Source organism: Cavia porcellus, unplaced genomic scaffold (genome assembly GCF_034190915.1).
Source record: "Cavia porcellus strain 051 isolate PalLab524CR breed Dunkin Hartley unplaced genomic scaffold, mCavPor4.1 scaffold_1, whole genome shotgun sequence".
In the NCBI taxonomy this organism is placed as follows: Eukaryota; Metazoa; Chordata; class Mammalia; order Rodentia; family Caviidae; genus Cavia; species Cavia porcellus.
In genome coordinates, this window is record NW_026947484.1 from 234,740,328 (window position 1) to 234,868,095 (window position 127,768).

General features: G+C 48.3%; 4 protein-coding genes, 1 long non-coding RNA gene and 1 pseudogene across 12 annotated transcripts; 2 read left to right on the top strand and 4 right to left on the bottom strand.

Annotated features, from left to right (window-relative positions):
• The first annotated feature begins 785 nt into the window (after positions 1 to 785).
• Adgrf3 (adhesion G protein-coupled receptor F3) lies at positions 786 to 8,046 on the top strand. The gene is given in 10 exon segments (XM_023566347.2): positions 786 to 1,093; positions 1,652 to 1,870; positions 3,130 to 3,339; positions 3,760 to 3,903; positions 4,081 to 4,277; positions 4,634 to 4,813; positions 5,585 to 6,967; positions 7,391 to 7,432; positions 7,519 to 7,581; positions 8,005 to 8,046. Coding segments are annotated over 10 exon segments (2,574 nt in total). The 5' UTR covers positions 786 to 999.
• Positions 8,047 to 14,653: 6,607 nt separating this feature from the next.
• On the bottom strand, positions 14,654 to 46,462 carry Hadhb (hydroxyacyl-CoA dehydrogenase trifunctional multienzyme complex subunit beta). Of its 2 annotated transcripts, XM_063231278.1 has the most exons (17): positions 46,329 to 46,462; positions 41,205 to 41,279; positions 41,058 to 41,102; positions 36,436 to 36,535; positions 33,243 to 33,287; positions 31,065 to 31,164; positions 27,893 to 27,980; positions 26,028 to 26,215; positions 25,559 to 25,739; positions 25,175 to 25,296; positions 23,310 to 23,345; positions 21,680 to 21,759; positions 21,560 to 21,607; positions 20,343 to 20,430; positions 19,911 to 19,985; positions 19,242 to 19,406; positions 14,654 to 16,002 (listed from the first exon to the last, which is right to left on the bottom strand). In XM_063231278.1, exons 2-17 carry the CDS (start codon positions 41,269 to 41,271, stop codon positions 15,967 to 15,969), a joined length of 1,464 nt encoding a protein of 487 aa, XP_063087348.1. In that variant the 5' UTR covers positions 41,272 to 41,279; positions 46,329 to 46,462; the 3' UTR covers positions 14,654 to 15,966. The 2 variants fall into 2 exon arrangements, with proteins under 2 accessions (XP_063087348.1, XP_003472912.1); XM_003472864.5 differs by lacking the exon at positions 23,310 to 23,345 and having other exon boundaries at positions 46,329 to 46,461.
• Positions 41,294 to 46,322, bottom strand: LOC134471681 (L-lactate dehydrogenase B chain-like; annotated as a pseudogene).
• Positions 46,463 to 46,615: 153 nt separating the features above from the next.
• Hadha (hydroxyacyl-CoA dehydrogenase trifunctional multienzyme complex subunit alpha) lies at positions 46,616 to 89,048 on the top strand. Its single transcript, XM_003472859.5, has 20 exons — positions 46,616 to 46,816; positions 54,311 to 54,352; positions 54,446 to 54,516; positions 56,889 to 57,022; positions 58,728 to 58,866; positions 59,812 to 59,931; positions 61,414 to 61,516; positions 69,700 to 69,822; positions 70,419 to 70,537; positions 72,288 to 72,344; positions 74,866 to 74,975; positions 77,936 to 78,070; positions 80,234 to 80,405; positions 82,675 to 82,761; positions 85,206 to 85,346; positions 86,131 to 86,199; positions 86,782 to 86,977; positions 87,690 to 87,804; positions 88,354 to 88,499; positions 88,574 to 89,048. Exons 1-20 carry the CDS (start codon positions 46,750 to 46,752, stop codon positions 88,714 to 88,716), a joined length of 2,289 nt encoding a protein of 762 aa, XP_003472907.1. The 5' UTR covers positions 46,616 to 46,749; the 3' UTR covers positions 88,717 to 89,048.
• Positions 77,475 to 80,239, bottom strand: LOC134471682 (uncharacterized). The gene is made up of 2 exons (XR_010041273.1): positions 78,753 to 80,239; positions 77,475 to 78,625 (listed from the first exon to the last, which is right to left on the bottom strand). It is a non-coding gene; the product is annotated as an uncharacterized LOC134471682 (long non-coding RNA).
• Positions 89,049 to 90,189: 1,141 nt separating the features above from the next.
• Positions 90,190 to 104,426, bottom strand: Garem2 (GRB2 associated regulator of MAPK1 subtype 2). 7 transcript variants are annotated; one of them, XM_063231263.1, is made up of 7 exons: positions 104,131 to 104,426; positions 100,573 to 100,713; positions 95,737 to 95,900; positions 94,060 to 95,076; positions 93,166 to 93,332; positions 92,593 to 92,677; positions 90,190 to 92,226 (listed from the first exon to the last, which is right to left on the bottom strand). In XM_063231263.1, the coding sequence occupies exons 1-7, from the start codon at positions 104,306 to 104,308 to the stop codon at positions 91,690 to 91,692; spliced, it is 2,289 nt and encodes a 762-aa protein (XP_063087333.1). In that variant the 5' UTR covers positions 104,309 to 104,426; the 3' UTR covers positions 90,190 to 91,689. The 7 variants fall into 7 exon arrangements, with proteins under 7 accessions (XP_063087333.1, XP_063087310.1, XP_063087311.1 ...); XM_063231240.1 differs by having other exon boundaries at positions 90,190 to 92,677; positions 104,131 to 104,417; XM_063231241.1 differs by having other exon boundaries at positions 90,190 to 92,677; positions 95,737 to 95,867; positions 104,131 to 104,413.
• Positions 104,427 to 127,768: the final 23,342 nt, after the last annotated feature.

The following is a 127,768-nucleotide window of genomic DNA, read 5'->3' on the forward strand; positions in this document are numbered from 1 at the left end:
GCTGGAGAGGGACCTGGACAGCAGCTGGACCATGGGAGTGGAGCAGGGTGTGAGTGACAGATGAGCAGGAGGAGAAAGTTGATGAGGATGGACGGGGGTACAAACGAAGGCTGGGATGCAGGGCCCCAAGGGAGTGGAACCGAGGAAGGGCAGGCTCCGCCTCAGACGAGTCCCCACACCAGTTCTCTGGCTCGAGGCCTTGAGAAACACGTTCATCTCTGGGAGCCCCCTCTGTGCAGCGTGGGGGGCCGGGAGCGTGCCACGTAGCCCAGCGAGGGCAGGAATTACTGCCCTCTGCACCCACAGGGACTGGACAGGAAGATCTGCTCCGGGTCCCGGCGATGGCCAGCTGGGATGGGAGGCCTGGCCGCCGCCCCTTTCCAGCTGTCCTCTCCTCTGTACATTCAGTCCTGGTCTCTGTCTACGTGCAACTGGAATTCTCAGACAAGACCTGGCCACTGGCACACCACGGGGCCCTGACTCTTCCTCCCACCTCGGCTACTTCCTCCCCAAGAAACCTCACGAGCCTCAGCATCAGCACAGGTAGCCGTCGCGGAGAGGGGGCCCACAGCGAATGAGCCCAGGTTGCTGGGAGCCCCTCCGACTCCCCGTTCTTGGTCCCTGGTCCAGTTCTTTCCTCACCGCTCTACCAGACAGGCTCCTCCCTTCCCGTTCCCACCCTAAGGAGCAGGCAGGGTGGGCCCCGCCTTTCCCACCCCACCCCGATGCCCACCACAGCCTCTCCTCTGAGCCCTGGTGAGGGGCAGTGCTGACCGGCGAGGGAGGTCACCCCTGGCCCTGCAGGGTGGCTCCTGCTGCAGCCCAGAAGCTCCCAGGCACAAGGCGGTTGCTGGTCCTGCCTCCTGACTTCCTCGGACAGGCTGCTCATTTCTGTGTCCCCTTGTGTCTGTCACAGAGTGTAACGTCACCCGCAAGGGGCACAGCCACTGTGCTTGCCGCCCTGGGTACCAGTGGAGCGACCGCCACTGCTCTCGTACCATGTCCTGCCCCTCCCACCACCACAACAGTCAGCCCTGTGACTGTCGAATCTTCAGCGGTTCTGTCCCCGGCTACTGCCAGTGGCTGCCACCTGGTGAGGAGGGCTGGGAACCCGTGGAAGAGGAGCTTTCTGTCTTGTTCTCTGAGCCTGTATTTCTGCCAGCTGGCCTGAGGCATCCTGCTCCTCTGGGTGGGCAGGAAAGCCAAGTGTCATAGCAGATTTCAGGCCCCAGTTTGGGACCTGAGGAGCAAGACTGATGAATGAGGCCCCAGAGCTAAGCAGACAAGGAGAGAAAGTTCTACAGTAACCGTGCTGTCTAGCGCAGGAAGCCGGAGCAGCTGCGTGAGCACCGGCTTGCCTGCAGAGAAGCCAAGCCAGAAGGTTCCACCTTCAGTTCCCAAAGATGGGTCTTCCAGACTGAACTGCAGCAGCCTCGCTCAGATACCCACCCAGGGCAAGAGCAAAGCCAGGAGCAGGGACAGGATGGACTTCAGAAGACAGGGAAAGAACCACACCTGTAGTCCCTGCACTAGGGAGGCTGAGGCAGGACGATCACCACGAGTGTGAGGCCGGCCTGGGGAGGAGGGAGGAGTGGCTTAGCCGCAAGAGAGCCTTGCGTTCCCCCTCCAGCCCTGTCCTCCGCCCCCACAGTGCCCGGGAACCTGACCCTGAACTCCGAGCCGCAGCTGCCAGGTGACAAGCTGAACCTGACTCTGCTTGTGACCCACAATGCCACCAACCTGAAATGGTTCCTGAGACGTACAGACAATGGCAAACGCATCCCCCTGCGCTCGGGGGCGCAGGTGTCCCTGAGCTCCGGCCAGGGCCAGGCCAGCCTCAGTGTCACCTGCACGTCCTCCTCCTGGGCAGGTGGCCACTCCCTCCTCCCGCCCTCGGTTCTCTGCTCCTCGTTTTCTTTCTTTCCCTTTTCTTCTTCTTCTTCCCATTTTCTTCTCTGCGTCCCTTCACCTCTTCCTCTCTCGTCCCTCACCTCACTTTTTTACTTCCTTCTCGGCCTTTCCATGATTTTGGGAAAACAGAGACCAAAAGACGCATTGTAACATGGAAAAGTCTTTAAAACAAGTCAGTGGTGCGCACTGTCTGGGGACTTCTGGGACCTTTCAGGCTTCACAAAGTCACAATTGCTTAGCATAGAAAGGTGTCATCTATCTCAGTCTCACTGCCTTGACATTATACGGTAGCATCTTGCAGTGCTACCAGGCTGTCACAGACACTGGAGAAGAGAAAGCCCCCTCTAGCCAGACATGCAAAAATGAAGAACAGGGTCATTCTTCTAGTTACGTTTCGTTTTGGAAAATACAATTATTTCTCATCAAACATCTCTGTTAACAAAAGAAAGCTGAGCGTGGTGAGACACGCCTGTAATTCCAGCACTCAGGAAGCTGAGGCAGGAGGGTTTCTGCACATTGGAAGCAAGCTGGGGGCACATTGTGAGTTCAAGGTCAGCCTGAACTGCATAGTGAGATCCTGTCTCAAAAGAAAAAGAGAGAGAGAGAAATTTATAATGTGGAGTATGCTGAAAATGTCTCACTTTCAGCTGAGAACAGACGGTGTTTGTCGCATGTTAGGTGACAGAGGTGACAGAGGAAGGCCATGACCACAGAGGTAAAGATTCACCTAACCTCTGTGGCCACAGCTGAGAAGGAGGTGTCAGGAGCCTCTTCTGCAGAGCTCTCCTCTTCTACCAATCCTTGAAGCCAGGGCCCCACAATCTCGTTTAACTCTTATGATAAACTCTGTGTGGAGTTTGCTGTTAAAACTCTGGAAACTGAGTCTTAGAACTAGTTAGAGACCCCGGGCAGTCAGCAGTGCCGAGTTCTACCTTCCGTAGGTCGGTGCCAGTTACCACTCGGCTCCTCCCCATAGCTTCCATGTTCTAAAAGTCCCAGGAAGACTGTGGGCCTGCTGGCTCCGAGCTGTTCCAGCAAGCGACGGTCTCTGTCTTCAGAGGGCCGTCTTGGGACCTGTCTGGCAGTGGCTAAGCTCTGGGAGTCAGCAGAGGAGAGAAGCAAGCAGACGGGCCTGGGCGATGGCTGGGGAGCTGCAGATTCTGGGGGTGAGGGAGCGGGCCAGAAGTGCCCCAGGGCATGGCACGTGTGTGTCTGCAGGTGAGTACATAATCTACTTCGAGGCCCAGGGATTTACCTGGAGGCTGCAACAGGTGGTGAAGGTGCCCCTGCAGACGACGGAAGTGGTTCTGTTCCCAGACCAGCTGTCCATCTCCTGCGATGCCTCCCCTGGCTTCCAGCTGAGCTGCTGCTTTCCAAGCACAAACCTGGACTACACCGCTGCCTGGAGCCCCAGGGAGGACAGCCAAGGTAGACGGGGGATGACACTGGGGTCAGAGCAGGAAGAGGGCAGCTGGGTTTCCAGGGCTGCCAAGTGGACGCTGCCAAAGAAGCTGGGAGTCGGGGGTCCTAGGCCAGCACTGTCCTCTCCCCATCAGAGCAGTCGCAATTCAGTTGACGTAACACAGACACACACAACACTGCAATATGCTCCCATCCACAGGATCTCATTTAACTGTTGTGATGATCTCTGTTTACTTTGATGGTGGCTCTCATTTTAGAAATGAGGAAATTGAGTCCTAGAGCCTGCTGGAGACCAGGGAACTTCTCAGCAAAACCCCAGTCCTGCCCGCAGTAGTTGGGTGCCCATGGTGCGCTCAGCCCCTCCCCACTGCTGGCCTGGGCTGCTCCAGCGAGTGAGGGTCTCAGGGCTCCTCTCTCTCCCCTCAGTGTCCTTGGTCAACAGGAAAGACTCTAGGTGCCTACTGCTGGACGTCCAGCGCTGCCCGGAAGCCAACACCATGTACACCTGTGTGCTGGAGAGTCCGGGCCTGGCTCCTCTTAGGAGATCTGTCGCTGTCACCATCATCCAGGGTACATGGAGATGGGGGTCACCAAACTGTCTGCGAGCTGCTTGCCTTCAGACCAGCAGCCTCCTCCTTGGTGCGGCTTTGCCAAGCGGGCCGGGCTCCAAGGCTCAGGTTAGGGCCCAGGAAAAGGCCCAGGCTGGGCTGCGACTTCTGAGTCCTCCCCCTGCTTACCTTTCTTCAGACGGAGACATCGTCTGCCCTGACGACTTCTCGGAGGCTGCCTGGAAAGTTACTAAAGCTGGCCATGTGGCCCAGGTCCCATGTCCCATGGACAAGACAGGCATGGTGGCGAGGCCCTGTGGGCCTGATGGGGTCTGGGGGCCCGTCTGGAACAGCTGTACAGACACGAGGATCCTGGCCTTGTACGAAGAAGCCAGGGTAAAGCAGCTGCCCTCTCAGACCTAGCTTCAGGGTCCTGTCTCCAGGCCAGCCTGCAAGTCACTCGGCTTCTATCATGGGGCGCTCTAGCAGAGCCTGGCAGTAGGCGCGGGGCCTCCAGGGTGGGATGGTGTTCTCAAGCCACGGTCCCACCAAGTGTTCCCTAACATCGGCGTGGGTCCCACCCTCCAGGTTCCCTCAGACACCTCTGCTTCCTGCCCCCCAGATCAGGTGTGGGTACACAGCGACAAGGACAGAAGGGACGGCGGGGGGGGGGGGGCACAGGCAGGAGGAGGCGGCGGCCCCTCTGTGGGGACTCTCCCGCCACCCCCTTCCCGTTGCCTTGTCTGTCCCAGCTGCTGCAGGGCGGCCAGGGAAAGCCGAATAACAAGGTGCCCCAGATCCTGGCAAAGCTGCAAGACTACGCAGAGGAGACGGCCTCGCCCTCCGACTTCCGGAAACTGCTGAGCACCGTGAAAATACTGGCCGAGGTGGTGGCAGAGGCTGGAACAGCGCTTAAGCCCAGTGCCCTTAAGGTGAGAGCTCCGAGCCTCAGCAGATGCCAGCTGAGCAGCGGGGGTGGAGACTCCTCGCTGTGGGCCCTCCCGCCCGTCTGCCATCACCCTGGGCAGCCAGGCGCCATGCCTGGGGAGCGTGCAGTGCTAGAAACACACGGAAATGGGAAGGAAGGTAAGAGGCGTGAGTGTGGAGGTGTCCGTGTACACACACACATGGGGCTCTCACACCTGCACATGCTCACATGTGCACATACGCACGGTCCTGCATGAAGACGCTCGAACACACTTGTTTTTTCTGGACCCACCTAAATCACTCTCAGTAGGGATGCAGTTGGTGGCCCAGAAACTGCAAATGAATACCAAGGGCAGTGACGTCACACACTGTGCATGTCTGAGACTGTTTAGTGTATGTGCTGCACAGACATAAATGTGGCCCCTGACTTCAGGAGCTGTGCCCCTGCAGCTGGCCACCATTCCTAGCTGTGCAGACCTGGAAGGGGTAAGGAATTGGAAAAGGCACCTCTTTATAAGACTTGGGTATCCCCAAGGGGTTGTAAGACAGAAGGCCTGTATGTGATCAGGAGACCACGTATCTGAAGATGTCCAGGTGGCTGAGGGAACAGTCTCCCAGTCTTCCCACTTCGTGGGCCAGTCTGTCCTTTGTTCTCCAGCCCTAGGTCTTGCCGTGGTATTGGAAGAATAGGATCGGGTCTGTAGGTCTAGCTCCCCAGGAATCAGCATCAGGGGCTCCAGCAGACCAGGCTTCTCTCTCTCTCTCGGGTACCACAGGATCTCCTGACACTCACAGACAAGGTCCTAGACACGAACACCAGCTCTCTGTGGACCCGGGCCCAGGCCCAGGAGCCCGAGATGGGCTCATATTTCCTGCAGGCTTTGGAGACCCTGGTGTGCAGCCTGTCTCCCAAGGATCAGCCCTTCTCCTTCAGCTCCTCCAATGTGCTGCTTCAGGCTCAGCTCCTGGACCCCACATCTGCTGGTGACTACCACACCTCCTTCTCTACTCAGCCCCCACTAAAGGCCTGGATTCCTAGGAATTCACTGAGCCCACTGGTCCATAATGGAACCAATGTCAGTGTGACCAGTCTGGTGCTGCAAAAATTGGACCAACGTTTGCCCTACAACTACGAGCAAGTGCTGGGGGACCTCCAGCATGCCACTCCTGGCCTGGTTCTCGTCATCGCCATCATGGCAGGTGGCAAAGCCTTCACCCAAACAGAGGTCATCATGGACTTCGGGCAGACAGGTGGTACCCTGCGCTGTGTCTTCTGGGACTATCACCTCTTCCAGCATGCCGGAGGCTGGTCAGATAAGGGATGCCAGGCACGGGCAGCTGATGGCAGCATTGCCACTCAGTGCATCTGCCAGCACCTCACTGCCTTCTCTGTCCTCATGTCCAGGTATCCTGTTCCAGAATGCCCTGTGCTGAAGCACCTGAGTCGGGTGGGCTTGAGTACCTCCATCCTGGCCCTGCTCGTGTGCCTGGGTGTGTACAGGCTGGTGTGGAGAGCCGTGGTGCAGAATAAAGTCGCCTTCTTCCGCCACGCTGCCCTGTTCAACATGGCGATCTGTTTGCTGATTGCAGATACTTGGTTCCTGGTCTCCTCAGTCTTTCTTGCAGGGACTCAGGACGTGCTCTGCCTGGCCATTGCCTTCCTGTGTCACTTCTTCTACCTGGCCACCTTTTTCTGGATGCTGGCGCAGGCCCTCCTGCTGGCTCACCAGCTGCTCTTTGTCTTCCATCACCTATCCAAGTCCCTCGTCCTCTCCCTGATGGTGACCCTTGGCTACCTGTGCCCCCTGGGGCTTGCAGGTGTCACCCTGGGCCTCTACCTGCCTCGAGGGCAATACCTGAGTGAAGACACATGCTGGCTGGACTGGAAGAGTGGGGCCATCTACACCTTCGTGGGGCCAGTGCTGACCATCGTGGGTGTGAACGGGCTGGTGCTCGCCACGACTGTGCTAAAGCTGCTGAGACCGTCCCTGTCCGAAGGGCCCCCGGCGGAGAAGCGCCAGGCTCTCACGGGGGTGCTCAAAGCCCTGCTCATTCTCACGCCCATCTTCGGCATCACTTGGGGGCTGGGCCTGGTGACAATGACGGAGGAAACCTCCGTGGTCCCTCATTACATCTTTGTCACCCTCAACACCTTCCAGGTAGGTGGGTGCGGCCTGTGCTCACAGCCCCTTCCCACGGCCCGCACCGCTGCCCACCTGTTCTCAGGGAGACCACGCAGTGCAGCAGGAGAAACCAGCTGAGCAGTTTCAGGAGGCCTAGGTGCAGGGCCCAGTCCTCCACGGGCAAGCTGAGTGACTTCAGGCAAATGACACATTCTCTCTGAACTCTGGTTTTGTGTGTGAAATAATATCTGACTTTGCTGGACAGCAAGGGAACTGCCAGTACCCAATCCTCTGGTAGCCATTTTGTAACCATGACAATGAGAAAGACACCTGAGATGTGCTATGCAGACAAATCGAGACAGGACGCCACAGGATTGCATTAAGACCAGAAGCTGCAGGAAGAGGTCAGGGAGCGAGCTAATTCCAGTCAACGAGCCTTTTCTCCTTCTCCCTTTGCAGGGGGTCTTCATCTTATTGTTCGGTTGCCTCATGGACAAGAAGGTAGGTCTGCCTGGCCAGCCCCTACCTGGCAGCCGGAAGGCAGGGGCTCGACTGCCGTAACTCGGGGACTTACTTCTCCTGGGCAGGTGCAGGAAGCCTTACGCAAATACTTCTGCCACGCCCGATCCCCCAGCTCTGCCTCCTCCCTGGTGAGTTGCTGGCTCCAAGGTCCCAGGTGCCTTCCGAGAAGGTCAGAGGGGACCCACAACCTTCCCGAGATGGGCACAGCTAGATGCCAGGAAAATGGGGCTGCTCTTTAGCACACGTAGGTTTCAGGTTCGAGCTCCTGTGACAGGAGGTGTGAGCCAGAGCAGTGAGAGTCCAGGTTAGTGTACCTGGATCCTGCTGGGCTCTTCGCCCTGGTTTCCCCCATGTAGAAATCAGCCCCGGCTTAGGATCTGCCGGAAAAGGCAGAATCGGTGCACACAGGATGATGAGCCGAGCGCAGTTCTGGGGGTTACTGCATCCCAGGCCAGGGGCGGACAAGCTTGTCACAGTGGACGCCAAATCGGTGCCGAAGGGTGGACTGTCTGACCCCCTGCAGTTAGCTGGGCCTTTCCATCTCTTCCTAGGCCACAAATGAAACCTACATCTCTGAATAAAGCAAGAGATGAAGCCCAAGCGCCAGGTGAGGACCAGCTTTCTCGGGAGCACGTGAGCGCGTGCTGAGGAATGAGGGCAGGGAAGATTCCTGACGCAGCTTTTCAGAAGCTACGCGGCCCAAAGGGGGGGAAGCAGGCTTTTCTAGGGAGGCCGCCTCGCCTCGAGAGGAGCCTCAGGGTGCAGCGTCCTCTTCACACTTCAGAACTCCAAATTATCCTTTTAAAAGGCGCCACGCCTTTCCCAGGGTTAGTGGGGAAGGGGTAGAGCTCTTTTTCACCCTGGGAAAGGCAGGCTGTGTCCAGCAGTCACACATGGTTCTCCTGCAGCTCACTGGGCCCCACTCTAACTTATTCAAGCAAAAGTTTGAAAACACAGCTTAACGCGACGCAGCGACCTCACACATAGACACACCTGCTTTTCCGGCCAGACTCATTGTCAGATAGCAAAGTTCCAAAGAATGGCAAGTAAACTGTCTCAGCCGGTTTTAAAATTATCAACAGGCCATTTTACAAAACCAAAGGGTGAAAGTGATTCTAGCTCCTCAGTGATCTCTTTTCTGGTGTCCCTTTTTAATGGTCATGAAAAAAGGACCCACTAATTGATAGGAACTTTGATCTTCCCTGTCACCGGAGATGAAGGGTAGAACTTTGATTCTTTTCCAAGTTTAGAAAAGGCGAAATTTCTGGGTCCCCCTTCCTTTACCTTAAAAAAATCAATATAAAATACGTTGCAGGGACATACGCATGTTCACATTTTAAAGAATTCTTTATAAAAGCTTACAGCAGAAGGATCCAATAGACTGGCAAGACGTATGGGGCGAAGATTACAAGCAGTGACATTGGAGTGTGACAAGAAGAAGCTAAGACTAGATATCCAGGGCAGCCAGATGCAAGAAAAGCTTTCAGAGGACACTGGGTCTCTGCTGTGGAATTAACTTACAAAATGCACAAGCAGAAGACGACGAGCTTCTGAGGAACATTTAGACTACATCAATGAAAAAATTCTGAAGAATCGGTGTTTTTAAATTACATGATGCATGCGATTTTTATAAAAGAATGGGAACATTTTCTGTTAAAATAAAAATGAATACACTATCACATGTGCTTGAAAATACTTTTCGTACCATTGCCGTATCTGTACTCAGTGTTTGATGTATCTATCTTAATTACAGATAAGCTGATCCAAGTATTTCTGTAAGTGGGTTGTGTTAAACTTCCGAGCAGCAGGTAGCTAAGGGGGAGGGCCACCGTGACCCGCCGGCCTCGCTCACCCCCCAGAAGGGAAGCGAGCTGCTGAGACAGGCACCCTGTGCTGTCCCCTCACTAGTGGTGACAGTCTGCATTTTTAAGATCATTAAAACTATTTTTGGTGACAAATCCAAATTATGCATCCCTTCGCCCTCCACGCAGCAGGCTCCTTTTCTGAGTGGGCTCTGCGTTGTCCTTTCCCTTCACACGAGCGGACTCAAGGCGTGCTCTGCTGGTAAAGCACATTTACAACTGGCGAACAAGATGGCATTGTCTTGGTTTGGCTTGCACCGTAAAAATAACATACATAGACACACATACATCCACACACACCACGGACCATGAAGGAGGCTCTGCGGGACAGACTGACGGTAAGCAGCAACTGCAGCCAAGGTAGCTTAAAGAGGTACGCGGCTGTAACCCCAGCTTCGGGAGGCTGAGGCAGGACAGTCGCCATGAGGACTTTCCATTTCTTTTTAGGCCACAAATGAAACCTACAAAGAGGGAGAAGCCCACATGCCAGGTGAGAACCAGCTTTCTCAGGAGCATGTGAGCGTGAGGTGGAAAAGGCCTCCGGGGAACATTCCTGACAGCAGCTCCTTTTCACAAAGCTACCGCAGCCCACACACTACAGGCTGCCCGGTGACCCAACACTGGCCTGGACTACACGGGGAGACCTTGTCTCAAAGAAAAAAATTAGAGAGAGAGAAGTGAATAGACACACGGACCAAAGCTGCGCACTCCGGTGTGCTTACACTCCCTGGTAAAATGAATTAGCGACAGCCCTATGAGGAGAGCTGGGTGGTCATTAAATAGTGACATGTGGCTACCCTACTGCCACGGGGACAGTGTTAGTGCTGACGAGAGGGTCCAGGCAGCTTCTCCTGGGCAGCGCTAGTCCATGCAAACATGCACGGAAAGGAGGAGCTCGCAAAACATCGGGTACCACGACTGGATTTTTCACCTTCTTCCTAATCTCATGTTTTTGAACTTTCTACGTTTTTCTTGCATTATACATTTATGTATAAACTGTGTGTTTTGATACACATATACATAATGAAATGATTTTTTTTTTTTTTTGGTACTGGGGATCAAACTCACAACTTGCCAGGCAGGTGCTTAGCCACTGAGCTAAATCCTCAGCCTGAAATAATTTTTAAAGTCAAGACAAATAACACAGCCATCACCTCACAGTTGACATGTGTTGGGGAAGTGTAATAGCACCTAAAATCTATTCTTTTTAACAAATTTGAAGCATATAAAACAGTATTAACTATAGTTTCCTGCTGTGTTAGATTTCTGGATTTATCCTATAGAACTGCAGCAAACATGTGGAGTACTTTTAGATTAGAAAATATAAAATTATTTTGAAAAAGTTCTGAACATTTTGCATATTAAACACACAAACCTGACACACAAAGAAAACCCCCCCTGGAATTTTGGTCTTACAGATGGGCCGGCTACAGCAGGGCTCCCTGAGGGAGCTCTGAGCCCCTACCTGGAGTTCTGCTTTGGGAATCGGTTCTTTGGGGTCTCAGTCCTTTCGCTGTGGAGGGAAAAGACCTCCCCAGTGGGGTTCGCTGCAGCTGCAAACGTTGCCAATATGGCCACATGCTTTCTGTGTGACAATAATGTACTTCTTTTAAAAATACGATTGCTCCTCACTATGCTTGTCCTGCCAGAAAGTGACTCCCTTTATTGAAGTAGCAGAGTTTATCAGTTAAGTCCCAGAGAAACCAGGCTCCTGGGAGCCACCCAGTAAAATTTGAAGGAGAGGTTGGAATCCTCCCTCTGCTTCTCCTCCCCACAGGAAGACCAGCCCTGGAGAAGCCAGGAGAAAGTAGACAAAACTGAGAAAGGCTGGGAGAAGACGGCTGCAAAGAACCAGGATTCTTTTTCCCACAGAGAAGACAGGAGATTTCCTGCTTTATTGGTTGTTGCGGCCTGAACATTCAGAGTCAGCGCCCAACCATGGAACCAAAGCTGTGGTGCAGAGCCAGAGGCTGTCACGAGCAAACTGCTGAGATGCGGCAAACCTTTTAAAAGTTAAGTGACAGAAGACAGGGCAAATAACCAGTCCCCTTCCAAATGGCTATTTGGTGGAGCACAGCATCTAACCTCTAACCGAAGTTTCACACAGGCCAAGCACGGCTGTGCATGTGTGTAATCCCAGCCCTCTAAAAGGTTGAGGCAGGAGCATCACAAACTCAATCCCAGCCTAGGCAAACTGGTGCCTGAGAGATCCAGTTTCAAAATAACAAAGAATGTAACTCAGTAAAACCCCCTGGTGCAGTCCCTGGGGTGGGACAGAGCAGGTAGGAGGGGAGACCATAGAAACACTCAAATTGTAATCCTGAAGAACAGGGCGCAGTTTAAGGTGTCTAAGAACGAACATCAGGAGTGATGCAGATGGAGGTCACGCCAAGCCACATCAGCCCAGGGGGACCTTCAGAAACAAGCTAAAAAAACACTCCGGCTTTCTCTCGTGCGAGGGTGCTGAGAACTAATATGTAAATCACGTCGACTTGGGTCAACCTAGGACAACCGCAGAACGAGAAACATGAAGCTGGCTGTGCGCCCCGGAGGAGGCCAGGTTCCGCTGTCCCCCACCCAGAGGTGACCTCTACCCTGATCATGTGTCCCGTTATCTTTTACAGAAAGAACTTTCAAACTGTGGCTAAATCTTAAACGTTTTTAAGTGTATCATTCAGTAAACTACATTCATATCGGGGTTTAATGAATCCCCACCAACAGCACCCCATCAAGCTCAGCGCCCCCACCCACAGCAGTGCCGTCTGTCTCCAGGAATCCGACAGCTCATGTAAGTGGAATCACACTGTTTTTGTCCTTTTTGTGACAGGCTTATTCCACTTGGCACAATGGACTCAAGGCTTATCCAAGATCGCCATCCTCTAAGGCTGCCAAGTATCTTATTCTATTCTAGGTTTGGGGTGATGGGGTTCATTCATCTCTCTGTCCACGGACTCTGAGCCGCCTCCCACATTTTGGCTCTTGAATAAAACTGCAAGCGTGGGTATACGAAGATTCTCCAAAACGCTTTCAATTTTCTGGGATCCAAACCCAACAGGGGACTTGCTGGATCATACGGCAACTCTACGCTTCACTGTTTCTTCCTGAGGAACTACCGTTGTTTTCTACGGCAGCTGCACATTCAGGACACAAACGCTCCGTTTTTGATGCATCCCCACCAGTCCTTTTGTTTTCTGAGAGCAGCCATCCTAAGAGATGTGGTGGTTTCTCACTTTGGTTTTGACTTGCATTTTCCTGATGACTAGTGGTGCTGAGCAGGCTTCTGTGCGTTTACATGTGCGTTCTCTGCATATCTCCTTTTGAAGATGTCTATTTGGATTGTGTGTGTGGCGATGGAGGGATTGGGGGTTCCAGGGCTTTGTGCATTCTAGGCAAGTGCTCTACCACCGAGCTACACCCCTGGCCTTTTAGATTTTGGGACTGGGCCTCACTGTGTCGTCCAGGCTGGGCTTTAACTTCTAATCTTCTACCTCAGCCTTCTAAGTAGCTGAGGTTACAGGCATGTGCTACCACTGAGCTTGTCCATTTTTGTAAAACGAGGTTGTTGGGTCTGGGATACAGCTCAGTGGCACAGAACTTGCCTGGCTAGCTTGGTCTTGAGTTCAATTCCCAATACTCACAAAAAAAAAAAAAAAAAAAAAAAGGCATTTCAAAAATGGGGTTTCTCTGGTTGTGAAATGTAAAAGTTCTTTCTTCTGTTAGCCTCCTGGGCTGTATGATCTGCAAACATTTTTTTATTTTCTCAGTCGCTTCTTCACTCAGTTGATTGTGTCTTTTGGTAAGTTTTAATTTTGAAGAAGTCCAGTTTATCTAACATTTCTTGCTGCCTGTGCTTTTGGTGGCACATCCATGAAATTACTGCCAAATCCAATTCCATGCATTTCCTTCTAAGAGTTCTATCATTTTAGCTTTTATGCTTTTGACCCATTTTTAGTTAAATTTCTAGTTACGGTGCAAGTTTCAGCTTCATGTCAAACAGTTTGATTATACACGTGCATGGTGCGTGTGGCTCTACTTCTGTGGTGTTCTGCTGTTGCTGTTTGGGTTTTTTTGGGTGGAGAAGACGGAGTATGTCTTGCAGGGCTAGGGATCAGACCCAGGGCCTCATGCATACAAAGTGAGAACCACAACACAGACATATCCTCACCTCTCAGCTTAAAAAAATACGTACTAACTCAGCTTCAGACTTTACTCCAATTTCACCAGTTTTACCATTACTGTCCTTTTGTTATAGAATCCAACCATTTAATCATCGTGTCTCCCTAGCCTCCTTTTGTCTCTGACAACTTCTAGGATTTTCATGACCTTGATAGTTTTTGATGTTGGCTGAGTACCTTGCAGACAGTCCCCTGGGTTGCGTTTGCTTGATCTTTCCCATGAGTGAACCCAATGCTAGGTATGTGGAAAGATACCAGAGCTGCAGTGCCCCTCTGACCATGGGTTATCAGAAGGACCGTGGCCACGCTGTGTAAACCGTGACCGCCTGGCTTCCCCACTGTAAAGCTGTCTCTTCCACCTTCCCGGGCTCTGTTCTCTGGAATCACCAAGTCCAGCCCCAGCTCAGAGGGCTCCACCTCCTGGAGCTGGATGTATCTACACACATTATTCGGATTTCTGGGAGGCAGGTGTTTTTCCTTCCCTTGTTGGTGTAGAAACTATTTAAAGCTCATCTGTAGGTATCCTAGAAATTACTTAGTTTTGCTTATTTTTAAAAGCTTCCTGTCAATGTAAGTTATTTACGGCACTTTGCTATTAAGACTGCTATTAACGCTGCTGTGAACAACCTTGTGCGTGTTCCTGGGCTCACAAGAAAGCCTCCTTAGGGAATACCCCAGAGAATAAAAACGCTGGGTCGCAGAACTTTGCTCTCCTCAAATGCACCGGAGAACATCAGTCCTTCCTGAAGCGGCTGGGCCGACCATCCAGCATCTGTGCCCGCAGTTCTCACGGCTCCGCATCCTCACCAACTCCGGAGTCCTCAGTCCCACCCTCTGCAGAGATGTAGGTGTACACAGTATCTCCTCGTAACTTTAATTTTCTGATTGCTGCTGAGCATCTTAGTGGATGCTCCTCACCAGTTATGTATCATCGTCCACGACGTCGGAGTCTCCGCCGTCCTCCTGCTGTGCTGCTGTTACTCCTGCTCTGAGAGCCGGAGCCCCTGGACGCCCCTCTGTCCGCTGCTGCCTGCTTCTCCACCACTTCGTATCACATGAGAGTAAAAATTCTAACTTTAATATTTCTTTTCTTTTATGATTAAAGAAATGTTTTAAGAAATTCTCTTCTTTAACCTAAGGACACAGCAGCATTTTGTCATAAATTTAAGAAATTTTCATTTGGCATATTTTATTTCATCTAGAACTTATTTATGTCATATGTAAATACAATGGTTTTCAGTTCTTAAAACTCACACTGTGTTTAAATTACCAAGGAAGTCACAAGCAAATGACCCTGGAACTCAGATACCCTTTTTATTGTTGGGTTTTTGTTGGGTTTTTTGGGGCTTTTTGGTGTTGGGGACTGAACACAAGCCCTCATGCTTCTAGGCTGGTGCCCCATCACTGAGCTTTCCCACCCTCTTGTTTTGTGAGACAAGGACTCGCTCTGAAGCCCAGGCTCACTCCCGCCTCCGCCTTCTGGGTGCTGGGATAACCGCTGTGCACCACCAGGACCAGCAATGCTTTTTAGACAGGATCTCACTACACTGCTTAGCTGGCCTTGCGCCTGCAATCATCCTACCTTGGTAACCTCCCAAGTGGCTGAGATTAAGGAGGTGCCACTGTGGTGGCTTCAAATATATATGTTCACAAAAATGGCCATGATGGACCATTTTGCTTCTTCAAAGTACCAGCATACATGTTATTTAGTATAGTATGGTTATCAAAAGTCCAAGAGGGCTTATAGCAATTGATCCAAAGAAAAAGCTTACTTTATATTCATTTAAATCCTGGCAAACTCTAGAAACTCTAAATAATGAAATAAACACACTTCAATCATAGCAATGGTGGTGGGGTGTTATTCTAAAGCAGGCCACTCCTATTCCTGGTGGCTGCATGACTGAAAGTCACAAACACTTAAAGGGAAACCCTACACCTAACCCAGGAGAAGCACCTTCTCCTCCATATCAAATTAAGGCAAACTGTTCCCCGGTACTTCTCCACTTTATTAAGGTTGACTAACAAGGTATCTGTATATCTAAATATTTAAGTTCTTAAAGATATTTAGGTTATTTTTCCATAATTAGTTATTTAGGCACATTGGTTCGTATTTCAGAGAAAATACTTATTCTTAGCACACAAATAGGAACAAATTAATTTGCAAGTATTACAAAGATGACTTTAGATCTCAGTTAACATCTTTCCTAAAATGCAACCATTCATTTAGTCTTGATGACAACAGAGATCAAAAGCTACTGCTTAAATCTATCTGTCACTTAGAAATCCCTGAACGAACAGTAAGCTGTGGTTGTTAGAAAGCTGAGAACACCAGAAAGGCTTAGTTGCTATGTATTTAACAGAAAGTCGCAAATGTTTTCCTAAGAGGAGCTGGGACTACAGCGCTGCTTCGTAATGCATTGAAATGGCATTGCCAGTGCAGGTGCTGCACAGAAGACTGGTACCTCCTGCGGGCTGCTCACTTCGGGTAAGTTTCCACTATCATTCCGTGGCCCTGTGAAGGGAAAGAGAAGCGCAGTCAGAGCAGTGAAAGGGGACGAGCTCAGCCGGCACAGAGGACAGCGAGGACAGCGTGAAGCACAGGCTTTGACGTTTGATCCCGGCTCTGCCCTTTAAACACGTGTGATCACAGGAAGTCAGCAGCCCTCTGAACCTCAATGTCCTCTCTGACGAGGCTTACGGGGCCTACTCCAGGAAGCTGTTGTGAGCGTTCCAGGGCATTTACACACATACACATTCACGTCTGCACCAGACTTTCCAGCACAGAGTCTCACTCTCGGTAGACACTCTGTAAGTCACTGATTTGGGTACCCGCATGCTCTCGGCATTGGGAATAAAACCCAGGCCCTCGCGCATGCTGGGCAAGTGCTCTACCACGGTGCTGTTCCCCAGGCCAAAGGGGCTGCTGTTAAAACCAGGAAGCAGAGAGGCCTTTTTGCCACACAAAGATAAACGTGACATTGTGAATACCAAGGACATCTCTACATCATAAAACCGAGGCTCTGAGAGGCCAAGTGACTCATCTAAAACCACGAAGCTAACACAAAGTCCGAAGGCCAGAGCTTGAAACCACATCCAGGTGATTCCACAGCTGTTCTCTTCTTCACTACTTTACACAGATTAAGGAGATGACTGAAGGGCCGGCCACGAGGCGAAGCAGTGAGACTGTCCCTTCTCCGTCACCGTGCACAAGCTATACACCGGTCACGGCCCTCTTTAAACCTGGCAGAGAGCTGCGACTCCAAGCGTCTGCAGCCTAGCTGGCTGTCATGTCATTCCAGCCTTAGTCTGCCATCAGCCAATAAGCAGCCCAATGAGCCTCCTGGCCTCTGAGCTCAATTCCATCCTCACAACTATTCAGGAAACAATTACTTATAAGGTGTCAAGCTGAACACGGATTTGCTACATGGCCTCCATCCTCCATCTAGCGTACACAGCAGCGCAAACCTAAGTGCTCTGACAACACACAAGCAAACAAACAACAAAGATCAGGGACGGGACATCTGACTGGCTGGGAGTTGTCTTGCAAGGACCCGTAATAGGGTAGAACAGTCCTTCTCCAGCTTTATTTAAAAATGCACTGTTTTCATGTCCCACTGTCACCAGTCACTCTCAGCTTGGGGAGGTTTTATCCCTTGCTCTTTCCAGAGAACAGAGGCAGTGCCTGTAGAGCTCCTGTTCAACTGTGTGGGCACATGCAGACAGGACCGACGGGTCAGGAGTGGGGAGGAGTTTATTGCTACTGGAATCTAGGAGACGCTAAACTTCTCCACTAAAAAGTGTTCTACTGCAGAGCATTATCTGGATAAACTGTCAGTGCCAGTGCTGAGAAATCCTGCTGCAGCTCCACCAGGATGAATTCTTCTGCCACCTGATGAATCTGGTGTCAGCTGTCTGGCTCTTGAGGAGATAGTGTTGAGCTATCTCCACACAAACGAGGCCTCTCACAGCCTCGGTTTTATCATGTAGAGATGTCCTTGGTATTCACTATGTCACGTTTATCTTTGTGTGGCAAAAAGGCCTCTCTGCTTCCTCGTTTTAACAGCAGCCCCTTTGGCCTGGGGAACAGCACCGTGGTAGAGCACTTGGCCAGCATGCGCGAGGGCCTGGGTTTTATTCCCAATGCCTAATTTCTAAGATGCATCATCCTCACACTCTGTGCTATACTGTGAGCTTCCAGAAAGCAGACACTGGGCATTGTTCTTCATTCACAAAAGCATCTACTGTAGTTCATGCCACAGGTGCCATAAAGAATTAAGGAACAGGTGCTGAATGCAAAGGACAGCGCCCTCTGTGGGCCGCACAGTGCCACATGGCAGCTGCTCCCGTCCTGGGGGCCTGGCACAGGGTGATGAGAGAGGGCTCAGGTCCGAACTGACCAGGGCTTCTGCAGACGAAGTTACACTGATTGAAAACAGATCATGAAGTCCAAAATGTTCCAATTAATAAACAACTGGCCCCTTATTTCCCAAGTCTCTGAGGAAGAGCCACGTAAGAAGACTAAACTGTGTCAGGCTCGATTCGGGCATGACTCGCCCAGCACCCAACCTGGTTTTAGCAGCCGCAATTGTTCTCAGCAAAAACTATAAGCCACGGGAGTGCTGCCCTCAGCAAACACAGCACAGGATGTCATGAAGAAGAGGTAAGACAGAACGCAACAGAATCTTCCAAGCACCGGGACATCTGGAAACACCCGTACATCTACACCAGACACTCAGGACTCTAGGCACTGGACACAGAACACTGACCACGGCTGTTTGCTCAGATCTCCTTACCTGAACTCCCTGACCCCCACCAGATACCCTATCTGATCTCCCCACTTGTCACCCTTTGTCCAAGCCCTATAAAAAAGGCTCCATTCTTTATATCATACAAACGGCCTTTCTGCCCTGTCTGCCTATAACCAAGCACAATAAATTTTACACCATATTGCCTTTACACAAGCCTGGTGTCTCTGCTGCTCTCTGACTTATGCTGTTCCTTACAGTAAGATGTTTATACTTTTAAATATCTTATTTCTTCATCTTGATCAGTAATAGCAAGTTTCTATAATCTGGACAAAAACAAAACTTGTTCACATCAAGATTAAAAAACTAGAGTCAGTCTTCCTTCTGGGTTTTATCCCCAGAGTGCAATGCCGTAGCAGAAAGGAAGTTAGGTCTAGATAGAAGCAGAGTAGGCAGGGAAAAAAATCTGTTGGACTAATACTTTTCTCGCTGAACAGCAAAAAGTTATCTAGAAGTAAATTAGTTCCCTAACTAGGGTGTAATTCAGATCTCCAGAAAGACAGTTTACCACTTAGAAAGATTTTATAGACAGGACTTCATGCTGATTAGATAACGAGTAACTTTATCACTAAGGAAGAAAACATGTCAACCTGATGGCTTCTGGTAAGGAGTTTAAAAGGTTCTACCTGCTTTCTATATATTCTTTATGTTTCCCATAATGGCCAGATATTAATTTTGTAAATTAAAAAGGTAACATTACTTCAGGGGAAAAAACAGCTTGGATTTAAGTAGCATCCTCCTTTCAAAGCACTGTCAGAATTAAAGTTGTTACTCCTCCTCCCCTTAACTCTCACCAAAATAAGCTGCAAATTTTCCCCCCAGTTGCCTGTCCTTAGAATACTGTTTCAAGAATGTTTCAAACTAAATCACACCTTTTCGAGATGAATTGATTTTGCTTCCAAGAAAGTGACTTTCTGGAGGCCCTGCGAAGCCGCCCCACACGTACCTGCCCTCCCGCTGCACAGGCGGCCACCAAGGCGTACTGGCCTCCCTCCTTCCGTAACCTGTTGGCAGCTGCCATCACCAAGCGGCAGCCAGTGGCTCCAAATGGGTGTCCCAGGGACAGCGATCCACCCCAGGTGTTAAACTTCTCTAAAGGAAGCGATCCAACCTGAGTCCCACAAAAATAAAGACACAGTGTAATGGCACGTTTACTTACAGACAGGATGCAAGCCAAGCTCTCAGTAACAGGGAAAAGTAGAGATAACCAAGGTTAGACCTATCACAAGTAATTATACTGCAAAGAAATCAAGTCGAGGCCAGTACTGAAAGGCCAGGGTTGATCTACATTTTATTTAATGTTTGAATGAGAAGAACAAAAGGTAACATAAAATTCTACCTTTTTTTTTTTTTTTGGTACCAGAGATCGAACTCACGACCTCACGCTTGCCAGGCAGGCGCTTATGTGACTGAGCTAAATCCCCGGCCAAATTCTATTTTTGCCAAAGATTTCCTAGAAACTATTTTTAAACTAAGACACAAATACAGTACACTGAATAAAATACACAGTTCTTTACAAGAGAAAGCTTTCCCCTTCATATTCTTCTTAGAGGGCAGCTCAGCTCCAAAGATGAACGTGCCGTGGACAAGCAAACATTTTCAGTGCGAAGCTTACCTTGGTTTTCCGACCCATGTAGTTTTGCGCAAACCAATCAGAATCCATGGCTTTAAAATTAGCCAAAATCTGACCCTAGGAGGGAAAAGAACCCATAAAGGACCTCCTTATTAGTGTTCCTCTAGACTCCTTTAGGCTTGAGCTTTTGTAACTTTAAAGTTAGGCACATCTTTACATCAACTTTTAGTGAAAATGTCCCAGAGAAACAATTTTGTTCTTCCAAAGGGCCTCTGAGGGCCTCAGAAGGTATGTTTTCAAGCCCCTGGCTGCGGCCCTCCATTCTCTCCCGAGCTCCTCCCCACAATGCAAGTCAGTACTGAAACACCAGGCCGCACTCCTGCAGGACTTATAAGCCAAGCCTTGCTCTTGCCCATAAATGTGACTGCATTCTTAATGACCAGTTCCTTCAGGTATGTTTTTTAAATGACTTACTGAGAAGGCTTCATGAAATTCAAAAACATCAATATCATTCATGGTTAATCCAGCCTTTTCTAGAACTTTTGGAGTAGCATACGTTGGTCTGAAAAGAAAACAGGTAGAATCTTAAAAACTTTAAATTTTTTTTTTTTGGTACCGGGAATTGAACTCATGACTTCGCGCTTGCCAGGTAGGCAGGCGCTTATGCCACTGAGCTAAATCCCCTGCATTAAAACTTTGATTTTTAACCTAAGAGTTTCTTCACACTCCTTACACGGGGCTGTACACTTATTGATTCTACTATACAAACACTGATTAAGTGCCAGGGAGACAATAATGAACTGAATTCTGTCCTTGTGAAGTTTATGTTGTAGAGTTGAGGAAACAGGTAATAAACAAACAAGAAGCTGACAGGTAATAAACAAGCAAACCTAAGCTAACAATGAGAGTTAGGAGAAGATGACAGTGTCAGGGCAAGGTATGCAAATGGGCCTAGCTAACCTCAAAATCATAACGGACAAGGAAAGACAGAACAGTATCAGGAGGAGGCCAGGGAGGCCAGCGCTCTACGAGGCAGACAGAGAGAACCGAAGTACCAGGCGGCTTTTCTGAAACAGGGTGTAGCAAAATGAAAAAATGTACAGTTGTCTGTGTAAATACATACAGGTTTGTATATATTTATAGAACAAAAGCATTTTTAAAAAAAAATAAAAATTCTTTTTTTTTTTTTTTTTTTTGGTCTTTTTCCTTTTTATCGGTACCGGGAATCGAACTCAGGACTGCCTGCTTGCAAGGCAGGCACTTATGCCACTGAGCTAAATCCCCAGCCCCAAAATAAAAATTCTTTTGGGATTGAACCTAGGGTCTCCACACCGAGCCGAATCTTCAGCCTTTCTTTCCGTATCTCGAGACACGGTCTTGCTATATCACTAGGCTACCTAAGCTGGGCTCAAGCTTGTAGTGTCCTCGCCTCAGCTTGCCAGAGTGCCGAGATTAAGGCACGTGCAACCACAGCCAGTTTGTATGAATAACTTTAAACAGAAAATATGTAGGAAAAATGGGAAAAAACTCAAAGCTGGAAAATGATTATCCAAAAAGGATTATTAGTATTTGCTCTAAAATCTACCTCCCAAGCTGATTATAAACTCAGCACTTAAGGCACCTGGAAATCTATAATAATGGTGGTAATGAAATACTTTTGATTTAAGCCCGGAAATACACACTATACTCACCCCAGTAAAAGCTGATCTTTCGGGTCCTGGGACACATACACAAAATCCCTAGGTGAAAACCACAGAAGTCAGCTCCAGTAATAAAATATTCAGAGGCCATTCCCGGGAAAATCGGCTCACCTCAAATACGCCTTTGGCTTATAGCCCATGGCCAGAGCTTTGTCCTCGGACATAATCAGCATCGCAGAGGCACCGTCGGTCTGAAACATCAACCAGAGGAGCAGCGCTAAATGCTCTGGCTGCTGCGATCCTTTGGCAGCCATTTCTCAGGGCTGCCCCTGGGTGTACTAACATCACAAATTTCACTGTATCTATCCTTACATCACAATTCAAATACAAAGACTGACCAGCTTCGGAGCACAAAAGAAGAAAGTCTCATAATCATCAAAATGAATCAGAAGAACTTTAGAAATGCAAGTGTCCATAATACATTCAGCCAAAGTTTTGGGTACAGAAAAGGAAGAAGTTTATGAGTTAAAACAACCCATTATTTAATCGACTTATTTGTTTTTGTATTTTTGTGCTGTTCCTCAGCTACGTCCTTCGCACAGCTTCCGGGTGGTTTTACTCTATGTAGAGGATCTGTAACAAGCAACCCAAGGGAAGAAGAATGAGGCGGCGGATGAGACAACACTGGTGCCATGGCTTTCCCCTCTGGACACACTCCACACATTTCTGTCCCAAATAATGATCAAGAAATTAGCAGACAAAGAAGCACCACTAGGGGAAAAGTCCTTTACTTCTACTTCAAAAAAAGAGCTCCCACCCAAACCCACAATTTCAAGGAAAGAAAAGGAAACTACTCTGTTAATTTGGGGGAGGGGAGGTCACATTTCACCCTGTGTTTTACAAGTGAGCCACACCAAAGAGAGCCTGTGGGCTCCGGTAAGGTGCCAGAAAGTCTGGAAACACAGGTAACGTTCTTAGCATATGGTTTACAGATTAAATGTGCTCAGTGTCCCATTGTGTAAACTGCAATAAATGTGGCACATTAACGTATTTCTAAAAATCCATGGGTCTGTGATGTGTTGCTTCTGATGATGTCTGTGATTGGTTTTCACTGAATAAACTGGGCCTGTAGCACACCACGGAAATACTCAGGGACACTCAGCTATGGCAAGTCCGGCCCTTGCACGCCTGGCCCTGTTATCTCATTTGGTTTTGGAAACAAGCATCTAGTCAGATCTTTCACTATTCAGGCTTGATGTGGGACACTAACACTGCTGGAACTGTGCCAGGTGACACAACCACAGCCGTATGATTCTTGACAAACATTATGGCTGTGTCTAGACGCCCCTCCAAAGCCTCATGTGGCCACAGGTGGGGCTTTTTCAGAGATAGTAGGATCCAGAGTGAATGATGCTGGGGTTAAGGGTGTGTGATTACTAAATCAGTCCCTGATTAGTTTGGAATAGTTCCGAGTATACGTGCTACACACACTAAGGGCAGAAGGAAGGTAGCCTAGATAGAATGTAAAAGTGACAAAAAGAAGCTGCTATTGTTGCTTGCTTTGCTGCCCTCCGCCAGCGCGGACTGTCTCCTCTGTGAGGCCTGCCTGCCTGCCACCCTGTGTTGGAGCCTGCCAACTGTGACCTGAAACCTCCATAAACTGTGAGCTAAATAAGCCTTTCCTCCTTTAACTTTGGGTATGGGGTACTTTGTCTCAGCAACAAGGAAAGTAATTAAGACAACAAAGAAGCCAAAAGCATACACTGGAGAAAGACAGCCTCTGGGAAAATTGGATACTCACACGTAAAAGATTGAAACTAGATCTCTGTCTTTCAACCTGTAGAAAAACCAATTCAAAATAGATCAGAGACCTAGGAATAAGACCGGAAGCTTTGAAACTACTGGGGGTCGGGGGGACCCAAAAGGTAAACACTTAAAACCACAGGCAAAGCTTCCTGAATGGGACTCCAGTATCACAGGAATTACCTGTAAAACCATCAAACTACATTAAAATAAAAGGCTCTGTGCAACAAGGGAAAGAACCAAGCCCCTGAGGAGGCAGCCCAAAGAATTAGAGAAAGCCTTCGCCTGCTATCATCTGACAGAGGGTAAATGTCTAGAATACATGAAGAACTCAGAAAATGCCAAAAAAACGAAACTGCCCAATCAATAAATGGGCGAATAAGTTGAACAGACAATTCTCAACAGAAATGCGAAGCTCAGTATATGAAGATGGTGAGTACATGAGCACCCTTGGCCACTAGGGAAATACAACTTAAAAGTACATGGAAAGCCTGGCACGAAGGCATACGCTTGTAATTCCAGCATTCTGGGAGGCTGAGGCAGGCGGACTGCAAGTTCAGGTTCAGCCTGGGCAATCTAGGGACTGAGCAAGAAGACCCTGTCTCACCAGACAGAAAAGGGCTGGGACGGAGCTCAGCGTGCAGGCCTGGACTCAGTCCCAGTTCTGGAAAAAAACCAAACTCCATCTCATCCCAGTCAGGACAGCTGTCATCAAGAATACAGAATAGTAAACACTGGTGACAAGGCAGGGAAAGGAACCTTCTCCACCGCTGATGGGAACGCAAACACTGCAGTCACAACGGAAATCAGCACAGAGGCCCCTTAAAAAAACTAAAATGGGAAGCACCAGGACTCAGTCACACCACTCCGTGCAAGTACCCGGAGAAACGGAAGTCGGCACACCCGGGGACACCTGCACGCCTGCGCTCACTGCAGCACCGTTCTCAACGGCCCAGGTGCCCCTCGACAGACGAACGGACGAAGAGATTGTGGTATATACACAAAACGGACTTTCAGTCATCAGGAGAGCAAAAATGGGTGGAACTGGAGAGCATCACAAGCAAAATAAGCCGGAGTCAAAGACAAGCACTGCATGTTTTCTCCACTATGTGGACTCTTAAAAGGATGCCACGAATATAGGAGGGAGACTCTTACTACGAAGAGGAAGCAAGCAGAGGAGTGGAGGTGTCAAGGCAGGTACTGGGGAATAAAAAAGTTACTGTGTCATTAGGAGAGCGCGAGGTCAACATGGATTTACTGGAGTGAAGAGGGACCCACAGTGGGCTGCACAGCAGGACGCACAGCACTGCCGACTTTTCATTTCAAAACTGCATTAATCTAGAGAAATTCATTAATCTCTATATTAATCTAGAAATCATCTAGAATAGTGTTCCTTAACTTAATTCTTAATTCTTCTGAATTCTTAATCAGAATTAAGTGTTCCTTAATTCTGCCCCTGGGTGTGAGATGCCAAACACATTTTTCTCTTTGTCTAAGACTATTCTTTGACTGCGCTACTATAAAACATTTTGAAGCAGAGTAAATAAAGAATTCCTGTAAGTATGAGAGGTGATAGCTAAGTTAATAGCTTGACTGTGTGACCTTTTCACAATGTATAGGCATCTCAAAACATGATGCTGTACATCTTAAATCCATGTGACTTTTGTCAATTATACTCAATTTAAAAAGAAAAAAAAACCCATGATGTTGCTTTAAAATGATTCTATTTATATTATCTTCAAAATGAATAAATTTATCTTATAGCCTCTAAATAATATATACACACATAAACCTATGTTAGGCTTTTGTATTGAGTGCGTAGAAATAGGAAAGTCATTACTAAACACAAAGCCATGCGATTACCAGGAAAGAGGAGTTTGCGGCTGTCACTGTACCATAGGGCTTGATGAAGGCAGGTTTCAGTTTGGCCATCTGCTCCAAGGAGGAAGGACGGATGCCGTTGTCTTTGCTAACTGTATCTTTCCCTATAAAAACAGGAACATTTTCACTCTAAGGAACTATAAGCATTACATATCTTCTCCAGAGAAACACGCTTTAAAAATCAAAAGAACAAACGTTTACCTGTGTTACAACCTGAATCAAAACTGTGTTTAAGTCTGTGTTTAAGAATATAGACTATTTGGAGACAGAATCAACATATTATAGGAAAGCCATGCATGTAAGATTTTTAGTTTTAGGAGCTACCACAGTGCTCCCCAGCAAAGATCACCGAGCACTCCATCCTACCTGGTACCTTGAAGGGGACAACGTCGGAAAGGAGTCCTTCGTCCTGCGCTTTCTTGGCCAGACTGTGCGAACGCAGCGCATACTCATCCTGCTCCCGACGGGAAACGGCAAAGGCAGCGGCCAGGCGGTCCGCAGAGTGGCCCATGGTCTCACTGGTGGAGAACTCGGCCACCGCGGGCAGCTGGGAGGGAGGCACAGGGAGCAGGTTCGCTGTGCAACACCTAGGATTGCTTGGTGCCTCTGGAAAACTTAACATCTATTTATTTACCATCTATCAATCAAGGCTAAGACAAAGGAAGCTCTCTGTGCACAGACCACTGCCAAAAAATGCTCAAATATTTAACTTCTAACCCACTTTATTCTTCTTTTTTGCATCTTAGTTACCTTCTCGGTAACCAGGACAATCTATGACTATTAAATCTAATGCTAAATCTCTGGGTCTTTATTTACGTATGCTCCTAAGTCTTACCTCAGGTGACAGGAAATTCAGTCTGAATTTAGAGAGCAAAGACAGTCTCTGGCCCAGAGTCTTGGCTTTATTGAAGTCAAGCATCATCTTCCTCATTTTCCTTGAGTGACGGATAGGGACGTCCGACATCAACTCGACGCCACCCGCCACCACCACGTCGTACTGGCCGGAAGCAATCAGGCCAACAGCTACAAGGCACAGGTATAAGCACATGAGCACCTCTGGCGGAAAATACCAAGCCACTGAAACGTAAGCTTCTTAATTCAAAAGCTGATAATAGCTATCGGGTTTTACAATCTCAGTAATTACATTTCTAAAGAGGCTGACATAATTTTGTAAATGACCCAAAATATTCAACAATATGGCAGAAAAACAAGTATCCCTCAAGTCACGTGAACATCAACTGCTGGATGTAACCACTGGGCCAACTCTCAAACTATATCCTTTTACTTATTCAAGACAGGGTCTCACCATATACTCCTGGGGATTCTCCTGCTTCAGCCTCCAGAGTGCTGGATTTTATGTGTGAGCTACCACACCCACTTTCAAACTATATTCTAAACCAGAACATCGCACATTTTTATGGGAGTTTTGCTTTGTTTTTTGAGACAGGACTTTACTATACTACCAAGGCTGGCCTTGAACTCAAGATCATCCTGCCCTAGTCTCTCAGGTAGCTGTGACTAGAGCAATACCACCAAGGCTGGCTAGCTTGCGTATCACTGTTTTTGTTTTATTTGTCTGAAAGAGGCCCTTGTGTGTAGCTTAGGCTGGCCCTGAACTCACTGTGTTCCCCGGGCTGACTTCAAACCTGTGACTGTGCTCAGCTTCTGCAGGCTAGGTTACAACCACAACTCCCAGGGAAGGAGGGTATTTTATAGCTCCAGGCATCAGTTTTCTGAACATTTTCCCTACAGAGAATGTCCATTTCTACTACACACTGGAGAAATTCCAGCTTTTGAGATGAAGGCAGCCCTTCTCCCTCTCCCTCTCTAAGCCACTGACAAGTATTCTGTTACTTCGCCTGGAAGCCGAGCACATGCTGGGAGAGAGCGAGCATCTTGGTCTCTGCCTCCGCGTTCATTTCCTGCCTGCACCAGCTGGCTGCCCAACCTGGCCTTGATGTTACTAAGACAGCACAGGAGCACCAGCCCTTTCACGTTTTCTGTCTGCAGACCAAAGGCTATAAAACGTCCCACAATATTACTCAAGACTGTTAGAAGTTGCAATGATTTGTAGAAGTGACAAGGATGTGGGAGGAAGCCTGGCACCATCCAAAACAGATTTATAGCCCAAGCGAGGACAGAGGTTCAGGACCTTCTCTCTCTCCAGGCATCACTGGATCAGAACCAGCTCCAGAAAACCAGCAGGGTGTAAACAGCGCATGCTCCTGGATCTCAAGCATCCTCCCCTAGACATGGTCCTCTTGCTGCGGCCAGCAACATTACTGGTGGAGGAAATGCCCTATTGCTGGGCCCTTGTGTATAGAAATCAAGAAAAAGCTTGCAACTATCTGTCAAAGACCAAAATCTATGGTGTAACTTTATTTTTAAAAAACATAAATGAAGAGATCTATACTAATTGTTTATTTCTGTGAAGTTTGTCTTTATTTCTTGTGCTTGCAAACGAACCCAGGGGTGCATTCTCCCAGTCTTTTTAATTGTTTTCCTTTTGAGACAGGACCTTACTAAGTTGCTCAGGTTGGCCTCAAATTTGTCATCCTCCCCCCATGCTCCTGGGTAGCCGGGATACAGCCACGCAACACCACACCTGGCTAAGGTTACTTTTAATGATACCAGAGACAAAGGATAAAAATTAATGTGCTACACAAACATTTCTGTGAGTAAAATTAAAAACAGACACACCTGTGGTCATGGCCTGGTTTGAGGAGATGCAAGCCATGGTGACGGTGTGAGCAGGAGTCTTGTCAGAGAAGCCAGCTCCGAGGGCAGCCTGTAGCAAACACAGTGAATGAGTCAGTCACTCAGGAAGACATACGCTGCATGACATGACACTCTGAGTACCACTACTTTGCTTACAGAATCAGGAAGGGACTTTATTTTATGTTCTACAGGACAAAGTTGAAAACAAAATTAACGCCTTTGCAGAAATGGTTTGCCAATGTTTCGCTTAGCCGTTAACTGACAGGCATGCTGCAAAATTCCCAACGACCGGTTTCCAGTGTGCTAGAGAAGGCACCTCGCCTCATTTCCTGGCAGTGCTCTGCTCGGAGCCTTCAAAAATATCAACTTAATATTAATTTACTTAAATTTTAAATTACAGATGATGGAACGATGGGATGTATTATAGGGTGAGGTTCCTATGATCTGTGTCCCCGCAGTTTCAAAGCTTAGTAGCAAACCAAAAGTAAGAAACTTGAAAAGATACTAATGTTGCTGAAAGCTGATAATTAAGGAACAGCTCCCACACAGGTACCGGCCCACGTGACTCCCCTCCCTGCCAATGAATCACTCAGACTGCACAAGGGGCCCTGCTGGAGTCAGGAGCGAGCTTCTGAGGAATCTGGTCGGCGGCCCACAGCTGGGGGAGCAGGCCAGGACAGCGATGTGAGCTATGCAGGGGAGTGACTTGGATCCTGACAGCCCCAGAGAAAACTCGGACTTTCCATTCAGGTGGCAAAAACAGCCTTTATTTTGTTGGCACCATAAAAATCAAGCATGAAAATAAACACATTGGTAATTTGATTCTACTGCAACTTGGAGAAATTATGTTGCCAAAAACACCAATCATTTTCATGTCAAGAATGCATAGGTACGATTATAAACTTCTATTTTTTACCTGTAACTTTGTCTGTGCATGTTGGAGTATGAAAGGCTGCCCTCCCCGTGGGGAGCGGGGCCCTGCGCCCCACACACCTCTGTTCTTTTTCACTTCCTCTCCCCCCACCTCTTGATCTCCTTCCCTTCTGTACAAGACCTAGCTCTGTGTTCCCTAGTGTCTTTTATTTTTAAAATACTATTTTCAACATTAAATCTTTACTTTAAAAGTGAAGCTTCAGGGCTGGGGGGTAGCTCAGCGGCAGCGAGGCTCAGGGTCGCAGCCCAGCACCACGCTCGCCACCAAAAACCCTCAGCCTGGACCCCTAATCTGAATCCTGTGATGAGGAATTCATCTTTGGTACTTTTTTTCTGAGAGCATTTAATTGCCTTCAGAATCCAAACTCCCCGATAGTTTGGTGAAGTAACTGTACTCCTAGCATCTAGATCAATGAGCTTCCCGCTGACGTCCACTCTGGGCTGTCTATCACCCTCCACCACAGCGGCCTGCAGGCAACAGCGCCTTATTCTGCTCCCTCCACGCGAGACTGACGCTCAACACCCAGCCGACTCGGCTGAAAACCACTGCTCGGCCACCTCCCAGGCAAAACCAGTCCAGGGGGGACGCGCTCTGCAGTCGGGCAAAGGCCAGGGGCACCGGGTCACGCGCCCGGATCCTCACCGGGGCTGCTACCGTGACGCCCTTGGCCCCAGCTGACCCTCGGACTGGAGGAGCTGCAAGCAGAAGTGCTGACGGCGACCCCTGACCACATGCTTCTATTTGAAGTCTGAATAGCTGTGGCGGCATTAAGGAAAAAGGAGGAGGACCCACTTAAGTTGGAGAGCAGGAACTATGCAGGGTCTTCAGCAAAGTTGTGTTCACAGGAGCACCAGGGGAGTGGGGACACCTCATGTCAAGCTGTAAAGCTGAGATTTACACATGGATGTAAAACTTGCAGAAAAAAATTCACCAAACATCATGGTTTCTGGTTTAGGTAAGAGAAGCCGTATAAAGAACGGTGAGACAGATTTAACACCTACTTTTTAAGGGCTCTTGTAAAAGTCACTTTATTTTCAGAATGTAAAAACTGAACGTTTTTCGTGAACAGCTGGATGGCTTTATGTACTTTGCAAAGCTCTCACATGGTGCGTGTGAAGGAAGAGGAGAAAGACAGAAAGCCCTTGGTGCTCTGGACTCCTTCCTGCCTCTCCACGACGTGCCGCTGGTGCCTGAGCACTTCATGCCAAGCAGTCAGTGTTTCGACATCTGCTGGCAGAACAAGTATGCGCGGCCTGCTCGGGTGCCCTCCTCCCTAGGTCAGCGCCCGCCCGATGACACTGGGCACAAACACAAGTACAGACCCAAAACAAGGCTTAGCACACCGCGCCCTGGAGCCAGCTCTCGCCAAACCATGACGTCTGACTGCAACAGAGCCCAGAAGACGTGCCTGCCCTGCCCTAGTGAGTGCCTGGGCTTGTGTCACAGGCGGTCCAAGGTCAGTCGTTATCGCGGGTGCCCGAGAAGCACTGCATGGAACTGTGCCAACTAGGGTAAAAGCAGACGCCTTGAAATGCTTCTTTCGAAATCTATGTGCCATTCAGTCAGTGGGAACAACTGAACAAACAAGGCTAAGTCAACTATAAAGACCAAGCTATGAAATTAGCTCTCTGAAAAGCACACATCTTAAACTAGTTATAAACTAGATCTAGCATCACTGCAAAGTCACAGCAGCCAGGCACTGCCACATCTCCACTCTTCTAAACCAAGAGACTAAATTTCCTAAAACAAGCCAACTGATTTGACTTACAGTAAAACAGAAACTATACTAATAAAGTACATTATTTGGTTTGCAGTACAATTCTTTTAAATATTAAGTAATGCTTTTAATTTGAGCAGTAACATTACACTTCAAGTCAAATGTAAGGTTCGCTAATGAATTTTAAGCAGGTATTCTTTGCTTATTTTGTGGTATTGGGGTTTGAACTGAGGGTCTCATGTTTGCTAGGCAAGTGCTCTACCACTGAAGTACATCCTTGACCCTTCAATAGATTTTAATGGCTTTCAAAAAGTAAATTCTGGGGCTGAGGGTGTAGCTCTGTGGTAGAGTGCTTTACTCTTAAGGCCCTGGGTTCAATCCCCAGCACTGCAAAGTAAGAAAAGCAAAATTTTAAGCAAGGCAAAAAGTAAATTCTATTGGCTGAGATTCAAACTGCTTCTCCAATTACTCCTTTTAAACAACACAAAGGTTACTTTACTCACCTCTCTAGCCACATTGCTTGTTTTCACTTCCTGAATAACTGTGCCAAAGGTGATATAATCAACAACTTCCTTCGGGATACTGGTCCGATGTAACAAACCCCTGAAAGCAGAAATGTAAAACGGAAAAATTTCACACACTGATGAAGAGCCAGGGACCCTAACAGAGAGCACTGCGCTCCAGCAATAGGCAAGCGCTCACCCAGCACCACAAGGTCCTGGCCAATCCCAGCACTGCACCAAGGAAAATTTAAAGGTAAACTTGAATCTGGAAGGCAGGAACCACATCTTTTCTTCAATTTGATGAGCATCTGGCACTTAATCGAAGAAGAAATTAAGCACTGATTTAAAAGCTCGATGTTTGATGTTCAATGAATTGGCAATAAGAAATTAGAAAGAATAAAATATTTAGAATAAGATAAAATCAACATAGTAAGGTTAGTAAAAAGCAAAATTTTCAGTAAAAAGAGAAGAGACACAAAATCAAAGAGATGGAGAAAAATGATGGTAATATTAAATAGAAATTTGAAATATCAAATAAACGCAGGCTAGAAAGGATTTATTATGTATGTATGTGTGTATGTTCCGCCCACAGGAAGAAACTGGAAGCAGTAACACTTCAGTGGAAATGAGCACACCGTGAACCCAGACCTGGTTCCTAAACGTCTTTCCCCATTAGAGACAAACGCTTCAGCACTGGGATTAAACCCTGGCTCTTGCACTGAGCTACACCCCCAGCCCACTTTTATTTTGACACTGGGACTTGCCAAGTTTCTAAGTTGCCCAGAATGTGCTCAAATTTTTGATACTCTTGCCTCAGTCTCCCTGAATGCTAGAATTACAGGTGTGTATCACCTGAACAATGAGACAAATGCTTTCAGAGAAATGACTGACACATCTGATCAACACACAAAGTAAATCTCAACACCTTTTTTGGCCCAAGGTAAGGAAGTACCCAAATGGAGCCATATCAAAAGCAGGAACATGGTATCCATATTTGGCAAAACTCATCAGTGCATACACCTAAAATCTGTGCCTTTCATCACACAGGTAGACAGGGCTGAACATGTGTGAAGACACACCTACCATGTGCAAAGCCCTGAGTGTGATCCCTGCACCACTGAAGGGTTGAGGTTTCAATATTTTCAGCTTGAGATGGCAAAAACAAAAAAAAAAGAGGATAAATTTAGAGATGTGGGAGTCTTGCACATTTACAAATATTACAAGGATGCCTTTTTTAATGGAAAATGTGCATACAGGGAAATGTGAATTCTAAGCACCAAAGCTTGAAAAATTCCTTTAACAGGGAGGGAATAAAGAAAAGAGCCAGTCTTCTAAAACAGAGAAGAAGCCAGGCGACGGTGGCGCAGCCTCCCAGGAGGCTGTGGCAGGAGGATCACTGAAGCCTAGGAATTCAAAGCCATAATTGGAAAACAGGAAATGTTTTAAAAGTAGAAATGGCCACTATAGAGCAGGGGAGTGGGAATGGCTCTGCGGTTAGAGTAATGAGTACGAAGGAGAAAAGCAAGGCTGGGGCCGGAAGACACAGAACACGGACTGGGCAGAAAGGGCACCTGAGGTCCACCCCCAGCAGGAAACCCTGCGACCCTGAGGCAAAGCACGGCTGGAAAGTGAATTAGATAGCGCCTTTCCAGTTACTTCCACCCGAAAAACAGTCACACATTGAGACTGAAATTAACCCATCCATGTCTATCTCATTTAACCATATCACACTTTATATTTTTACTTGGTTTGTACATAAATCTTCAGATCTCTAGGCTAAACTCTTTTTAGAAAAATATCTAAATAATCTGTTTGGCTACCCTTACACAGTAATTGAGTTTCTAAGGCAATCAACGAATACATGTGTTGTGCTTAGGTTGCTGAATCTAACACCAGGGTCAGTTAGGGTACTCATTAGTGCTGATGACTGCCATGCCAAGACGCTGATTAGCCTGCAAAGTAACATCCCGACACCCATGAGCCGCTCAAATACATGTAGCACCTACGGGCAAAAATGAAGAATAAGTTAATCTTGTAAAAGATGACTGGCATTTTTCTTACTATATAATAATCAGTATGTCCTAGACATGAAAATTCCAAGGAGCAACCCATGGCAATACAAAAACTGAAGAAAGTCTTTAATAAGGTAGGAACTAAAATAAAATTGTTTTTACTTACAAAAGTGCTGCTCTAGCCAAATCATGTGGCATCAGGTCTTTATATCTGAGGAAAGAAAACATAATTTAAGTCAAAAGCGCAGAGCTTCAGTAAATTTTATTTCGCTGTTTGAAATACCTGGGTTATCCAGCACATGCCGCTGAAAATGCTCTGAACGGTATGCGAGGCAGCGTGTCAAGGAACATGGAGCCACAATGTAGCCCTGCTGTGGAGCAGCCTTAGGAATCGGTCACTTTTAACGCCTGTGAACTTTGCCACGGTCCAGGCACCATGGCGCATACGTGCAATCCCAGCGCTCCAGAGGCAGAGACAGGAGGATGCCTACAAGTTCAGAGCCACCCTGGACTACCAGCGAGTTCAAGGCCAGACTAGAATAGTAAGGCCATGCTTCAAAAAAAAAAAAGCTTGCTAAGGACCTAAAAACTAAAGCTTTATACAGTACTACTACTGTTCAGCACAACATGTGTTTAACATTAATTTGTTTAAAACCAAACCCCACCTTTTGAGGGCTTGAAACTTTAACGTACATTGTCAATTTATTTTATAGTGTCTAAAGGCTATAGAGAGGATTATTAGTACTTTTTTGGTACCAGAGATCGAACTCACGACCTCATGCTTATCAGGCAGACACTTACAATGCTGAGCTAAATCCTCAGCTGTCTTAGTACTTTTTAAGGAACTTTTTGCTTTGAAGTAATTTGAGATTTATAAGAAACCTGAGAAGATACAAGAGAGCTGCTCATACCCTTTACCCCGCTCCTTCTAATGTCACCGTCTTACATAACCACCACGCATGCATTCAAACTAGATAATGAACCCTGGCACATGTTCCTCACTAAGCTGCTAACTGTCTTTGGACCTCACCGGTTTTTCCACCCGTGTGCTATTTCTGTTCCAGGGTCCAGTCCAGTTACTATGCTGGCTGGGGAAATGGAACCCTTCCACCCTGCTGGTACAAGTATAAACCAGTAACAGCTAGTACCGAATGGAGAAGACTCAAAACTGAACTTAGAAATTCCACTCAACCTACCTGTTCCATTTCTAGGTATCTTTCTGAAAGAGTTAAACACATCACATCACTGTGACACATGCAAATCTGTATTTCTATTTCTAGCAGCATAACCCATAATAGCTAAAACTTGGAAGCAATCTACATGTCCATCACTATTTTTATTTTATTTTATTTATTTTTTTTTTTTAAGCCAGTCAAATTTAGCAGTGGGGGGGTGGTATACCAACTTTAGTGACACTAATGTCAATAAGTTCTGATAACCCACTGCCATCGGACCAGCCTACATGTCCATCACTAGACGAATGGACAAGGAAGCTGGGGTATTTACACAAAATGGAGTACTACCCTGCCATAAAGAAAGATTCATCTGACTCATCTTTAGGAAAATGAATTCACCTTGAGACCATGATGCTAAGTGAAATAAATCAAAGAAACTTAAATATCACAGTTCCTCTCACATGAGAAATAGAGTATAAATAAGGAACAATATAAAGGTAATAGAAAACAGTGAGCTACAGCTCCAAATGGCAAGGGAGTGTGAAATGGAGAGACAGGGAGGGAGAGGGGGGAAAGGACGTGAAAAGGCGAAGGTGACGCGTGTGTACCGACTCCCCAAGACGGATGTATTCATTATGTTCCACAAATATGTAAAAAAAAAAACTCCTTTAGGAGCTGGGGATTTAGCTCAGCGGCATAAGCACCTGCCTTGCAAGCAGGCAGTTGTGAGTTCAATCCCCGGTACCGATAAAAACGAAAAAGGCGAAAAAGAAAAAAAAAACCCTTTTTTTAATAAAATAAAAGTGGTCTTTCTGGCCAAGAACTTTCTTCTCTTGATAGGACTTTCTTTTCCACCCTGTTGCTGCTACTCCTCAGATTATCCTACTGCTGTTATGTCAATAAAGGAGATTACAGTGAGAAATGCTGTCTACTACACTTTAAAAACAAGGAGACAGCCAGGCACAGAGGTGCATGCCTGTAAAACCAGCACTTGGGAGGCTGAGGCAGGAGGATCACTCCCCAATTCAAGGCCAGCCTGGCCTACAAAGTGAGTTCAAGGCCAGCCTGAACCATATAGTGAAACCCTGAATCAAAAAAAAAAAAATTAAAAAGATAAAAAAAAGGAAGAAAAATCCTCAAGGTGACTGAAGAAACCTTATCATCAATTATTCGTAACATTACTTTTATAAGAAAACATTTTTTTTGTACCAGGGATTGAACTCACAACCTTGCACTTACCAGGCAAGCACTTGAATGGCTGTGCTAAATCCCCGGCCCATGAAAACATTTTGTAGGCTTGAATCCCTTTATTTTAAAATGGACCTTGTTGGAAGGCTGTGTGTAAATGTATGCACTCGCACAGGTATGCATCTTCCAAAACTGACGGTATATTTTATACAATGCTCTGCATCTCACTGTTTGCACTTTGTTTTATTTTGTTCTGAAAAAGGGTCTTGTTATGTTGCCCAGAGGAGACTCGAACTGTGTGCTCAAGTGACCCTCTCACTCAGCTCCCCAAGCAGCGCGGACGACAGGCCACCCTTGCGCCCTCGCTAGCACAGCTCAGGGCATGAACAGGGACTGCTGGTTCAAACTACAAACCTTCAAACAATGGTACAGCACAGAACTAACTGAACCTAAACACCGCAGTGCGCACACTTAGCCTCACTTGAGGACAAACGACAAACAGAAAAGGTGAAGGAGAACAGCCCTTTGGCCTAGGATCATCTGCTCCCGTATACTTGGGGTGCTACCTGCTGGGGTCTGGGCCAGCCCTGTAACCCAGAGACCAGGAATTTCCAGAAAGCCAAAGCAGTGGATCACAGGCTCCCAGAATTCCCAAGGCTCACGTGCTCAGCCCTTTGACTTCTGAGGAGACCCCAAAGCAATGTCCTTGTCTCTGTTGAAACGGTAGCTCTGTTGAAAGCAAGCGATCTCTACCTGCACTGGGCTTCCAAAATAGGGCTGTTTCAAGCTAAAACTATGCTAGGCTTATTTATGAGAAGGATAGAAAGCATTCTGACAGTACTTCATCACTGTCTCGACTTAGTCCATGTTAATTTCAGTGAGATGCTATTCACATATTAGTCCACTAATGATATTGTTACCTCCTAGGTTATGCCGAATGTACAAAGCCCACTTTAGACCTCCAAAGAAGAAACAACATGATCGTTTCATACTTACGAAGTGCCTGACAGCAAAAACGGAATTCGAACACCATCTACTACCACAATATTCCTTAGGTTGGGTTTGGCTAAGGTCTTCTTTGATTTGGTCTGGACAGCTTTAAAACAAAATTCAAAGAACTGTTAATTAAAATATATGACATTAGGTGAGTTTTTACATTTTTAAAGATAGACATTCTAGGAAGAATAACATCATTCAAAGTCAACTTGCATTTGTCAATTAGTAAACTATTTAAATATTTTTTAAAGGCTAAAAATTCAGGATTTGCTGGGTGTGTCGGCACACGCTGGTAATTTCAGCACTTACAAGGCTGAGGCAGGAGGATCACTATGAGTTCAAGGCCAGCCTGAATTATATAATGAGACTCTGTCTCAAAAACCAAACAAAAAATAATTCAGAATTTACAAGTTTCTAAATAATGTTTAAGGTGAACAAAGAGTATCTGCAGTGATGAGGGTGTCTATGCCATTAACAAATTGGTTATTTTTGTCAATTGTTTGATAGCCTACTGTATTAAAAAAAAAACACTTTTACCTACAAAACCTAGCAGAAGTCACCGTGATTGATAGTGTTCGCCTTTCAAACAGCTTGCTCTTCCCTCTCCATGCAGAAAGACAGGTCACCTGGCTGATGACCACTGCTATTCTGCAAAAACCTAGAATGCTTCCAGACTCTGCTTGACTCAATTTGCCTAAATAATTTTAACCTCAAAAGAGTAACTTTCCTTTAATATTTTTAAAAATTGAATAAAATGTGAATGTGTATATGTGGTCCTAAAAAAATAAACAATACCCAAACCTAAACTTTCCCCTTCCGCCTTCCTTCCCGTGTATTTCCTTCCCAGAGGTGAGCACTGTTACTTCCCTCCTTCCCAGTACTCAGACCGGCATATACTTGTGTGCTGTGGATACTTTTTTGACTTACTACTGTAACTTGAAGACTTTTCTGTGTTACTGTATCTAAACCTCTCTCATTTTCATGTTGTTAATGCTGGCATTTAGCTACTATCACCACTACATTACCAGAGAGAGAAAAATCCTACATTGTTATGAATAAAATTTTACTACTTTACCAAAACCACTGACGTCACAAATAAGTATTTATGGTAAATAACTATAACAAACTTAACAGTAGTTTGTTAAGTTGTCAGAACAATGAGTCCTGATGTAACAGGTTATTGTAGTCAGTGACTGCAAGGAGAACAATTACATACAGGACACAGGATTTATAATATTATTTTATGATGGCCACCCAGAGTTAAAAACAAGAAAGTGCACAAATGCTGTCCACAACACTAAAGAAATCCAACTGAGGTCCTGGATCTCACAGCAGTGTCCTGCACAAGTCCAGCTGAAGACCTAGAGCCCATGACAATGCCTCGCATAAGTCCAGCTAGAGGTCTAGAGTTCACAACAAGGATTCATGCAAGTCTGTTTTATGTATCTGCACGGGGAAGGTCCAAAGGTCAGCCGTGGATAGAAAGTCTGCGCCAGCAGGGTGAAGGATCTGTGCCGCTAGGCTGAGGGTTCTAACTGGAGCCAAGAAGTAACACTCAAAATAAAGACCAGGGCTGCCCTGAAAAGTACCACAGCCATCCTCAGCAACAATGAAGTCCCAAGCTCTTCCCACAATGAAAACAGCTGAGTATGTGCCAGGAAGCCAGCATGACAAGCTTCTCCTACAGATAAACAGCACACCTCTTCCCCTCCGGAGCCAGGAAGGAATGCTCAAACTAAGAGTGAACTGCAGCCACTCTCAGCAACAAGGTCCTGAGCTGCTCCAAAGATAATGTTCAAATTCCTATCAGGGAAGCCAGTGTGACAAGCTCCTCCAGGAGAACCAACGGCTCCAAACAACGACACTTAGGAGAACCCACAATGCCTCACTCTCCTCTCCACACTGAGTGTGCCATCCACACTCAGCACTGTGCCAATTTCATTCAGCTGGTGTTAAGCTGTTTTTAACCCATAATACTATATGTTGGTATAGCCCTTCGGTTGTCATGAATGCAGATTACCAGGCAATGGGGTGTCACGTGACACTAAACTGCTAATGCTACAGTGGTCAAGCAGTTCCTTGCCTCCCAACTGGAAGAGAGCTCAACTTTGGTCCCTCTTTATTTCCCCATCCTCTCACCATCCTTCCTGTGGGGAACATCTAGAGCTGCTGCTGGATGCAACATGGCAGGGCCAGGGCCACAGCTGAGCGGTAGGCAGCTTGCCTAGTTCCTGGAAAGCTCTGCGTTCAACCCCGGTACTGGGGGAAAAGAAGACATGATGTATGGCAGTAGAGGCAGAAGAGCGGCAGGAAGGCAACCCAAGCTGGTCATTTCAACCCTCGAGGAGGATAAGCAGGCCCTCAGTGTTCAGCTTACCCAGGACTGAGCTCGGGAGAATAAAGCGGGGAGTGAAAACACCAGGTGGGGCAGCATCACGTCCTGCTGTCTAAGGACTTCCCATACATCCCTCTCACGGAACTTTCAGATAAAATTCAGATGCTTCAGCCTTGCTGGGCCCGAGGAGACAGGCCTCAATCCCAGCACTCTTAAGAGGCTGAAGCAAGAGGATCACAAGTTTGAGGCCAACCTAGGCAATTTAGCAAGACTCCATCTCAAAATAAAACATAAAAAAGGCCTGGAGGTGTAGCTCAGTGAGAGTCAGTTCCCACTAACACACACACACACACACACCTTCCCCTTTATTCCTCTAATTAATTTCCTGTCTAATTAGGTCCATCCTAACTATCCAGTACTTTTAAGACTGAACAAGATGAGCAAGCCTCAGGTCCTCACACCCTGCTCACTTAACCTCCGCCTTACTCAGGAGCCCTTCCGTCCATGAGGTCGCATTTCACCCATTTTTTTTGTTTTGGGTTTTTTTGTTTGTTTGTTTTGGTCTTTTTTGTTTTTATCGGTACCAGGGGTCGTACTCACGACCGCACACTTGCAAGGAAGGCGCTTATGCCGCTGAGCTAAATCCCCAGCCCTATTTACCCATTTCTTATGTGACTTTCAGGTTTATTTCACATTCTAGCTCCTAAAAGTAAGCTTCCCTTCAAAACTACAGTAACTTATAGTTTCTGCCTCTAAACTTCTATGGCAACCTCTAGGACAAAAACTGGCCATTTCAAATAATTTAGCTTATTATAAAGTAATTAGTTCTAAGCCTATATTTTAAAAATAATATTCGTTATTATATATTCAATAGTCACCCAAAGAACTCTTTACCTTGTTTCACTATGCACACTGGCTCCTAACTGCGTGCGTGTGTACATGTACGTGTGTATGTAAACAGAAGTATAGAGACATATAATCATCACATCAGCCAAAAGTTCCAGCATACTTATACTTCATCAGATGACTGAAAACACCCACATATCCTGCTCTCTTTCATACTCTAATCCCTTCCTCAAGCAGGGACATTTACATGCATATCAAGAGGAATTACATGGTTATAAAATGATTGCAATCTCAAACCTGCTCAGACAAACACAAGCCCGCCGCCCGCGCTCAATCGGCCAGTCACACTCCTGTGAACACTGTCATTAGGGAAAAGGTGAAAGGAGCAAGAATTTCCTTCTGTGGGACTAACAGAAATCCATATTCTTTTAGAATCCAGAGGCCATACGAAATATAACTCTTACAAGACAATATGCACTGCGCTAGCTAGGATTAAGCAGCAGATCTCTGAGAATCCAGTGTGCTACATGAAAGCAATACAACAGCACCTTAAACTTCCATCGAGTGTAAGTTTTCAAGGGGTTTTGAGATAGCCTCCTACTACAGGAGGATGACAAGACTAGAATTAGAATCCTTTTTTAGAGGAGGAGACTGAAGTACAGAGAAGTAAGGTGACTAGTCCAGGGCCCCAGTGCCCAGGTAGAGACGGAACAGAGTACAAATTCTCTGAAATATGGAAGGTCCATTTTCTATTAAATTATTATATAAGTAGAAATACCATCATGAAACTAAGATAAGAGGCATAGGTCAAAACAAAATCCAGGCAAGGAAACAATGTCAACAATTTGTCTGGGTATTTTTAGCACTGAGGGAAGATAAATACTTATAGCAGATTCTGCAAAGGTGTAATTAACAGTGAAGACGCCTCATTCAGCTTACTGAGGGTCTAAATGACTATCAAATCAACATATTTCCTAGCTCTTTCATTTCATATTGGCTAAATAATCTTCTTATACTATTTCCTTATTCTCTTTTATTTCAGAAACGGGTCCTCCTGCATGTAGAAGACGACATCCAGTAGCTGGCCTATCACAAAATGCACACTTTAAAGTTAACTATTAGTTCCACAAAGGTCTCAAAGAGCGTATGTCAGCTGTGAACTCTAGCACTGACAGCCAGAGGTAGGTAACTGACCAGGTAGATATATGGAAACTTCCTGACTCCACCCGGCTCCAAAGCCCACACAGAATCTCAACCCCTTAAGCCCAAGCTTAAACAATACGGTATCATTACTGGTAGGCTCCGTAAGTTTTTAATTCAAAAGCTACAGAGATGTTCACATTGATCATAATAAGGTAAAATTCTAAATGGGTTTTTATTCAGAATTCACAGATACAGAATCTAGCATTTAAATGAGAAATATTTTTATAAATTTCTATACCTGGGCCTGCTCGTAGCTGGGAGGAACAGCTCAGAGGTCTTACACCTAAAAGACAAAATAAATTGTTTTCAATACCTTCGATATCTGTGTGAAATACTTATAAATCCAAATCTAACCTTTAAAAAAAGAAAGAAAAATTAAACTTACAAAACCCGAGGGCCCATTTTGATGTACTGGGAAGGTTTTTAAAGGTGTAAGTCCAGATGGAAGTCATTTCGAAATCTAAAATGAGAAGAACAAAATATATCCTGGTAATGTGAGCAATTTATAGCTTCTATACAATAAGTTCTCCAATAAACTCACCCAGGGCTACTATAAAATATCAAAGTTTACCTGAGCACGCTGTACACTTGTAACCCTAGCTACTTGGGAGGCTGAGGCAGGAGGAATGCAAGTTTCAACTAGGCAACTTAGAGAAACCCTATCTTGAAAAATAAAAAGGGCTGAAGCTATAGATCAGTAGCAGAGCTTGCCTGGCATGCACTGAAGCACTAGATTCAATCCACATTATTATATAAAATCATCACCATCATCTATTATGAACTCTTGTTCTGCTAGTAACATTGTAGTAGCCACATAGATAAGAACACACATTGACAACCACTATTCTAAACAATGGTCACCTGTGAAGCAGTCGTGATTCCTATGCCCTCTGCAAGAGACCAGGACTGCCCAAAGACCCACAGCTAGTAAATGGCAGAGCTGAGATTTGAACCCAAGCAGTCTAGGTCCAATGGAGGCCAAACAGACAGAGTGACCTTCCCAAAGACCCACAGCTTGTCACCCTCCAGTTTCTCTCCAGCCCCACTGTGGCAGGAAGCCTCCAAGTCAAGGTAAAGCACCTGTACACACTTCTTAAAGTTTTACTTACTGTACTGTACTGTGACATTTAACATACTGCATTTGTTGTGTTTAGATGTTTTAGGGGGTATTTCCATAACCTAGGGCTGTTAATTTTGTGTTACAGTTCTGGAAAAATGAATTTATGAGGGTAAGTTTTGGGCTTCAGAAGCAATTATTTCGTTTTCCATTTTTTCCCCCACATTGCAATAGTTAATTCTTTGTGTTCAAGAGCTCATATTGCAAGCATTAATCCAAGCGTGGGATCTGATTCTGTGAGCTCCTACCAGATATTAAGGAAACAGCAAACTATGACCCATGTATGTGGATGAAGATTAAATAAAGGCTCAGGATTATAGGGGCTGGGGATTTAGCTCAGCGGCATAAGCGCCTGCCTTGCAAGTGCGTGGTCGTGAGCTCAATCCCTGGTACCAGTTTAAAAAGAAAAAAAAGGCTCGGGATTAGTGGAAGCATACCCTTTAAACTTCTACAGCCTAGAGCACAGTAGTCACAGGTCTTTTAGATTCTTCTGGATGTCCCGCAGGCTACCTGTACTTTTCTTGAGGTGAGCAACCTCGTCATCCTTCAGCTTCTGATTAATAATGCTGGTTAACCCCAAGCACTCAGGACACAGGGCAGGCTCAGGAAGTCTTCATTCTCGATGCCTCCAAGCCCTTCACCATGGTTGACACTGGATGAATCTGGGTCAGACTCATCAAGATGGACTCAGTAAGATCAGCCACACTTGAGCCAATAGCCTTTAGCCTGATGACTTTGTAGGCACTTTCCACCAGCACCTTATGTGCTTCCTTCCCAATTTTCACTATTACAGTTCATGCACATTTCCGGGTTCAGCTCATGGAGGGAAACACCTGCTATCTTCAGTCTATTCCTGACAGTCACACTTGAGTCGCCGTGTTCTCCCAGAATCCATCCATGGCAGCTGCCGGGGTGAATGCCAACTTTCTCAGCCGTAAGATAGCAAAATCCAGCAGAAACCAGGTGGCATTGGCTTCTAGTCACACGGTGCTTGGGCAACCACTTAGTTTCCAGGCAGCCTATGTTGGAGTATCTACAGGGTTGGAAACCTCAATGACGGTGCAGTAAGGACTGAAGCTGGGGAATAATGAACTTGAAGACACTAACATTTCTCTGCACCAGATTGACCCAACTCTCCCCTTCCTGCTGACGGGCGCCTGCAGTCGCCACCACAGTCTTCGAAATGGCAGTAACACAGCAATCTTTATCAGTCACAATTTCAGATGTCTGAAGAAATAAGCTTCGGGCTGCAGATCCATCATTTCTCCTGGGAGCGTATCTTCCAAAATGTCCACAAGAGCATGTTTGTCAGCCAGAGCCTTTCCCAGGATGCTGACAGCACAGGCCACACCAACTTGCTAACATGCACTACAGTGTTCTTATTGTCTGGCACCCCTGCCTCTTCTCCTGCAACTGGTGCGATGAGTTTTGCCCTCCAGGTTGCCATTTTTCACCTGTACAGGAAGGGCTTGGAGATGCCAGCGTCCGCAGCATGCGACTGCCTAGGCAAAGACCTGTAAGTTTTACACTATTTCTTATGGGGAAAATGTGTTCATTCTTGAACTTTTTGGTGTTTGAACATAAATTTAGAGTGAATTGGGTTCAACAACTGAGGAATCACTGTATCTATCAAAAACTTCACCTGATTTTTAATCCAACAAGTCTACATCCATGAATTTACTTCCCGGGCGTTACACACACGAGGTACATCATCACCGGAATAGCAAACAATTAGAATAACCAACTAACATGGAATTAGTTAAGTTAACCACACTACAACAACCCAGTAACACACTGTACCATGCAAGTGTAAAAGGAAAAGATTAGGTACCAAGAGCACAGGATCATTTCCAAGCTGTATCATTAAGTGAAGAAGGCAAGGTACAAAATCATTTATATAGCATGCTATTGCTCATACTAAAAGAGGATAAGTGATATGTACATTTCCTGGTATTACTATAAAATATTCCTAGGAGTATAAAAAAGGTTAGAAATAATTAACTGAAAGGAAGGGAACTGCATAACTAAGAGACAAGGACGAAAGAAGCCTTCTCATTGTACATTTTCAGTGACTTCCTAATTTTGAAGCATTTTAATTGGAAAGACAAACACAGGATTTGTGGTAACCAGCCTCTGACTCCCACTATCCACAAACTTGTATCGTCACCTTCCACGCTATCATGCAGTTGGTTTGCAGAGTATGTCAGAAGTAAGGGTTGGTCTCTCCTGAGATTAGGCTATAAAAATACTGTAGCTTCGGTTGTGGTTACTCGCTCCCCAGTCACTGTGAGGGAAGCCAGCTGTCACATCACCTGTCTGAGGAAGAGGCCGGTGTCCTGAGGAACTGATGCTTACGTGAGTGAGCTTGGAAGCCGATCCTCTAGCCCAGGCACGCTTTCAAATGACCACTGCCCTCACCAACATTCTGACTGCAATCTCACAAGAGACTCCTTAGAACAAGTTAGCTACAGTGCCCCTGTAACTGACCCTCAGAAACTCTATTGGATAGCAAACATATATTATTTTAGTCTGCTAAATGTGGGGATAATATAACACCTGGAAATAGATAATATAAAAGCCTTAAGATTTAACTTCTCCTGGTCTGTATGAACTAAAAGGAGATGTTCTAAAAGAACAAAATTTCAGGGCTAGAGGTTTAGTTCAGAGCGTCATAAGTGCCTGCCTGGCAAGTGCAAGGTCATGAGTTTGATCTCTGGTACAAAAAAAAAATTCACATGTCAAATAAAGTGACTGGAATGAGATGGGAGACTGAGACAAGATGATCTCAACTCAGAGGTCAGTCTGGACAATTTAGTCACTTATGGAGACTGACCAAAGAAAAAAGAATTTTTTTTAAAGGGATGAAGATGTAGCTCAGTGCAAAGGTCTTGGGTTCAAAACAATAAAATACAAGTGGCAAACTATAGAACAAATGCATAGGAAGACTCCATTTTGTGACAGAAAAGATCATGAAGCTGTATGTCAGTATATGGAAAGGCTACATGGTACCAATTTGGGGGGTTTTGTCTCGTTCGTTTGTTTTGCTGTGCTGGGGACTGAATCCAGGGCCTGGGGCAAGTCAACCACCTCTGAGCTACACTCACAGCCTTTTTTACATTTCTAAAGAATTGTAAACAAAGCAAATAACATATGACAAACACCAAAATGGGCTCAAAAACCTAAACTATTTACTTCTTGGCCCTTTACAGAAAAAGTCTGCCACTTCTGATGCAAATAATGAGTGCCACATACATTTAGCTGTCTGTGGCCAAGATACAGATGTTGAATTGTATCTGTAAGCTCAAGAATCTTTTTTGCAATTTATTCAGAAGTGGTCATCCAGTTTTTGCATAAAGTGTTCTCAGTGAGAGGAAGATCTGACTTAAACTAAAACAGGGGCTGGGGATTTAGCTCAGTGGCACAGCGCCTGCCTGGCAAGCACAAGGTCGTGAGTTCGTTCCCAAGTGCCAAAAAAAAAACCCTGACAACTTTAAAACAGACAGCTCTTTTCTTTCGTTCCAAGCTTCTCATTTTTAAGCTTCGGTTTCCCTGCCATTTTTTGTTTTCTCTCTTGCAAAACAATCTAGTGAATTGAGAGGGTCATATTATGTCTGAATCCTGGCTTTGCCACAGACCAGAAAATTTAACCTCCGTGAGACTCTCAAACTTCATTCAAAAATAAAAATGGTACTAATTTTGGGATCCTGAGAATTAAAATAATGTGAAGTACGAGCACTGAAGGCCCTCAATATTGCTTTTCTTTTTCTTTATTTAACATCAGCGACTACTCCAGGACTTAAGCCCACATTTCGCGCTCTGGACTCAATCCTATTTCTACCACCTGTAGTCTTAGATAAACTTCAACCGATTCGCAGTTCAGTTTCTTCACCGATACAGTGAAGGGGATGAATGCCATGACGTTCGCCACGCTCCTTCCAAATTAGAAAACGTCCCTGATCACCGGATTACCAGGCTGGCTGCAGGATGCCCAGCTCTTTCCACACCTTAATAACACCTTCAGTAGCAAAACTCAGGATAAACCTGTGACGCCCTCCTGAATTTCAAAAGCCACCGACTGCCTATTAGTAAAGAAAATGAAACAAAAATCCAACACAGTCCAGAATCGTAGGCACACACGCAAAGTTTGTTAATTTGCGGGCGTAAATTAACACAGGTGACACTGCGACCCGAAGCTAAGCTATAACGTGAGTCCGGATCACTGCCCAGTGGCGGCTACTGGCCTGGTCCAGGAGGAGCTTCCTTCCGCTCCCTCCACTCCGATCCACTCAGGGACGGGAATCCACCGCGCGCACAGGCGCAGCAGATGGGAAAGAAGTGGGAACTGCTCGCGGGAAGGGCCAGGCGCAAAGAGGAGCGCTGGCACCATCTCACCTTAGCTCGTGCCCGTACGTTCCGGCTCTTGTCCCGGGGTTGCCACTGGCCGAAATATTTGTCTGCACTGACCAAACTCCTGGGACCAAGGGGGGGGGGGGGGTCCTGCTTAGAAAGGACCCCTGCCCCGCCCACCGGCGCTGCCATTCTCACGGGCTGCCCTCCAACCGCCTGACTAAAAGTCCGGCGCTCTGTCCCCTCCGCGCTAGGCCTCCGTCCTCTGGTGGAGAAAGCATCTTCCGGCCCGGTTACCCGAGGAGCGAGAGACAAGGTTAAAAGGGTGGGCAACAACTCAGCGTCTGGGGTTTACTCAGGCAGTACATTGGGCAGCTAATCTGCTAGGGAGGGTTCGGCAAGCGAAGTCCTCCTCTTGGCGTCTGCGGCCAGACGGGCTCTCCACTTTTGTCCTCTTCTGTTCAAGATGGTGGCCTCACGAGCAATTGGCAGCCTCAGCCGCTTCGGTGCCTTGAGGACCCTCCGCTGTCGAGGTGAGACCAGGTCGAAGACGCCCCAGAGCCTCGGGCAGAACTCCTGCAGGAACTGGGGTGCTCGAAATGCCGTGTGCCCTGGCTTTCAGTCCACCCCACCCTAAGACCCTTGCAGGGTACTGCCCGGGACCCCGTTCCCTGTGTCTTCGTGAAGGCACTGTCACCTCCTTCCTCACCATTGCGAGCCTTGCGGCGATTTCTGGCCCCCTGACTCCTTAGTTTTCTGAGTGCTTTCCATTCGACACTTTCGGCTGATCTTCAGCATCATACTTAGAGGCTCACGCCCCTCATTTTCTTTAATGATGGCCTTGACCTTGACTCGGACCCTGATTAGGAGGACAGGGACCCTGTCACATCTTTAAGGCTCTGCAGCACCTTGCTGGCAAGAGCTATCTTACAAGTATTACAGCCTTGTAGATCACTACCACTCTCTGTGCCTCCTGTCCAACCCATTTTTGTACTTCAAGAAGAAAATTCAACTCTTGAGCTTATAATAATCCCAGTGTGAACGTATAGTATGTTGAAACGCGAGGTTCTGCGACTTCATTGTGAAAATACGCAAATATCTATATCCTGTGAGTAAAACGTTAGATGTTAAGAACTGTAACCTAGTTTCTTCCAACTCGCAATCTTCCTGTATTAGCTATAGGCTTTTCTTCAAACTGATAGTAAAGGTTGAAGAGGCTGGTTGTAGAAAACGTAACATTTTCCTTCCATCCCAAGTCTGTAAGGTCAAACATGACTTTTAAAATTGTGCATTGCATTAGTTAACTAGAAACCTTCATTTTAGTTTGTAATATGAATTCCTTCTCCTGGACCAGTGAGGTAGGTTTTTTTGTTTTTAAGACAGGTAGATGGAGTCTTCCTTTACTGTAAGAGATTACAATAGGTCAGTAACAGGATCTTTTTCTTTTTGACGACTGTTTTTAGTCTTCATAGGATGCTTCTGCACACCATTCATACTATAACCACATTGCAGAAAGCTGAAATATTGTGAAGATTGGGGAAGTGAATTAAGAAAAAGTAATCATGCAGTGTCTTATGATTTATATGCCTTCCCTTAGCATTTGAATTTTTCCTTATTTTGTATATTTGTCATTTAACACTTTGAAAAATCATGAATTGCGTTTTGTTTTGTTTATTGAAACAGGATCTCACTATGTAGTTCAGGCTGGCCTTGAACTCACCTTGTAGCCCAGGCAGGCCTTGAACTCCTGGCAGTTCTCCTGCCTCAGCCTTCTGAGTGCTGGGATTATAGATGTACTCCACTACACCTGGCAAATCGTTACTATTTCTTGAATTTCCTCCTGTGTTTGTTGCAAGGGATTTTGTTTCATGGTGATACTGAGGACTGAACCCAGGGCCTTTGAACTGAGCTATGCCACCAGCTCTTTTTTTCATTTTTTACCTTGAAACAAGGTCTCAGTGATTCACTAAATTGCCCCAGACTGGGCTTGAATGTGTAAGTCTCCTGCCTCAGCCTCCCTCAGTGCTGGGATTACAGTCATGCACCACCATGCCCACCTGTTAGATATTCCAGCACTGAAATGGTAGTCAAGTCATGTGGTTTCTAGTCACTAATTAGCTGTGTGACTTTGATAAATACCTTAATCTAAGTGGATTTTATTTATTTCTAAAATGAATGATTGAAACTAGATTTTTCTTAGCATGAGAAGTAGCATGAAAGGAATTAAAAGTATTAAATGAGGAGTCTGACTGATTTACCCTCTGATGACCTTGGACGGTTAATTCATATAACTTTTCTTTTTTGTAAACTGGAGAATATTACCACTTTGGGAAGTCTAAAGGAGATGTGTTAGGTGTAAAGTAGTTTCTTATGGAGTTAAGTGCTCAGTATTAGTAACTCTTTTAGCCCTGAATCTATATATATATGAGAGTTTTTAAAAGTCATTTATGAGCCAGGCATGGTGGCATGTCCCTGTATTCCCAGCACGGTGCAAGAGGGGGACTTAAAACAGGAGGATCGCTGCAAGTTTGAGGCCATCCTGGCCTACACAGTAAAACTTTGTCTCCTCCCAAAGAAGTTATGTATCCATTTTACATAGATAAAAAAAGCTAGCAGCTTAATTCTGATATATTTTCTGTAGGGAAATATATACACACATAAATATTTTACATTGTACTTCCACGCATACGTGTGTGTTATGTGTAAGTATATATAGCATCCTGTCAGGGTTTGGGAGGGTTGTTTTGTGTGTTTTGTTTTGTTTGAGAAAGAGTCTTTGCTATGTGGTTCAGGCTGGCCTTGAACTCTCTGCGTAGCCCAGGCTGGCCTTGAACTCATGGCATCCTTCAGTCACAGCCACCCGAGTGCTGGGATTGTGGGCAGGGGCCACCACACTCAGCCTCTCCCTTTAATAGTAACTCATGAATTTTGAAAACAGCTCTAGAAAATGAGATTAAAATGACATGTACACTTGGATTACAATTTAAACTCTACAGCTCAGGTTGATCCTTTACTCTTAGTCTGTGCCAGGGTGTTGGCAAAAACATACGGAGAAAGTGACATATATTAGGAAATACATTTTCTCGAAACTGACTTGTAGCTCTTAAAGTTCTACAGATGTCACAATCCTGAATGTGACTAGCAAGTAAAAATCACATCTTCAGTATTTAATTTCCACTCTGCCTAAACCAGGATTCCTAATCATATTACTAGAAAATAATTTCACAGGAAAAAAAATCAGTAATCAGTGTAGCATTTTTAAAGCTCTCACTTCCTGAATCCCTTCCTTCTCCCAGGGTTGAATTTTGAGGAAGGGAAAAAAAGAAAAAGAAAAAAAAAAAACGTTGATTGCTATAGAGAGAGTAACAGTTTCAAATTTGAAATTCATATTCAAATTTGAAATTTCAAATTTGAAAGTGTCAGCATAATCCTGCTCTCTCCCCTACTAATCTCTTATGAGGTCTTGAGTTACATACATAGATGATTAAAAAGTAGGACAAAGGTTTCTTTTTGTTGGCACAGTCAGTTAGGCCAAGGTCACACAGCTGCCATCAGAGAGCTTCGCTGTTAGGCTCTGAGTAAGTAGACCTGGATTCCAAAAGCAAAGTACCCAGTACTTTGACCTGATTTAGTTGACTGCGATCTGGAATTCTTCTCTCCATGTATGTGCTTACTGATTTTCTCTTTGCTTTTGGTCTCTGTTGATTCCGAAGGGGTTTTGTACATGTGTGTGGATGTGTTTACAGCAGCAAAAGGAGGTTATTAGGCAAGCTTTAAAATGGCTAAAATTGCACTAGTGATGGGGAACCTCTTCGAGCTTTCAGTGATAAACAGCCCGCCGGGGCACCGCTGCACAGGCGACTGAGCACCAAACGTTGTGTCAGATAATCAATCTTTAAAACTACAACTCGTGCTCTCTCTTTTTCTCTTACTGGAGCACTGTCTTCCAACATCCTTGTTTTCATATTTGTGTCTCTTAGGTTTTATCCGTCTGGCCGCCTCCTTCCTCCTTCCCTGCCTTCCCAGTCTGTCCCTTCCCTTGCACACTCTGCCCTGTTCTAGTTAGAATTATCTGTGCTCCGCGTCTCTCCCCACTAGAAGCTCCACGTGACAGGCACACTCCTCTGCAAGGCCACATCTGTTTCACTTTTTATCTCCACTAAATGGAAATGGATTCTTCCCAGATGTCATAGACCCTGCTGTGCTAAAAGACAAAGATGTTTGATTTTTTTGTTGTTTTTCACCCCAAGGACCTAGGAAAGTGCCTGACACCTGTGGAGTCACAACAATTTTTAAGTTGGCAAAACACATAAATAGTAAAGATTGCAATACAGGCGGTGAAGGTGAAGATTGTTGTAGGCAGAATCCGCAGGTGCAGTTTTGTGGGACATTTGGAGCCATGATGCAGATAGGAAGAAGGAAAGTACCGAGATACAGATGATGCAGACTTTCAGTGATGGAGAAGCGGGGACTGAGGGTGTCGTTAGTAAAGCAGAGGCCCTGGGAAGTGAGATGCGACCTGGCTCCTTCCATCTGAGAACACTAAAATTCGCCAAGAGACTTGTTCATGATTGTGTAGCTAGTGAATAAGCCTGGCAGTTGAAACCAACTCTTAGTGTTTTCTCTAAGATACTGATTTGGATTGCTCAAAAAATAAATGTAGACAGAAACTAAGATCACCCTACCCTGGTTCTGATGCATCACATGGTTTTGGGGGGTTTTGGGGAGGAGGGTTGTTTGTTTGTTTTGTTTTGTTTGCTATATTGCCTTGCCTTTCAGTCTTAAATAAAGTTGTTGTAATTATTCCCCTCCCTTCTTTGCCTCTTCCTTCCCTTCCAGAACTGTGGGGTAGAGAAAAGAAGGAAGCCGGAGCTTTGGCTAAGTACTGACGATCCTCCCCTCATCACTGCGTTCTCCATGTCAGTGGGTCCCACATATCCATCGTTGCTGTCTACTTCACAATCACCTGGTTTTTTTTTTTTTTTTATCGGTACCAGGGATCGAACTCACGACTGCCTGCTTGCAATGCAGGCGCTTATGCCGCTGAGCTAAATCCCCAGCCCCTACAATCACCTTTTGATAAATACAGGTGCTGAGGCCCCATCCCAAAAAATTCTTATTTGTGCTTTTAGGTTGAGGCCCGTGAAGCTGTGAGTACATTTGAACCTCACCAGTCATTGTAATGACCAACATAGCTCTCAGCACTGCTAGGGAGCCCCAGTCTAACTGGATATTCTGCATTAGTCATAAATCATTGTTCCCAGCTCCTGGTCAAATATAGGCCAGCCTCAACTTGGAAGTGGGTGCCATTTTAGTGTTTGTTTCCAAATCACATATAAAGTGTTTTTGTAGAGTTGCCATTTAAAGTCGCATTTGGAATATCTACCATGATATAAAATAATGGGAATGTTTGATTTTATTGTTCATTGCCCTGAGTATCATCATAAACAATAACAGAGTCTTTGTCTCTCTCTTTTTTTATATAGCTCCCAAATTATTAACCGTATGAAGGAAAGAATTTGGAGAATGGGAGGATAGACAGAGAGAGTCACTGCTGAGAAGCTCTAGCCGCTGAGAAGTTGCTTGGGATCTTAGCCTTTTTTTCCCTCATAGTGATCCTAAATTAGATAAGTGCGCTCTACTGTCCTAAACAGTATTTGTGGATTCCAAAACTATAGCCTAACATAACGTAAATGCTGTGTAATTCAATAAAAATTAGGAATAAAAAAGTTTTAATATTAAGAGATAATTGGGCTTATCAGTAAACCAGTTGCTTAGCATGTACAAGACCCTGGGTTCAACCCTCAGCACCACAAAAATAAATAGACAAATCTTAAGAAGTTTGTGTAATTTTAGAAGAAGGAACCAATAGACAGAGTTAAAACATTAGCTCTTTATTATATTTAACATGACTGTAAGACTTATGGCTTTTCCCTGGGTGCGGTGGTGCACACCTGTAATCTCAGCACTCAGGAGGCTGAGGCAGGAGGATTGTGGTGAGTCTGAGACCAGCCTGGGCTACACAGGGAGTTCAAGACCAGTCTGAACTATATAGCAAGATCCTGTCTCAGAGAAAAAAAGATTGTCTTTTCCTGGATGCGAGTGATTCATGAGTATAGCTGCTAATCAATTGAGGGATGATTTGTTTTGTAATATTGGGGATCAAGGCCAGGGGCCTCACTCAATCACTAAGTTGCCTTGGCTGGACTCAAACTTGGAATCCTTCTGCCTCAGCCTTTTGAGCAGCTGATACTACAGGCATGGATCACCATTCCTGGCTGATTTATTTTTACTTGTATTTTTAGAGTGAAGGAAAGAGAGTTTTTATTTAATGATTTTGGGGGGTTACCAGGGATCAAACTCATGACTTCGCACTTGCCAGGCAGGTGCTTATGCTGCTAAGCTAAATTCCTGTGGTCCCCTGCCCTGTTTTTTAGATAATTTTCCAAAGATAATTGGAAAAGATGTGGGCAGGGAAGATGAGTAAAGAACAGATTTGCAGGAGAAATGTTTTGAGGTGAACCATGAACAAAAAGCAAGAGAAGAAAAACTATGATAGTTTGAAGACTGGAAATTGTAATTAGAGATGCTTTACAAAAGGAGGAGGAGGGAAGGGATAATGCCCCAAGCAAATTGGAAATGTTTGCCTAGAGTTCCTAAATGTTCCTTAGCTTCTTTCTAGAGTCCTGATTAAATCCTTGCTGGGGTATCCCCCGCAGTGGCTCATGCTCCAGAGAAGATCTGGCCCTGGTCTGTGAGAACTGGGCTGTCCAGGGTGGGAGGACTGTAAAACTAAAGAAAGAGGCAGCCAGAGCCAGAAAGGCACAGTTATTTACCAGGAACTCAGCGGGCAGGTGTGTGCCTGAGCTCCAGCACGACGGGAGAAAGAGTGCTGCCCCGTGCTGGGCCATGACCAACCAGAAGGTACCAGGCCTTTCTCAAAAACCGCTAACATGTCCATTTTCACTTGAGAGCCACTCTGGGCACCAGTGGCCAGCACAGCATGCTTGGCTGATTGTCCTCATGACTGCTCTGTAGGGCTTGGTGCTCTCCACCGAAGCAGCAGTTACAGCCAAGTGGCTGTAGTCAAGTCAGGCTGGATCGCTGAATCAGGCTGGAGAAACTAAGCTGGCGAAGTATGAGGGAAGAGAGGAGAGAAAAACTGGTCCTTTGTTATCTGTCCACAAGAGGAGTATCCTCGGTGGAGTGCAGTACCGTTGTTTTCAGTTAGAACTAATACAGCAAAGTGTGATGTGGGTGTTCCATTTATAGTAGCAATTGCTCCCCTTGATTTTCCTTCTGCTAACACCAGACATCCATCTCTCCAGAAAAGGGAAGAGAGTGTGGCTGGGAAACATGGGATGTATTAGGAGTACATTTGGAACCGATATTGCAAATCACTTTGTAGGTTGCTTATTGCTTCGTTCTGAGTTTCCTATTGCTGCTGTGACAGATGATCACAAGATTGGTGTGTCTGAAACAATAAAAAGTTAGGTATATTATACGTGCAGGGCCGTAAGTCCAAAACAGATCTCAGTAGGCTCAAATCAAAGGTGTCGACAGAACTCTGTTCAGCTGGGTCCATTCCTCTTGTCGTGTGGCTGACTTCTCTCTTATTTAGCAACCTGGGCCAGTCATTCTCCTCACTGCCAGGTCTGCAGTTCTCTTTCCCTTCTCCGTAATCCTCTTAGCTAATCAGCCATACTCTCCTTTTATCAAGGTCAGTTGACTAGTGACCTCAATCCCTTTGCAGCTTTAACCCCTCTTTGCCACGTAGCTTAGCACATTCACAGGTTCACAGGTTCATCCTTTGTGAGCCTTGTGTCCTCCTGCTTTGTTTCCTGTCTGAATGATCACATGACCTGAGCATTGCCCTGAGAAAGATAACAGTGGCAGTCATGGAAAAGGCCCAGAAGGCGTTGTTCTCTTTCGGGGTTTGTCTTTCATTCCAACTTGGATACACCCAGCAAGCATTCGGAATTTCTGGTCTATAAAATAATTGATTTTAAATTATCCTTTCCCTCCAGGTTATATTTGCCGCAGCTTCACAGGGTCTTCTGCTTTGCTGAGTAAGTTTAATTTCTTGTTGACATATTGATACTGCTTTTTAGATTTACTTCGCAATAAACATGTTTACAAATAAAGTACCCTTCTCTTTTTAGCCAGAACCCATTTTAACTATGGAATCAAAGGGGATGTGGCAGTTGTTCGGTTTAACTCACCCAATTCAAAGGTACCTACTTTAACCTTCTGTAGTTTCTGCATTAATAAACTACATTTATTAATCCATTTCTGAATGGGAAAGAAATGCTTCAGTTTAGCAGTAATGTTATCACAGAGATTTAAGTTTTTGTTAGTTAAATTAGTTAAGATTTGACTCATTGCCCAGTGATGCAATTTTCTGAACCAGAGGTCATTGTGTAATCCTTTTACTGTGTCAGGTCAATAACAAGATTTAATAAGACTAGCATTCTTTGACAGTGTGGAATAAGGGGGTGTTTATTAGATAAGAACCTAAGAACACGCTTTCTTTATACAAAGCAAAACTTGCCTGTCCATTTTAAGTTTGAGGTTATTAAATGTTGGCTTTAGATTATGAATGATTATTATTTTCTTCTTCTTCTTTTTCTGGTGGGCAGGTACCAGGGATCGAACTCATGACCTTGTGCTTGCCAGGCAGGCACGCTACTGAGCTAAATCCCCTCAATAAGCCACCCCCTCATTCCACACTGTAAAAGAACACTAGTCTAAATGTTTCTTCATTACCTACATGCCTAAACCATTATTCCTACTAAATGGCTGGGTTAAATGTGGACATCTGAGTTTAAGCTTTCTGAGGGATCTGAATGAGTCCGTGGAATTCATAAATTGGAAATCAAGTTCTGTTCGAAGTAGAACTTTGTTTTTGGTAACTTCAGCAAAGCATGGAACATTACCCCAGTTTTTTACCAGGAAGAGCTTTATTGCAGGACCCTCTGCTTTTGTCCATCTCAAATTGAGATAAACATTTCTTACTGTATAGTTTTGTTTTTGTTTTTGTTTTTTGGGGTTTTTTTGGTACCAGGGATCGAACTCACAACCTTGCAAAGCAGGCGTTTATGCCACTGAGCTAAATCCCCAGCCCTAGATTTCTTACTTTAAAAATCTTGAGGCCAGGGATATAGCTCAGTGGAGCAGCACCTGCTTGGCAAGCGCAAGGTTCTGAGTTTGATTTCTGGTACCCACCCCAAAAAACCCTTGTAACCAGAGGCCTCGATGAAATAAGAAGACCTAGAATTAAGCAACTGACAATTCTCGCAAATTAAAAGCAGTAAGAGTAGATCTAGATCGTTCGAATAAATTTGGCAACCAGTAATTGAAGCTAAAGGTATTTTTTATTTCAGAATTTTATCAGGTTGAATAATCTTCCTGAACATAAAAACAATACCTCTGAGTGGGAGAAGAATTTTTTAAACAAAAAATTAAGAAGAAAATAATAGCCGGGAATTTAGCTCAGTAGTGTAAGTGCCCACCTGGCAAGCACAAGATTGTGAGTTTGATCCCTAGTACCCCCAAAAAAGAAGAAAATAATAATTGTTCATAATCTAAACCCCAAAAGTAACCATATTTAATCCAGTTTCAACAAATAATAAAATAATATTTACCAAGATAAGACAATACTGTCTTGTTATTTATTTATTATAACATTAGAGATTGAACTCACACATGTTCTATCACTGAGATACATTTGTAGCCATTTTTTTTTTTTTTTTTTTTTAATTTCAAGACAGGGTCTCACTGAGTTGCCCAGCCTGACTTCAATGTTGGTGATCCTCCTGACTCAGCTTCTTGAGTAGCTATGATTACAGGTGTATTACTTACTTTTCTCTTGGCTGAGACAAAATAACTGACACTCCAAGTTAAAAGAGGAGCAGTGTATTTAGCTCACAGTTTGTAAAGATGTCAGTTCATAGCTGGCTGTCTCCAAGCCAGGGTAACATGGTAGAGGGCCTCACAGAGGAGGAACAGTTCATGGCAGGCAGAAGACAGCCAAAACCAGCAGGCCACCAACTATGACTTAGCAAGCTCTCTCTGTCTTTGTATCCAGGCTGCTCACCCTTAGGATGCACAGCACTCACACCCTTAATCCCGGCATTGCACTACAGATCCAGCCACCTCTGAAAAAGCCCTACTTTTGACTGCATGCGGCTTTGGGGGAACATCTAGACACAAGCCATAACAACAGGCATGAACTGTTGTGTCCAGTCTGTGTGTCTTTTTCTCTTTTTTCATTAACATTACACAGATTTTTCCAGTCAATAAACGTTTGTAAACCTGCTTATAGCCTACATGTGAATCAAACACGTAGGAGAATGACCTAAAGTTCTTTTGTGTAGACCTACTTTTAAAGAGAAAGGGTGCTAATAGCTGGCCAGAAATGCTTGAACGGAAAACTCCTGGGTCTGAAGGGGTTTTTTGGTTTTGTTTTTTTCTGCTTCTGTTTCTTGTTTTTAATGGTACCTGTCTGCTGGATAAATGCATTCCTCATAATCAAAATAGCATTTGATGGCGACTGAGTGTATTTAATAATTGAAACCCCTTGATTTATCTGTTTCCCCTTGGCAGGTAAATACACTGAACAGAGAAGTACAATCAGAGTTCATTGAAGTAATGAATGAGATCTGGGCTAATGATCAGATCCGAAGTGCCGTCCTTATCTCGTCAAAGCCCGGCTGCTTTATTGCAGGTGCTGATATCAAGTAAGTTAGGAAACATAAAAATACCTTTTACCTTGATTAGGCCTGAGAATTCCTCTGTTGAAAAGGAGGTAGAAATAAATTCTCTCAAAGTTTTTTAAGTGATTTTCATGACTCTTAGAAAAAAGTAGGGGGGCTTTTTCACACATCAGACCAGCAAACATTTAGAAGCTTGAAAATGTGTGGTGACAAGCGCTTAGAGAAACAAGGAAAGCACCATTACTAATGGGAATGGCAGCTGGTGTGGTGGCTTTGGAGAGCAATCTGGAAGTGTTTAGTCAGATTGAAAATTACACCCGTGATCCAATGATTCATCCTCTTCTAGCTGTGAATGCTGAGGAAATCTCACCCTTTCTTTATAAAGACCAATGCATGAGGGTATTTGGTCCTGTGTAGTTTAAAATAATGAAGAATTTGAAACAAGTTAAATATAAGGTAGGAAAATATTTGAGATACTACAAAATAGTTAAAGAAATTAACTAGATCCACAGCGTAATGTTGGAACTCAGTGACATAATGTTAAGGGATATTTTTGTTTTTGGCGGGAGTTTTTTGGTTGGTTCGTTTTCCAATATCAAGGACTGAACCCAAGACCCTTGCACTGAGCTACATGCCCTTTCCTTTTTTATTTTTTATTTTGAGATAGGATCTCCCTAATTTTCCAAGATGCCCAAGGTGGTCTAAACCTTGAGATCCTCCTGGCTCAGCCTGCCAGGGTGTTGGGATGTGCACCACCACACCTGGCTTTTAATAAATTTTCCAAAAGCAAGTTGTAGAATGTCTCACATAGTATATAGCTTATATAAATGTCTTTAAACCATACATAAAATAATTCTTTGTATTATTTTTGGATACAGGGTAAAAATCTGAAAAGGATTGCTTCAGGGAGGGTGAACTAGGTCATAGGCCTTCAGTTTATCAGGCAAAACTTTACAGATGTAGCCAGTATTTTCTTTCCCTTTTTAAATGCAAAAATATATGATTTTATGACTTGTTTATAATTTTTTAAATGTGTACATAAGGAAAGGAAATTATTTCAGTGTTAATTTAATGAATTACATTAACAATCATTAATTCTGTAAAGTATGGGTATGTATTATATTATTGTTGGTATTTTAAACAATGGTAGCCAGGATTGTAGGTTAGTAATTTGAACTTAAGGTGTTCGTGTGTTTTTTATACTGTGCTTCAAGTGTACCCTTTTCTTGTGTATCTATAGCAATTTGTTTATAAATGTTCTGTTTAATGTTTGTTTTTCAGAAAAAGCAAAATTGTCTGTAGCACAGTTATTTCTAGCTCAGTTGTTTGAGCCTACTAAGAAACCAACATACTTGGCAGTAGGTACCTATATGCATAAGAAGATGCTTGTAACTCACATAAGGCCAGCTAAACAACTCCCAGTGAATAAGACCTCAGAAAAATACTAGTTCTCTTTCACCAAAGGACAAAGCCATCATCTTAAATGTGTTCAGAAACAAAGTAGCAAATGAAACAAAGAATACAGAATATAATGTTATTATGCCAGACCTTTGTTTTTTAATCATTAATAGAAGCAAAAATAAATTATGCCACACAGCTTTCATTTTCATTTCATATTTGAGGACTCATTACCAAACATAGATATACGATGGGTAATATATAGTGGACAAAGTCTTGAATGGTTTCGTCTTTCTTCTTTTTTCTGGCCTCCACTTTTGGGCTATGTCAGCATGTTAGCAGCCTGCAAAACCCCTCAAGAAGCAACCAGAATATCCCAGGAAGGACAGACTGTGTTTGAAAAGCTTGAAAAGTCCACAAAGCCTGTTGTGGCTGCCATCAATGGATCCTGCTTGGGAGGAGGACTTGAGGTACACAATGTTCTGATTATTCAGTCACCACCCAGTTCATGGATGGCATTTGCCAGCCATTAACCTACAGGCTGCTGTTGTGCGTGAAAACATTTTTAGAGGAGAATCTGATTTCTTTTTAACAAACTTCTGAGTAGGTTTTAATCCTTAACTGTGTAATAAAACAAATGACATAGAACATGTACACCAAGATCTGATGTTTTCATTTATAAATTGAGAGGATTTGCCTTGGTTCTCTATGATCTAAAAACTTGTTTCAGGTTTGCAGGGTGAAATTCAGAGGTGGGATCCATTTTCATGTCAATTCGGGTTGACGCGCCAAGCATAGTGCAGTGTATGTTTGAGCTTCTTGTGAGTAGTAAAGATGTAAATAAGATTGGAAAGAGGAGCTTCTTACTAGACTAGAACATATAGAAAAGAAGGACGGGAAAGAAAATAACATTCATTGCATGTGACCCTCATGCTGGCCACTCCATGTGCTAATGAAGGGAACCTTGACCTGGTCCTAAAAGAGGCCACAACTTTATTACCCAGGAAACGGCTGAAAAGCGTATGGAACAGTGTGAGCAAGGCAAGGAGAGCTGCACCTACTAAGAAGCCACAAAGCAGCCTTCTCTGCCTGCAGAGGAAGCCGTCTGCGGGCTCAGTTTCTTCACTTGAGTCCATATAAGACCACGCGTTCATGGGCCGTCAAGAAAGCCAATGGCTTCCAGTAGATTTCTTTTAAAGGGAACCTGCAATCCAAAAAGATTAATAAAATAAAGGAAGAATGTTCTGAGAGAGGCCAAAGGGTAAATTTTAAAACACACCGAGTGCTAGCGTAAGAAACTTCATTTTATTCTGTGGGCACATTTCCATGCTGTAAGTAATCCTGAGACACTCACGGATCCTAAGATGTTAGGAAGTTTTATTTTCTAAAGTTCTCACCCTTTGATTTGTTTGAAGCTCGCCATTTCATGCCAATACAGAATAGCAACGAAGGACAGAAAAACGGTATTAGGCGCCCCTGAAGTCTTACTGGGGCTCTTACCGGGAGCAGGAGGCACCCAAAGGCTGCCCAAAATGGTGAGTTAAACCACTCCCCATCTCACCCCTGCCACCCCCTGTACTCAACCTTGCCACACAAATGCTCCTTAGGTCTATTTCCTATTGTATGAAATACATGGTACAGACATTGATTGTAGACTTTGGCAACCAAATAAAATATGGGTATGTAGGATCAGTGGCACAGATTTATTCCCAAGACTTTTTGTAATCCACAAAGTTACAGGTCCAGACCCTTTGTTAATCTCTGAAGAAGAGGAGGGATAAATAAGACATATCGTGCTTTTCTGGAGCTTTTTGGTTTGTTTCTTCTCTGCTCAGTACATCTTAGTTTTAAGAGCCTGGGTGTGTACATCATACCTGTGAAGCAGGCCTGTCATCCCCGACTGAGCCGTCTCCTCGCTGTACTCTGGGGGACAGAAAGAGACCCATTAGGCTTTTGCGTCTTGAAGGAGAGGAAAAGGAGAGTCCAAAATGGGGCTGCAGAGCAATCTCAGTGCCAGGCGGGGGCCCCACTCAGCCTCCCCGACCCTCCAACAAAAGGAGGCGCGACAGGAAAGGTCTTTGCAGAGAAGTGAATATAAACTGAGCATCAGGAAAAAAGATAATGGTTTTAGTTGTCAAATGATAAATAATGTATATTCCGTCATAGGACTGTCAGGAGGATTTATTACGGCCATGAAGAAGTATATAGAAAATATTTGCTGTTTCTTTTTCTTTTTTTAACCTCTAATTGTTACTTGAACGTTGCCAGAAGTTTCTTTATTTTTCCTCCCAGTCCTGGCGATTAAACCCTGCTGGGCATGATCTCTAGCACTGAGCTACATCCCCTAGCCCTTTTTATAAAATATGTTATTTCAAGATAGGATCTCTGAAATTGTTCAGGCTAACCTCAGATTTTGAGATCCCGCTGCCTCATCCTTCCTGGTGGCCGGGATTATAAGGCATGTACCACCACCCGCAATCTAGAACAGTCTCACTATGTGGTTCAGGCTAACCTTGAACTCACTATGTAGCCCAGACTGGCCTCAATCAACCCTCCTGCCTCAGCCTCCCAAGAGCTGGGATTTTAGGGCATGCATCACTACACCCATCCCAAATTCTATTTTGATCCTAAAATTCTTTCTCAATACTATCAAACCCATTAGGTTTCTTAGTGTCTATGCGATATAGTTCTGATATAGGAATTTTAAAATATTGTAGAAATTATAAAAAAAGAAGCTCAAAATGACATATATGCATAATTTTGGGAAACATGAAATTAATTCTCAATTTTATCAATTTGATAAGACAAATCCTACATACTGAACTAAAAGAATATTTTTGCTTTAGCTGGAGGTAATTCCAAAGCTAACTGTGTATCAGTGTATAAAATTTAACTTAATGCTATGTAGCATAAAAATCTGGTTCAGTTTTCTTCATGTTAATATTTGCTAACTTGAGACTTTTAAATGATAACTGTCACCCATTTTCCCCTGTATCCGGACTCTTCCTTGATGTTAGGTGGGCATCCCTGCTGCTTTTGACATGATGCTGACCGGTAGAAACATTCGTGCAGACAGAGCAAAGAAAATGGGGCTGGTTGACCAGCTGGTGGAACCCCTGGGTAAGTGTCACCATGTCCCAAAGTTGGGCCTTAATTCTTATTTTCTAAAAGGGTTAATGTCTTAAATGCTACATAAAGTGAAACTCAGACTCCTAAGAAATAAATCAAGATTTTGAGGGGTGAAGTTACCGAATCATTTTCACTGTCATACTGGTTTCTATTTAACTTTGTAACTAGGACATCAATCAAATCATTTTTTAAATTTATAAATTATGTATATGATTATCTGTGTTAAAACTCTCCTTTAGTTTGTTTGGATTTTTATAATGCAGTCAACGTATGCAGCAACCAACCCGAGAATATTAATAATACCCATTTATTTGTTTCTTCCCCCCATACAATTTCTGTTAGAAACCACTACTCTGAATTATGTTTGTCAAATTCCTATTTAAAAAAAAATCAGCATTGAAATATTATCTTCATAATACCTTTATAAATTTCAATGTACAATTTGAATTTTGCCACCTGTATGTAGCTATGTACACACTACAGTCAAACGATAGGCCACTGCTAGTACATAAATTTTTGTGTCTCGGCCTAACACCTCTGAAACGTATCTGTGCCGTTGCATACATCAGCAACGTGTTCCTAACCTGACCGCTGGGTGTTCCTGCATTGTGTGACGCTCACTGTAGGCTAGGACTTGCTCATCCGTGCAGTGAGTGACAGACATCTGAATTTTTTCTGTTTGGGCTAATTCTGAATATAATCTCTATGAACGTGGATCAGTGAGTCTTGGGTATTTGTTTCATTTCTACTGGATGAATACTGAAGAGTAGATTTTCTGGCCCATATGACCAATCTGTGCAGCTTTTAAGAAACTATCAGACCAGTTTCCCAAAATGGTTATATCAGTTTGCGTTCCCAGCAGCGGCATAGGAGAGTTCTCATTTCCCACCACCTTGTATGGTTAGTCTCCTTTGTGGTACTGGGGATCAGACCCAGGGGTTCTCTACCACTGAGCTTCGTCCCCAGCGCTATTTTATGGTATGTTGTGTGGTGTGGTGTGGTGTGTTGGGACGGGTTGGGATGGGATGTTAGACAAGGTCTCACTAGATTGCCCAAATGGCACCTGAACCTGTAACCTTCCTGCCTCAGCCTCCCTGGTTCTGGGATCACAGGTATGTGCCACTCCACTCGCCTGCTCAGTCTTTAGTTTTACACATTCTAATGGGAGTATTGTAATACCACATTGTCACTTTACATTTTCTGGTCGTATTGAGCATCTTTCATATGTTTATTTGCTCTTTATATATCTCCTTTAGTAGAGTATCTGTTCAGATCTTTTTTAGCCATTTTATTTGATTGAGGTTTTCTTATTACCAAGATTCCAGAATTCTTTATGTATCAGGATACAAGTTCTGTATCAGACATGTGATGTGCAACAGTTTTCTCTAACTCAAGATCATAGTGATTGGGGCTGGGGATTTAGCTCAGCGGCATAAGCACCTGCCTTGCAAGCAGGCAGTCGTGAGTTCGATCCCCGGTACCGATAAAAAGAAAGAAAAAAAAAAAAAAAAAAGATCGCAGTGATTTTCTCCTATACTTCTGGAAGTTTTCTAGTTTTGTCTCAGATTTTGATGTGTTCTCCATTGTAAGTTGGTGTTTGTATGTGGTGTTAAGTGAGGACTGAGAGGTTTTTTTTTTTTGTTTTTTTTTTTTTTTTGTTTTGTTTTTTGCGTGTGACTATCCAAATGTTCTGATGCCATTTGCTGAGAAAGTGATTCTTTCCTCGGTGAATTACCTTGGCACCTTGGTCAAAAATCAATTGACCTTGTGTGTTTAGATCAATAATCTGGATTTCCTAGCCACTATCACTTTGTCTTCATTATTGTGTTTTTTGTAGTAAGTTGTGAAATCACACATTATAATACCTCCAATGTGGTTTTCTTCTTTTACAGTGATTTTGGATACCATAAGTTTCTTTGTGTTTGTGTATAAATTTTACAATCATCCTGTCTCATGTCTACATTGATTGGAATTACATTGAAACAATTTATCAATTTAAAAAGAATTTTTAAAAGTCATTTCATCAGAATCATCTCTGTTTATTGAAATCTTTAATTTCTCAGGATTGCTTGATACCCATGGATGAACAGATTTGTTTGTTTGCTTGCTTGTTTGTTTGTTTATTTGGTCTTTTTCCTTTTTATCGGTAACGGGAATCAAACTCACGACTGCCTGCTTAGAAGGCAGGCACTTATGCCACTAAGCTAAATCCCCAGCCCCTTTGTTTGTTTTTTGAACAGCTCACTCTGTAGCTCAGGTTGGTTTCAAACTCACAACAATCCTCCTGCCTCAGCCTCCAGGTGCTGGGATTGTAGGTGTATGCCACCATGCCCAGCTCTTATTTCAGTACTCTTGTATCTATAATGATGTCCTTGTTTCTTTTGGGGGGGGGTACCAGGAATGGAACTCAAAACCTTGTGCTGGCCAAGCAGGCCCTTAGGCCACTGAGCTAAATCCCAGACCCCTTTGTTTCTTTCTTTCTTTGTTTTGTTTTGGTGTGGTGTGGTATTTTGGGTTTTGTTATTGTTGTTGTTTATTTGTTTGTTTGAGACAGGGTTTTGCTATGCAGTTCAGTTCACACAGTGATCCTTCTGAGTGCTGGGATTGTAGCTATGCACCACCAAATCTGGTGTTCTTGAAATTACACGAGTGTTGCAAAGTCTTTGGGTGAAATTCACTCTTCTGTAATATTCTGTAATTTAAGTGCTGTGATAACAAAGTTACTGTTAATGTGTCTTAGAGATAGTTGTCTAAGGAGATAGAGAAGAAAACACAAATACATGGTTAATTATGTACAAACATTCTTAACAAAATAATCTAATCACTACAGTGGGTATTTCTGTCCAGTGCTCAGCGGATCTAGATAGAGAGCCGAGGAAGTGCCTCAGCTGGTCACGGTTCCTTGCCTGCAGGGGACCTGCATTGATGAAGGGTCTAGGCCACTAGCAGTCCTATGTGGAGCTGACCGTTGTAGTTTTCTGTTGACTAATCATGGGGCACGCTAGTACAGAGTCCTGAGTATTTATTAGAAGCTCATTTAGGAGTCCTGGAGGGCCTTGAGCTGCCCTCCATATCACCACTTACCTGAGTCCTCAGAAGCTGAGGTCACTGTGCTGCCACACCAGCTCCTCCTGGTGGTGGGAACCTGTGTGTTTCCTGAGCAGCGCCCGTTTCTGCAGCCCGCTTACTGTGAAGGGAGTCTCTGTCAGACACAGTGCTGCGCGGAGGGAAAGTTCCCGAAGCCTGCAGATGATAGCTTTGCCGGAAGAATGGCCGTCCAGGAAGGCGGATCTCCAGCATCTGTTCCACTGTGTTCCGGTGCCCCTTCTGTGGCAGAAGCAGCACGCTGTAATGAGCTTGCCCCCAAGGGAGCTGCCGGATCTCCCTGGGGAGTCTCCATGTGGGGGATTCAGCGTTTTCTCTGCTGCTGGCCAATTGATGGCAGGTCCTGCTGCGAAGCTCAGGTCCTGCTGCGTACCTGCCCTGTTGTGCCCAGTTCCTTTGTAACACGATGACACAGATGACCTCGGAAACACGCAGACTAGAATCCGTGGAATTGGCCCGCCTAGCCGCTGTCAAGGAGCTTAGCCGAGGTGGATAATCACACAGACCACACCGTCTGCACCGTATGTGCCTGTTCAGAGGGGTCTGCCCACATACATGTTCCCCAGGTGCCTTTGTGTTTCATTTGCTTGTGTTTCTCTAACTAGATACCACAGATAGGTAGTTTGAACAATAGCAACAAAAAAACACTTACTTCCCCCAGTTCTGGAAGCCAGAAGTGCAAGATCAGGTGTTAACAGTTTCTGCTCTTTCTGAGACTTCTTTGCCTCGCCACTTTGTCCCTTCTTGGTGTCTGCTAGTGGTCTTTCCAGTTCACACACAGACTGCATTGGGCCTCTCCCTGAGAGCCTCACTTTAACTTATCACCTCTTTAACTGCTCTGTCTCCAAAGGCAGGCACATTCTGAGATACCAAGGTTAGGGCTGCAACTTACAAATTTTGAGAGGACACAGTTCAGCCCCAGATACCTTGTTCTCAAGGCTCCTTCCACATCCCCGGCCATTCAGCCAAACCACTGGTCACCCTGTGTGAGTCCAGCTCTGTTTTTGTTTCCAGGCCAAATGAAAAACCAGGTGCACTACTTGGGACGTACCCTGGGAGGCCATCACTCACCACGTGCCTCAGAGCGGGATTATCCTGTGGTGGTTGGCCACACCCAAGTGGAGCCTGACTATCACACAGAACTGCCCGGTCAGCTGGTCATAGGGAGGCTCAGTGAGGCCACAGGTACAGGCTCCGGGAAGGAAAGACAGGAGCCCAGGGACATTTTGGCCACTTCCTCCTGCGACCTGTGCCTTCAGGGTCTGCTGAGGCCCGTGGTCCTTGTCCCAGCTCCCACTAGTGCTGGGGTGCTACTGTGTACCCCAGCTTTGTGGTCTGTTGGGTCTGGTGACATCCATCTCATGATAGTCAGCTGGCCACCTGATGGCCCATAGTTAAGCTTTGAGTCTCCTAAGGCTCACTACAAGCCAAAAACTGTTTTTCCAAAAAGAGAATGCTTGTTGTTATCGGAGATTTCTAAAGTCCTAAGGCTTGCACTGTGGTCACCTCTAGGTGCCTGCTGAGCCTCCAAACATCTCTCCGGCCCTGGCCCTTCCAGCACGGGCAGGTTGGAGTCACATGGCCCAAGGGCGGAGCTGCTTCTGCCATCCCGGCGCCATGCAGATGAGCAGCTTTTTCGGTTGCTTGGTGGCATAGCCAAGTGAGGGATGTGCCGTCTCAGAGGGCCGAGGCAGCCCGCCAGATGTGGTGCTGCTTGTGTTTAGTAAAAGGGCCAAATCCAACAACTTCTAAAGGGATGTCTCAATGTGTCCCCTACGACTGGATCCCTAAAAAGACCCTGAATACTTTGAGGAATCTATTTCCCAGTCTCTCACTGAACTATGTTACCGGACTATCTGGAGCAGGTGGTGCTTGCTGCCCACCTGATCCGTTCAGCGTAATGTCATCAGTGTAATGAGCAGCGCGTCTTGTGCAAGAGGACTGACGGGAAACATGTCTGGAGAGTTGTGCCCCCACCCGAAGGTGAGGCATGGAAGTATGCTGCAGGCCTTGCCAGGAGGAAACAAGCTCTGGTGGTCTTTACCAGCTGGCGTCAGGAATAAAGCGTTTGCCCCGTCAGTAACTGTATGAAGTACCAGGTACAAGGGGATGTGTTCATCTGCGTAAGCAGGAAATCGTGTGTGGAGCGCCAGCTGCCATGCAGTTACTGCAGGATTAAGTTTGTGACAATCCCTGTCATTCTACAGGTTCCGTCTCTCCTGCACAGGCCAAAGAAGGCAGGTTGAGAGGGGATGCAGAGGAGTCACTTCCTGTGCTCCCCGTGTCGCAGATCTCTGCGGTCTCTGTGGGACTGTGGCATTTCACTGTACTGTACTGAGGCCTGGCAGCTTCCAAGGCTGTTACTTGGCTTTTCCCGTTGGCAGGAGTCCTTACTGGGCAAGTAGAGTAGTATAGGTTCCTGCCGGTTGTTAGGAATTCCCGATGCACATTCTGGAGCAGGCACGGCGGCACAGAATGAGCCGGTGAAGCCACCATGACAGAGCTGAGTCTAAAACCTCATCAATCCTGTGACTCCCGGAGCCCCTACCCTGGTGACGACAGTGACATTTGGATTCCCTGGAGTTAGTGACCCCCAGAAAGTTTTATTACAGTATTTCCCTTTCCCCAAGGCAGGTGACCAGGCCCGTTTCAGGAGACTAGGAAAAGGTAAACAGTAAAATCTCCCCCCAGGACTCAGCTTCCCGGTCATTCGGGTCTGGTTGTGTGAGCTGGCTCGTTTCTGGGGCCGGATCCCTGTCCCGCTGCCTCTGCCTCTCTCTCCCCCTCTCCACTTCCCCCAGCCCCTTCTTCAGACCATTCATCTTTCATGTGTCACTCAGAACCTTAAAGGAGAGGATTTTCTCTCCCTGTCCTCTATGCTGTGTTACACATTTGACTTCTGCATGTTACAGTTTCCTCAGTATATTGACATTTTTGTTTTAGACAGTTACTATTTAAAGAGACAAATGAGAAAGATGTATTTTCTCCATTCACACTCGTATTTATCATTTCTGGGGCCTCTGTCCTTTATGTAGATCCACACATCCATCTGATGTGGTTTTCCTCGAACCTGAGGAGCTTCCTTTAACCATTCTGTAGCGTAGGCCTGTGGCAATTAATTTTCTAATCTTGTCATTTGTCTAACGAAGTCTTTATTTCAACTTCATTTTTCAAAGGTGTTTTTGCTATAGAAAGGTGTTTTGGGTATAGAATGCCAGAGTTTTTCTTTTGGTACTTTATAGATGTCTCCATTGTGTTGTGGCTTGTATAATTTCCTGATAAAACATTTATTATTGCTTTTATCTTTTGTGTATATAAAGTGTCCCTACTCCTAACCCCAACCTGCTGTCAGATTTTCCCTTTACGACTAGTTTCAACAATTTTTGAGGGGTGGAGCAGTGCTGCGTTCTACATCCTCAGTGGGGGGTCCCCTTTATTTGAGTCAGAGTCTCCCTAGGGTCAAACTTGGAACCTTCCTGCCTCAGCCTCCCGCAGTACTGGGATTAAGGCATGTGTTACCACCACAACTTGGTTTCTTGGTTTTAGCAGTTTTATGTTACACCTTGGTTTGTTTGAGGTTTTTTAGTGATTGTTTTACATAAATTTTTTTGTTTGTTTGTTTGTTTTGTCTTTTTCTTTTTTATCAGTACCGGGGATCAAACTCACAACTGCCTGTTTGCAAGGCAGGTGCTTATGCCGCTGAGCTAAATCCCCAGCCCCTTTTACATAAATGTGTTGGCTTTTGTTTTTATCAAAATTAGGAACATCTTTGGGTATCACATCTTCAAATATTTCCTGGCTGTCTCACCCCTTCTGTCTTGGATACTTTTCTCTTGTTGCTGAGATAAGAGAAAGGTTTATTTAGCTCACAGTTTGTGGAAGTTTTGATCCATAATCAGCTGGCCCCAAGGCAGAGTGGCACATGGCAGAGGGCAGCAGCTCAAGGTGCAGGAAACAGCACAAGCAAAAAGCAAAAGGGGAAGAGGATGGATCAGAGACTCTTTCCTCCCTTATATTGTGTGTAGGCCACACCCATAACCCCAGCTTTGGATCATGAATCTCTCACAGATTCTAGGCGCCTGCCCCCATGTCTGCATGAGGCTTTGGAGGGACATCCAGACTCAAACCATAACAGCTTTCAGAAGTTCCACTTCATCTGTGTTAGGTCACTTGATACTGTCCCAAAATGAAGGTTTGTGTTAACTATTTTCAGTGTGATTTTGTTCGGGATATTTTTTATTGCCAAGTATTCAGAGTTTCTGATCTTTTCCTCTTTAGATGAAATCTGCTATTAATCCAACCCAAAGTTTGCAGGAGCCTCGCTCAGGATCCCTTTCGTGTAGTAATCTACTCTGCACAGCTATTCCCACTGCCCAAGCCTCACTAATCTCCTGCATCTTGCTGGCACAGGCCTTGAGTGGGAAACCAGTTGCATACTTGCTGCAGGTCTTTGTGCAAAAAAGTACTTTATGAGCTAAACATCATGACCCTGAGATTTCACCCCGCCTTTCTGACCCTGTCTCTTCAGCCACCTAAGCCACCTGGGGACTCTGAAAACATTCATGGGAGGAAACTGGCTTTTTCACTTGGCGGCCTCTTCTAGCTTCTGTTGCAGCAGATGTGACCACCGCAATTCTGATGGTTTTACTTTCCCACAGAGGCATCCTCCAGCTCGAGGCAGGCTCAGTCTTTACCTCGTACCCAAAGCATCGCATACCTCAGAAAGAAAGAAGCAGCGATCACCAGTTCACCTGAGATAGCTCTTCCTGCGCTGGAGTTTTAGTTTATGTGGGCCTTGTGCTTCCCCGTCTTCACTGTGTTTGCAAATGATTTTAACCCACGCTGCACCCTACAGAAGTGCCAGTCAGGCTGAAGGGTCCTTTTCCCTGCTCAGAGCACACGTTTCGCCCTTGCTCGGTGCTGGTCCCTCTTGAAGACCAAGCTCAGGCCTGCCACCTGCCCGTCTCTGGCCTGAGGAGGGAGGCCGTGCTGAGCTGTGGCTTTGGCCTGCCTGGGTCGGGCCTGCTGTCAGCTCATTTGTATTCAGTCTGCTGCAATCATTTTTACAGGACCAGGAATAAAACCTCCGGAGGAACGGACAATTGAATACCTGGAGGAAGTTGCAGTTACGTTTGCCAAAGGCCTAGCTGATAAGAAGATCACGCCAAAGAGGGACAAGGGATTGGTGGAAAGTGAGTGGACAGAGCTGCTTTCTTAAGCATTTAGTTGCATTTGCAAAGGAGGAAGAAGTGTATTATTTGTCCGCAGTGTAACGTCAACCTTAAGGGCTGTCACAACTCTGCTACAGCATCAAGTCCTTAACCTCAAACCAGTTAAAATCTTTTTGGGGTGAGGAGTGTCGAGGCAGGGTCTTGCTAAGTAGTCAAAGCTGGCCTTGAACTCTGCATAGCTCAGGCAGGCTTTAGACTTGCAGCAATCTTGTTGCCTCAGCCTTCTGAATGCTGCTGGTGATAGACTTGCACCACCCTGCCTGGCTAAAATAATTTTTTCAAACTTTTTAATTTGGAAAAATTTAAACTAATACAAAAGTTGAAACTATAACAATGTAATAAACACACAGTACCCAAGGCCTAGCTTTAACATTTATCCACTAATTAAAGTATATTTGAAGCAGTGCAATGGTTGACACTTAGATTATGTGTGTTAGAATAGAGAGCAGCTCTTTTGTCTGTCTGGAATTACTGCATTTTTATGGCAGTCACAGAGCAAAGCAATAAGGGAGGCCAGGCCTTTCCAGTAGGTGTCTAAAAATCATTCTACCTTCCAGAACTGACGTCCTACGCCATGAGTATTCCATTTGTCAGGCAGCAGGTTTACAAAAAAGTGGAAGAAAAAGTGCGCAAGCAGACCAAAGGCCTTTATCCTGCACCTCTGAAAATAATCGATGTGAGTCTCCCCTTTACGCCCGCCTCGCCGTACCCTGCCCTTCTGTAGAGCAGGGCCCCGCTGCCTTCCGGACCTGCGTGTCATAGCTAAAGTTCTTAGTTCTGCTGGTGAAGTACATACTGAGCTAAGTAAGGGACGAGCACAGAAGCGGTACTTGTATAAAGCTATGGGTTGGGTGAAGAGAGTGCTAGACACACTCATTGGCTACTGAGTTCTAAAGCTATCAGTAAGAGAGCAAGAAAGGAACTAAGTAATACCAGCGTAACCACAACAGGAAATACCGGGCACTAAGAGGCAGGTGACGCAAAACTGAAGGCCGAGTTCTGCTATTAGTCAAAAGCACCGTCAGTTCCTGCAGTCCCTCAGACTCTGCCCATTGCTGTCACTGTTAAGAGCATGGAATGATACAGAGAAGTTTGGAGGAGTTCAGGGCACCGAGCTGAAGTGAGCTCTAATCGTAGACCTCAAAACGTAAAGCTCTTCAGTATGGAAAAGTCCACAATTAAGAGAGCATATGATCAGATTTTAAAATTGAGACTGTACCAGTCAACAAATGCATTGTGAGCAGGCCTCAAAGTACATAGAATATGAAACATGGACTAGGTGTGTAGCTCAGTAGTTTTTCACTAGCATGTGCAAAGCCTTGCACCCAGCACCCCAAAAACTGAAATTAAAGTATGAAACACGATCCCCTGCCTGTGTTCGTCTCACGGTCAGGGCTGAGGAGGTTGACTGTACCCTCGCTAAGAGACAAGGCAGCCGGGTGGTCAGAACAGGAAAAGTGCTAAGTGTCCAGGGGAGGAAGCCAGCGTGACCAGGGAGAGCCTCGCAGGACCTGGCCTGAGCCCCGAGAGTGAGGGAGGGTGCCTGAGAGTGTGCGGTGCTGAGCAGCGCAGGCGTTTGCGGCAGTTGGGGAGCTCCAAAGCACAAGGCTGCTCGAGGAGCGTTTGGATCAGCTTCTGGGACTCCGGAGCAGTGAATGGGTCTGCAGAAGGGTTTAGAGGTTTGGCAATCGTGAGTTGACAGATTTCACTTTGTCCTGTGGAGACGATAGACCTCCATCTCTGTGTTAGTGAGAGAAACAGAAAGGGAGACTGTAGAGCAGGCAGGGAATGAGCCTGCACTCTCAGTCACTTAGGCTCGGCGTCTGAGTACCTGAGATGTGACGGTACAGGTGTGGGGGCAGCAGGCAGCTTGCCGAACAGGGATTGACAGTTAAGTTTAGCTACCCGAGTGTGGACAGTACAGGAAAAGCAGTCCAGACAGGGAAATTAAAGTTAAGAATGTATATTTTTTTGTCATGTCCATAATGATGATTGAGTTCAGGATTCTGTGCCTTCTATCCTTGGCATTGTCCGAGGGTAGCACTTCCCCTGGGTGTGAAGCTGAATTTCACAGAGTCGATGATGAGTGTGTTACACAGATCATGCCTCCGAGGAAGAGAGCACAGAGGAAGGGGCTGAAAGTGGACGCTGAGGGTGCCTGTCCTCAGGGAATGGAAGGAAGCCGGTGGCCACGGACCCCGGCCCTCTCTTTCCTTCTCCCCGATTCCTGCCGGGTGCAGCAGTGACCTCAGAGGTGGAAGCTTAAGTCACCTGTGCAGCCGGGCACTCGGCCCGCATCTCTCTCACAGATCTAAGCCACTGACCTCCTCTTTGAAGTCTAACAATGCTGGTCATTTTATTCAGCGTAAATGGTGCATCTCACCAAGCCGTTCCCACACTGAACAAGCGCTTTTCGTGTTTTTTAGGCAGTAAAGACTGGACTGGAACAAGGGAGTGATGCTGGGTACCTCGCTGAGTCCCAGGTAGGATTGTTTTTTATTATGAATCACAGGGAAGTCAGCCAATATTTTGTTTAATGCTGAAAAACTAAGACAAATATCCAAAACGTGGTAAAAGTTTTTTCTTCCAGTTATTATGATTAATCTCTGTGAACAGGAACTCACTTTCTGTGATGAGGCCGGAACTAGAAAAGCAGGAGCAGACTTAGGATTCTGTCAGAGTGAGCCATTTGGACAGCTTCCTTCTCCGCTTGAGAGCTGACTTGGTGTGATAAAATGACTACCTTCGTAGGAAAGTTTCTTAACTTTTTAAGGCCTAGCTATGAAATATTGAAGCCCAGCCTCTTTCTGGTGATTTAGAAAATGAAGTGTCTCCTGCCCAGTAAAAGACAAAGATTGTAGGAATTTGAGAACCAGCTCCACCCTTCCACTTCTCTAACAACCTGACATGGGAGATTTTACTGGCTTGGGTTGTTTTTTAAGTTTTAACCAATCTGAAAAATCCTATAATAAAATAACAGAACAAAAAGGATCTGAAGAGCTCAGGACAGATTCCAGAGAACTCTTTCTGGTACTTGATTGTTCATTATGCATTTCTGATCTTTTTTAAAAAATCATAACCAGATACACATGCAGATATTTACAGAAAAACTGAAGCATACAGTTGACAAAGCAGTAATTGCCCTCACCGTGCATTGTACTTGGCATTTTCTGTGTAAATTTGCCCTCCAGATCCACAGGTCCCACATCCAGAGGTTCAGCCAACCAAGGGCCACAAGTCTTGAAAAAAGGGGCTGGGGTCTGGCTCAGCTGCAGGGGCTCCTGAGCACGGACGAGACCCTGGCTCCAAGCCTCAGCAAAAAAATTTTCACACCTTTACTGCACGTGTATAGACTTTCCTCATGTCATTATTCTCTAAATACAGTGTAACAGCTGAATTTATGGCATTAGATTTAAAATATACAAGAAGATATGCAAATACATTTTGTATGAGAGACTTAAGCATTTGTGGGTTTTGATGTTGTCAGGGGTCCAGAAACCAGTCATTCTCCCATGGATACTGAGAGGCTTCTCTGTTCTACTATTTTTATTTTTATTTTTTTATTTTTTGGTACCAGGGATCAAACTCACAACCTTGCACTTGCCAGGCAGGCAATTGCGCCGCTGAGCTAAATCTGTTCTACTTCTTTTATATAAACAGTGTGTATCATAACCCACTAAATTCATGACCTCTGATGGATTTTTAACTACAGTTTGAAAATCACAGGTGTGACCAAGGGAGTTAGCTCAGTGGCTCAGTGCCTGCCTGGCAAGCATGAGGTCCTGAGTTTGATTCCCAGTATCTTCCCAAAAAAAGAAAAAAGAAAATCACAGGCGTATAAAACACTGGATTGAGATTAAAGCACTGATTCTGTGGAATGTTTAGACTGGCCTTGCACTCGTAGGGACCTCTTGCCTTGGCCTCCCGAATGCTGGGATTACAGGCATGGACCACCATCCCTGGCATCTCTTGGAAATGCTATTTGTGACATGCAACCTTACTGGTACATTCTAATAATTTTAGTTGTCATTTTCATAATGTTCTCATCTGGTCCCCACAACAGTACCATAAAGTAGATGCTGGTTTTCCTATTTTGAGAATGAAGAAAGTGGGTGAGGGGTTAACACAGCAGCGTAAGTGCCTATTTGGCAAACGCGAGGGCGTGAGTTCAATCCCCCGTACCAAAGGAAAAAAAAAAAAAGAACAAAGCAAGCTTTGTAGTGGGGAAATAACAGAGACAAGATTCAGACCTAGACTCTAGATCTTATGCAATTAACCACTCAGCTGAGACGCACTCTCCGAACGCGTTGGGATGCTTTCTAAAGTGGTAGTAGGTGGTCTGTGGGCAGCCTGCTGCGGGGGGACAAGGACTGGCCTCAGGGTCTGCCTGGGTTCATGCTCCATTCCTGAGCTTTGAGGTGGTAGAGACTATGGGCATCCCACAGTATCTGTGGGCCTCTCCTTTCCAGTCTTTAGTCTGAGAGGGTGGTTGAGACAATTATAAAGGCCCATTTTGGCCCTGAACTCCAGGTCTAGGGCAAACGTTCCCACTCCTCTGCCGTAAAGAATTAAGCGTGTGATTGCACAAATCAAAGCCCTTTCTCACAGCAGCGGTCATAAAGAACCAGACAAGAGTAGTGAGAAGGTGACGCCTCAGTGGGAGACAGCTTTCTGCAGCGTGGGCACTGCCAAGACCCTGGGCCTCTGAGGGACCAAGGCATTGTATGATTTACCCTGCTCCTCCGAGAAAAATGGCCCAAAGCAATGCATGTCACCTAAACCAGTAATGCGAACCTTTTAGAGAAGATATTGCAACGTACCAACACCGCCATTAACTCTGAGTACTGAGGTTTTAGTTTAGAAACAAAAAACTCACACATTAACACTTTCTGTCTTAAAAACACAGTAACATGTGTGCCACAGGTTCACCACCACTGACACAGGTTCACCACCACTGACCTAGACAATGAAGCTCTACCTTTTCTCATTTTCTTTACTTTCCAGAAATTCGGAGAGCTTGCAGTGACCAAGGAATCAAAGGCCTTGGTGGGACTGTATCATGGCCAAGTCCTATGCAAGAAAAATAAATTCGGAGCTCCGCAGAAGGAAGTCAAGTAAGTTAAACTCGGGCAGAGGCCCTCGTGAGGTTACTGGGTTCCGAGCTCACAGACAGTTCCGAAGCGCTCCAGGACCTGATTGTACCCTGGCCCTGGCCTCAGCGGCCCGCGTTCCGAGCACGGTGGAGGCTTTCTCCTACCAGGAACGCTTGGCTTGGAAAGCTCTGCCTTGCTGCTCTCTCTCGGTCCTCCGGTGACTCAGAGCGCTCTCGTGCCCGTACCTCCGTGCACTCCACACTGGTCAGCCGTCTCCCTCTCAACCTAAAGTGCCACCTCTAGGAACCTGCTCTCCTCCCTCATTAAAAAACAGAAAGCCTCATTGTAATCGGGGAAGTTTTGTGCTTTTCCCAGCCTACACCCTAAGCAGTGGAGACTGCACTTGGCCTGGACGTCAGAAGCCTCTCAGTGTTCTGTTGCCTCGCAGTGCTGCAGCTTATGGGGCTGACTGATGCCCTGAAACTCTCCCTCGAGCTCAGTGCTTCTCAACCTGGGCTATTTTGCCACCTCCAGGGGCCATCTGAGTGAGAACACTTTTGGCTGTCACAAGTGGGGAGGAAGGGTTGCTCCTGGCAAACCACAGTGCACAGGACAGCCCCCCAAACAAAAATTTTCAAGTCCACAGTATCAGTAGTCCTGAAGTTGAAAGACCCTGTACTAGATGAATTACTGGTGAAGGATTGAAGAAAAGCAGCAAACATTATTGCCCTCCGTGTCCTCTCATCTGCAAGGAAATTGCAACCCAAGATAGAGTAAATGCGTAAGAACATGGAGTGAGACGGGTGAGATTGTAGCCAAGAGGGCTGATTTCCAAACAGAGACGACCTTGTCACCTTCCCCAGCACGGAGCGTGGGTACCAGTGAGGCCCAGGTGGAGTTTGTCCCCCCTCACGCTGATGCTAAGGTACCAAAACCATGACCACCTGAACTTCGGCCTCTCCACACTTCCTGCAGAGGCCAGGCAGACTGACAAGGGAAACAAGCCCACTCTCCAGGCAGAGCGTGCACGGAAGTCAGAACCCCTGCTAGGTCCTCAGGCGGGACTTTATTGCAACAAGAAGGAAAAGAAGCAAGAAACAAGAATATGAAAACTGGGCTGGGGGTTAGCCCAGGGGTGCAAGCGCCTGCCTGGCAGGTGTGAGGTCGTGAGTTCAGTCCCCAGGACTGAAAAAAAAAGAAAACAAAGAATAGTAAGAGTAGTGCACAGTTTCAGACCCTAAGACCTGTGAACCCCTCCCAGCTCATCTTCTCTCTCTCATCCCTCCATGCACACAAAAAATATCAGTTCTGCCTCTCTGCAGCTGGAAAGGGTACTTCTAGGTGAAGAGACCTAGTGTGCCACTTCAGCCTGCTACTCCTGACTACATACGGGTTTCCTGTTGTGTGCTGATGGTATAAAACCACCTGGAGAAATTAGTATTATATACCAAATGCACCAAAAAAGAAAGGCAACATCCATTAAAGCAAATGAGATGGAAAAGAAAAAAAACGAAAGCACTGTAGGTTATGAAAATTCTCTCCCTAGAACAACCACAGTGCAGAAGAAACTACCATTTCATAAGCATTTACAGTTACGACAAAAATCACTTTAAATCAGAAATTTAACAACTCAGAACAAAACAAGATGGAGTAAGAGCTGACCTAACGGGGAAGAAATTCAAGAAAAGGTAGCTGATAAACATGTATTATCACAAAGCTTCCCTTGAGAGATGCTCCTGGACTTGAAGTTAGGATTTGAAGTTAGGATTTCAAACATGATCAGAACAATTAGGACTCAAACTATATTCCTCGACAGCGCTGAGGTAGGTCTGCAGTGCTGTGAACTTGGGCTGCTTTTATAAAGGAGATGAGCCCTGAGGGCCGTGGCTCTAAACTACAGTCCTGGCCTTTCTTTCTTTCTTTCTTTTTTCCTTCTTGGTGAGACAGGGTCTGTAGGTCAGGGCTATCTTTGAACTCACTGTGTCGCCCAGCCTGGCCTCAAACTTGCAGCGATTTTCCTGCTTCAGCCTCCCAAGTGCTGGGATTACAGGTGAAAATACACTCAGGTATTTTCTTTATTTTTGAGACAGGCTCTCACTGGGTCACTAACTGGCCCAGCCGGGGCTCAAATATTCAGTCCTCCTGCTTCACCCACCCACATTACTGCAGAAAATAATTCTCTAAAATTCTCGTTACCTATTTATAAAGGGTATATTATTCCAAAAGAACTATCACATGTGTCCCTGGTCCTCAGAAAGCTGAGAATTCGAGGAGCAGAAGGGTGTAGATGAGCCCATTGCAAAATGCCATGCGGTAAATCAGTGGCCCTGAGAAGCTGCAGAGGAACAGGGCGGGGGGGGGGGGGGAGCAGGGGCGCCGGGAGAGGAGGCCTGGAGCAGAGTCCCGCAGGACTTTTGACCTAACGCCGATGTGGGCTGACAGCCGTGGGTTTCTGCCAGAAGGAAAGGTGGCTAGAAAATGTAAACTCACTAGCAAATAATGAACGCCTAAGAAGAGAAGTTGGTCTACAAGTCAGCCTTTATTTAGAAAACAATACTCGTGTTCACTTAAGCTTATCTGTAGTTGGCTTTGTTTCTGTCTCCACGGGAGGACCAATTCCTTTAGACACAGTGGATTTTTGCATTCAACTGTAGAATCAGTCAGCTAAAGACATGGGGGTCCAGGCCTATAATCCCACCTACTCAGGAGGCTGAAGCAGGAAGATCCCAGGTCCAAGGCCGTACTGAGCGATTTCGCAAGGCCTTGTCTGACCATAAAAGGGACAGGAATGTCACTCAAAGGTGAGGATTTGCCTCGCATGCACAAGGTTCAACTCCCAGTACTGAAAACCAAATTGTTAGTGCTGGGCTTGTGTAGCTGGAGAGGATTTGCAGCACCTCACAGGTGATGCATTGGATGGTAGCGTGGGCAGTCTCCCGAGTAAAAGCTCTTTACGGAAATCACCCCTCTTTTCCTGTCAGACAGCTGGCCATTCTGGGCGCAGGGCTGATGGGAGCCGGCATCGCGCAGGTCTCCGTGGATAAGGGAGTGAAGACCCTGCTTAAAGATGCGACGGTAGCCGGGCTGGGCCGCGGACAACAGCAGGTGTTCAAAGGGTAGGCGCTGGCTGGGGCTTGGGGGGTTTTCGTTGGTGGTGGTGTTTTTTGAGGTGGTGGAAGTACCATGATTCGGTTGTATGCGTGTATATATGTGTGTATTGTTTTCTTAACATCATAGGTTCTTTTTTCTAGAAACACTAATTCCGTCTTCATTTCATTTTGTTATAGCTTTTCATGACTTGTTTTTGGTCTTTGAGACAGGGTCTCGCTGTGCAGTTCAGACTGGCCTTCACCTTGCTTTGTAGCCCAGGCTGGTCTTGAACTTGCAGCAGTCCTCTTTGCCTCAGCCTCCTGAGTACTGAGCTTACTGGCCTGTGCCACCACACCCAGCCTGGTGGACATTAACATCATTGGGGTCTTTGAGTGCAGAAGAGGCAACCTCTTCTAGTAGATACTTTGTTTTTCGTTTTGTGTTGTGTCCTTGGTAGATACTTTAAAAACCATTTGTTTTACACTTTTGGTACCAGACTGGAAAGTCTCAGGTCTGTGGGCCTTGCTGTGGACTTTGGGGCCAGCAGGACCCTCTCTGTTGAGACGCTGAGGCTGGAGGGCCTGTGGGGGAAGTGCGGGGTCAAGGCCCGGCCAGGATCAGCGCTGTGGGCCTTGTGTCTCCTGGCCGAGGTGACGAGCACGTCACTGCGGACAGCACCCAAGGGTCTGCAGACTGTCCCCACCTTACCTCTGCTGTGACTCAGCGGCTGTCTCCTCTCCCTCGACTCCTGGGTCCCCGCTCCGCACGCACTCGCCAGTTTTGCATTGGGAAAACAGCAGCCGCTTGGCCAGACTGAGCTTCCGCTCAAACGTGATGGCTGAGCTGGCTGCCACAGACCATCCTGCCCCTGCTCGTGCCTGTGAGCTGAGTAAGCCTTCTTGTTTCCTAAAAGGATTATGTAGCGTAAGCACATTGTCATCCCTGGCCTGCAGAGAAGCCCACACACTGCTGACTGGGGCCTGGCGGGCCAGGCATGTCGGCAGATGACTGCAAGATAAAAAGAAGTTAAGTAAAAGTGCAAAAGTGTCAGAGGCTGGATACGCCAGCACCCGGCTCTGACACAAACACGGACCCGAAGGCAGCGCTCATGTAATGGCCAAGTGTGAAGCAGCTGCCGTGGCACAGCCTCGCCCTGTGAGCGCCTCGCGCTCTGCAGGTTCCCCTCTCTGTCTCAAACCTAAGTTTTGGAGGCTGCAGCTCACCATACTGGCGCTTGGGACGTGCTTCTGTCTCCTGGCAATGGTTTCATTTGGCCTTAGAATTCGGGTAATTTAGCCAGGTGTGTAAGGCAGGAGCGTAGCTGTGGGCAGCCTTGGTACCTCGTGACTTCAGGGCCATCCTGGCTTGGAAAAATGAAGGGCAGCTAATAGTTTTGTACGTGACCAGTGTGTTGGCTGACTGCCCCTGCAGTTGTCAGAAACCAAGAGATTCAAACACACCCTTTTTAAGACCTGAATTGGATGCTTGTTTTACTCTTTGGCCAAGGAAATCATTGAATGAAGTTGAGCTTCATAATTCCTTCAGAGGAGCGCTCCAGGGTATTTATTATGAAAGTGTGGTCAGGCTGTTCCTAAGAACGCCTGCTTGCCCTGGCCGTAAGCAGTGCCTAGTTAACCACTGAGTAGCAGGAATCTTTATTAGCTCCCAGCGGGAAGGGAGAAAGCAGGAGTTAATATTTTATGTGGTCAGCGCAGTGTGCTGTTAGTGCTGAGTGGGAAGCAGATGGACAATATGAGAAACAGCCCGGCTCTGCTCGCCACAAGACGACAGTGAGAGAACAACACGGTGACACACAGGCAAGGAGGACAGCCCGGTGCTGAGGGCGCGCTCAGGCTGGTCCCCGTGAGGGGGAATGAGCAGACTGCCGTTCTGTGTCACTGCCGTCGTGTTGTGTTACTAAATACTCCTGGCAGACAGCTGCTTTCTAAGAGTCACAGTTACGTATGTTGGGCAGTTAAAGGCGTTTTGTAGCAGAAGCGCCTGCACTCAGAAGTCAGCTGTCTCTGCATGTGCCTGCCCTCCCTGCCCTGTGTCTCTGCAAGCCCCTTGGGTCCTTTTTGAGCATCTCAGCCCTTCAAAACAGGGTCTCCCAGAGCTAGTGAGAAGCACACAGTGAGTGACCCTGAGTGCCAGTCTCCTTCCCCTCTGACTAGAAATGCTTTTTCTAGGTTGAATGACAAAGTGAAGAAGAAAGCTCTAACGTCATTTGAAAGGGACTCCATCTTCAGCAACCTGATTGGGCAGCTGGACTACCAGGGTTTTGAAAAGGCTGACATGGTGATTGAAGCTGTGTTCGAGGACCTCAATATTAAGCACAAAGTGCTCAAGGAAGTAGAAGCGGTAAGGAGCCCACTGTGCTTAATTAAAGCCAGTGGACTAGCGGGGTTGCTTTCCAAAGGAACAATAGGGGAAAATCATGATTTTTTTGCTATCTAAGTTATTTTTAATCATCGCTGAGACAAAATACCTGATGACCAAAGTTGGGAAAGGAAAGGTTTATTTCTTACAGTTTTTGGAGGTTTCAGTCCACACTCAGTTGGCTCCCAGGCAGGCAGGCATGGCTGGGCCGCCTTTCTTGGCAGCTGCAAACAGCAAGTTCAAACCAGCAAAGAGCAAGACACACCTTCTTCCTGCCATTACATCACATCCTGGCTCCACCCCTTTGTGGGTGCAGCACTGACACCATCAATCCAAGCTCTAGACAATGAACAAATAACAAATGCACAGTGCAAATACATGAGGCGTGGGGGCCACAGACATAAACCATGACATTTGCATAGGCTGTTCATTTCCAAACGCAGGGCTTTAGCAGTGTGATGTGTTGCGGAAGTCAAACCCAAGGCCTCAAGCACATTAGCCCCACACTTTACCACTGAGTTGCATACTCTGTATATTTAAAAGGTCAAATCTAAACCCTAAAGGAGGAAAATTAAGTGTTTATCAGCCCAAGCCCAGGGTTCATCAGCCTTGTTCCTGTGGGAGATCAGTCACTCAAACCTGTATGGAACCTCTTAGAACTCAGCCAGATGTCCTGAGAGTGTTTTTGATTAGCCACAAGTTGTACCCAGACTTCTTCAGGTGTCAGCAGCAGAGGACATACTGGGCAGGTGGCTTCTCCAGGCAACACTCGGGTGCTTGGTCATGGACATGCACTCTGGCCCTGCTCCCACTCCTCTCCACAGCCAGTTCCTGAGACGGACTGACATGAACCAGCGCTGTGGAGGTTAGAAAGAAAGCCAGGCAGCTCCGCCAGGGCAGAGTGCAACAATGGAACACACAAAGTGTAACGCTAGGGTCGGCTGAGGGAAAAACTGCCCGAGGGTCTTTCAGTGTATAGCCTCACACGATGTAACCGGGTCTTGAGGGACACCGCTGGGTCGCAGGCAGGGACATGCTCCCCACAACCAAGATGAAGCAGAGCGCTCTTAGCAACTAGGACATGGTATTTGTTCCTGGAAAATCTAGGTGTGGCGATGTCACCGTGGATACTGGTGGCCCCTGGGAGTCAGGAGTCCAGGAAGAGACAGGGATTGAGTCAGACAAGTGAAGACGCAGTTAGAGCAGAACAGAGAGCTAAGGGAGACACGAGGTGGGAGCGCAAACCTGGAAGGCAGAGAGCAGGTAAAGGCCAGGGCTCCTAGAGCAGTGTCTGCAGAAGGGAAGGAACAGGTGGAGGTGAGGGAGGAGGGTCGCAAACTGTCGGCCTAATGCAGATCCAGACGCAGGAATTGGCATCCGTCCATTCAGATTAAAGCCATCTTTTCAGGGTTTGTTTAGCCACTGCTGAGACAGTCCTTAGGTCAGGATTAAGTGACTTTCTGAAAGGCCCTATGTGTTCTCATGACTGGACAAAATACCTGACACCAACAGCTTGGAGGAGAGGTCTGTACTGGCTTATAGTTCAGTGGCTTCAGTCCGTGGTCAGCTGCTCCCAAGGCAGAGGCAGCATTGTAGAAAGGCCTGGCCGAGGTGAGCCTCTCACATGGCAGCCGGGAAGCACAGAAAGGAGTGGGAGCCAGTGTCAAGAATGCGCCCTCCAGTGATGCCCCCCGTGGTCCACCCCTCTGACCCGGCCCTCCCACTCCAGCAGAATTCCTCACCGACCAGGCGACCTCACTGACCAGGACAGTGAGCCAGTCGCCTTCCAAAGGTGAAGTTTCATGGAGACATTTAGGATCTACACTGCCGGAGGGAAGGGGCAGTAAAAAGGACTGACGTGTGATGATGTATATGTGCACCGACAGCCTGTGGTGAATGTGCTGTTCATTGTGGATCGCAGACATGCACTATAAAAAATTACTTTTAAAGATGTAAACAATAGGCTGAGAGTACGGCTCATGGCTCAGTGCCTGCCTGGCAAGTGCAAGGTCCTGGGTTTGATTCCTGGCAGCGAAAAACCCAATGTAAACAGTAAGAGGGCAGCTGGAGGAAGGCGGGTGGGAGGAGGCCCAGGGCAGTGCATGGCCACTCGGAACCTGGGTGTGCAGCGAGTGCCAGCTGCCTGAGCCGCTGTGGGGGAGGCGGGCCGGCCCGTGTCACTCACGGCTTTGCTTCGGACTCTGTCGTCTCCCAGACCGTGAGACACTCTCTCTAATGCTTCCACCTGCAGGTGATCCCAGATCACTGCATCTTTGCCAGTAACACTTCCGCTCTGCCAATCAAGGAAATCGCTGCTGTCAGCAAAAGACCTGAGAAGGTAAACTGAGTGGGAAGAAACCTGAATGGTTACTGCTGCAGGAAGCCGCTGTGGACTGCGAAGGGGCGGGTAATTCCTAGACACGGCACCGGAGAGCGAAGGCCATCACCAGTGTGAGACCCAGGAATAAGGGAGCACAGCTGTGTACCCCGCCCTGGGCGATCACATCCTGGTGGGGGTCATGTTTTAATTCAGACCTGAAAACCTTCCTTTCTCCTCCTGGCAGGCAGGGCCCTAAATAAAGAAGGCCACTCCCGAACACCAGTCAGCTACACAGCAGAGTCTGGTGACCATGTAAGACAGGTTCGGCTCCAACGCCAGGAGTGGGGGAGCAGGGCAAACGGGACTGTGTCCGCCTGTTTCCCTAGGCCATCTGACCAGGACATGGCTGGTGCAGAAGCGCCCCCAGCAAGGGTCCAGACTGAGGCCAAGAATGTTATCGTTGTTGGGCTGGGGATTTAGCTCAGGGGCACAAGGCCTGCCTGGCAAGCGCAAGGTCCTGAGTTCGATTCCCAGTACCAAAAAAAGAAAAGAAAGGAACTATACTAAACTTAACTATACTAAAATAAACATCAATATTAGGAAGAAAAAAAAGAAAGTTATCCTTGTTGTTCACCCATAGTAAGGAAAGGGAGGTTCAGTCATTCAAAGAAACAGCAGACACCTCAGGTCTCCAGAGAATTGCTTGTTGCCTCAGCTAACAGGAACCAGACAGAGGTGCGTAGGAAACACAGAGAGCTGTTAACACGTTCACATCTCGCTGGCAAGCAGCTCGGGACTCCCAGTGGCCCATGCTTGGACAGTCCCATCCAGTGGGATGGTGTCCGGCTTGTGTGTCCCCCAGTGGTCCAAGCCACAGGGCGTAAGGTAAGCAGCTGAAAGCACCCGGGCAGTCTGCATACCAAAGACACAACAGCCTCCCCCTCCTCGGAGGTCTCTGGTGCTGGACCGCCCAGCAGGCCTGAGAGGGTGCGGCCCTGATGGGGCGGGCTCAGGACGGCCGGGGATGACGCAGAGGCAGCAGTGGCAGCCGCAGTCACACTGATGTCGGCCTCTAAGGGAAGATACCAGAAACGTGTAAGAGCTCTTACAGACTATACAGGCAGACAGGGACACAGCACCTCTGCAGCATTTAACATCAGCATAGAGGAGAGCCGGGACGGTGGTGCACGCCAGGGATCCCAGCACTGACTCAGGAGGCTGAGGCAGGAGGGTCAGGAGTTTGAGGACACCCTGGACTACAAGTGAGACTTGTCTGGGGAAAAAAAAATCCACACAGAAGAATCCATTACTGTTGATTTGATCTAACACCTCCCTGTGCAGTGGAGCAAGCCGTGCGCTTGGGGGTCCACATCTCCAGGTTTGGGGTTTTTTGCTTTGCTTTGCTTTGCTTTTTTGGAGGTCCTGAGGATTGAACTCTGGGCCTTTTGCGCACTAGGGGAGTTCTCTACCACTGAGCTCCCTCCCCAAGCCCTGAGAGCTTCTGTCACCTACTCGCCGTACACCATTCATAGTCCAAGTCAGACCACAGGTGTGCCCGTGTCTCGGCTCTCTTGGCAGCATCGTTCCTGGGACACGGGACCTTCAGTGCTACACCCGGGACAGTCCCAGCAGTGTAGGATAAGAGGTCACCTCTGTCACAGCCGCGGGTGACTGAAACGTATTTTGCCTGGGGTAGTGATGATGGGGCTGTAGGAACATTGTCAGAACCACTGACCAGAACCCTTAAAGATCCATGCCTTTTATTTGGTGTAAGTTACGTCAGTGAAAGCTGAGTCCTTTTGCCCAGGGTGACCACATGTCAATCAGGCCCTAAATAATTTAGATGTAAGTACAGCAGTTCAGGGGTTAGCAGCTGTGGTTGCAGCTGAGCTGTGTGGGACAGTGGCAAACAGAGGCCCAGAGGTCTAACATTTGCAGGTGATGCTGACGCTAATGGTTTGGGCATTGTGCTGTGGAATCATTGGTTTAATGAATCTTAAGTGCATTTGAGTACTGAGAAGTGTTACTGAAGCCTAGTGTCCTGGAGACCTGTTGGTTCAAGGGCCAATACATCTCTGACAGTCCTGTATAGTAACCAGCTTCTCCTGGCTCTTGCCCAAAAAAGTGGACCCTCTCCCCTAAACCACCAGCATCAGTACTATGAGTGGAACCTTCATTCATCCTTCCCCAATAAATGCAGTGTGGACTTTGGCTGTGACTGGCAGTGACTGTCGGTAATGTCAGGGACCCTCAGAAGCAGCCGGAAGGAGGACTCTGGGAGCTCGCCCTGGATGTGCCGCACTTCCCACCCGAGACCCGCAGGGCCAGCCCGCCCAACCCAGCAGCTCCCGGTGCCGCAGCCACCTCCCCCGCACCCCGACACACTGCCTTCCCGGCAGAAAGGCAGGGTGTGCTCTCCTCCTCGGCGCTCGTCAGGCTCTTGGCTTTGGCTCCTTTGCCAGGTGATCGGCATGCACTACTTCTCCCCAGTGGACAAGATGCAGCTGCTGGAGATCATCACCACCGAGAAAACAAGCCAGGACACCACCGCTTCCGCCATAGCACTTGGTCTCAAGCAGGGCAAGGTCATCATTGTAGTTAAGGTAGGGAGCTCTGAAACTGGCCCATTCCCACAGCTCTAGAAACAGTCCTGGTACGGGGGGGGGGGGGGACACAAAAAAATATAAAAAAGAAAGAGTCCTGGTACCTCTAGGCTTATTTCTGTCCTAGGGCAAATGTCCCAGCTTCTGATATGGTGTCCCTTGCTGGTCTCCTCAGAGGACAGGCAGGAACAGGAGTCTCTGGGTTCTCTTAGCTGTGCCACACCTTAAAGACATGCAGGAAACTGCTGGGCCTGACCACTTCCACTGCGGTTTAATATCAAGGATCCACATGGAGATTTTTCGTTTTGGTTTTTGTCTGTGGCTTTTGTTTTTTGAGATAGCCTTGCTATATATTGCTAGCTAGGCCTAAACTCATAATGCCGCCCAGGCTGGTCTCAAACTCACTGCAGTCCTCCTGCCTCAGTGTCCCAGTGCTAGGATACACCACAACACCCAGCGTCTGATTGAGATTTTAAACCATCTCAAACCTGAAATGATGAGCTGGGCACGGAGGCATGCACCGGTAATCCCGCACTCTGCAGACTGAGGCAAGAGAATCACATGCTCAAGCCCAGCCTGGGCAACTTAGTGAAACCCTGTCTCACAAGAAAGAGAAAAAAAAAAAAAAAGCTGAGGATATAGCTCAGTAAGAAGGCCCTGAGTTCAGTTCCCACGCCCCCAAAACGATAAAAATGAAAAACACACAAATGATGTCTGCGAAAGGGGTTTCAGACACAGGTTGCTCCAGCTAGAGGGAGCAGCGAGCACATCTCTCTCCCTGCAGGATGGGCCTGGCTTCTACACCACGAGGTGTCTTGCACCCATGATGTCTGAAATCATACGGATCCTGCAGGTACGGGTGCTCTCCCCCTCCTCCATGTAGTCCTCCAAACTGAAGCTGTCCCCACGAGGGTCAGGCCTCCTCCCCCTCGGGGCCTCTTGTGTATCCCTCTTCCCCAGAGTGGGGAGTCACAGGCTGAGGCTGCACCAAGTGGGCTCCCCTCGCTTCCCCTTCCTGCGTGGTCAGAGCCCTCTCAGCACGCATGTGCCCACTGCTGCTGCCTCCAGGACAGGGCTGGACGCACACGGCCCCTCCACGGCTGGCCAGGTCCTTCCTTGCGGGAAAGGAGGGACAGGGCATCCTTTCGGCGGGGCTCTGACCTGACACGGACGTGGATCACAGCAGCCCTGCTCTGTGGCAGTAATGAAGTCTCAGCCACAGTTTCTCCTTAGTGCTGAGAGTCACAGTTGTAGGAGCGAAGGAAGCGGGTAATTTGTTCATCTCTGAACTTCCTTCAGGTGCCACAGAATTCCCACTTGTGCTTCCCCGAGTGAACAGCGCCCCCCCACCCAAGGCTAGGGCTGGGATGGGGAGCCTTTCAGTGAGGAGCTGTGGGGTGGCCTTACCCTGACCGCCTGCTTCTCTTCTGTCCAGGAAGGAGTTGACCCTAAGAAGCTGGATTCCCTGACCACAGGCTTCGGCTTCCCTGTGGGCGCCGCCACCCTGGCCGATGAAGTTGGGGTGGATGTAGCCCAGCATGTGGCAGAAGATCTAGGCAAAGCCTTTGGGGAGCGGTTCGGAGGTGGAAACGTGGAACTGCTGAAACAGATGGTGGCCAAGGGCTTCCTGGGTGAGTGGCCACAAGGAAACCTGACTGGCCCAACCAGTTACACAGTTCTTGGCAGCTTCCGGCACCAGGGCGCTGCAAGGGCCTGGAACTGATGGTGGGCATCTCAGAAATGGTTTTATGAGAAACTCTTCTTCCCTTAGGCCTGGAGATTACAGGCAACAGGCAAAGATCTGGGCTTTTGAATCTCAGCCACTACTGGACCCAGGTTATGTCAGGTGGACAAACATGCCCTGCCCAGGCCTCTTTACATCTGCGGAAGCAGCAGCAAAGTCCCACTTGGCATGGGCCTCCTGAGGCCTGGTGCTGAGCATCTGTAAACTTAAAGCAGTTTTGTGTCTGTGTGTTGTGTTTTGTATTTGAGACAGGGTGTTTAAGCTCCCCAGGCTGAGCTCAAATTTACAATCCTCCCGCCTCAGCCTCCCAGAGGGCTTGATTACAGGAATGTGCCACCATATCCAGCTTCTGCGAGGTCTCCTGATGATGACTAAATTGCTAGATTTGGTTAAGACTCCCAAACTCAGGAATACACAGAAGAGACTAGAACCTCACAGCAGGCCAGCAGAAATGAGGATTCTTAGCCATGAGTAGGGCCAGGGATTTAGCTCAGCAGCATACGGCCTGCCTGGCAAGTATAAGGTTGTGAGCTCAGTCCCCGGTACTGCCAAAAAAAAAAAAAAAAAATCAATAGTAACACTGCCGCCTCCTCTTTCAGGTCGCAAGTCTGGAAAGGGCTTTTACATCTACCAGGAGGGCTCAAAGAATAAGAATTTGAACTCTGACATGGATAGTATTTTTGCAAGCCTGAAGCTGCCTGCTAAGCCTGAGGTGTAAGTGAATCTGAATGGTGGATGGCATGGAAGGAAATGGATGTATCTCTGGAAGCCCAGAGCTCCTTCACCTCTCTTTATTCTCTTCATGGCCCCTGAACAGAGAGATCACCCACCCTGTAGCTGGCACAGGGCTTCACAGGGGCAAAGCCCTTGCTTATGCCCTCAGCCTTGTAGGCACCGAGGCGAGAGGAGGCCAAGCCTGGGTAAGGTTCTGCCGCTCCAGGCATCCCTGGCACAGTCCCAGAGAGCAACAAGGACAGATTATCCCAGCCCCTTTATCCTCCAGCTCTTTATTTTCGAGCACCTGAACGTTGCTGGTGCAGAAATAATGATAATCCCGTGTGAGGCTCTGCTGCAAGTACTGAGTGTCCTGTCAGGCCAAGGGCAGCCTTTCCCACAGCCCTGGCCTGGCCTCCTGGGCTGAGTCCCTGCACAGTGGGTGTAGTCAGTCAGCAGCACCCAGCATCCAGCCACACTTCACCTCTGCACCCCATCCTGCCTGCCTCCCTGCTCATCCTCTGGCTAAATTGTTCTTTCTGTCTACAGCTCCTCTGATGAAGACATTCAGTACCGCGTGGTGACAAGATTTGTGAATGAGGCAGTTATGTGCCTGCAGGAAGGCATCCTGGCCACACCCACGGAGGGAGACATTGGAGCGGTGTTTGGGCTCGGCTTCCCGCCGTGCCTCGGAGGTGGGTCTGCAGGTCCAGGCCTTGGTTCTCAGCCTGGCTCTTTCGTTCTTTAACAAAGTCCTGTTTTTGCCCAGGCCCTTTCCGCTTCGTGGATTTGTACGGTGCCCAGAAGATAGTGGACCGGCTCCGGAAGTACGAGGCAGTCTATGGGAATCAGTTCACCCCATGCCAGCTGCTCCTTGACCATGCTAACAGCCCCAGCAAGAAGTTCTACTAGTGACCAGACCACATCCCACCCCAGTGCTGTGATTCTCCTGTGCCGTGTAAAGTATTGGGAAGCTGGAGGAGACCGAGTCTGGCCTCAGCTTGCTCCTTGATCAAAGTGCCTTCAGTGCTGACCACTTCCTTCTGGCGAAGTGTGACTGAATTAAGGTTTGCACTCCATGTTGGAAGATGGACCCCGTGCTGCTTTTGTTAGCCCAAGGCCCCGAGCAGCAGCTAAGAGCCATCTGGAGCCATCTCTGTTCCCACGGGGGCCAGCGGCAGCTAATGGTGGTGAGGGCATTTCTGCACCCAGCCAAATGCAGAACAATAAAGAACAGACTCTCAGCCTCTGCTTGCCAGGTCTGTTTCCTTCTCATCTGTCTCGCCTTTCTGGTTAAGCTTCTCCTTCAGGAAGCGAAGTGGAATAAAGCCCTGTGCCTCATACATAGGAATGTGCTGGCCAGTCCTGGGGGGCAGCAGGAAGTGGTGCCGGAAAGCAGGGCCGCGGGTGCCCGTGGCCATTTGCACCTGACGTCTGGATACTTTGGGCTGCTCATGGCAGCGCATGGACTTGGTTAACGGGAGGAAGGAGGGGTGGTGTGCCTGGCTGCCACAGGTACTTCTTTCCCTACTTGGATTTCCTCAGTATATGCTTGTACCCATTGATTTTCTTGGGGTGCCTTCTGCATGTTAAACGTGAAGCTATGGAGATGTTTCCCTGTACTCGGGAGCTCCGCACAGCAGGCACAGGCTGCATGCAGTGCTGGGGACACAGCGAGGCCAGCGTAAGGGGCGCCAGTCCTCCCAGCCCCACACTCGCCCTGGCCCTGGCCCCTGGTGTGCGGAGCTCACCCCCATGCTTGGGCAGCAGCAGTGCCCACGAGGTAAACAGCACCAGCTCCTAACTGGGTCTGGCACAAGGACCATACTGAGTCACCGAGCGTGTGTGGAATCCTAATTCACGTCCCACCGCCCTCTGCATTCTAAAGCCCCATCACCGCTGCCTGCGGCCTCTGCCCACTTGTGCCTCCCTGGTCTCCGCTCCCACAGGGACTGGCAGGCAGTGCAGCTCTGGTGCCGCCAAACACGGACCCTAGCACACACTCTGAGCTGGGGTTGTCGAGACAGCCAAGGGAAGGAGAGAAGTCGCTCCCTGCACCAAGCCTGCGAACAGGTTCATCCAGGGGTGTGCAGGGTGGGGGGGGTCCTGAGTGTCAGGCTTTCTCCAAGGCAGAAGATGAACCTGGTGCCAGCAGATGTCGGACCTCTGCTGTGTGGGTCTTCTCAGAACACTAGCAGGAGCTGTGCAGGGCTCTTGCGGGGCCAGGCAGGGGCTTACAGAAGACAGAGGGGCTGCCTTTGGGGACAGAGTGTTGTGCCACATGCACACCTTCCCAAAGCCCCTTCTGCTCAGGGGCATCCATACTGTCCCCCGGTCCCCCCAGGCTTCCAAGAGAAGGAAGCAGTCAATACCCAGAATGCTTCCTGCAGTCCTCGGTGGGCTAGCATTTATTTCACTAGTCCTTGAGGATTCAGTAAGCCGTCTGTGAGAAAACCCAGTATCTGAGCACGCAGTCTCTGCTCTACTCTGACTTCGCTCCCTCAGCTGGGGCAGGGATAAGGGTCCGGTGTCAGCATGGCTTAGCTACTCGCAGGAAGAAACAGGAAATAAATACCTAGGCAGACCAGTTAAGGCAGAAGAGAGGGCTGTCCACTCTGCGCACTGATACCAGCGGGTGGGAGGAGCAGTGTGCTCTGGCTGGGAGCCTGTACACAACGACCAGAGCACTGGATCCTACCCAGGTCGCCGTGCTCAAGACTGCTGGGCACTTGGCCAGGCAGTGGCACATATCTGTAGTCCCAGCTCCTGGAGAGGATGAGGCAGGAGGATTTTAAGTTTGAAGCAGCCTGGCCAATTTAGCAAGACCATCTCAAAACAGAAAATCTAAAAGAGCTGGGCAGGGATGGAGCTCAGTGGTAGAGCATTTGTCTGTCACGCACCAGGCCCTGGGTTCAATCCCCAGTATAAAGGAAAGGCTGAAAGGCACCAAGGTCTCTAGAGCGTGTCAACAGCACAGCACTGAGCTGCAGGAGTGAAAGGCAGTGTCTCCCAAGCCACAAGCTGCCATCTGCCCCGACTGTGCCCCATGCCAGTGCCAGGAAACCAGGGGAGGCCACCAAGCGCTCAGAGCCAAATGCCGGGGGCAAGAGATGATGGGAATGGGGGTTGCTTGTTTCTGGGATCAAGTGTCCTAAATCCAGCTGCTCTCCCCACACAGTCAGGAGACTGGAGTCCTAGCCAACAGGACAGACAGCAGGGACCCAGGGCACCAGGCGGCCAGGGAGCACCTGCCAGGTGCCCCAACCAGAGAAATCAGCAGCAAAACAGGGCTCTTCCCACGTCATCGCCCATGAAACGGGGCCCAGGCGTGAGGCCTCTGAGGTGCCGAGCACAGGTTAGTACTTGAGTCATCTGTGCTCAGGGTCAGGGACCTACCTCATGGACACCACGGGGGAAGAACGGCCACCCAGCAACAAGAAGCTGCACCCCTTACTGGGCATGGAGCACAAAGGCAGTGGGCACTTGGGAATCTGTGCTTGAATTATGGGCCATTTTCTTCCCATCTCTCTAACCTGAACCCATCTGCTGCAAAAGGGCTGCAGCAGGGCAGGGCAGGAAAGGTGATCCATCGCCGTGAAGGCCACTGCCTCACACACACACACACACACACACACACACACACACACCCTCTGAATCACAGGCCAAGTTCCCGGCAGTGCCTCCCCTCCCACACACCCTGCCCAGAGACAGCAGGTGCCCTGTGGGTCTGTGCATCGCTGAGCGGCTGCAGAGTGACTGGGTCCTGGTACAGAGTCTCCCTACAACAGGCAGGACCCCTCTCTCCAGGAGGGTGGTTCCCACAGACCCTCCACTGCTCCCAGAGCCCCATGCCAGCACTGCAGCGGTGCGGCCCGAGCTGGCAGCTCAGATCTTGGGCCGCCAGCCCTTGATGAACTGCATGATCTTCTTGACCTGCAGCTTGGTGAGGTGGAAGTCGTCAGCCAGGATGTCCTCGCTGAGCTGCACAAAGATGCTGCCGTCAATGCGCTCTCGGGCAAAGAAGTTCACCACGTCCTCCGCGAGCCCGATGAAGCGCAGGCTTCGGGAGACTTCCTCCAGGGAGAGCGCAGACAGGTCCGCAGGGGGCTGCCAGGAGGGGGTGTCCCTGGGACTGGCGAGAGTCCCTTCCAGGCACCCTTGGCTGAGAAAGAGGCGGGCTCCTCCTGCCTCAGAGCCCTGCAGAGCTGCTGGTGACAGTGGTGTGGGTGCCTGCCTTGGCACCAAACCATCGGGCTCAAAAACCTTGGGGGGACCAAGTGGTGAAAGGCGGGGTCCAGGCCCAGGTGCCCCCACAGCTCTGGGCTCCTGGCAGCGCAGCAGCCCAGGCTCCGGAGAGCTGCTCTGGCCCAGCTCGAAGGGATCCAAGGGCTCCAAGGCTGGCTCCTGCCACTCAGAGGTCGCCTGGGAAGTGGGCAGAACAGCGGAGTAGGCTCGACCTGGTGAGGCTGGTCCAGGGGAATGAGCAGGGCTGGAGGGAGCCAGGGAGCCCGAGGTGGCTGTGGGCCCAGCAGAGATCGCAGGAGGGCCCGAGGGGTAGCTGGGCCCAGAGAAAGGGTTGAGAGCCCCTAGTGGGGCAAATCGTTTCTGGGGGTGAGAGGACTTGAAAAGAGGCGGGCAGCCATGGTAGGTCTTGACCAGCGTGTCACCGCCCAAGAGGGAGGTGGTTCTCCCATTCAGAGGCTCTGCGAGGGCCCGTGAGGCCTGGCTGGGCTGTGTGGTTGTTGAGGGCTGGGGTCCCGGGGGTGGGCGGCTAGAAGAGTCGCCCACCTTGCAGTCTCCCCAGGTACAGGGGTAGCAATAGAGGGAGTAGGCATCCGGCGACGGGGAGCCACTGCCACTGCGGGAACCCGCCCTGTTGGCACAGACAAGAAAGGTAAGCAGAGCTGGAGGGCGCATTCTCAGGTCACACACACAGGGTCGCCAGCACACCACGGCTCCGCCAGGTCAGGCGCCAGGACTCTGATCAGGGCGGCCGTAGTGACATGCCTGCCCCCACGGCCTCAGACCTTTCCAGAGCGCCCTGGTCCTCCTTCCAGCACCACCAGCCCAGGTGAGAACAGGCAGCCGGAGCGACCAACTGAATTCAATAAAAAGGGCAGCAGCAAGGCGCCCTCTCTCCCCTTTCCGCTGCAGAGCCTGGTCAGAGGGCCTGGGCACCGGGCTCCCGCCCTGTCCCCACCACGCAGAGAAGAAACAGCGACGCAGGACGGCGCAGGGCACCGCAGGCCCCAGGCCCTTCCTCGGCTACTGCCTGCAACACAGGGACCCTGTGCCCCGAGAACCCCCCAGGTCGGACCCCAGCCTCGCGGCCCGAGAGCCAGGAGGGAGGGAGGGACTCACCCATCCGGGAGGCCGGAGGAGTAGTAGGAGAGGCTGGAGCTGGGCGAGTACACGGGCTGCAGCTTGGGGAAGCGGGGCGGCACAGGGGGGCTGCCCGCCGCCGGCCGGCCACCGCCGCCCCGGGGAGGCACAGGGGGCGCGTTGAGCAGGCGGCACTCCTCCTTCACCTGCGGGGAGAGCGTGGTGACCGGGCGGGCTCCCGGGCTGGGACGTCCCCGCCCGCACTCGCAGCCGCCAGCGGGGAGTCTGCGCTGGGCACGGCGACCCCCTGAAACAAGCATCCGCCCTGCCCTGCCCCCCAGCTGCCCGCCCCCTCCAGCCTGCCTGTTTTATCCCCCGCACGCTGTCTCCGGCTCCCCCAAAACGCAGTGAGGGAAACGGGAAAACGCGGGAGGGCAGCCGCCTTCCTTTCCGGAGGAAAAGGAGAGTGAAAGGAAACTGAGAGCCGGGCGCCAGGGAAAAGGCCCTGGCATCCGGATGCCCTGCGGCTCATGCGCCCCAAATGCTCCCCGCGGGGTGCCGACAGGCTGCGGGTCGGGTAAATGTGGGGGGATGAACCAGGTCTCGAGGTGCGGAGCGGGCAGGCGCGGGACGCCAGGGTCCCCGGACCTACTCCCCGCACAGCCCACGGGTCCCCTCTGCGGAATCTTCCGGAAACCCGTGTGCAGGCTCACCCCGAACTCTCAGGCCGGGCCCGGCTGAGCCCGGACCGTCCACGCCGCTGCCCTGGTTCCTCCCTGCCAACCCCCGCCCCTTCGGCTCCCGTCCTCTCCTTCCCTGCGCCCCTCTGCCGCCCTCTCGCCCCGGGACTGGGCTCTTCGGCCCCCCGAAAAGCGGACCCGGCCCGCTCCGCGCCCCGTCCGTCGGTGGGCGACGCGGCGCGGGCTCACTCACCGCCTCGGACTTGGGAGGGACGGGCGGCGGCGGCGGCTCCGGCTCGCGACCCGGCGGCGGCGGCGGCGGCGGCGGCGGGGCGGCCCCGAAGGAGATGAGGTCGGGCGCGGGCGCCGGCGCCGGGGGCGCCCACAGCTCCTCGTAGGGGATCTCGGGCGCGCCCGCCCAGTCGGGGCTCACGTACTCCTGCTCGCCGTCGCCAGGGGGCGCCGGAGGGCCCGGGCCGGGCGCGCGGACGGGGCCGGGGGCGCGCGGCGCGGGCAGGCAGAGGCGCGCGCGGCGCGGGCTGGCGCAGTCCTCGGCCAGCTCGGCGGGCGCCTCGCGCACGGCCGTGGAGTACTCGTCCGGGTCGAAGCGCTCGCGACAGTAGGAGGCGCTGTCCCGCACCAGGCGCTCGACCCGCGGGTCCCCGGCCAGCAGGCCCTGCGGCAGCGCGAAGCGCGGCGTGTCGGTGAGCAGCAGGAAGTGCAGCGGCGCCGGGCCCTCGCGGCGGAGCGCCAGCCCCAGCACCACGGTCTTGGAGATGATGCTGACCAGCTTGTAGCAGTGCCCCTCCCGCACCGGGTGCAGGTCGTAGGGGTTGCGCGGTGGCCGGCTGGGCACCAGCACGTTCACCGGCAGCCGCACGCGCTCGATGATGGCGCGCACCGTGTGCTCGCCCTCCTGCATCTGCAGCTCCAGCGGGCTGCGCGTGCTGAAGCGGCCCTGGCACTGGAAGGGCAGACTCAGGCTCTCGTTGGTGCGGTGGTTCATGCAGATGAGGCAGGGCATCTTGCCTTTGACAGGCCTGGTGCCCCCGCCGCCGCCCGCCGTCCCCGCGCCTCCCGGGCCGCAGCCGCCCACCCCGGCCAGCGCCCCGGCGCGGCCTAGCTTGCGCAGCAGCGTGGTGAAGCGCGAGCGCTCCTTGGTAGTCTTCGCACACAGTATCTCCGCCTGGCCCATGAGTGTGAGCTCATCGCCCGCGTGCAGCGTGAAGTTGTACACCTCGCTGTCCTCGCTGAACTCGCCTGACACCACCTGGGGACACCGCAAGACCTTAGCCAGGTCCCGAAGAAAGCCACAAGCCAGCCCAAATGGAGGGCACTGGCCTGGCCAGGCCGGGCCAGCAGACTCGAGTCCCATCTGGGGAGGCCAAGGTGTCACTGTGCAAACTTTTTTTTTTTAAGCTAGTCAAATTTAGCAGTGGGGGTGGGGGGGTGTTGTATGTCATTGTGCAAACTTACAGGCTTCCTGCTAGACCCTTAGTTGCCTCCTGTGACAGCTCTAACAAGAGTTGCTATGGCATTAAAGACTGTGAGCATAGGGAGGTACTCCGAGAGCATTTGGTAAATGGCAGTTTTATTACACTGTCTTTACCAACTGGGGAGTAATAACGCTCTGCCCATCCATAAAGGCTACTGTGAAGAGAACGGAAACAATGGCTCAGGGAAAGGGTCTGTGAGCAGAAAAGCGCTCTGTGTGCACAGCTGGGGCCCCCACAACCATCCCACACCCACAGACACCTGGGCAGCCACCCTGAAAGGCCTCCAATCCAAGTCAGGGCTGCCCCTGCTTCTGACATGGCCCAACTGTCTCAGCTCTCCCTCCCCACCCAAACGGTAACCTTCCAGCCAGAATCCAGTTACCCCTCAGAGAAGGGGCTGTGAGGACACCACACCTGGTGCCACAAGGACTGACCTTGACGCTGAAGGTGATGGCTTCCATCACAAAGATGCGGTCGGGGAAGACACTGGCCACCTCCTCCACGCTACTGAAGTACCTCACCGGCTCCCGCACATCCCGGGCCTGCTCCAGGAGCTTGAACTTCCCTGCACAGGGGCATTCAAGGTGCAGAGCCAGGCCTGGCTGCATCAGAGAGCCCGAGTCGTCCCTGCTTCTTGGTTCCCTCATCTCAGCTAGTCCCTCTGGAGCTCATGTTTGCAGAAGGGTAGGTGTGCGTTGTATGGGCAGACGAGCAGGGAGCTGGCCATCTGGCTCGAGTCACAGAGAGCACTGAGCAATGAAGCCCAGCACAGAGCTTGTGGGTGTGTGACAAGACCACACTGCCTGCCCAAGGACCTGGCTGCAGACTGACCCCAGCACTGGGACACACAATAGGCCTCTTGTTCAAGCATCCAGGTGGCGTCGGGGATGCTGACACCTAGCTCGGTCCCAGCCTGCCCTCTGACTTGCTGTGACCCTAGCTAAGCCCCTTCCCTTCTCTAGCCTCTGACCTTCCCTGCAGATGCTGAAACAGATCACCTGGGTCCTGCCTGGCTGCAGCTTCCTGCACAATACGCTGGGTTGCTGATCTGCACTGATGCCCTGGACAAACCAGAGCCCAGCCCCAGATCCCAGAGACAACTCTGACCCCAGCTGTGTTTCCAGATCCTGCCACTGTCCAGCACTCAGTCCCTCTGTGCCCAACACCCTGGGAGGTACTCTCTTAACCAGAGGTGCAGGCCATGTCCTGGCTGACTTAGAGGATGCCCCAGTAGACAGAGTCTTCGAAGAAGCAGTGCTAATCCATGAAGCTGACACCTTGTTCAGACTCTCTCACCCCGCTGGCCACATGTTTTCTGTGCCCACCCACATGAGCACGAAGACAAGCTGTGAGCCACCCCAGCATGGGGTGGACAGCCTCTTCCCAAGCTGTCTACAGTAGGAAGAGCCTTGGATAGGTAAGGAAACAACAGGCCGAGCAGGAACAGGTGGCCCTTCCACTCCTGCAGGTCCCTGGATCGTGCTTCAGTCTCAGCTCACTCCCCCCAAACTGTGCTGACCGACTGGCCATATGTGAGTCACAACGCCGGGCCCTTCAGAGGTCACAGCTCTGTAAAACAGCACGTGCCCCAGGAAATGCAGACTCGGTGGGAGAGACCGTGAGTCCCCAAAGATGGCAAGATGTGACAGGTGCTAAGACTCACAGCAGGAGAGCTGGAAGACGGCAAGGCTAGGAGTCACCCGCCCAGCAGACTGTGAGGGGGACCCCTCAGTCCACCTGGCAGAAATGACCTGAGCAATTTCACGGACACAAAAGCCAACCACCCGCCCCGAGTCATGCATGACTGAGGGGAGGAAATGAGCAGGAGCAGACAGCAGCAGGCCTGGGACCAGGCTTTCGTCTGTGAGATCCGTTAAAGCGATCTGAGCAAGAAAATACCACGAGCCAGACTGAACTCCATGAAGGTACCTGGGAGAGAAGTCGAGTACACAGCCCAGTACCAAGCTCCAGAGAAGAGTCAAGGAGCAGCCGAGACCAAACAGGCCGCAAGACATTGTCAGGAAGGCCCCTCAGACACAGGGCTGAGGCACTGCAGGGGGCAGTGGGAGAGATGGGACAGGACGGTGCCCAGGGGCCCAGGGAGGGCACGCAGGTGCAGGCAGTGGGCCCAGAGCTGGGGCCCCTGGTCAGAGCAATGCCTGCACACGGCGGCTTGGGGCAATGAAGGGGAAGAGCTGAGGGATCTAAATCTAGGGCATTCACATCCCAGAACCCCCCCCCCCCAATGTGCTCCTAGCTGCTCGCGCGTGCGCGCACACACACACAGCACCATTTAGTACAGTGCCGAGAAGGGTACTCCTGGAGCCCCCAGATCCCACCCAGAGACCCAGACTAAGCCGGCTGGGGGCGGATGAGAAGAGCAGAGGGAGCATCCATGGTGCAGAGCATGAGCACCAGGAACCTGGGCGGGGGTGGGGACTGGGAAGGGCCACCTGGTCCTCTCCCTGGACACACAAGGCTTCCCATGCCACGGCTGGAAGGGACTTCCCTGAGCTTTTCAGGGACAAAATGGGGTGAGACAGCAGGACGTGTGCCCACACCTAAGCTGAGCAGCCCCTTCCCGTAGCCACACAGCCCCCGAACCTGAGTGGCCGTAGACAGAGAAATGCCACTGCCCCCTGTAGGGAGAAGGGAGCCTGCGGAGGATGTGGCTGGGAAGATCGATGTAACCATGGCACCCGGCACAGTCCCTGGATGCCCAGTGCCGGCCATCACAGACGGGAGGGAGGAAGGAAGGAAGGGAGACCCCCGGGGAGCCATGCTCCGGCCGCTGGAAGCCTTCTCCCCAGCAGCTTCCTCGCTGCCTTCCTCCACATCCCCAAATCACTGCAGCAACTGTGCCACCCTGCCCTGCCCTGCCCTGCCCTGCCCTTCCCCATCCTGACCACCAGAACACTCTCCCAAAGAAGTCTAAGCTTTATTTATTTACTTTGCAGATACGGGGGAGCAAACCCAAGGCCTTTACTCTGAGCTACATTCCCTGCAACAGTCCCTACTTTTTTGTGACACAAGGGTCTCAGTAAACAACTTACTGCAACAGCCTGGGCTCTATCTGTGACCCTCCTTGAGTGCTAGGTTAGAGCTGTGCATGAATACACTCGGCCAGCATGGCCTTTGCTGGCAGACCAGACCTGGGTGAATGCCAGCTCTGCCACCGGCCTGTTCTGGGATCTCAGGCAAATTAACCTCTCTGAGGTGCAGTTTCCCACCTGTGAAATGGAAGCACACCATGGGGCTCCCGGGCGCATCCACAAGTCCGATGCCGGGCACAAGACCAATGCTCTGGAACTGGCACCCAGCCTGGGGAAGAGCCCTGGTCCCCAGCCCCTCTGCAGCCCTATCAGGCACTGTCCCAGATGGGCCAGGTCTCCCTGCCTCCCGCAGCAACGGGCAGCAGCCTGGAGACTCAGGTCACTGGGCAGCACCCCAGCCCCACCCCACCTCCACTCCCCCACCAGGCAGAGCCATTATTAATTCATCGGAGCGCTGGGCTGGAGCCTGCGCTCAGGGCCTCCTGGAGAACCACGGCAGGCCGCTGCCCTCCCCTTCCTCTCCCCTCCCCCACACTGGCCGCAGTGAGACTGCACTCTGCAAGCCAGCTGTCACCGCTGCCCGCTGGTACACAGCACACAGAGTCACCTAAAGACACACAGGACAGGCACTGGGCTCACAGTTCTTTCGGGAACTTTGCGTCTCACTTGCCTCCAGTTTGAATGACACAACCAAAGTCATGTTTCTTTTGGTGAAGACGTTCCCCAAATTTTGTTTATTTTTTTTTTCCCAAGACCTGGAATCTGACCCTGACCCCATGCCAGATTCCAGGTTGGGACACTTCTAGCTTGAGCAGGCCCCCAAGGGCTGCAGGTCCGAGTCAGAAAGACCAGCTGTCAGGGGGACAGGGGGTCTGGAGGCACTGACCTGTAGGGCCACGGAGCCAAAGCCTGAGGACAGCTTGTGCCCTGTGGACGCAGGGAAGTCCGAGGCACAGGGGCAGGGGCCTCTGGAGGGAATCGTTCCCAGTTTTGCTGGGGCAGGGGTGGCAGTGTCACACAGCGGTGAACACTAACAGAACTGCCAGGCATGGTGACACACGCCTGGAATCCTAACACTCTGGGAAGCTCGGGCAAGATCACAAGTTCTACACCACATAGCAAGTTCAAAGCCAGCCTGGACCATCGTAGGATCCCATCTCAAAAAGCAAAACACAAAACCCAGCTAGCTTCCGAACCCCTGGAGCTTCAGTCTGAATTAAAGGAAAGGGGTAGCTTGACTCAGGGTAGCTGTGAGGATGAGCTGACATCTAGCCCAGTCTAGAAGGTAGGCATGGCCCCTGAACCACCAGACTCCTATTCCTCCCCTGCAAGGGCGACAGCTTTGAATTCCTGGTGAGGGACAGCATCTGCAGCCCAGCAGCTGGGACACCTGAACCGTGGCCCCTGTCCTGCCTTTCTCACTGTGTATTCTGGGCAGTTCACTGCTCTCTTTAGGCCTTGGTATGCAGGCTATCTTCTTCAAACAAACTCCTTTCTATAAGTATCATTCATAAAACACATAAAAGCTCGCTAGAATAACCTTTAGAAGTCTAAGACATTAACATTTACTTATAAAACCAATCTATGGTAACAGCTTGACACAAACCCTGGGCGGGTGGGGCATCAGAGGTCAAGGGGAGCCAGAAATCAGCCTGAGAACCCTTGGTTTCTGAAGTTTTTCCTTTCTTCAGGAGCAGGGGTTCTGGAAACGGAACCCACATTCTACGCAAGCGCTCTACCCCTGAACAACACTGAACAGCCCCCCAGTCCTTTCATTTTCTGAAGTTTGACTACATAACACTGAGAAGAACCTGGCAGAAGACAATCTCATTGTACAAAAAAGAGACAGAGAGAGCAGACAGACACAGAGACAGAGAGACAAGAGAGAAACAGGACTGGAGAGGGATGGGGAGAGAGACAGAGCACACTGGTGGTTTTCAGCTAGGGGTAAGATTTGATTTGCAGCAATTTGGGATGAGAGCCACTTGGAAGTCTGTCTTGAAATGTGAGGCAAGGCTTATAAACCTGTGAGCCACTCCGCAGAAACCCAGGCTCTACAGAAAAGCACAGAAACTAAATCTAACCCTAGCCACGCCCACCAGCCGTGGCAGGTGATCACCAACACCTCGAGCTCAGTGTCCCCCTCTACATGTGGCTCAGTCCTTCCCGCCTCCACCCCTCCTGTACCGTATGCCACCTGTCCAGGGCTGGGCGTACCTGGGTACTGCAGGGGGATGTCGATCTTGGGCCCAATGACATAGTGGCCCTCCTCCAGTGTGTGGGCTGTCACCGTTGTCCACTGGCGGCAGGAGTGGATAAGCAGGATGTCTCGCTCACTGACCCCCTCAGCGTATTCCCCTGGGAAAAGAAAAGCAGACAGAGGAGGAGGGAGGGGAAGGGGGGGTTAGAGGGGGCAGGAAAAATCTGCGGGGGGGGGACTCATCTCCTCACCAAGACCCTGCCTGGGGACAGCTCCGCACCGTCCCTGTCCAGGTCAGCACTACCCAAGGGACAGGCGGGCTGCCAGCTGTGGCCTTCCGGCTGTTAGGCTTGAGCCTCCCAGGGGCTCTAACTCCACATGGGGCCTTAACAACCAGCCCAGGCGTGGCCCCCATTTATCATTAGATCACACACTGCCCTGCCCCCTGGTGGAGCTGGGGGTGGGGGCTCCCAGAGAATGAGTCCAGCTAGCCCTGTCCTCCAGGTACCCTCAGGCGCCTGGGGACATAGTAAGAAGCAAGTTTGATCCGTGTGGCTGGGGTGGGGAGCAGAGGCTTAGGCTGGGGCCGGGGGACAGAGAGTACCACGTCTCAGGACCAAACCCATTCACACCAGCAGGATCCTTGATCTCCAAGCCTGGGCCTAGGAGAGGTGAGCAGAGCCTTGCTAGGCAGCAGAGAGGGCTGAGAAGGGACAGTCCCTTGGAGTCCTCACTGTGGGAGCTCTCACAGTCACAGAAGGCTCAGTTCAGAACAACAGGGCTCACGGAGTTGACTGGAGGCCCTAAGCTGCCACAGCAGCTTCCTATGCTAAGGAGATCTCGAAAGACAGGAGAGGAGCCCAGACACCCCTAGATTTTGTAGGCAAGGTGGGAGCCCAGTCCAGGGAAAGCAGCCTGGGGCAGAGGTGTTGGGAGTTGGGAGAGGCCTGGGCCCAGCAGGCTTCAGCCCCAGCAACGGTTTCCAGGGGAGCAGGAAGGGCAGCCCAGCTTCCAGCAAGGGGCGTCTCCTGGATGCAGCTGGCAGAGAGTGGGGGCGGGGTACACCTCACCCTCAGCTGCACAACTTCAGATACTGTACAGTGGGCTAAATCTCCGCCAGCCAACCAAACCCCAAACGCTTTAGTCAGACGGCTGGCACTCCATAAAGTGCGGGCACACTGGATGGGGAGGGGGCTTCAAGACTTGCAGGATGGGCTTTGTTCCCACTGTGCACTGTGCACACACGTGTGTACACGTGTGTGTACATGTGTGTATGCAGGGTGTTTTGTCTTGAGTCTTCATCCTTGTTGTCTCTCCTCCTAAGGCACAGGACCTCTTTCCAGAGCTTGCCTAAGCCCAGTCACTCTTCCACGGGGATACAGGCCAAAGCCACACCAGCAGCAATGGCCGTAATCACCAACAGTTCAGCCACTGCAACCCCATGGGAACAGGTACTTGTCACCCGAACCGTACAAGCCATTCTCACGGTTCCACCAAGAGCCCCGCCCCCGCCTCCCTTCTGTGCACAGGCACACAGAAATCTTCAAGGACACAATTTTGACCACACATCCAAACTACAACGAAGACCACAGCCGTAGACAGTCTCCTGCTGGGTGCTGGTGCTGTCACCAGCAGCAGGGCCATCAAACGATGGCTCTGCACCTTTGTTAGGCAGGGACACCCTCCCTCCTCAAGGAACCTGCAGCTCAGGAAGACAAGAAGCTGAGCTTTGTAACGAGGTGCACAGCAGGAAACAAGACAGAGCTGCCCCAAATGTCAAGGGACCCCAAAAGAGCTCTAGGCAGAATGAAGGGCTCAGAAAAGACCCCCAGGTGGGGAGAAGTCAAAGAAGACTTAGAATAGCCAGGAAAAAACCTAGGGTGGCCTAACGCGTTCACATAGGGATACAGCCTTGCAACGACAAGGACAGTGTCACGATCACACGTGAACTATGGCGTGACGACCCCACGAGCCGAACTGCCAGGCACCCCTGCCCGACGGGAGGGTCTGGGGGCCCCCACGAGCCCGCTCCCTGTGCCCCCTGGTTGCTGGGCGGATCGGAGCAGAGGCTGCCGGCCCGAGAGCGGCGCTCCAGGCGCCCCATTAGCATTCAGGGAAGCGAGTGTGCCAACGCGGGCCAAACCCCTATTCTTCTCACACACAAAACCCCGGGCCGGGCTGCCAGCCTGGCTCCTTCCCCTCCCCCAGCCGAGCCGCCCCCTCCCCCCAACGGTCCCCTGTCCAGCAGCCTCCGGGCGCCCCGTTTTCCAGTCCCCACGCACGGTCCCATCAGCAGAGCAGCTGGGGCTCGGGACCCCGGGAGAGGTGGGACGGGAGGTGGCGGAGGCGGGGTCCCGGGGTCGCTCGCTGCCCGCCGGCCACTGCGAAGGTCTCGCCTGCCCGGACGAGGCCGACTAGCGGGGCGCCGAGAAAAGCCCAAAAGGGGTCCGCGGGGAGGGACGAGGTCGGATCCCCAGAGACACGAGAGGATGGAGGTGAGAGGTGGAGGACAAAGGAGAGGGGGCGCGGCCGCCGGGGCAGGGCGCGGGAGGGCGCCCCGACGTGGCGGGCGCGGACACCAGGCCGGCGAGCCTGCCCCGGCCCGGCCGAGCCGTCCGCGGGGGGACCCGGGGGCTCGGGCTCCGGGAAGGCGCGCGGGGAGTCGGCCGGCGGCGGCTCGCGGGCCCGCTCCTCTCCTCCCGCTGCCGCCCGAGGCCCGCCGAGCCCGCTCCCGCCGGCCGCCCTACCTGGCCCGAGGCAGGCGAGCGTGGGCAGGCGGCAGCGGCTGACGATGAGGTCGAGCGGGAAGGCGCCCATGCTCCAGCGCAGGCCGGCCAGCCCTGCCGCCAGCTTCTCCATGGCATGGGCGCCCCGGGGCCGCCGTCCCGGCGCCCCGACGGCCAGTCCCGCGCGGCCGGGGCTCCGTGCCCGCCGCCGCCTCCGGGGCGCTCCCCGCCTGCAGCGGGACGGGCCGCGGGCGTCACGTGGGCGGCCTCCCGCGCCCCCGCCCAGGCCCCGCCCCGCCCCCCGCCGCGCCAGGGTCCCGCCCCCCGCGCCCCCCTGCAGCCCCCTGCGCCTCCCAGCGGCCCCGCGCCCCCCGCGGCCCTGCGCCCCCCTCGCACCCCCCTGGGCCCCCCTCGCACCCCCCTGGGCCCCCCTCACCCCCTTGACCCCCCGTGGCCCCCGCGCCCCCCTGCAGCCCCCTGCACCCCGCGCCCCCTCGCACCCCCTACACCGCCTGCGCCCCCCTGCACCCCCCTGCACCCCCTGCGCCCCCGCCGCCCCCTCGCACCCTCTCCGCCCCCTCGCACCCCCCTGCGGCCCCCGCACCCCCTGTGCCCCCTCGCGCTCCCCCTGCACCCCCTACATCCCCTACACCCCCTGTGCCCCCCTGCACCCCCTGGACCCCCTGTGCCCCCCTGCGCAGCGCCGCGCTCCGCTGGCTGCCGGGTGACAGCGGTGGCGGAGGACACCGAGCCGGAGCCTAGAGGGAAACGCAGAAGGACGAACGCGGCGTCTGCGGGTGGGATGCGGCTGCCTCTTTCCGCCGCGGCCGAGTGTCCGGCGCCCTCTACCTGCCGGGAGCCGCGCCCGGGGCCGGTCCTGGCCGGCTGTGCGACCTCCGCTCTCGGAGCCGGGAGAGGCGGACTCCTCCTGAGCCCCAGCTGGCTTGTGGGCAAACTGCAGCCCGGCGACGGCAGGTGGACAGCCGGGCGTGAACCGGGGCTGATGAGGAATCCCGGCGCCTGACATCACCCCGGGCCCGGCGCAGCGCTGCGCGGTGCGGCGCCTGTCGCCAGATTGTCACTTGTGCTTCTGTCCATTTTAGAAATGAGGAAACTGAGGACTGGGCTCCTGTCTCGTCCTGTCCCTGTCCTTGTCCCTGTCCCTGTCCCTGTCCCTGTCCCTTCTTCGCTCTCATCCACTAACTCCCCCACCTTTCCTCTTGGTGCCTGCTCTCCTCCTTCCAAGCCCAGCCTGGAAGCTGCACCTTCCCGGCCCCCAGCCCGGCTCCGTCCTCGGGGTGCCTATAGCGCCCTCTGCAGGTGCTCGGGGGCTGGCGCAGCCCTTAGCGAGCTGCGCTGACTGAGTGGGCAGCGAGCTGGCCAAGTAGCCCTTGGCCCCCCGAGAGGCTCCGCGGACTCGCGTCCCCGGCCTCCGTATCCTGGGGAGACCTTCGCCGAGCGCACACAAAACCTTCCTTTCGAGGTGACAGGCACCCGGCCTGAGCTCCAACACGAGGGCCCCGGCCAGGATGAGCCAGCTCCTCCAGGGAGGAGGTACTGGGGAGCACTGCAGGCAGGCCAGAGGAGGAGTGGCGGCGGCCAGAAGGCGGCTGCTGACCCCACGCCGGGCTGCCCGCTTCCCCAGCCCAGCCCCGGGCACACCACTGCCACAGGAGATGGCCGCACCCGCTTCAGCCAGCCCAGCGACTTCCAGGGACCTGAGGGACAAAGCTGTCCACTGGACCCTTTTCCAGGGAAGTGCAGAGAAACACGGCAGAAAGGACAGAAACAGTAAACCGAGGTGAGAGTGTGGGTGTAAGACGGGAAGCCCTCAGGGAGGGCGAAGCCGCCAAAGAAGCAAGCACACTGTTAAAAAATACATAAAAGGAGTCGGGCCCTAGGCTGCCTCCTCTCCTGTCCCCAGAGTCCCTGTGGATAGGGTGACGCTGTGCCATCTGTGGGACACCGTAGAGACTGGAGGAGGTGCTCACCGCCTCCGCCAGGCCAGGACAACAGGTGTACATGGACACGGGCCCAGGGGCCTCCAGATTTCTGAGCCCTAAACGTGGAGCCTCCCTCTGCGGTGGCCCCTTTGACTCAGAAGCACTCCCTGGCCTTGGCGCTGGAGCCCAGCTACTCACAGGCACCTTCCTTTCAATAGCCCTCCTGAACTGGGTCCTCTCAGCTAAGAACACCGCCTTTTACCTGACCCCCAACCTGCTGTCTCCTCCCTAACCCTTACACCCAACTAATCTCCAAGCCCCGGCCTTTCCGCTTCCACTTGGGGAAAGTCTCAGCCCAGCCCGGGGTCAGTTTCTCCTGGTGTCTTTCCCCAGGTCCTCTCCACGCTGCACGCAACCCTGGGACTCGGCTGAGGTAGGGACACCACAGGTGCGAGGCATCCTCTCATGGGAGGAACCACTCTCCCCTGCTGCGGAGCGAGCCAGAGCCGAGCCAGGCTCCTTAGCGGGTGGCGCATCTCCAGGGCTTGGCTCAGATACCAGATGCTTACGTCCCTGGATTTGCTCGAGGCTTGGGAGCCCTGTAGGAAGGGATTTGGCTTCATTGAACGCTTTCATCTTTCCTGGGGCTGACATTGCTGGAAGAAGGTTGGCAGGAAAGAGAGCCAGGACATTTCAGGAAGGGAGGGAGACGTTGGGCAGCAAGGCCGACTGAGCAGCTGAGTGTGCAGGGAGAGAGCTGGGCCCTCTGTGACGGTGACAGTGACAGCCAGCGATGTGAGGTTCCACCTTCCCTCTGTGGGGGACAGAGCAGGCTGAGGAGGAGGAAAGGGCTAGGCCCTGGGGTCCCAGCTGCTCCGCTGTGAGTGTGCCCTCTGGCAGGATGGTGACGAGGACACCAGGCTCTTTGTTGGCTGGAGGGAAGGAAAGATGAGAGGTCAGTGGTCTGGAGGAGGGCTAGGAAGACCATGGCCAGGCCAGGGCCCTCTGACTGCCCAGGTGCACATGCAGCGACACAGCTCTGGGAGGAGCAGGGGACAGCAGAAGCTGGCGGCAAGCTCAGGTCCTATCAGGCCAGTGGTCAGATGGCCTCTTCCGGGCCCAGGGCTGGGAGGCCAGGGCACTGCGAGTACACGCCTCAGACAATCCCATTTCACTTGTCTGTTTTCTTCAATATTGAATCCAGGACCTTGCAAAGTCGATACCATGGAGCTGCACGCCTAGCTCTACATTTCGCTTTTATTCCAGAACACTGTAAATATAAACACGCAGAGATTACAGCATTACGAACCTCCAAGTACTCATCTCCCAGCCTTGACACTTACCAACCCGTAGCAGATCCTATGTGCATGGACCTGCTGCCCTCCCCTCAGACTTCTTAGAAGAGCTTCAGTGAGACCCAATTCCCATGGTGTGCGGTCCATCCATTCTAAGCAAATGGCTCATGTTCAGTGTGTTCCTCATGTCTGCAGCCGTCACCCCTGTGTAATTTTCAAACACGTTCACTCCCCTTCCCCATGTCCTTCCCCCCTTCCCAGCCCTAAAGCAACCACTAATCTACTCTCTGTAGGAATTTGCTAGTTCTCTACATTTTCTTTTTTCTTTTTTGTCTTTTTCATTTTTATCGGTACCGGGGATCAAACTCACGACTACCTGCTTGCAAGGCAGGTGCTTATGCCGCTGAGCTAAATCCCCAGCCCCTCTACATTTTCATATAATCCCTCTTTTAATTTTTTTTTTTTCTTTGAGAAGGTCTCACTATGTAGTGCAGGCTGGTCTCCACCTCACTGTGTAACTCAGGCTGGCTTTGAACTCATGGCAATCCTCCTGCTGCAGCCTTCCTAGTGCTGGGTTTATAAGTGTGTGCCACCACACGAAGCTCATATAATTCCTTCTTGTTCCCACACACATCACATAATAAAGATATACCAAATCTTATCTGTTCACCAGATGGTGACATTCCAATTGCCTCCTTTTTTTTGTGTGTGTGTGTGTGTGTGTGTGTGTGTGTTTTTCCTTTTTATCAGTACCAGGGATCAAACTCACGACTGCCTGCTTGCAAGGCAGGTGTTTATGCCGCTGAGCTAAACCCCCAGCCCCTGAGGCAGGGTTTTACTATATGTGTCATATACTATGGCTTTGAACTCACTTTGTAGCCCAGGATGGCCTCAAATTTGCAGTGAGCCTCCCACCTCAGCCTCCCGAGTGTTGGGATTACAGGCATGTGCAACCATGCCCGGCTTGCTTCCACTTTTTGAAACATGAATAAAGCTGCTGTGAACATTTGTGAATGTTTCCATGCCCTCTACTGGGCATGAAATTGCTGCGTAATATGATAACTGTATGTTCCCCAAAGTGGCCACACCTCCTACCGTTCCCATAGCAACAGGTGATGGGTTCCAATTCTTTGCACATTTGCCAGCACTAGTCTATCTATCTATGTATCAAGTTCTGCATTGCTGAGGATCAAACCTAGGGCCATCATACAGAACTACATCCCCAGACCTATTTATTTATTTATATATTTAGTCTTTTCTCTTTTTATCGGTACTGGGGATGGAACTCACGACTGCCTGCTTACAAGGCAGGTGCTTATGCCGCTGAGCTAAATCCCCAGCTCCCCAGACCTATTTTTTTTTTTAAGACTGTGAACTCAGAGTCTTCCTGCCTCAGCCTTCAAGTGCTGGAATTACAGGTGTGCACCACCATGCTTAGCCTCCACTTGATTTTACTTGTAGAAGAGAATGGGTAATTTGCCTGTTGTGTTTCTCACACCTGCATTTTGTTGATTCCGTCCCCTCTGATGATAGTTTGACATGTTGGTCAGGCCTCTGTCTCTGCCTCTGCCTGTCTCTGCCTCTTTGTCTCTCTGTCTCTGTCTGTCTGTCTATCTGTCTGTCTGTCTGTCACTCTCTCTGAGACAGGATCTCACTATGTTCCTCAGACTGAGCTTGAACTCAGTCTTGCCCAGGCTGGCCCTGACCTCTCCATCCTCCTCAGTGCTGGGATCACAGGTATGTGCCCACGGCTGGCTTCATTTTCTTTAAATTGGTATTAAATCCAATCAAATCATTTGAGTTCTATCTTGTGACATAACCGTGCACCAGGAGGCGCGTGGTGTCAGGCTGTCTCCTTCTGTGATGTCAGCAGCCGTTGCTGACCGGGCCGAATGTCTCTGTCCCTTTCCAACAGGACTGACGTGTGGCACACATCGTGCACACACCACTGCTGCAGCCCTAACATGCTGTGATATGGCCACGTGCATCGGTCCATAAACACGGACATGCACAGCACAAGGACCAACGTGGGGCCCCACTTCCAGCAGGCGCTGATACGGGCAAAGTGGCCCTGTGACATTTGAAAAAATGACTTACTTTTTTTCTGTATTGGGTGGTGAGAGTCAGTTGTCAAAATCAGGGATTTTCCAAGTGGAAAATTAACCACTGCCATCCAATTTATAATAACTCAAAATGCTCACTGATAATAATCTCAAGATTATTAATGATGTTTGTATTTGTACAGTGGGAAAACCATACTACATTGTGCTACCTGGCTTCCTTTCTTAACTCTGTACTCAGTGACACAACATTGACCACGTGAGACCCATCGTGGAGGGAATATTTACACAAAAGCAGTTGGCAAGCGCTGTGAATCCACACAGTTACCAGCAGAGGACAGGGCAGTTATTGTATCATACCATACGTGGGGGCTAAGGACATGCTTAGTGCTTAGCGGTTATCGTATCATACATGGGGGGCTAAGAACAGGCTTAGCGGGAGGCTAGCGGAGTACACAAGCTGTTCTAGTGCTCAGGTGAGGCATACAATGTTGCAAACAGAGGACTGAAACTAAGGCCAACCTGGTGTGTAGGGTGGAGCAGTTCCTTCCACCTATCCGGAGAGGGCTGCGCCTGCTTTCCTCTTTTTTCTTTATTTTCCCATCCTGTCATTGTCCTTCCTTGCCCGGAACATCCAGAGCTGCACCCAGATGTAGCGCACCCTGTGTAGCATGTGTGCAGAGCACTGAGCTCACGTCCTAGATTCACTTTACTAAATGGCGGCCTGAACCATTTTTGCCTCTTCCTCGTCCCTGGCCTGTCCAGTAGAGGGCAGCTCTACAGTGGCTCATTATTGCTAAGGCAAATCTATCAGAAAAATACCACCCACTCTGTCCCTTTAGAACAGGAGAATAGAAATAGAAAAGAGGCTTATAAAAATACCATAATGAGGGCTGGGGATTTAGCACAGTGGCATAAGTACCTGCCTGGCAAGCATGAGGGCGTGAGTTCGATCCCCAGTAAAAAAAAAAAAAAAAAAGTACCATGATGAGACAGGGACACTCTCATGGTGAAGTATATGTCCAAAGGTCAGGATATAACAGGATATGGCATTTCATGAATGAATAAACTGTAAGAAAAGAAAAGACCCTGCCTGGCAGGCATGGTGGTGCATGCCCATAACCCCAGCACTCTGGGAGGCGGAGGCAGGAGAATCAAAAGTTAGACCCAGCCTGGGCAACTCAGCAAGACGCTGTCTCAAACAGACAAACAAACAAAAAATAATTTGGGGATGCAGCTCAGCGGTGAGGCCCTGGATTCTGGCCCCAGTACCACACACCACAGGCACCTACACATGAAGGGAGGAAGCTGCTCTTATGTTAATATTTATATCTGAGCTGCAAAATAAGTAATGTTGCTTTTCTACGTCTAAAATATTTTTCTTGGAGCTGGGCATGTGGCATACGCCTATAATCTCAGCATTTGAGAAGCTAGGGCAGGAGGATCACGATGAGTTCAAGACCAGCCTGGGCCACTTAATAAATTCAAGTTCAGCCTGAAATGCATAGCAAGACCCAGATTCCCTGGGGCTGAGGGATAGCTCAATGTTAGAGCACACGTGTAGCACACCCAGGGTCCTAGGCTCAGTCCCCAGCACTCCTTAGATTCTATGTAGTGAAGAGATGTTTGGGCCGTGGATATGGCTCAGTGGCATAAGCACTTTCGTGGTAAGCACAAAGCTCTGGGTTTGGGTCCCAGTACGAGAGAGAGAGAGAGAGAGAGAGAGAGAGAGAGAGAGAGAGAGAGAGAGAGACAGAGAGAGAGAGAGACAGAGAGAGAGAGAGACAGAGAGAGAGAGAGAGAGAGAGAGAGAGAGAGACAGAGAGAGACAGAGAGAGAGACAGAGATAGAGACAGAGACAGAGAGGGAGAGAACTAAGCAGTTGCCACGGGTGTCGCCCGCCCAGCATTTTGTGCCAGTCTTCCCAGCGTTTCCTGTTCGCCGTCAGGTGATTCCGTGGGATTGAGGATCTGACGGTGTGTGATTTGGGGAAATATTCGTCCCCATAGAGGCACATGACACAGACTGTGACAGTGTCCCCAGCCGCAGTCAGCTGCGTGCTCCGGGAGTGGCCATGGTATTCCAGCTGCAGGGGCCTGCAATGGACAGCAGGACAGGTACCTGTCACCCACCGGGAACCGTGTGTACAGGCCGGGGTGAACCGGTGTCGTGATTCTTATTTTTTTCTACTGATGTTTTAGCGCCCATGGCGAGGGTACCTGCTGCTTATTCTATTTCTTAATTCTACAGCCAGACAACATGTATCAGCAGCCTCAAAACATGTGTATCCATCAGGACAAACTAGGAGGACGTTAGCCTCAGAGTTGGGGGATGACCTTTACTGAGGATGGCCGGGATTGGGGACGGCGTGGTGAGCAGGAAGCTGCCCTCTGAGTCTCCTGCTCATTACTGGTCTTGCTTCTGTTCTTTGTTCATGTTTTTCCTTTCCTCATTTATTTTTTTATTTTATTATTATTTTTTTTGTCTTTTCCTTTTTATTGGTACCGGGGATCGAACTCACGACTGCCTGCTTGCAAGGCAGGTGCTTCTGCCGCTGAGCTAAATCCCCAGCCCCTCCTCATTTATTTTTTTCAAGAATTCCATTTTATCTTTTTCTTTCTTTCTTTTTGTTGTTGTTTTGTGATTTTGTTTTTTGAGACAGGGATTTGCTATGTAGACCAGGCTGGACGTGAACTCAGTATGTATTCCAGGGTGGCCTTGAATTCACTGTGATCCTCCTGCTTCAGCCTCCTGGATGCCAGGACTACAGGCATTTGCCACCATGGCTGGCATCTTTCTCTATATTTGTATAGGTTTGTGATGCATAATGACACATAAATTCCTCCTGGGAACGGGTCCATACACAAACCGGTGGGTTTTATTCTCTCCCTCCTTCCCTGCACCCCTTTGCCATCCCTACAGTCTTGCTTCCTTCCTTCCTAATATCTGCCATTTATTTATTTTTTGGTCTTTTTTGTTTTTATCAGTACTAGCGATCGAACTCACGACCGCACACTTGCAAGGCAGGCGCTTCTGCCGCTGAGCTAAATCCCCAGCCTCTGCCATTTATTTTTAATTTAACTTTTTTCCATTGGCTTTTAAGTTATCCTCTCCACTATTTTCTTAGGGATTTCTCTGGGTGTTACAGTAGCACACTCAGATCTTCACGTCTGTGTGGGCTGATGTTGTACTGCTTCAGTGAAAGGCAGAAAGCTCGGGACACGCAGCCCACTTCATTGCACCATCACGTATCTGCGTGACTCTGCAGAGTTTATAAACCTCACAAGGCACCATCGTTTTTCCTTAGTCACATATTATAATAAAATGAAGTGGAAAATAGAGCTTTCTATTCACCCGCATATTGGCCATTTTCCTCATCCCTTTTGTTTAGTTTCAGTGGTGGAAATGGAACCAACAGCCTCAAAGATGCAAGATCCTGGGTTCGGGGTCCAGTGCTGTGAACACACATGGCCACACAAAGTTCTATTTTACCTTATTCTTAACAGTATTTTCACTGCTTATAGAATCTGGGGAATGTTGTACTCTAAAAATGAAACCCTGAGATGTTGTCCAAAAATGGGACAAGACGTTTTTTTTTTAAAAGAAAAAGAGCTTTATTTAAGCTGGCACCAGCGACACAGAGCAGTTGGAGTTTGCAAAGCTGTGTAACTGGGTTAAAATTTTGACAGACTTTTATAGAAAGGACAATCACAAAGCAAATGTTGGGTGGGGAACAGAAATAAGGAAGACCTTTGTTCGCTCTGGCTTGAGGGCAGAGACGTTTCGCAGTTGGTGGTCAGCCATTTCCTTCTTTACAAGAAGTTACAGTCCTTTGTCTACTAATTTCAGGATCAACTATTTTCACAAAAGGGGGACAAAGGTCGAGAGGAATATAGGTAACTCAAGGTCGACCGATTCCAGGAACAACTGTCCCCGCAGGGGGAACAAAGGTTAACCCAGCAAACAGGTTACCAGGGTGACGCGCATGCAGAACAGTATGGCAGTATAACAGGGAGACAGGGTGGGCGTTTTGTCTTTTTCTCCTTCAGCCTTGAAAGATGTTTTGTTTTCCCGTGCTAACCCATTTCACTCTGACCAGAGAGGTCATTTCTTTAAGGATTCCTGCTTCCTGTTAGTGACCTGCACACAGTACCAGTACAGATAATGAATGTCTTGCATGAAAGCTGAAAACAATAAAAAAAATTCATGCTGTGGCCCAAAGAAACTGTGTCTCCAGCTCTGTCCCCCACTGCTGCATTTCCTGCAGGTGGACTCTTTGTCCTCACTGCTGAAAGAACCGAAGAGAAGTCTGGGGGTTCTTCTTACGCTGATGTTTGGAGCCCCCCTGGTGTCTGCATGTTCTTATAAAGGGCTGGTACATTCATTAGGACATTTACAAATGAGTTCAGCTTGTTAGATTTCAGCCTTTATCAAAATCAGGACATAAAATTTTGTTACTGTTGTAGTCAGAGTCTGCAAGGGAAACAATTCAATATGGGACACACAGGGGCTGAGGATTTAGCTCAGAGGCATCAGCGCCTGCCTTGCAAGCACACAGTCATTGAGTTTGATCCCCAGCACTGATAAAAGAAATATGGGACACATAATTCATAGGATTATTTTACAGTAGTCACCCAAAGAGTCAAATACAGAATAGCACAGGAAATCTGCCCACACATTGAAGACCCAAAGAATCCAGCTGAGGCGCTGGATCCCATGGCAATATCCTGCATGAACCGAGCTGAAGACGTAGAGACCATGACCATCCCTCCCACCCTGAGTCCAGCTGGCGGCCTACGGCCCACAACACTGTCTCATGCAAGTTGGTATCGAGGACTTGAGCTGGGAAGGTGCAAAGGTCAGTGGTGGAAGCAGAAAGTCTGCACCAGCAGGATGAAGGATGGGTACCAGCAGGCTGAGGGACCTGCACTGGAGCCGAGAAGCGATGCTCAAAATAATGATCAAGCTCCCCCAAAAAGTACCACAGCCGTACTTAGCGACAACAAGGTCCCGGGCTTCCCTGACGATGAGAACAGCAGAGTTCATGTCAGGAATCCAGGGTGACAAGCTCCTCCAGGAAAACCAACAGCACACCATCTCCCTCTCCAGGTCTCCTGTTTATGCTGTTTCCAACAATCCTCAGGTGGGCCATCCACACCCAGAACCAGGCTGATTAAGTGTAGCTGGGTCTTAAAAATGGACCACCAGCTGCAATCCACCATGGTTATTTTCTTTCCATAATTCTTACATACAATCAAAAACAGCTCACTTCACATATTTTTCTTTTTTCTATGGTATGAATTATAAAATGTTCTGGAGTGCTAAAAAGCAGAAAAGAATCTCAATTTGATTGACTTTGTAATACCTAATGTTATTTGTGATGTAAAAAAAAAGTCAAAAGGAAACTATTCAAAGAATTGTTTGCATGTTTTATTGTAAAAAGCCTCATATTTATCTGTAAGTTGGTCCTGAAATGCTGTTTCCTAAAACTAACTCAAGAAATAGTTATTTCAGGAGAATTTTAAACTATGATCATTTGCATTGAACACAGTAAATCTTGTAAATTGGGTATTTTTAATGAAAATGCTTTATTTTTAGTAAATATGTTTAGCCCAAACAAATGCTTTGACACTAAATAGTAATTTTAAACTTTTTTAATAGTGCATATTTGCCATGCACACTGATCACAGTCATCCTAGGGACTGTGTACCAGTACACAATATGGTAATTCCATTTTCTTCATTTCCCTCCCCTCCCTCCAGCCCTTCCTCCTCTTCCCATTTCCACAAGCTTTGTTTCCTCCATTCTTATTCTATTTCCTTTTCCCTTCCTTCCCTTCCCTGCCCCCTCGTTCCCCTTGGTGTGCAGCGTATGGTCGGATCTTGTTTCTTGCTCCATTCTGCTTCTTTTGATTGTGAGTCGAGACCATGCACACTAATGATTGTAACTCATACGTCTTCACTTATCCTTGTCATGTTATTTTTCTGTTGCTGGTTCCCTTCGTTTCCCCTCTGTTTAATTTTTGGCCTGGGCTGGTGAATTCATTATATTGGGATTCTTGGAATTATAGTCTTTTTGTCTCTTATAAAAATGCCCTTCAGAACTTGTTGGAGTGCTGGTTTGGTGGTCATGAATTTCTTTATCATGGAAGAATCCTATTTCTTCATCAATTTTGAAAGTTAGTTTTGTGAGGTCCATCAATCTTTGTTAGAGGTTATCTGCTTTTAGGGCTTGAAATATAGTGATACCTTGACTCGTGAAATTCAAATTGGTCATGAACTGAGTCAGATTTCTTCATAAGATCAACATTGAACTTAACTATTAATTTTTTTTTTTGAGACAGGGTCTTGCTGTGTAGTTCAGGCTGGGCTTGAACTCACTATGTAGCCCAGGCTGGCTTGAATTTATGGTGATACTTATATGTCAGCCTACCAAGAGCTGGGATTACAGGCATGCACAACCACACCCAGCTACCCACTGAATTTGATTTGGTTCACAACTAATTTGGTTTGCAACCACAAATCATGGAAAGAATTCAATTCATGAACCAAGTTACCACTACATTTCACTCCAAGTTCCCTTTGATCTAAGGGTTTGAGTTGAAAAGGTTGCTATGATTCGGATGGATTTTCCTTTATAGGTGATTTTTATCTTATCTCTAATAGCTTTTATTATTTTTCTCTTATGTTGAGCTTCTGGAATCTTGCTTATTACATGTCTTGGTATAGTTTTGATCATGACTGTTTGGAGTTCTGCACCTCATTTGTCTATCTCGAGTTCTTTTTTCCATGTTTGGAAAGTTTTCCTATTACTTCTGTGGACAGATTTCAATCCCTTTGTGCTATCTTCTGATTCTTCATTGATTCTAACTAATCTTATTCTTCTTTGCACCATCCAGCAGCTATGGGATTCATTTTTTGTGATCCCTTGCTATTTTTAAGTGGTCTTTCATTTGATGTTCACCAGCCACAAATCTGTCTTCTAGACCCGATATTCTATCTTCACTTTGGTTGACTCTGCTGCATATATTTTCAATAGAATTTTAATCTGGATTTCTTTCTTTCTTTTTTTTTTTTTTTTGTCTTTTTCGTTTTTACCGGTACCAGAGATCGAATTCACGACTGCCAGCTTGCAAGGCAGGTGCTTATGCCACTGAGCTAAATCCCCAGCCCCCTAATCTGGATTTCTATTTGAGAATGTTTTATGGAATCCGGTTCCTTTCTACGTGGGAATTCATGGTTTCCATGTCTTTCTTAATATCCTCTTTTTTAAAAAAAATCTGTTTCTACTCTAGATTCATTACTCATTTCCTTCCTTATGGTCCTCATCTCTTTATTTCTGTTTTGTTTTTGTCAAGAGACTTATTGATCTGTTTTATTACTTCTGCTGACATCAGTTCATAAAATTCATCTGGGAGGTTTTTATTTCCTTCTCCCCAAAGTCTTCTTGATCTTGTCTTTGGGGAGTTACGGCGATGGGCTGCATCTTGCTTCTGTGTTTTCTCCTGTTAATTTTCTGCATTGAGACTTGTAAATTGCTGATGATAAACAGTTATTACTAGCATCAAGTTCTCTTTAGAAAATGATTACTTTCAGAGATATCTTCTAGGCATAGCTGGCTATTAGGTTTGTGTGTGTGTGTGTGTGTGTGTGTGTGTGTGTGTGTGTGTGCTGGGGATCAAACTCACAACCTCACACTTGTGAAGCACTTGTGCCACTGAGCTAAATCCCTGGCCCTAGCTTTTAGCTTCTGAGCCTGCTCCAGTTTATTAGGGGTAAAAGATTGGTACCTGTTTGGCCTAGTGCCCAGTTGACTCTGGACTCTTTACTGTAAGGGATAAATGGAATAAATAAATATATACATAAGTAACAAAGCAAGCCCAAAGGACAGAGGAAGATTATCCAAGCCTCGGGAAACTGGTGAAGAAGACAGGAAAGAAAGAAGGGAAAACAAAAACAAGACAAAACAGCTGGGCATGGTGGCACACACCTGTAATCCTACCACTCAGGAGACTGAGGCAAGAGGATTTCTTTGAGCTTGAGACCAGCTTGGGCTACAAAGTGAGCTCAAGACCAGCCTGAACTACATAGCAAAATCTTGTCTCAAAAAGAAAAAGATGACATTAACCCAGTGAAACCTCAGAAGTTTGACTGACAGTGCATGCCACAGCAGCTTGACTGATCCCCACGCTGCCCCCTCTGGTGCCTCTGGGCCACTGGTGAGACCTGTCACCGTGGGCCCAACGGAGGCTGGAGGAGCGGAGTGACTCGGCGCCCACCGGCTGCCCCCACCTCTGCCCCCACCGCTGCTGCTGCCATCACCCAGAGGGGAAGCAGCACAAAGTAATACAGTGCAGGTCACAGCAGCTTAACTGATCCAGAGGGGGGCCAGCGCACACTGCCCCTGTTTGCAACTCACTAGCACACAGCAGTGGGAAGGGTCATCTAGCCAGTGCGCTTCAGAAGAATTGTAACCAACAAAGAAGGAAACTGGGGCCTCCTGGAAGAAGCAAAAAAGATGGGAAGAGGAAGCAACAACAAAAAGTCCCCAGGTCCCAACCCTGAGAACACTGACCCAGGACAGGTAAATACAAAGGAGAATGAGAACAGCAAACATGCAATATCAGACACAGCGCCAGTGGACATTAAGAGATATATTAGGGACCTCATAGATGAGTTCAAATGTGAAATATTTAGCCAAGTAAAGCAAGATATAAAAAGATTAACAAAAGAGATACTAAGCACCCCTCAAGCAGACATAGACAAAAGAAGGGAGGAACTCAAACGGAGGAGAGAATCATTTGGTGAAGAATATATAAAACATATAGAATACATGAAGCAGATTCAAAGAGATCACTCTATAGAAAGATGGCAAATCCACTTGAAAGAAACTAAGGATAGATTATCCAAATTGGAGGACAGTTTTGCAATGTGGGATTATGAAAGGGAAAACTTTTTAAAAATACCAAGGAAATAAGCAGTAACAATACAAAGGCTAGAAGACAACAAGAGGATCTATAACTTGAGAATAAAGAATGTGAATGAAGAAGCAGGGGTACAAACCAAGGAACTACAAAGGGTATTCACAGAAATAATTAAGGAAAACTTCCCAAACATAGGGAAAGGAAATGATATTCTGATATATGAGGCATACAAAATTCCAGCCACTTACAACCAAAACAGAGCTACACCCAGGCATATAATAATCAAGATCCCAGAAATCCAATATAAGAATAGAATATTAAAAGCTGTTAGAGGCAAGAAACAGATAACCTACAGAGGAAGGCCCATTAGAATAATGGCAGACTTCTCAACACAAACCATCAAGTCAAGAAGAACCCAGAGCAAAATATTCCAAGCCCTGAAAGAAAATAACCTCCATCCCAGGTTGATATACCCTACTAACCTATCTCTAGAAATTAATGGAGAAACAAGATGCTTCCAAGACAAAGAAGAACTTGGGAAGTTCACAACCACCCATCCAGCTCTACAGAGAATTCTACAGGGCATTCTAGAGAGAGAGAAAAGTACTACGATTTCAGGAACAGTGGCAGAGAGGCCTCAATGAATGAAGCAGAAAACAGAATGAAGAAGATAAGCAGACAACTGATGGCAAAAACTGATGGCACTGAACCCTGGCCGCTCCCTTGGCATAACAGAAATGAGGCAAGAGAAGATTTTATTCAAAACTGATATGATTGATAGTATCAAGTCTGAAGATGACAAGATTCTTCAAAACACATTCTGGTTTGATAACTGCCACTTTTTGAAGTTCTATACTATATACAAAGTTGTGTTTTATTAATAGTTACGCACTGATACGTTCAATTACACTATGTCTGATGATATCGCCAATTTTATTGGAGATAACAAGAGACAACACAGGAACCATGGTAGAACACTTTGTACAATGGTCTTATATGTTTATTTCATTTCATGTGTTTATAGGAATATGTTTGTTTTGCCTTGCTTTGTTTTGTTTCTCCCTCTAATATAGAAAGGATAGAAATACATGTTAAGACTCATGCATGTGTAGAATCTATAAACAGTTTATGAGGACTGATCTTATGACACATGATGAAATGAACAGATACTTTGAAGAAAAAGAGACACTAAAGTACCCAGTGCTGATCCTGGAGTGTCATAATGTGAAACCCAGCAATAGTGTTATTCTTTGTTCATAGTGATATTAGCCTGCTTGGGTTTATTCAATCTCAACATAATTGAAGATATGGATAACTGCATGTATGTTTAAGTGTATAGGATTGATAACCATATCTCTTAAGTTTTTGCTGGATAGTTGAACAGAACTGGTTGCAATCTCGATGTTTGAATCCCCACTTCATATGCTCCACTTTAGTATCTTGAATAACTATTTATAAAAAGATAATCTGTAATCATCAACTAGTAATTTCTTACTGTTTATTTTTTTCTTTGAAATTATGTATCATTTCTACCCATTTTCTGTTTTGTTTAGTCTTTCTTTAAATTAAATTAAAAAAAAAAAGACCAGTGCTCATCACGGAGTGTCATGTGAAATCCAGCAGTACTATTATTCTTTGTTCAGAATGATTTTAACCTGCTTTAGTTTGTCTAATCTAAACATAAATGAAGATATGGATAACTGCATGTATGTTTAAGTGTATAAGATTGACAACCATGTTACTAAGTTTTTGTTGGACAGTTCCACAGAACTGTTTGTGGTGTCACTGTTTGAATTTCCACTCTACATGTTCCTTTTTTGTATTTTGAACAACTATTTGTAAAACGACAGTATGTAAACATCAACTAGTGATTTCTTACTGTTTATTTTTTTCTCAGAACGTATGTATTATTTCTACCTATTTTGTTTTGTTTAGTCTTTCTTTAAATAAAAATTTAAAAAGAAAAGGACAAAACAAAAAAACTAAAACCAATATCCATACTCACAAAAAGAAAAAAAAAAAAAAAGGAAAAAACACGGTAAGTTTCTCTGAGGTTTCAAGCCTGCAGTTATCTTCTGGGACCTACAGTGTTGTGACAGTGTCCAGCTCAGGTATGACACAGAGCAGGCAGAGCCCAGATCCATGCTGGATGATCCCAGCAAGCCTGCACTAGGACTAGGGCAGGGGGCCAGTTACGGTACTGTCAGACCTACAGAAGTTCGGGTTGATTCCCGCCTCTGGCGGTGGGGTTGAGGCCTGAGTTATTCAGTCTACAACAGTCACGAGTGTCTCCTGCCAGCTCAGCCGTGACTCACCGAACCCTGCACGCCCCCTTGGCTGTCCCTTATCCCGTCACTGTGAGATCTCAACGCGGGGAGCCCTGAGATGAAGCCAGCCCCCCACTACTGCAGCTGGCTCCTCCTACACCGGTGTCCGGCCAATCACCTGCTCTGCAGGCAGGAAATCACTCGCGCTGGAGTCGCTGTTGCGGGGCGCAGCACCCACTGCTCGTTCCACTGTGCATTTCTCCAGGGAAGCCTCTTAGTCACCCCCTCATTGTGTCCTGTTTATCCCCAGAGAAAGTGCGAGTGGCCCCTTCCTTTTTCTGCCTCGAGGTCTGCCGTTTCATTTTCTCCGCGGCTCCAGTTCCCGTTCAGATCCTCCTGGGGTCCTGGGGAGCCATCTCTCTCCTCCTTTTCTTCTCCAAATTGTTATTTTCCAGTGTCTGGATTCTGAATCTTGGAGAAGTTAATTTGTTGTTATTTAGGGTACTCTTCCATGTTCCCAGAAGTTCTTGACACTAAATAGTATTTTAAGCTTTAAAAAGTCATAAAAGCTGCCAAACATAGTGGCACATGCATGTAAGCTCAGCACTCAGGAGGCTGAGGCAGGAGGATCAGCAGGAGTTTAAAGGCACTTATGGGCAACACAGAGTTCAAGGCCAGCCTGACCTACATGGTGTAGCTTGGCATAACTGACACTATCTTGAGCCCTGCATTTAACTAGTGCCCTATATTCAGGAAAATGGAGAATTACTCAGGGTTAAGTCCCATGAGGAAAGCAGAATAAGCTGTACCTAGAGATGAAAAATTAACCTGCTAGGGGCTGGGGATTTACCTCAGCGGCGTAAGCACCTCCCTTGAAAGCAGGCGGTCGTGAGTTCGATCCCTAGTACTGATAAAAAGTTAAAAAAAAAAAAAAAGAAAAGAAAAATTAACCTGCTCAACAAAAGAAGCAGGATAAAGGTGTCAATTGAAAATTAATGAGGGGCTGGGGATTTAGCTCGGCGGCATAAGCGCCTTCCTTGCAAGTGTGCAGCTATGAGTATGATCCCTGGTACCGATAAAAACGAAAAAGACAAGGAAAAAAAAAGAAAGAAAATTAATGAAAGATTCCTGTGATTCTCTCTTTTAAAAACTCTGTAACTGTTCAGTTTAGACCACTTGTTTAGACTCTGAACCAAGAGGGTCTGTATACGAGTGGTCCTGAGCTCAGCTAATTAAATTTCAAATTTATCAATTTGGCTGCTAGAATTCCTATATTATTCACGAATCCACCTCACTACATAGTGATACCCCTATATCTAAATAAATAAATAAATAAATAAATATAGAAACAAGTCATAAATGGCTAATGTTTCATTATTTTCGTTATTTTTCTTCCTGTGGTGCTAAGGCTGGAACCCAGGACCTCATGCGTGTGAGACAAGGAATCTACTACTGAGCTATACTGTATTCATTCTTTTTCTTAATTTTGTAAAATTTCCTTTAGCTAATTTCTACAGTCACTAAGGCATTTAAAACCAAAGCTTCCTTATCCTTACCCCCTCTTGATTTTAAGTGACGTTGGGAGAACCCATAACCCCGGCTCAGGAGGCCAAGGCAGGAGGATTGCTCAGAGTTCCAGGCCAGCCCCGGCTACATGAGTTCTATCTCAAAAAACCAAAACCAGGGGTTTAGCTCAGTGGCCTTCGCCTGCCTGGCAAGTGCAAGGTTGTAAGTGAGTTTGATCGCTGGCACCAAAAAACCCCCCAAAAAACAACAAAGAACCCTTTTACAATCACGTTAGTCAAGGTGTTTCCCCAAACAGGGGCTTTGTGACAGTGTCTTTATACCATTTCAGAATCAAACCTGTCTGAATGAACACCTCAGATGGACTGTTACGGTTGATACATTGTGTCAATTTGAGAAGTTCAGAAGTTTAAGAAACCCAAGGTCTTTACTTTGTGACCATCCTGAGCCTGTGTAAGAACAGGGCAAGGAGATTTTGTGAGTGCTATGTCTGCCCTGGGGGCAGGAGCGGCCTTCTTACAATTAAGGGAGGAGAAGAGGCTTGCTCTTCCCTCCTCCCCTTTGCTCTGGCTGCCTTTGCAGGCTGCTGCCTTGAAGTGTCGCCCCAGTGCCAGGCCACCCTGCCTTGGAGCCAGCTGATTATAGACTGAAACTTCCACAAACTGTAAACTAAACTTTTCCCTCCTTAATTTTCAGGGTTAAGTATTTTGTCTCAGCAACAAGAGAGAAATAACAGAGACATGGGCTTAATGTCATCTAGGTCTAAGTGACAACCAATGATGAAGCCAAACTGAAATTACCCAGTATCTTTGGTGTGAGTCAAGCCGATGAAGTAGGTGAGGCTCCAACAGCTTTGCCTTTGTTTGGTGAGACGAGCTGCCCACAACTGTAATCCTTCCACTGAAATTCCAGTCTGAGCAACAGAACAGATTAGGATGCCAGAAACTGATCTGCATGAATACAATAAACTGATCTCTTACAAACAATTCAATGGGAAAAACACAGTCTTCAACAACTGAAACAATTACTTGGAACACCTGAAAATACACACGCAAAAACAGGAGTCTGAGCTGGGCATGATGTCACACACCTGTAATCCCAACACCCAGGGAGGCTGAGACAGGAGGACTGCAAGTTCAAATCCCCAGTTACACACACACACACACACACACACACACACACACAAAAAAACCATGAATCTGGACATAGACCTTATACCTTTCACAAAAATTCAAAATGGATGTTATATACAAAGCTGTAGGCTGGGGGTTTAGCTCAGCAGCGTAAGTGCCTGCTTGGCAAACGGGAAGTCATGAGTTTGATCCCCAGTACAAAAACAAAAAAACAAAAACTATGAATGTTATATACAAAACTATAAAACTCCTAGAATAAAACAGTGAATCCAGGTGATCTTCAGTTGGATGACTTAAGATATGATTCCAAAAGCACAATCTATGGAAAGAAAAAAACTACTAAATTGAGCTTTTTAAAGCTAAAAACTAGCCGGGGATTTAGCTCAGTGGCATAAATGCCTGCCTGGCAAGCTCAAGGTCATGTGTTCGATCTCTGGTACCAAATAAAATAAAATAATGCTAAAAACTCTGCAGATATGAGCAATAGATACAACATAGATAATATTCATGGTTCCAAAAGATGTTTAGTTTCTGCTTCCAGATTTAAGACATGAAACTCCAAGGGCAGCAGTAAGTCCCAACAGCTGACATACTGGGATACCATCAGAACCGAGCAGGAAAAGAGGGGAGACCCCACACTTCCTAGGGAATGGAACTGCTCCCAGCACAAAAACCACAGCACAGTCGATGCTTCTAAATCAGACAAGTCCACAACCACTTTACACCCGCCTCACAGATGCTTCACTGGCCACCACCAAGCAGCCGAAGACCAGGTGCAGGACAGAAGTCAGCAGACCCTCAGTTTTATTGCTGTGGCCGTCAGAAGTTTCTGGAACCCACATGCCCCACCCCGTCACCTGCCGCGACTGACCAGCTGTTGGGAAGGCCTTCCTAGGAAAATGGATTCGTGGCCTTGGCCTGACACATGGACTCAGTGCAGAAACTCAAAGTTCTCTGTAAAATCAATGGCTACTACACAGTATTGGTAATTTAGTTATTTGTTTTTGTGGTGCTGGGGATCAAACCCAAGGCCTCACACATGCTAGCTGGACACTCTACCAGGGAGCTCCGCCCCACACAGAACTGAGTTTTTTCTTTCCTTCCTTTCTTTTCTGTGAGTGTGTTGTGTGTGTGTGTGTGTGTGTGTGTGTGTGTGTAACTAGGGGTTGAACCCAGGACTTTCTAAAAGAACTACATCCACAGCCCTTTCAAAAATTATTCATTATTAGCATAACTTTGAAAACACCAAATTGCCCAAGCAGGGCTCCAATTTGTGGTATCTATGAGACATTGGTCAGTAGTTTCCCTTTCTTGTGGTATTTTCGTCTAGAGCTGGTATTAGGGTGTCGCTGGCCATACGAGTCTCTAGGTGTCCCCTCTTCCTTCGGTGTTTGGACTCAGTCTGAGCAGCATTGTTGTTAATTTTTCCTTAAGTTTGGGGATATTCTCCAGTGCGGCCACCTGGTCCCGGGCCTTGTCTGGGGTAAGTTTTTAATTATTGATCCCCCTCCTTCCTAGTCACAGGTCTATTCCGATTTTAGTATGCTGTCTTTCTAAGACTTTATCCATTTCTTCTACACTGTCCACTTTGTTGGTATGGAATTGTTTATAAAGTCTTTTACAGTCTTTTTCTGTGGCATCAATTGTAATCATTCATTTCTGATTGTAATTATTTTGATGTTTTTTCATTATCTAAAACTTCACCAACTTTGATGATTTTTTTTCAAAAACGAGCTTAATTTCATTTCTTCCTGTTGTTTCTCTATTCTCTATTTGTTAACTTCTGTTTGAATCGATTATTTCCTTCCGCCTGTTAACTCTGGGCCTGTGTTGCTGTTTTTCTGGTTCCTTGAAGAATAAAGTCGGGTTGTTGATTTGAGCTCCTTCTTCTTGGACTCATCAGTTATATGAGAACATTATTTTAGGGGCCGGAGATTTATCTCAGTACCACAAAGCGTCTGCTTGGCAAGCGTGAGGTTGTGAGTTCGATCCCCAGTAATAACAACAAAAAAAAGGACATTATTTATTTTCATTATTTTCATGTACTTACACATTTCTCAGTTTTCCATCTGCTACTGATTTCTGGTTTTGTTCTCTTATGATCGGAATTTTGTTTTTGTTTTTGTTTTTTGGGTAGTAGAGATCAAAGCCAGAGCCTCATGTCTTTTTGCCTTTGAACATTTGTTACTACAAGCTTATGGGAAATTAAATATTAAAGACACTTCACCAGTTCTGAGAAAAGCACTGTACACAACACGCCATGGCGTGGTGAGGGTAAAGGCCCACGTGAAGCGAAAACTGCACGGTGCACGCACTCACATCGTGTTCTGAATACTGCTCAATTTGTACGGCAAATGTCGAGGAATACAGTCGGCCCTTGGGAAGGGCCTCGGCGACCAGAGGGAGAGAGGCCTGGACTGGGGGCAGCTGAGGTTGAAGCTGGGTTTCATCCTGCCAGCTGAGTGATCTGACAAGCTGTACACACATTTGCTGAGCTCTTCCTTCATGTGCAAGATGGGGACACTAACACATTTCTCTGGGGTCTGTAGCCTCCAGCAGGATTAGCTGAAATCAGGCAGTAAAAAGCAATCACCTCGCCAGGCCAGGTTCCTTTATTCCACCAGTACTTACTGCAGCACTGGGTGCTGCTTTAGATGCTGGAAACAGAGTCCTTGTCCACGAGGGGTAGACAGTGAACAAATAAACAGTAATTTTTCCTGTCAGACATGGTCAGAGCTGAATGGGAAAGCTGAAGCCAGGTGAATAGGACAGGGCGTGCAAGGCTGGGCGTGCAAGGCTGGGCGTGCTCTGCCATTCTGTGGAGCGCGACTGGGGTGAGACCAGAAGGACGCGGACGTGTGAGCCAGCGTGAGATGTGGAGGAGGGGAGGTGGGAAGGAAGGAACGGCAAGTGCAGGGGCCCTAAGACACAGCGAGTGTGGCCCGTCCAAGTCAGAAGTGGAAAGGGAAACGGTCAGCAGCTTAGGACTTCAGATCCGTTCTGAGCAAGTCAGGAAGCCTTTTAGTGTGTTCAGCAAAACCTGCGACCTAATCTAAATGTCTTAAGGGGTCACTCTGGGTTACGTTAGAAGAGCCTGTGGGCAGGGCAGGGAGCAGGACTGTTAGAGCTCTTCCATGTGGCACCTGCCAGGGGTGACAAGTGCTGGGCAGGGCAGTGCTGTGGCAGTAGAGAAGTGGTTGGAGTCCAGCACAGCTGATAAGTTCTGACGGTGGATGGGTGCAACATGTGAGAGAAACAGACTGAAGGAGAACCAGCTGCTGCTGAGGAGGCTGTGGGCGCATCAGACAGGGATCGGGAGGCTGTCGCGGGACATGTGGCCCAGAGGGTGGCTGAGCAGGCTGCCAGCTGGTGTGGGCGCCAGGGGAGAGGTTCCCCCTGGAGATGACACATTGGCAGCTGTCAGCACACCTAGTACCCAGAGTCACCAGCCTGAGTCTCCCGGGACTGCGTGTGGACAGCAGAGAGAGGAGGAGGGTGCTAGCAAGTCTGAGGAAGAGCAGCCAAGGGGCAGGAAGGTGACTCAAGGTAGCAGCCGCAGCAGCACAGGAAGGCGACCTTTCCAGGCACAGCACAGTGGACCGGCCTGCTACTGTGCTCCTGGTGGCTGGCTGTGGTGACTGTCACTGATGCCAGAGGAAACACTCAGGGGTGCATAGAGAAAGAGCTTCCAGAGTGTGGGCCTGGGGCTGTGGAATCTGAATTGACACCTCACAGTTTTACTAGGAGCACTAGGAGTGAACCTAAGGCTTTCTCACTGATTCAATCCCACTCATTCGTTCAGACATGCGGTCTCACTAGTTGCTAAACGGGCCAGGCGGGCTTGAATTTGCCATGCTCCTGCCTCAGCCTCTCAGAACACTGGGATTACAGGTGTGCACCACCAGGCCCAGCTTGGTAAAGACATTTCTGAACACTTCAAATTCTATGCTTAGGTGAGATCTCAACCTTCATGTTTTGCTGTTGTAAGGGGTGTAGAGCTATGCTTCGAGGAAACGTTTTCCAAGTTCCCCGGTGGATTTTATCAACGCTAAAAAGTAGCGGCCAGTAATAACCTTCCTCTCTGTCATTACACAGGGAACCCCAAGGGGGCAGTCTCACGGCACTCTGCATGATGAGTGAGGTCTGTACGAAGTCGGGTTGCAAGGAAGCAAAGGGACACAGAAATGAACTTGAGAAGCCCAGACGAAAGCCAAGGGTTCCAGTTCCGGTTCCGAATCTCTGTCTATCAGCTGTGTGGCTGTGAGTGGGTCACGGTGCATCCCTGGGTGTCTCTGAGGGCAATGACCAGACACAGAACAGTACCGCAGGATGGCAGTTACTCGTGGAACCCTGAAAGTCAAACCCGCGGAAGGAGAGTGAGAGGGTGGCAGCCAGGCACTGAGACCCAGTGCTGGAGGGCTCGCTCCACGCCTGGCTGGAGGCTCATCTGAGGCTTAACCAGTCCACTTCCCCACGAGCACTGCTTGCTGGGCACCTACTCTGTGCCAGGGCCAGGGAGGCACTGGGAACCCAGCACACCTTACTCAGCCTCAGACAGGGTGGTCCCCAGCAGATGGCCCATGTTGGGGTCCCTATTCCCCAAGTTCCAGGCCTTTTCACTGCAGGCATTCATTTTGCTGAAGTAGGTTCTTGAGAGGTAAGTAGGGAAGGGAAATGAATGTCTTTTCTTTTTTTTTTGAGGCAGTCTCAATATATAGCCCAGGCTGGCCTCAAACTCATGGCAGTCATCCTGTCTCAGCCTCAAGATGCTGGCATTACAAGTGTACATCACGTCACCTGATTCTCCCTGCCTGAGTATGTCACTCACTTTATTTCGATTTTAGACAAAGCAATCTGGATGAGTGTTGAACTTGGAGAAATTCATATCATTTAAATCTCTCACTGTCAGCCAAGTGTGCTTTCTAATCTCAGTACTTTGGGAAACTGAGGCAGGAGGATTGCAAGTTCAAGCCCAGCTTGACCACTTACTGATTTAGAAAGACTCTGTTTCAAAGTAAAAATTAAAAAGGGGAGGGATGTAGCTCAGTTCCAAGGTCTGAGTTCAATCTCCACAACTATTCAAAAAACAGGAAACTTCATTCTTGATACGTGACTTAATTTTTTTTTTTTTTTTGTGTGTGTGTGTGTGTGATGGGAATTGAACCCAGGCTTTGCTTTGCACATGCTGGGCAAACACTCTAGCACTGACTTGTCTCTGGCTTTTTTTTTTTTTTTTTTTTTTTTGGTACTGGGGATCGAATTCACAACCTTGCGTTTTTGCCAGGCAGGTGCTTACACCACAGAGCTAAATCTCTAGCCCTGCATCCAGCTTGAAAAAAAAA

Excerpts from the sequence above, each read along its gene's own strand:
- Hadhb (XM_063231278.1), bottom strand. The coding sequence starts at position 41,271 with ATGACTTCCATCTGGACTTACACCTTTAAAAACCTTCCCAGTACATCA. Across the intron at positions 25,297-25,558 it reads TGTCCCCTTCAAGGTACCAG|GGAAAGATACAGTTAGCAAA; the intron begins GTAGGATGGAGT and ends CTGTTTTTATAG. Across the intron at positions 21,760-23,309 it reads CTAGTTTCAATCTTTTACGT|ACCGACGGTGCCTCTGCGAT; the intron begins GTGAGTATCCAA and ends TTGATGTTTCAG.
- Hadha (XM_003472859.5), top strand. The coding sequence starts at position 46,750 with ATGGTGGCCTCACGAGCAATTGGCAGCCTCAGCCGCTTCGGTGCCTTG. Across the intron at positions 69,823-70,418 it reads GGACAAGGGATTGGTGGAAA|AACTGACGTCCTACGCCATG; the intron begins GTGAGTGGACAG and ends TCTACCTTCCAG. Across the intron at positions 86,978-87,689 it reads GGTGGCCAAGGGCTTCCTGG|GTCGCAAGTCTGGAAAGGGC; the intron begins GTGAGTGGCCAC and ends CTCCTCTTTCAG.
- Garem2 (XM_063231240.1), bottom strand. The coding sequence starts at position 104,308 with ATGTCAGGCGCCGGGATTCCTCATCAGCCCCGGTTCACGCCCGGCTGT. Across the intron at positions 95,901-100,572 it reads CATCCCCCTGCAGTACCCAG|GCCTGGCTCTGCACCTTGAA; the intron begins GTACGCCCAGCC and ends TGATGCAGCCAG. Across the intron at positions 92,678-93,165 it reads TCCTCCGGCCTCCCGGATGG|GGCGGGTTCCCGCAGTGGCA; the intron begins GTGAGTCCCTCC and ends CTGTGCCAACAG.